Here is a 144,179-nt window from a genome sequence, read left to right on the forward strand (position 1 = left end):
GTAACTGCATTCACGGTCATCCCAAGATGTAGGCTGAAAAATTAGGTCAGTATCTGTATTGTCTGTTACAGTGTTTTCTTTACAAAGGAGACATTGATACGATGTAAATTTATAAAAGATTCACACAGAAATCACAAATTACTACCGAAAATGTTCAGGAAACGCGAAATTCAATTTGAAAAAATCGCTAAGATGTCCGTAAATCATTATCAAAATATTTCCAAGATGACCGTAACATAAAACAAGGATGACCGTGATTGGTAAACATATGACCGTAACTTGTAAAAGATTACCGTAATTTGCAAAGAATGATTTATAAAGGATGATCGTAATGGGACGACCTTTTGATATTCTGGGAGGGGGGGAGGGGGGGGGGTGCGTCCAGGAGGATTTGTTTTTTATTTTGATCGGTTATTTATGTTCGAAAACTAAGAGGACAGATTATTCATTTTCTGCACTATTGAAGCAAGATTTTTCATTTTCATTATAGCAAGGGACTGATTATTCATTTTCATTAAAGCAAGGGACTGATTATTCATTTTCACAACTGTATTTATGATATTCGAAAAACATACAATTTTTAAATGATTTGTTTATTATAAATAATACATGTATAGTCAAGTCATTATGTAGCATTTAATCAGAATAAATTATCATCCTCTGCAGAAATGAATCTTTTATATTCCCAACTGCATAAACATTTATTGCATACATACATAGTATTAAAGTTTGGTTGTAACTAGCCCCCTTTAAAAGTATTGGCAAACATATTTCGCCGAGCGTAGTGAGGCAAAATTTTTTATGAAGGGTTTTGGAGCTACTGAAGGCCCAAGAAGCTATAGAACAAATGATGCAAAATCATGCTTTCTGGGTGTTCCGAAGACCCTTTTATAATCTGAAAATGCAAGTTTTGGTTTAATAATTTTTTGACAATATTTTGGTCTCGAAAGCAAAATGCATAAATTCAGTGTAAGAGTTAAGTTTCTAGGGACAACATCACAAGACCAATGTGCATGATAAAGCAAAAATGGAATTCACATAGTTAAGTCTGTGGCTGCTGGTTTTTTTTTAAACTCATGATCAAGTTCATAACAAAACTACTAGACGACAAAAAGGAATGCAACACTAACAGAATACAGAAGGGCAATCAATGAACAAAATACAAATAAATAAGAACCATTGATCCCGAAAAATCAGGGCTACGTCTGAGGGAAAACATAACTTGCTTCTTGCAAGGGACTCGTTGTGAACACAATTTGATATTGAGACAAGCGTTTGGTTTTGAAATTTCCTACATGAGGCATTTGCCTCAACGTAGTTATGGCCCCGTTAAAATAAAAGTGAGGCAAAGTTTCCTGAGACAATATACATCAAGTTAAATGAAACCAATTTTCAGACATTTCAAGTATATTTGAATAATATTTATACTTTTATTATTTAAAAAAATTGGGAAGAGTTTCCCGATTTTTTTTGGGGAAAAGATGAATTTACGAAGAATCTGGCGCCATCTCATACTTTCGATTAGACCTGCTGAGTTATTTATTTTCAATACATTGCAAGTCAGGTAGTTTATTTTCAAACTACCACAGAACCAACCATTTATTTTTGTGATTATCAAGGCCAAGTTATCTATTTTCAAAATCCTCCTGCCCCCCCCCCCCCCCCTCCACACCCCCCTCCCTGAATATCAAATGGTCGTCCCCTAACTTTTAAATGATGACCCTCAATTCTAAGAATATCCGTATTTTTATTCATAGCTTTTTGTTGTGTTTGTCTCAATAGGGGCTTAGTTAGCGGATATAAAAATGTTTCATCAATTTATTTGTAACTATTTGCCGTATTTTGAGTTCATGACAATGATAGTTAATTGCAAATTATTCGTAAACAATGAAATATTTATTCATAACTTTAAAATTTTAATACAAATTGACAGAGATACGACGAAAAGTTGAAGAAACAAGAATGTGTCCCTCTGAGGTGTCTCTAGTACATGCCTCATCTAAAGTAATTTTCTATGTTCAGTGGACCGCTAAAATGGGAAAAAAATGTTATTTTGCATTATGATTAGAAAGATAATATCATAGAAAACATGTGTACTAAGTTTCAAGTTGATTGGACTTCAACGTCATCAAAAACCTCCTCGACCAAAAACTTTAACCTGAGATGGGACAGACGGACGAACGAGCAGACGAACGGACGAACAAACGAACGGACGCACAGACCAGAAAACATAATGCCCATGAATGGAGCATAAAAAACACTAATCAAACATATGAATATCCGGTAATCGAGCCTGTGTGTATGGTTCCAGAGGAAGCAGATTAAAATCTTAGTTTGTCTTTATATATGAATAACATTGCTGTATATACAAATTGACAAGGTTCCCCTCAGTGGTGGATCCAAAGGGGGGCGGGGTTGAAACCCCCTTTTTATTTACCGATCAGTGCATTTGAATGGGGACACATAGTTTGAGCCCCCTTTACCCTGGGTTGGGACCACTCTTCTTGAAAATGGCTGAATCCGCCCCTGCCCCTTGTGATACGCTATACGCACAAGACTATTTTTAGGATCTATTTTGCTGGAGCTTACCTTCACTAGTTTGGTCGTAGTATTTTAAAAACAGCTTCTGTTATTTTACTTGCAAGACAAAATAGAAGACAAATCAAAGACGATATAATATCAATGGGTGTGCATCCATTGGCATTTTTAAAAAAGTGCATTTATTATATGTCATTACAAGGAATTCCAGAAATTAAAAAAAATCTTTTGACTTTTAGTTGGAGGCTGTGCAGCACACTTTTTTTTTATTATACTTGTAAGGTGTCATTTAATCGCGCTTTTGTTGCATGTTTTCCCCACTTTTACATGTGCATGTCTTGTTGTATGTTCATTTTAAAAATTATACCCTCTACCGTAAAAAAAGATATATATGGTGAACTTTGTATTTAAGGCACGTCTTATTTTCTCCTATACCTATAGGATAATACTCTCATATGAATACGTTTTATATCAACACCATTAATCATCTGCCATTAACGGAGTGGCTTTTTGTCCGGCTAGCCGGACGAATAGTGCAAGGGCTATTTGTCCGGCCATTGTAATGCGCATGCGCGTTCGGAAGTGCGTGTAATATTATCTCCAGTAACACCAGGGGGCCGCGTGTAATCCGATCACTGATTTTCAATTTTAAGATCATGTCTGAAAACGGCAATATCAATATTTGTGATAAATTTTGCAGTTTTCCGGAACTTGACAATAGAATACGATAGTTTGAACTTCAAAGAATGAAATAATCTTATAAAAGGGACTCAAAAATAATTGAAATCTCAAGGAAAATGGGAAATAAAAGTTAATAGATTGGAGAACTATAGTTTTACAAATTTATTCGACTTACTACAGCTGTTTAAATGGTGCATGGAAACGACTTTAAAAGCAAGAGGACTTGAGAAAGGCCTTTACAATAGCATGTCTAACTTAATAAAATTTAATTATATTCCGAAAATGAATCTTGCATGTAGCCCTTGAAGCTCGAAGCGGGATTAGGAAGGAAAAGGGGGTGGGGTTGAGGTTAAAAAAAGTGGATATAAGATTATAAAAAGCCACGGTGGGGTAATGAAGTATAAAAAAAAATGCACGAGTCAGACACGACCCGAGTTTGTTTTACAAGTAATTTCTTCTCTCTTCTTACAATGTTAAGCCATAGATGAAGTAATAAATATGGAATATATAATAATGACTATTATATAATAGTAATATGAAGAAAACAACAATTTCAATTACCAGTAACAAGATTGGGCCCTAACAATAAAAGAGGGACGAAAGATACCAAAGGGACAGTTAAACTCATAAATCTAAAACAAACTGACAACGCCATGGCTAACAATGAAAAGACAAACAAACAACAGCACACACGACACAACATAGAAAACTAAAGAATAAACAACACGAACCACTATTATTTCGAATAAAGATAACAAACATTTGAAAATTTTGCTACCCCCTGGTGCTGCTGAAGACAATATTTCACGCACACACAAATAGTCACTATTATGTCTCAGCATGACTTTATAAACAAAATTGTATCACAGGCTACTTACTATCTGTTTACACAAACAATATATCCTGTTGTCAAATAGAAATTGATAGAATAAAAACTTAAAATCGTCTACTTTTAAATCAAATTTGGTGCAAGAAGACAATAACCAATTTAAAAATAAACTACACCACATTAAACTATAACTTTTCATCTTTCTCTTGGTCACAACAGCTAAGGAATGTCATCAGTAAAAGTATTTTATTTATTTTTTCAAAGCTGACCACTTTTCCTTAAAATTACATTTTCTGTAAGAATAACGGCAAATGTAAGCCATTTGACATCACTGTATGAAAAATCTAAATTTGTTGCATGAAGTTTAAACATTATTTTAAAATAATTTATATCATTAAAAAGAAGGCACATTAAGGATTATGGTGATCAGAACAGCTAAGAAAAGAACTGAGAAGAAAATCGAATATCGTCTGTTAAAGATTATTTTCCATATAAATCCTATATAACGATTGTGTCCATGTAGGGTATCTGAAATCACGCATGCGCAATGTCGACCGGACTGATTCTTGAAAATGTGACATACGCATTGTATTGGCGGGACAAATAGTCCTGGTACTATTCGTCCGGCTAGCCGGACAAATAGCAACTGCCAATCATTTGATACAAAAAAGTAGTTATACAAATACGTATATTTCTTAGAATTGACGATCATCCTTTAAATGTTACGGTCATCATTTAGAAATTACGATCATCCTTTACAAATTACGGTCATCTTTTAACAAATTACGGTCACCCTTGTTATGAATTGCTGATTCTGTTGCGGTCATCTCGATTGTGATTTACGGTCATCTTAGCGATTTTTTTAAATCGAATTTCCTGTTTCATGCACATTTCTCGGAAGTAATTTGTGATTTCCGTTTGAATCTTTTATAAATTTATATCGTATCAATGTCTCCTTTGTAAAGAAAATGATATAGCAACAATGTAACAGGCAATACAGATACTGACCTATTTTTTCATCCGACATCTTGGGATGACCGTGAATGCAGTTACGGTCATCAGCTTTACCCCAGTGGATACTGGTGTCACCTTACCACGGCCGACACTCGGCTAACCGAGAGATTGGTCGGTTAATCTATATTGAGTATGCGGCTATATGGGCGATTGGTCTGTTAACCCTTTCAGCGCCGAGACTTTTTTTTTTCACATGATTACGTTGCCATACATATTTCAATGACGTTACTAAAATGATACGTAACGTAACGTCAACACATTACCGTACAAGCACATGCACGCTATCCTCCGTAATCGATTAATTGGACATCTCATATATTCGGGGAAATTTTCCATATCTCCGGCCACCTTTGAATTAACTTGAGTTCACGTAGCGAATGCGTATTTCCAGTGATTTTTGTTTAATTTTCAGGCTAGAATTCGAAGTTGTTTTTTTTTTATTCTTTTCTAGAATACTATTTAAAACACCCGACAATATGGAAATAAATGAAGATTCTTATAGCATGATGAATATCATTATCAATGAAGATATATTGATGAAACTATAGCTCAATTTCTGTATTTTGATATAATTACATTAGATGTATGCTTCACTATAATACTTTATTCTGATTAGCTAACAGCACATCACGTGTTATTCCGGAAGAAATTGTATCACTCAATAATACTTTTCATTCATGATAACACGTGGTCCCACAATAAAGTGCACAGGTGAATTAAATAAAAACAATATAAAATTCGTTTTTTCTTGATCATAGCTAAAAAAATGTAATTATAAGTATTGAATGCTTCTTTTTGTAACTTCATAGGGTTGTAAAAGCGTTGACCGTGCGCACATTTTTAGAATGAAGCGCTTCCGCGCTTCATACAAAATGTACTTCGGTCAACGCTTTTACACCCCAATGAATTTACAAAAAGAAGCATTCAATTCTTAAATAAAGAGGGTGGTACATGTAAAGGGTTATTTTCGTGCAACATGTTTTGACATTTTTTTTCCACGTGCAGCCGTGAAAAAGGTTGTCGTTATTCATCGTAAATTGTGAAATCGGTAAAAAGATCAATGTGCAAGAAAGTTTTAATTGTTCGTTCATCGTTAAATGGCAATTTTATTTCGCCTTCTTTCGTGTAGTTAGGGGAACATGGTGCAACTCGCACCATAAGAACTATTCAAGCTGATGCATTTTCCCCTCACAACTTTCGTGAAACTTTTTCATGCGATACTTAAGTGTATACAGTGTTCTACAAATACCAAAATCAATTGTATGTTTATACTCTATGATAAGAGCCTACCCCTCTCTTTACGCCCTCTATAAAGCATCATCAAATGTAAGATTTGATATCATCGAATGATTAAAAAAAACGAGCAGTGTTCTCAGTTTCTTCATACTTGGCGCAGGTCTGTTTTTTTCTTAAGCACCATCGATGAAGAGTTCGACTGAACACTTTGCAGATCTTTGCATATCACCACAAAATTAGGGATACCAGTACATAGCATTGTTATAATTCAACCATCATATAAGTCTCAACTTATCGTTAAAATCGATATAGCCCTAAATGCTTAAACTATTGTCCTTCATTGATTCCTACATTAGGATGTATAGTGTCTAATTACTAGTACATGTACACAGTTAGTTTGAAGTTTGAAATAAAAGAGGTAAATATTGGTACCAATAGTTTACTCCAATCATAATGCGGACAACGTACTTTCCTTTTTACTGAGATTAATTCTTCAAGTAATGAATTTGATTTTAATAAATGCACAAATATATTAATCACAAACTGGTCGACTTACATTAAAAGCCCTTCTCTAAATTTTAAAAAGAGATCCATGCATGCCAGACTCAGTGAAAATGAGACTTCTAACTCCAGTTCACAAACAAATTTACAAAGATATATAGAGGTCAACTTACAGTCTTAAAAAAAGATAGTCGGAAATATGCATTATACGATATTTCAAACTCTAAAAGCAAAAGTATAAATTGACTGCGAATAAATTATTGGAGGCTACACATATTTGTTATACCATTCACTTCCTAAATTAAAATTTAGAAGTCTGATATTAACGAACACAACCGCTTAGACAATAAAAACAAAACCAACTCAAATACTATCGAAAACAACGACTGGACTGGGACAATAAAATAACTCTCAGACATGAGTGGAAAACATCGCTGTTGACTGACACAGATAAATGGTCCCGGGTTAAAATGTAGTCATTCATATCCTATCCATATTTAGATAGAAGATTGGACTTGTGTGAATAATACGCAAATTTAGACGACCCTTTATTTTCAAGTTGAAAATTTGATTTTTAAACCAAACGGAAACATTTAAAAACACTGGAATTACAAGAGATGCCTCATTATATGTTATTATATTTTCATCTTTTTTCCTCAGCTCTATTTGATTATATCTTAATCTTTTTCATATTTAAGCATACGAAGTACAGTTTGTAGCTAGATTGCAGTCTTGTTTAGTCTTTCTTAGTAACGAAAAAAAAACAAAAACGATTCAAAATTACGACAATAATGTAATAATTTTAACGGATCAGATGGACTGATCTGCATGCTAACTTCTGTATATAAACAAGTTCGTATATCAATTGCGTGTGTTGGGTTTGAATTGTCAGTGCTAGTATTAGCTTGTATGTAATTTATATATAGAGAATTATGCACTGCCGTCCGTGTTTATATATTGTTTTATTCTTTAGCTGTTGTTTTTTTTAACAATAATGGTTGTTAAAATAAACAATTCAGAATTTTCTTTTGGCACCACTATTATTTTTGAAAGAGTTCGTTATAATAATAAGTCATGATAGCTGTACGTATGGTAACAAATGAGTCACTTATAGCCACCAAAGTCATCGGGACAAGGCTATAAACTACGGGTCGTCGTACTGCCTTATACAATAGTTATGTATATATGATCTCCCCCAGTTTTTGGTTGGGTTGATGTTGCTCAGTCTTTAGTATTCTTTTCTGCCTGTGTAAATTTAACTTGTCTTTTGGTCAGTACTATTTTTTTGCCATGGCATTGACTTGTGAGTTTGAATATCTCTTTGGTATCTTTTACCTCTCTTTTTGTGTGCACGATTGGTCACTACATTGTATATAATTCAATGTGAAACATTTTTAAAAAATGAGATGATCATGACATGTCGGGTACCAGTTTAATATTAGAACAGATAGAAAAAAACTTTTAAAAAGAGCTTGACTTGTCAAAATTGGACCAAGCACCAAAAAAAAAAAAAACAACAACACAGTAACAAAGGACAAAAATAAATCCAAAAATACGCAGTAAGTGATGGGTAAATCAAAACACGATCTTAACTCAAAATTGAATATGTATTCTAATATTGAATTGACAACAAAGTGAGACACATGGACACATAAGGCGGAGTATGCAGATTGTATGCCATAATTAAGTATTAAAATGATAAATACAAAAATCCGGGTCAAGTTTTATTTGGTTTTCGCAGAAATTATTTTAGAAGACCGGCATTGTCAAAATTATTCATTATAAGTTATAAATATTTGTTGTTTTTGAAACTAGTGATGTCAACCCATGTTTAAGCCAACCCCAGATGGCTAAATTTCTCAAGAAATATGAGGGGTAAAATAGTGCATTTAAAAGAAGATATTCCCGGATTCTATATACCGACTTTATTTGCTGAGCTAACCTTCTAAATTAAAACTAACAGTTTTATTGAATAAATTAATAAACAACAAACAATTAAACAAATTATCGAATGATTTTCGATCTGTAACACTTCACATTGTAAAAATCGGTAAAAACTCAATGGTTTTACTGCAAAACGTTTCCAGTAATATCAAGTACCTGCCACTTTTATACGTATATAAACGTCACACACAGCATCAGTTTTGATGACGTCATTCAGATAAACGTTACAATTTAAAAATAAAATAACAACTTTTTTTTTTTACAGTCAACCATGTGAGCTAATTTCATTCAGTTAAATTAATAAATAAAGGCATACAAAGTTTATAATTGGAGTATAGATTGTGTAAAAAGTTGCACATTATCTCAGACAAAAACACTTTTCAACCCCAAAATTCAATATATAATTTGAGACTTTTATGTTTATTCTTGAATAACAGAACAAAGTCAATTATTTTTCTTTAAACCTAATATGGTTTCGGCAGTCAAATGAAGTTTTTTATATACGTTTTTAATGCTTCGTATGTTCTACTGAAAAACGACAAAAATGTCGTTTTGGCGTGCTAGCGGTAAACGACAAAAATGTCGTTTTGGCGCCGAAAGGGTTGGTTATACGTCTGTTAATAGTAAAACGCACAATTTAATGTTAAACTCTATTAAATATACAGATTTTTGGCATATTATAAGAACCAAATAAAAAAAAGAAAAGTGTCTGACAAAATGATATCTATCATAGAGCATTTTCCACCTGTAAAAACATTTCATAGTCTGTGCAGTTTTCAGTAAAACTAAAAGGCGTCGCGCGAGTATGTAGCATTTATGCTTATACGCATAGCAATTTTTTTCAATAAAAGGCGAAACAAACAATTTTAGATATATCATTTAAAGGACACAAAATAGTACTTTGGTTCTAAAAAATAAATTGACATTAATTAATATTTGAATAATACCACGTTTTAGTGAAAATTATGAGAATAAAGTCTGTTAATGTGTTGGACAATTGAAATTGTGTCAGTTAGGCAGCAACCATTTGATATTTTTTTTGGGAGGGGGGGGGGGGTATGGATTTTTTTGGAAAAACAAGTTTTTGGAGAACAAAAATAATTTGTTTTTGACCCTGAGAAAAAAAATGTTTGTTTCACCCTCAGCTGCCAATATATATGTAATGCTAAAATTGAAAGAAAAAAATTGTTTTTGACTTGTCGCTAAAAATGTAGATTGTCTTTCGCCGAAGGCGAAAAAACAAGTTTGTCCAGAGAAAAAAATCCATAGCCCCCCCCCCCCCCCCCCCAAGAAAATCAAATGGTTGCTGTCTTAAGAGTTATTTAGCCACGACAATAGTTTTGCCACCTTTATATTTTCCCATTGAAAAAGTTAAAAATGAGATCTTCTTGAGTAAAAAAAAATGACAATACGGTGCAACAGTATCCTTCTAGTAAAAGCATTTTTATTTTGACTGTCTTTGCATTTTATTGTAGGGTGTGTCACTTCAATATAACGTGATATGGATTGGCCGCTGGAATATGCATGAATTTATTATTAACATTTTCAATCAGCCTTAATTTTTGTGTCTGTTCAAAGTAGCACGTTTCCAAATCCGACTGAATGTGTCTTTCTAATACAACACAGGGTACATATTATAAGTTATATGGTTCGCTACTGACCCCTTACGGATCCATAGAGGGTTAGAAAAATCCAAAGGGGTTGAGGCCGGAGGTCGAGTCCCCTATGGATTTTATTCACCCTCTATGGATTTATAGGGGGTCAGTAGTTAACCGTATAACGAATTTATCGCACGCTAGACTTTTTCTGCTGCGTTTTGTTGAAAAATAAACAATGAAACACAACAACATTAATAGATGACGTCATCATTAACGCGTCATGAACCCCCTATGAAATTTACTAACCCCTACGGTCTCACCACTTGACGGCGTTAAACCAATCACAACGTGATAATTTATCCGCGGTGCGATAAAACGTGTTGTCGTTCTCATATGCACATGATATTGTCACTGGACGTTAAACCTTAAGTTAATAATTCGTCAGCATCATCCAATTGGTTCTTTTCTTCTATTACTTAGGCAGCAACCATTTGATTTTCTGGGGGGGGGGGGGGGGGGGCTATGGTTTTTTTTTGGAAAAAAAAGTTTGCTTCCAGTTTTTGGAGAAAAAAATAATTTGTTTTTGATTCTGAGAAAAAAAATTTGTTTGTTTCACCCTCAGCTGCCACTATATGTAATGCTAAAATTGAAAGAAAAAAATTGTTTTCGACTTGTCGCGAAAAAAAATTGATTGTACAGAAAAAAAAACATAGCCCCCCCCCCCCCCCCCCCCCCAGAAAATCAAATGGTTGCTGCCTTAATCATTTGTCGTTTACAAATCATTCTAAAGAGGTAAATTGAAAGGAGGGAATGTAGCTACATTTGGTTATCTTAAGGTTTAAACTTCTAGATTTAATATTGCTGTTCGAACAGGGCCAATACGAAAAAAAAACCCAGGGCCAATACAGAAAAAAGCATGAAACAAACTTTGTTGGCCCTGTAGTATTGATTACGTTTTTTTTTTAAACAGGGCCAATACAGAAAAAAGCGGAAAAAAGCCGTATTGGCCCTGTATTGATAACGTTTTTAATTTTCTGTTATTAACCAACTAAGTACATTATTGCCAAAAATGACTGTTTATTATAAACCCTAACTGGGCTTAATACAGAGAAACTGGGCATTAATACAGGGCCATTACAGAAAAACAGGGCCATTACAGAAAAACAGGGCAATTACAGAAAAAAAGGGCCATTACAGAAAAACAGGGCCATTACAGAAAAACAGTGTAAATTTAACATGGCCGCCGATTTTCAAATATAGGGATCACTGTTCATCCTGTTTTTCAACACATAACTTCTGTCAACTTTTAAGTTATAATATACCAAATATCCAAGATATTAAAATATCTTGGATATTTGGTATATTATAAGCTTTATGATGATAAAGAACAAACATTTTTTTTCCAAACTAAACTGTTAAACTTTAAAAGAGTAGAGTACATCAAGTTGGCAGCAACACATACACTTTTGTTCAGTTGGTTAATAATTATATATAAATGTATTAAGAAATGGGTGTTTTTATAATGGCCCTGTTATATGTCCTAGGTCAGTAATAATGGACTCGGCGTTGCCTCGGGCCATAACAGACTTCCTGGACCATTATTACAGACCTTGGACATATAGCAGGGCCATTATAAAAACACCCATTCATTAATACTATAATAATCATTTAATAAAAGTGTTATGAACTGGCTGTTTCTGTATTAGCACTGGTATATACCAGTGCTAATACAGAAACAGACAGTTAATAACACTATAGTATTCTTAAACAATTATATTTTTTTTCTCTCTTTTTTTAGCAATGCATCACTCTCTACTGTACTTATCTATTATTCTATATTCTGCGTCACCATCCAGATCCTCGTGTATACCATGAGGGTCCGGATTGGGGGTGTTGTTTATTTCTGTATTCTTTAAATTGTTATGTCACTTTTCTCTACATTTTATTTATCTTACTCATTTTTAACCGGATTTTTGTGACAAAAATGTCGGTTGTTGATTTGGGGATGAACGGCGGGCGGCCGGGCGGTCGGGCGGGCGGCCGGGCGGTCGGGCGGCCTGGCGGCAATCAAATGTTGTCCGTGCATTAACTCATGAACCGTTCAGCCAAAGCTTTTAAAATTTTAATATGTTGTTACTGACAACTAAATGAAGGTCAAGTTCAATAATGGCGATTTTGACTTTTACCGTTCAGGAGTTATGGTTCGTGAAAGATTGAAAAATGGAGTTTTCAGTCGTGTCCGTGCATTTACGCATGAACTGTTCTACCAAAGCTTCCCAAATTTTAATATATTGTAACTGATGACAAAATGGAGGTCAAGTTCAATAATGACGATTTTGACTTTTACCGTTCAGGAGTTATGGTTCTTGAAAGATTGAAAAATGGTGTTTCCAGTCGTGTCCGTGCATTTTCTCATAAACCATTCAACCAAAGCTTTTGAAATTTTTATATGTTGTTACTGATTGCAAAATAGAGGTCAAGTTCAATAATGACGATTTTGTCTTTTACCGTTCAGGAGGTATGGTTCTTGAAAGATCGTTAAATGGCGTTTCCATTCACGTTGTTGCATTTACTAATGAACCATTCAATCTAAGCTTTTCAAATTTTAATATGTTGATACTGACTACAAAATGGAGGTCAAATTTGATATTGACGATTTTCACTTTCAGCATTCATCAGTTATGGTTCTTGTGATATTGCTAGGACACAAATAAATGTTAATAAATCCGGTTTGCTGTCGTTGTGACAGCCTCTTGTTCTTTCTCTATTCTTTATATTTTAGCATCCCAATATATTTTACTTACTGATGTTTAGTTACATTACGACGTTTATCTCTGATTTATATACTGGTTACCAATGTAGATGACAAATTGGTGTCATTCATGACAATTAAACAGAATCCACATGATATATGCGACCATTCTTAGATGAAATTAATATTACTTTCATATTACACTTTTTAAAACCATTTTTATCAATTTTCAATTTCCATTGTCTAATTTGTTCATTGTTCATGTGTTGTTTCCGTATATTTTATGTTTCATTGCCCATGTTTGGTTTCCGTATATTTTAGCCGCTCGTCTTGAGCCTACCCATTTGTTCCGATAACACCCCATATTGCAATAAAATTACACTTTTATTACCATTCGTAACTCAACAGACCAATTAACAGACCGGTTTTATACATCCGACCCATTAACAGACCAGGTTTTAAAAAAATATTGATTTATGTCACCAAAATACAGATTTTCGTGTAGATTTTTAACACAATGATATCAATATGGTTAACAAACATAATGCCGGTCTTTTTTCGATATTCAAAATATTGTATGCAAGTAAATTCAACCAACGTGTTATTTTGTGTACATTTTGTGTTTGTAAAATGTGTATAAATTTATTGATGAGTAACCCGCCTTTTCATTTTAAAGATGGTGCATCGAAGCTAGAAAAATAATTATTACACCACTGGATTCAGTACATTGAATTGTTTTGTTGGACATGAACAATTTTTATGATAAACATATATTTGAAAAGTTATACAATGAAACATGCTGAACTTTCAATGATTTTCTCGATAACACCTGATTAACAGACTTTCGCCAACCCGATTAACAGACCAACCGCCGATATAGCCGCATACTCAATATAGATTAACCGATCAATCTCTCGGTTAGCCGAGTGTCGGCCGTGCTAACGTTACACACTCAAAGACGTTAGCCAAAATAAAAACGTTGGAATGCATGTTGTTCAGATCGCTTTCTACAATGAATTTTAAAGGATTTCCCCCCCTAAGAACTTTAGATTTATGTTTTCTTAGATGAAAGATGTTAATTAGCTTTAGTTTTATGAACAAATTAAAAAAGTAAATTTAAAGTAAATCGAATTAAACCATTTCTTTATATACATTTTAATTATAAAAGAAATCGAATTTTTTGTAAACTATGCAAGAATGTCAACGCGAAAGGACTACGGCATATCTGGCATGGGATTGCCATTGAGTTCTGCACCGAAATATATAAAAGGGAAGTAGCGGAACAAATTGTTAAAGCTGGTTTTTTTTATAAATTTGTATTATAGCGGATCAGACTTGTTGATCATAATAAAGTCCTGAAAACACTTCAGTTCCGCGAGGAAATCTAGTCCCCACCACACGAATTGGTAGAGCTTTAACATAAAACAGCAAGTTAAAAGTTTTCTTGTCAAGCACCAACACAAAATAGCCGTATTCCAAATCGTCTGTGAAAACAGCAATAATGACAATTATCTTAAATGCTCTTTAAAAATAACAAGATTGTTAATGGCAGGAAATGGCCACAGCATTTATTAACAGATATGATATATATATGTATACTATTATATGAAATGCAATTTGTGACACATGTAGATCTATGAACTAAAATTAACTGATAAAAATGCATACAGAATGTGTCTTTGAAAATGTTATATGATGATCGCCGAATATGTTTGAGGTGGCAGACCATATATGAAAAGGGGAAGTTCAAGTTTAAGCTATTAACCCTGGAAATCAGAGGCTAATGCTATCATACGATTACAATAAGTCTGTAAACTGCAAATATGTTATCTAAGCGCAGCGAAATCTGCCATAAATCAAGCGACTAACCCTGGATATCAGAAGTTATCGCTACTAACGCAAAGTTTACATGTTTGAATGTAATAAATTTCTTTCCAAGTTATTCATTCAATTTCTATATACATGTAAGTCTACTCCTCGTCCAGGATTCGTCTTTTTTCTAGAATGACCGTCTCGTCATTAAAACTTTTGTACATCTTTCCACATTGAGTGATGGTTTAATTGATGTAGACAATACAATTCTGAAATAAACAAACAAAACCAAACAGCAGTATCTTCCGTAGGAATTGCATTCTACTAATTTAAGGGAGGGTGGGCGGGTTTTAGAAGATAAATCTATGGCTAAAAATGCGTCTGCTTTTCCTAAATGTCGACGTCAAAAGGAGGATTATGAGTAAATCAATGACTTGCAAAGATCGATAATCCAACTAGAAACCAAATACTATTACTTGACGAAATAGTATAACGACGGACAGTGGTATGAGCACTACCGATAACTGATTTAAAATTTAGATTTTAAATCCTATTATCTTAGATGCTCATAAAAAAATAAGAAGATTGTTATTGGCAGGAAATGGCCACAGCATTTATTAACAGATATGATATATGTACTATTATATGAAATGCAATTTGTGATATGATATATATGTCCTAATATGAGGAAGGCGCTACCTTAAATGCCAGCTTTATACCAAGACAATGTCCTATATATTGATTGATTGTTGGTTGCGTCCAGTGGCAAATATTTCACGCATGTTCAGGACGAATGTCCTAGGCTACATTAATATATAGTTTTTGTCTAAAATAAAATAATAAGTTCAGATGGAAAATGTTTAAGGAACGATCATTGAACTTCAAAAGGCAGGAGGGGGTATGGTATTTTTCTTTTTTATAACAAAAAATTCAAGTCCAAAATTGAAGGAAAAAAAATTTGTTCAAGCAGAGGACAAAAACAAAATTTTGATGAATCCAGATCTTACTCTGACTCGAACAAAAAATCATTTGTGTTCCTGATCATCTTCAGTTTGTGGGTTCTACATCAATTTCATGTACTAATTCAAAGTCAGTTTTATGTCATTTCTTGCATATATTTTTTTTGTTAGCTTACTTTTTAAGTTTTTATTATATGATAGCAAAATAAAATTGAGAATGGAAATGGGAAATACAAGCATGTCAAAAGTTTGCTTTTGAGTAATGCTTAATCATGTAGTAGTTGTTTTCAAGAAGACACATTTGGTTTCCAGACAATAACTTTAGTATAAGTGAATGGATTTCGATGAAATTGTACTAGAAGGTTCAATACTCAAAAGGAAGATTAGAATTGATTTGGGGTTATGGTACAACATTTTGGGGGTGTTTTTTTTACATCAGAAATTTACCATATTTACATTGATTATTACTCATCTAGTATATATAGATGCAACAAATACTGATTTGCAGGAGATGCACACAAAATAGGGTGTTTTAGTTATTTTATCTGTAATTTGTGCATTTTTTCTACGATGTGTACTCCTTGATATTAATGTTGACGTCAGTATCATGATAAAGAAAATATATTTGGTAAGTATATTCACAATTGATATGCGACAGTTCGCCACAAAAGGATTTTCCTTCACTTTAATTCCCAAAATTTCATATGACTTTTTTTCTCACAGAAACACATGAGTTATTTGGAAAATTTAGTTTAGCTTTTTTGAATGTTTCACTGATTGTGTGAGAATTGTAATAGAAAATGTACAACATGTACAAAACACTTGATAAAATTGCATTATCTGCAGAATTATTGATAACTTTCCTTATTCACAAGGACATATAACTAACATATTGTCCATGCTATTCTGATCTGAGTTTTATTCATACATTGTACATATACTGGCATGGCTGGTGCTGCTCCAAGTTGTCTTCTTTTTCTGTTTCTTGAGAAATATTTGTTTAACCTGTTCAGTCACTATAAAGTGTTACAATTCTTATTTAGACGCAACACATTAATAGTGACCAAACAGGTACTGCTATCACATGAGAGAAGCTAGAAAGAAAAAAAAATGTACACATTTTCAATATTTTTGTAGGACTATCATATAAAATTAAGGAGATATGTAGTTAGAGACTGCTGCTGAATAGAAATGTTTGGGTTCACCTGATACCTGTTTTCAAATTAGTCCATATTGAAGTTTGAAGGGTCCAAAATTAAAATATACTTGATTTCAACTGACATAAAAAAGAGAGTGTTTTATAGGCTAAATATTATAATACATCTGTGGTAGTATCATTTATTGCCTTTAGGTTTGTACTTTCTTTTTGATTTTGGTCATGAAAAAAATTTGTAGTTGTGAAGTTACTAACATGAGAGTACCCAAATTGCACCTATATTGTCAGTTTTTTCACCAACTTTTTTTTATGAACAAGACAAAAGTCCATTCTGTGCTTATTTTGTAGACTATCCTTGTTTACAATATAGTTACACCAATTTAATTTTAAGTCCATGTATGTAGAGTCATAAAAAATGGGTTTGCACTGACCTCCAAACAATTCATGATTCTGTAATGAGGTCAGTACCCAAATTCATACATCATTACATGTTTAATTTCAAACCCTTAAACTGGAATATAAACAGATGTTTTGTTTTATTTCTTCAAATATTTCGAGCAATTTGACATTTCCATGCTTCAACTATTATATTTTGAAGAAAAGGATGCTGGTAACAAATTTAATTTGCTCATTTTAAAAATATGATTATTAGATAACTTCACATGGTGAAAGAAAACTTGTAAGATTTCCGCAGCTTTTTTTGTTGAATAGGTGCAATTTGGTTACTGAGTGCAATTTTGGTACTGTGATGTTGTATAACCATAAGTGTGTATTGCTAAATAGGTTGAAATGTGAACCTGATATAGTGATAAAGTACTCGGTTTTGATCAGGTTTAAACTGGCGCATAAAATATACAGGTGACTGCTGCAGCTTGAATTTTAAAGGATGTAGCCCACATACTTCCAAGTAACATGCCCTCAAGCCTGTATATACCTATCAAAGTCATGGTATTATCATATTAACTCCATCTTCCCATAAAATCCAATTTTGGACAATATGGGATACAATCAGTCTTCACGATGAACTGTTAAATCTACAGGCCCGGAGCTCAACTTTTTATTTTTTTTGTTAGATTTTGTTGGCCTGTTAGATGTGATATTTACAGGCCCGAGAGCAATTTTACAAGCCTGGGCTGCTGTTCAGCGTGAAGACTGTACAATATATACAGTCTGTACTTAAATGTACTACTCAGTCTCAAGTCTCATCATGATTAAACATACGGAGAGAGAACACAAAACAGTTTCCATCTCCTGGGACTGTATAACCACCGTCATTATCACTGTTCCTTGATATGGGGAATTATGTACGTGGCTGATGAACATAAGCGGTCAACCAGTGCCCCGGAGTTTACCCCGCATGCCGCATGGCCATTATAAAAAAAATCCCGAAATGTATTGCTTGTAAAGTTTTTTTCTGTGTTCCCATGGCTGGACGGAACTTTACGCTAAATATATTATCATTAATTTTGATTTTGTGACTTTTAAATGAAGTACGTGTGATGATTTAGGAAATTTGTTTTGACCTCACTGGTAATGAAAAAATGAAGCAGACGAAACAGGCGTCAGATGTTGTTGTCCAAACTTCGGTAATTTCCGTGGTACAATAACATTTAAATAAACTACACAAGTTACCAAAATTTCTGAATTCTTGTTTTTGTAAATAAATAAAAATACACGTTGTATTTAACATCGAAATTATTCCGATCTGTCCCGTTTTTTCAAGTTCACGTTGAAACGTTAAATTCGGCCGCCATTAAAAAAACAATCGTACGAGATTTAACGAGAGTGACGAAACTTTTCAGATGGGTCGTGTAGAGAGAGTTATCGTTCTTTATTCCAAAACGATGCTTCTACCATAAGTGCCAGCTAAAGCTGGCATATTATATGAAATACAATTTGTGATACATGTAGATCTATGAGCTAAAATTAACTGATAAAAATGCATATGTGTCTTTGAAAAATGTTATATGATGATCGCCGAATATGTTTGAGGTGACAGACCATATATGAAAAGGGGAAGTTTAAGATAAGCTATTAACCCTGGAAATCAGGCTAATGCTATCATACGATTTATACGGATTACAATAAGTCTGTAAACTGCAAATATGTTATCTAAGCGCAGCGAAATCTGCCAAATTGGCGGTGTGCGACAATTTTAGCCTACAGTTAAAATTTTCACAGAACCGTCAACCGCCAATAAAATTGGGGGGAGCTGCGCATAGCTGTGCCATTTCAAGCAAAATTTGATTAATATAATTTTCTGATAAATGAATATGCCAATGGGAATTCGTATATATAACGCAAATATGCACCCGCTTTCAAACGACCTAAATATTTTTATCGGATAATCCATCAACGACACACGCTATCTCCATATATAGATATAGGAAGATGTGGTATGAGTGCCAATGAGACAAATCTCCATCCAGGTCACAATTTATAGAAGTAAACCATTATAGGTCCATACCTATATTGAATGAGTTCGACGAACAACGAGAATATTTAATACCTAAAGCAAGTATAGATATTTTGAGTATTGCAGAAAATTGGTATTTAGTCAAACTAGTTAACCATCAAAAGACAAAATAGCGGTCCACCTACTACAAGTCTGTCTGACAAATAGCAAAGCAATAAAGCCACTGGACAAATACATTTGTCTAATTGCGCAGGAATGTGTATAGTTAACCCTCTACCAAACTGATCGGTCTTAGATGAAATCAAATGAATTTCTACATATTTCTTGTAATTTTTGACATCATTCTTGTTTAAAGCATGATTTGTAGAACATGCATTGCTCATATTTTGAACTGTCAACTCCACAACCATGCATAAAAAGACCACGTCAAGCCAAGGAAAAAACCGCCTGGAATAGCCTAGCTTTGTACGCAGAACTTCATATACCTGATAATTTTGACAAAATACGATGCAATATCTCTCTTAAAAAGTCAGCCTAGTGTCCATCTGAAGCAACCATCAACGCTCAAAACCATCGCTTACTATTAATTTTTAGTAAAGTCTTCATAATCATTTAGCTTATTGTAAATGCTTAAGCCTGATCAAGCCTGATCGATGTGTACGTACTGTTGAATGAGCAAATCCTAATTTAACATACATATATATGCAGTAAGAGCAACAATGTCCAGCAAGGACGAAAGCAACACTTCGGCAAGACCGAAATCTTTCCTGAAACTGTTTAACAAATTTAAAGCCCGGGTAAACTTTTCTGTACTATCAACTCCCGAATTGTTTATTTGAAAGTCTATTCCAGTTTCGAAATGACCATATGAAAGTTCATATTAGGAATGTCTGGTATAATAAATGCTTCCGGTCCCAATGTACGGGAACGGATCACCCGAAAACGAGACAGAGAATCTGCACCTGCATTACTTGAGCCTGGAATATACAACGCTCGAATATGAAAATATTTACTCATTAATAACAATACTAGAGGACGAATCAACAAACTTACTAACTTTGATTTTGATATTTGCTTGTTAATTATCAAATATAGTGCTTGGTTTTAAAATATTCTTAATAAATAAATTAAAAAAAAATGTTGCTAAATTGAGAGGTTCAAATTAACATTTAACAAACATTTAATAAGATTAAAAGTATCCGATCCCAGCTCTTGATTGATTTTCACATGATAATACGAATTTCCGTGCTTAAGACATTAAATTTATTTGCGGTAGTTTATTATTATTATTATTTTTTTTAACCTTTATATGACACACATGTATGATAACCTTAAGCCAAAAGTAAACCCCTCAGCCGGAGCTAGGAATCTACACTTTTGTATAACCCCCAAGTTACATTCTTTTAATTCTTTTAATTCAGTTGTGTTTAATGGAGTCAACCCTTTATCCAATAGATGATACATCAGTTTGGATTCGAAATCAATACAATCCAAATTCTATACAAAATTAAACATAAGATAAATATCACAAAAAATCTCAATTTGATATCTCTTTAAGATCAATTGTAATTGCATTTGCTAAAAATTCACTTCATATTTTCCCCAGTATACGAGTTCGTATTGATGGGATACTACAACGAGTTGCTTACACGTGCCCTGAATCTCGGTCTAAACTGAGGCCTAGTTTGCTTAAATCTTACATTTGCCTGCCTTCAGAAAAACAGTCTTGTCTGGGGCACTGAATCATAAGTGGGTGCTGACAAAGCATTTTAAACAAGAATGAGTACAAGAACATGATTGATTCACGCATGAACCTTGGTAATTGAATGCGTAACATTTTAAGCGCCCAATGCTTATTGCCATTACCAATACTAGACTAAGGATACATATTGATCAGCCATAAGTCAGGGTCAACGACAGCCTAAGAACCAGCTGGATCCTGTGACATTCTGAGACGAAATTGTTCATCGTACGACTTCAATCCTAGTGCGCACCGCTTAGCGTCTAGCCGTATACTATGCATGTACTTGAGTAAATCTTGAAAAACAGTCGAGTGAGCAGTAGTACAAAATATACTTATATAGACTAAAAAACGCATCTGTCCAGTTACACAATGTACCTATTGTGTAAATTTCTTTTTCTGTTCTAGACACGTTCGGAAAATGTATACCTTGTTCTGGACAGAGACCTATATTTTCTACACTAGTTCAGAAATATAAAACCTTTCACCAAACAGTTTATTAATGTAAGCAAAAGCATACTTGTGTCAATATCCAGTATCCAATCTGTCCTTTTTGAATCGATTGTTTAAAAATAAACCTGTTCCCGACAGCAGGGCATGAAAGAGCAACCCTGTTCTAATCAGCAAGACATGCAAATAAGGGACCCTGTTTTTGCGTCACATTCGTACATATAAAAATATAGGAAGAACACCCCCCTTCCGGGGTATCAAAAGTTCCTGTGAAATAACGACTTTTTAATTCTCCCCAGAAGAGGCCTGTGAATAAACTAATGGTAAGGCCAGATCAACATATTCTCCTGAAATGTTTTAACTTATCGACATTTCTTGCAAGCTCATCATTGTCCTTACTACACGGAGATGAGTTTTGAAAAAATTGGAAAATTACTTGATTTTCATCAGCAGAACTAGAAGTAGCTGTCGTGAATACCGGAGCCATAGTCATAGACATAACTTCTGAACTGTGTAAAGTTGTTGCTACTGTACCCTAGTCCAAATAATTATGACGTCTGGCAAGGCTATTTTAATTTTTTTCTGGGACGCGTAGGAAGGCGTCCCAGAAAAAAAATTAAAAATAGCCTTGCCAGACGTCATAATTATTTGGACTACTGTACCCTCTATAGATCTGTTAACACCCGAACCTCCATCAATGTTTGAACGCAAAAAAGGTTTCTTAGCCGATGTAGACCACATTGTCGCCTCTTCCTACCAGATACCCTAAGCATTTTAAACTGAAAAAGACATGCTATGATAAATCATGTAAATATGTATATGAACATAAAAGAATTAAAACAATGCAAAAGAAACAAACAAAGACAACAAAAAACGTTAACAAAAAAAACCAACACATCTGCTGATTCTGCTGTGGCCGATCGTGTCTCAAAGCACGAGAAAAAAAAAATGAATATAAGATTTGCCAATGGCCCATCCATCGTAAAATAAACAATATTTTTTATTTTGTATTCAATAATCCAGCCATCTTAACATTTTAACGTGCGTCTCTAATCAACCAAAATAATGCTAAATTTAGATTTAGAAATTTGCTCTAAATTTAAACTAAATTTAAATTGTCAAAATTGCATATCGGAAAAAAAATTTAGAAATAATTCGATGTAGAAGTAATCTATTTTCTTCTCGGAATGACGACACAACCTGACCATGCTGTCTGCTAAGAATCATAGTTTTGCCATGACCCTTCGACAATTGTATCCATCGAGTCAAGATAAACGACAATTAAATCCTTGATAAATATTATTTGAAACAGTTTTAAAAAAAAATAAGATTTTTAACAACTTATGTGTCAGATTGGTGTCGATTTTTAGAAGATGAATCTATGGCTAAAAATGCGTCTGCTTTTCCTAAATGTCGACGTCAAAAGGAGGATTATGGGTAAATCAATGACTTGCAAAGATCGATAATCCAACTAGAAACCAAATACTATTACTTGACGAAGTAATATAACGACGGACAGTGGTATGAGCACTACCGATAACTGATTTAAAATTTAGATTTTAAATCCACTAGACGGAACGTTTATAGTTGTTATTTTATTAAATAACGTCAAAATCGTATGTAGGGACATTGTATCGGACATTTTAGTTTTATCTGATAGTTCGTAAATTAGATTCGTATAGGATTTTAATATCAAAATAGAAATATTTTTTTGTACTTTTATCCCTGATATTTATTCTATGTAGCGAATGGCACTGTAACCCTACGTTTTAAAGGGGACAAAAGGTCGGACATTGCTATTCAACTCGAATAAAAAGAATTTGTTTTAAAAATTCCTGATTATTGCACGAGGCGGAAGTGGGAGCTTTGTACAAAATACTAGTGTAAGAAGTATTTACTTTCGACATAGGGATTGCTCTGGAATTCCCTTTTTTGGGGACAATTTAAAAAAATAACTGCAACATTTCGTGCATGGGACACACAATTTGTATTAAAAAAAATTGACATTACGTCATCGCCCAGGCCAATAATGACATGCTTGTTTTTGACAAACTTTTATATCGTGTGGTAGATTCTTTTACATATTTTTTTTTACAGTATTCAGAATTTCACAAAACTAAAAGTGTAACACGGGACAAGGAAATCATATTCAAAAGTAAAGGATTTATTGAGTTTTACTTAGTGAAAATGGTATGTTACATATACAAAATGGCAGTATTCCCTAAGTAGAGTTTAAAAGCTTTAAAATATATATAACACTTTAGAATATCAATTTTAATGTTTATAAATTAATAAGATGAATGTGTCTTGTCCGTGATTTCACCAAAATAAAACCAGTACAAATTAAAAAAATATTATTTGCTTTCTTCACTGAGTTCACAAAATCAGGAAATAACCGATAATTTTCGTGTATCTTTCACGTTTCATTCCCGATCATATGACAGTTTATTATAAAATCGGTTGCGGGTATGCGTAGCATATAGCTACGAAGGTCAACTTTGCCACGAGTACCCGCATGCGGGTACGCGCAGACACTGCCATTTATTTAATCTTATGTTTCTCGCGATTTATTTGAATTTTTATCATGATATCATCATTATTTTACATTTTCACTTTTCTGGAGTTACGCCCCGTTCCTGACTATATACGTTGACAATACAAACATTGACGACAAGTTTTGTTTTTATTTTTGTTTTTATATAATATTTTTGTTTCTCCATTAACATGACTAAGATAAAGTGCAGTTTTGTTGATGATGATATTAACTTTTCCATTATTCAATTTTCAAAGTTAATATTAGGGACCGTTCAATATTTACCAGATGGATGGGCCGGTGCATTCTTAATATATTGTTTTTATTAAAAAAGGGAATGCCCATCCTTTTAAATTCTGCAAAAAAGTCCTTGTCCATCCAAAAAAATCTATAAAAAAGTACTTGCCCCCATTAAAACTTAAAGACAATCAAAAATGTTTTAGGTTCTTTTTATATTTTAAGGTTTGTAGGTTTAATATGTCTGGAAACCAAAGAATAGACTTTGGTGTATAAATACAAAATTCAAAATGTGCTAGCTATATAGATAATTTCATAAATATATATGTTGTGTGTGTATCAGCAAAATCCATTTGATTAATATATATGTATTATGTATAGATTAGATTTTACATGTGCAGCCTCAGATACAATATCACAATTAAATATAAAAACATAAGTTATAGCATACTTTATCAGCCAGCCTTTCCTAGAGTCTTAAGAAGTTCTAAAAATGTTCATGCAAGTCATAAAACATATGAAGAAATATTAACCATACTATTAAATATACGTAGTTTATATTTTTCTGGAATCTGAGGTCAATTTAAATCTGAAACATTTAATGTATCTCTTTTACGTCTTTTTTTCTATTAAATAATTTAGGGTCACCACTTTTTTCCACTTTTGTGACCATAATACATGAAGACATATTCAAACTGTTGTTAACAATAAAAAATCTATAAACTAAATATCCAATTTGTATACAACTTTCAAAATACCCTATAAATGTTAAATAAAGGGAATAATTTAAATTAAGGGACAATAACTCTTAGATTAATAAACATATTATCGTATGCTGAATAACCAATTATTGTCTTAAGAACAGAGCATGTTTATATTTCAAATAAACAATGTCCCTTTATCTATTCTACTTTCTAAGAAAGAAATTATGGTCTTTTTAAAGCAATTTAGGAAGACATGTTTTTGACTTTGATGCAGCTTTTTGTTTTACATATTAATTAAATCCCAAAATTTGGCAGCAGTACATCAAAAAACCAAACAACCTGGCATTATGTAAGATCAATATATAAATGAAATGGCTGCAGAGTTTTATGAAAATCCAAGTTTATTTGGAAATGTTACACCAATTTTTAAAGATGACTATCTGCTTTTTAAATTAAACTGAAAATTTTAGTATTCAACTATTAGTTAAATCCATGAACTTGAGAGCAGTACACCAAACTGCAAAGCAACCTGGCATTATGTAAGATCAACATATAAATGAGATAACTGTAGAGCTATATGATAATCTAATTTGATTTGAAAAAGTTATAAAATATTTTAAAGAGGGACGAAAGATACCAGAGGGACAGTCAAACTCATAAATCGAAAATAAACTGACAACGCCATGGCTAAAAATGAAAAAGACAAACAGACACATAATAGTACACATGACACAACATATAAAACTAAAGAATAAAAAACACAATCCCCACCAAAAACTAGGGGTGATTTCAGGTGGTCCGAAAGGGTAGGCAGATCCAGCTCCACATGTGGCACCCGTCGTGTTGTTTATTTGATAACAAATCCGGTAAATAGTCTAATTCGGTAGGTCACATTCATGAAAGGGAAGGGGATTGTAGTTACGACTTAAGGAACAAATCCGATATCATTTGTAAAACGGCTATTCCATAACGGTCAACCAACTCGTGATGGCGTCCGTAAAATTTACGAAGTGATGATTTCAACTTCACCATTTGGAACTCTTGGTTTAATAGCTTCCTTGTGAGCAGCAACCCTCTATCAACAAAATCATGATAGCACGGGAATATTGATCAATTGGGAGAGATATATATACTGTATGCAGGTGCTGCTGGAATGTTGCTACTTAGAAATGGAAAGTTGACAATTGGAAAGCTGCAATCATCTCTTTTGTCGTAAAGTTTTGTTTTAAAGTGAGTACATGAATTTAAGCCTAAACTGGAAATTGTAGCTTTTTTTTAACCTATTAATGAAATCCATGAAAATGACAGCAATAAACCAAAGTACCGAACAACCTGGTATTTTGTAAGATCAATATAAAAATGAGATATCTGTAGAGTTATATGAAAATCCAAGTTTATTTGAAAAAGTTATAAAACAAGAATGTGTCCATAGTACACGGATGCCCCATCCGCACTATCATTTTGTATGTTCAGTGGACCGTGAAATTGGGATAAAAACTCTAACTTGGCATTAAAATTAGAAAGATCATATCATAGGGAACATGTGTACATATTTAAATCAATATTTTCATCTATGTACGCACGAATGACACTCCAAACCATGTGTAAGTGAAAGTAACAACCCTTATCAAAAAGATGCGAACTCATGCATAATGTTTCCAGGGCGGATGCATTTAGCATTTAATTTATAGAAACATTTTACTTTTACTTTTCGACAATTTATGCTCCTGAAGGTCCTTTCATTTTATAAATCTACTTATCTAAACATGTTTTTAGTTATTTTAGTCACTTTTAAAGTCATATGAAACGAGTGAGTGGTGAAAAATAATGTTTATCCAATTCTTGAACCAATGCATGTATATATGATTAACTTAGTCCTCTGTGCACGATTTTATCATTATTTTCGCAAATATATCATATAATCTTCATTTTTTTCTCTCTGTTTGTTATGATTTAACAAATATGGCTGCTCATTAAATGCCGTGTTTTGAAGCCGAGTTTTACCGATTGTCACCTTATAGTAAACAAATCACAAAAAGCATGGGTATTGAGCACGTGTTTAACATGTATAATCAGATATTTGTTTATTTCAGTGACAGATCCATGCGTATTGCGATCACCGGAATTTTACGAGGAGGGTTACGCTCGGGTCACTATGCATACGGAAAATATGTCGGCGAATTGCTTCCTGGAAGCAAGCAATTAAAAATAAGTAAACTTCTTCTAAATGTGGACAAATTAAAAAAATTTCCACAGAAAAAAGTATATGTACATAAGTTGTATAATGAAAACTATCCATTTAGTTATAAAAAAACATGCATATTTTTTTTTTAATTTGAGGTTTCTTATGACTTTAAGGAAAAAAGTTTTAAAAAATAACTGAAGTCAAGATATGAGTGGCCGATTTAACTGTATCTGGTGTATCCTTTCTAGTTCGATGGGATAGATGCGTTCAACATAGTCACCAAAGGAGTAGGTTTAGTCCGGCGGCTACATGCCTGAAATTTGGCATATACCTTCCTCAACTATTACTCTCATTTCAGATACATATAGGGAGGCATTTGAAAAAAATAACTCACTTCCGGTAAAATCCAAAATGGCGGACATCATACTTCAATCAGCCCAATATCGAAGGCTAGTTTGTGGAAAGGTGTTAATATCATGCTACTAACATACTACTTGGTACCAACCTTTGATATATACTACTTTTGGATATATGATATAGATAAGATGTCTTCAAAAACCCTACTTCTGGTAAAATCCAACATGGCGGACATAGTACTAGAATAAACTTATTTTTAGGGAGGGTAGTTGAAATGTGTTTTAATGTAATGCTACTATCATTACATTGTGCAGGAACCTTTCTTTTGTGCTTCTCATGGATACAATGTATAAGACATATCTCTTTAAAAACCTTACTTCCGGTAATATCCAAAATGGCGGACATAGAAATATCAATTTTCTATTTTAATATTCAACTTTTTTCAAAATGTACAGAAAATGTTTTTTGTTGTTGTTTTTTTTGCTTGTCATTAAACTTTTGGCTTCTAGTTATCCTCAAAACCACTTATTTTATTCTGTAATAAACACGTCCGGTAAAAAAACCCAATATGGCGTAAATTTAAAAAAATGAGTCCTCAATCCATATCTTTGATTACTTAAGAGTTTTATATAGATTGATTAAAAAAAAAAAAATTACTAAAGTACTTAAACGTTTTTCAAATTACTACTATTTGGCTTAAAATACATGTTTGTTCACAGTCACCACCACGTGCATACAAAGCAGTGTACGAGAGACCCGAGTTTCCACTTTTACAACGACCGCGACATCCTCTGTATCTGTATCTGTATGAATACTTTGTCGAAACCAACTCTGGCTTTAATATGACGGTTTGAGAGAGCGCCGTCGATTTATTGACGAGGCGTAAGAGCAGATTTGACCCTCTCTATTCTTCGACCCTCTTGGCAGTTATGTTTATCTTAGGACGTGCTTTTTTTTTAGAAGTTCGTCTAGTTCAATAGCGGGAATCAGTCCCTAAACCACTTTGTACATAAATATCAACTTCTAGCTTGTTCGTCTTGCAATTATCTTGAGGTCTTGCAGTTCCAGTTTGGCAAGCATATTGGAGACACACCCGTCCTCTTTTGACTTGTAATCTATGGTGATAAATCTTGCCCCTTGACAGTGTATCCTTTGTAGCTTATTCATTTTTGTTACCCTGTAGGGGTCCCGTACTATTGCTCCATATTCCATCGTTGATCTGACGGGCTAGATGTAAGCTGTTTTTTGCAATCTTGTGGGCAGTATTTCAAGTTTCTTCTTTGAAAGCAAAGTGTTGAATTTGGCCTAGGTACGGGTTATGCTTGACTTGTTGTAGTATGTGTCCATTAAAACTGTAGATTTTAAGGCTTTTGTTTCTGATGCTTAGGATGTAGCATTTTTGGCATTGAACCGCATTCCCCAGTACATCCATAATGTGCAAGCTCCTGACAAAATGTTGAGGCCTTAGAAAGAGTTTTTTAAAAGTGATCCTCTTTGTCCCTTTGCCATCAAGTAACGCCTGAACTGGGTAGCATAAGAGCCAATTCCAAGCTCATCCCCCTAAACACCTGTCTTAGTATATTGCACGTTTTACATGCTGTAAAAGACTAGACCAAGGTGAGGGAATACCCTCAATTAGTCTTCCCTTTTGCGCAAATAGTTATTTTCCTGATTCGTTAACCATGTTAACCCCATCTGATAAGTTTGTGTGATCTTACAGTTAAATCTCGGTAATTTGGGCTAATCAATCATCATTCTTTATGTTAAAATCACATCTTCAATTGCCATCAATGTTTCCCAAGCAGTCTTTTTTTCCTTTTCAAGCAATCAGAGAACCATATCACAACCGGTAAAGACATGGATCACAATAAGTGTGTGTAATCCCTCATTGCCAGGTGCATTTGATATATATTTATCCCTTCCAAACACAATCCATAGTTCGTCTACCCCTGTCACGGAATAGCGAAACAGTTATGACAGCATCATCAGTAACGACTATGCGAATCATGACTCGTGCAAGTTCGTGTTTCATTGCATCAGACGCATGCACCATGATTCTATTGTCAGCCTCTTAATGTGAACATGGTGATATACATCACGAGGTTGATAAGATAGAATATCCTGAGCATTTGTTATAAGACAAGACAAGACAAGACAATGTATTACAACTTAGGCACACGTATGGTGCTACAAGAGGATAACAATTATACATTAAAAATTACATACATACTTATACATTTACAAGAAAGTCACACAATAGATTAATAATTGATATCATACAATAAAACTGAAATATATTTGGTTGATTTGTTTGCAAAATTCTTAATTGCAACGTGGTTAGAAATTATTGTAACATGCTATGATTTATGAAAATATTTCTTCAATATAAGATGCAAGAGCTATATATATTTAGGAAAAAGGGAATACACAGACGAATCCAGAGTCAAAACAAAATCCTCAAAATTGACGACAATAAGAAAAAACTTTTAAGTTTTCATTCGCAACAGCTTGCTCAATAGATTTTGAGGAAAAGGTAGTTGTAGTAACAGTTGCTCAAGATGTTCTGTGTTATTCACCACATGATGATGTTTCAAGCTTAGCACCATGTTCACATGAAGAGGCTGACACTTGAATCAAGATGCACGTGTCTGATGCAGTGAGACACAGACTTATCTGAGTCATGACTCAAACAGTCGATAATGATGTTGCTGTCATTGCTGTTTCGCTATTCAGTGACATAGGGGCAGACAATCTTTGGCTTGAATTTGGAAGTGGAAAAAGCTTCAGATATATATCTATCCATGACCTTTCAAATACACTAGGCATTGAGAGATTACACGTTTGCTGGAAAAGGAACTGCGTTGGTGACATGGATGGTGTTTGGAGATGTGACTCTATCATTCAGAATGATGATTGATCAGCCAACATCACCAGATATGGATTTGACAATGTCATTGATAAAACGATACGTGGTTTTGTTGTATGATCAAACAAACTTATCAGATGGGGTTAACGAAGCCAGAAAACATGTGTTTATTAGAAGAGGAAATACTTATTGAGGCTATTCCCACGACTCGGTCTAGTCTTTTGCAGCAAGTAAAACGTGCAATATACCATGGCGGGTGCGAATGAGTAACAAGCTTGGTATTGGTTCTATGCTAACTAGTCCAGACGCTTATGAATGGCGAAGGGAAAAATATGATCCATGGGAACCCTTTTGGACAACTCTTTGTGAGGCCTCTTCATCTTATCAGGAACTTGTACATTATAGATGTTAGAAACACTAGTTACCACGATGTTTGTAAATTTGGAAAATAAGCTCTCCGATTGTGAATAAACATGTATTTGGGGCCATAAATTAGTCATTCTTAAGATGTTTAAGAACTTTAGTGATTTTATTTTTGTTTTAATCAATCTATCCAAAAACTCCACTTCGAAGATATGGATTGAGGACTTATCTTTTTGATTTACGCCATATTGGTTTCTTTTTTACTGGAAGTGTTAACTTTATATTTTAACATACAAAGCTGAATAGAATTAGTAGTTTTGAGGATGACTTAAAGGCAAAAGTTTAATGACCTGCTAAAAACAAACATTTTCTTTACATTTAGAAAAAAGTTGAACATTAAAATGACAAACTATCTATACTGATTTCTATGTCAGCCATATTGAATATCACCGGAAGTAAAGGTTTTAAAGACATATTTTTTATACATTGTATCCACGAAAAGCACGAAAGAAAGGTTCCAGCACAATATGATGATAGTAGCAATATTTTAAAACTAATTTCAATTACCCTTCCTAAAAATAAGCTTATTTCAGTACAATGTCCGCCATGTTGGATTTTACCGGAAGTAGGGTTTTCTAAGACATCTAATCTATATCAATTATCCAAAACTAGTACAAAACAAAGGTTTGTACCAAATATTATTATAGAACCATGTTAATAACACCTTTTCACATACTAGCCTTCGATATTGGGCTGATTTAAGTATGATGTCCGCCATTTTGGATTTTACAGGAAGTGAGTTATTTTTTCAAATGCCTCCCTATCTGAAATAAAAGAGAAATAGTTGAGGAAGGTCTATGCTAAATTTTATGCTTGTAACAGGATGTGCACAATCTTTCAAAAAGCCGCCGTACTAGTTCAATAAGACCCCTTTTTGGCCCCAAAATATAGCAGTTTTAGAAAATTGTGAAAATGTAATCGTTAAGATATTTATTGAAAAGTAGAATGCTTCTGCTACATAAATATGGGCTGTTTTTGACAATACAATGCACATATATCGGGTACTAGAATCCTTAAGTCATGCTTAATTACTGAAATCTTCACAGTTTTAGCATTTTAGTTAAATTTTGGACGGTTTCCGTCTTAAATGAAAGTGGCCGCATTCGTGTTTATTCATAAAATTGAAATATTAGTTGTATTTGATGATAATACATACTATATATAAAGGTTGAGGATGAACACGGATGTGGCCATATTCATTTTTGACAAAAACCATCTGAAAAGTGACGATTTTTGGCATATTTGATAGATTTTTCATATTTAAGCTTGAATAGGAGCGTTTTTATTGACTTAATCAGTTAAAATCTTTCACATAAACTAATTGAATCAATTGCATAGACACTTAAGTGTCTAAAAAGTGTATAAAATCTTTCGTTAGATGAACTTGAAAATTGAGGCCCAAATCGGCCCTTACCGGACCTACTCCTTTTGAATTATTAAGTGAGAGAACTTCATCTATATAGCGGAATATATAAAATTAAAGGATATTGCTAACTTCTTATCTTTCTTCCTAAGAAGTTCCTGTATGAAGTCAGCCTCATAATAGTAAAGAAAAAAGTCGGCAAGAAGGGGGCACAATTGGTTTCCATTGGAATTCCGACAGTCTGTTGAAAAACACGTCCACTAAACGTCACAAATATGATGTCAATCAAGAAAACAAGCATCTTAATAATGTCAGTTTCAGAGATTTTTTAGTTTGAATCAGAGTGATTCTCTACAAAGTAGGATTTATCCCTCTCTAATTAGACAAGATACTTGTATATACGTTGCCCATTTTTTTTTCGAAAACATAGCAATACCAACTTTTAATTCAAAAGTACAAATTAGACTTTGTCAGATATAAAATAACTTTTCATCTCTTGAACTTTAAATTTTGAACATGGCTGCTCTCGTAACTCTTGTAAATAAACCCCTATTTTAAATCATCAGATGCATGAACAAAACCTGGTGTTTGGTACGATAAGTGTTTGTTTCTCCTAACGAAGAAGTCAAAGATGATTATAAATACAGCAGTACAAATGTACAATTTACTGGATTTAACTGAATTTACAAGGTCAACATTTTATTAGACATTTAATTTTTCTTTTTTCATGCATTATCAAGGACTTGGATTAATGTTAATGTAAGCAAACCTTGGGGTCAATTTTATCATGCTAAACAATGCTTCATCTGTGATTTTAAAGTATCTACGATTTTAATAATATTAATGCTAAATAAAAATTCAAAAGCCTTGGAAACATGTGGTAAAGAGCTAAGTGAATTACACACGCCCAAAAATAAAATATTAAGTTCAATATTTAAATCAAATTCAAAAGATAATAGGAATACATTTTTAACGTACAAGCATACTAAAATACGCCCTTTTGACATGGTGAGACCTAAATTCATTAGATCAACAGTGACTTTGCACCCTAAATTGACACACATATTTGTTTACATTAAGATAAACTAAAAGCTAAGTTATTGATAAACTATTAAAATACATGTTAACCTTATTACCTGAGTATCAATTTTATCAGTCATGGACTCAAAGTACAATTTGACACTTAATAGTAAACACATCCATATAACGTTATCCAGTATGAAGATCACTTTGAGAGTAGTCATTCTTTTTGCCGGCCTTTTTCCTTTGGGTTATTTCACCTGTAGATTGTATAAAAAAATTATGAACTGTTGCAAGGTATGTGGTTTTCTTTGAATATTTTGTTTGGCATATAATGCATGACAGTGTTGGTATTATTAAAGGTTATTGACATTGTGTTCATTCCAAGTTGTCTGTCTCGTTCGTCCATATTGTTATAATTGTGTTTGAATCCTTTAAATAATTTTCTGTATTAATTTTGGCAGTTAAAGAGTATAATGAAGAAAAAAAACCAATTTATATTAGATGGCAGATATGTTTATACAGCTCATTATGGTGCTTTCTATGAAAAACGTATCAACAAAAAGTTGAAAATGTGTACAACTAAAGTTTATTTATTGAAATTTTAAGTTAATTACATGCATCGATTTCTCTATTGCTTCCATAATCTTCGTCACTACACGTTATAAAACTGTCCAATGTGTAAAATCGATAATCTAGGGGAATATACTGTAAAACTGCCACTCAGTTGATTAACGTTATTGAAATCGAAACATAGTCTGCAGCCGTGTTATTTATCAAATGTTTTCGATCATCAGAACAGTAAAGATATGATGGCAGTAGAATATTTTTTATCCATTTTCTTTTTAATTTAAAACCAAAATTGATTTTTGTCGGGCCACCGTTTGTTGTAAAAAGCGAGACATAGCGATCCTACATTCCGTTGTCGGCGTCGTCGTTGTCGTCATTGGCAGCTTCCACAAATATTCACACTGTTATTTTGAAATTGAATAACTTTCTTAAACTATCCTGGATTTCTATCAAACTTGGACAGAAGCTTGTTTATGTACATAAGATAGTATCCAGAAGTAAATTTTGCAAAATAAAAAAATCCTGTTTTTCTGTATTTTACTTATAAATGGTCTTAGTTTTTCTGCAAGGTAAAATAACATTCACTCTGTGGTTAAAGTTTTTAAATTTAAATATCTTTCATAAACCATCCTGGATTTTTAACAAACTAGGTGAGAAACTTATTACAACCAAAAGGTAGAATCGAAAGGAATATTTTTATAATTATTTTTCCTCATTTTTGTTGTGCTTTGGAATTAACAGCAAAAGTGGGCGAGCCACTTGGTTCCGCGGAACCCTTTCAAATTCTCAATGTCAAAAAGAATAACTAGTATTTAAACTGAACCGATATTATGATGCATTGGTTCATTTTCAACGGAATCGTTTTATCGTATGTAACCATATGACAAATCAAAGGTTTATCTTTTTTTAGCTTGTCAGAATACGTATATTATGACATACCAGTAATGCCGTTTAACTCGTTTTTTTAATTATGTTTCAATAACTCGATTAACCGAACTGAACAAAGAAATAACACGACAGGTGCAGTATACGATGCAACTGTTTTTTTTTTTTATAATTTGTGCTGTTAAACTACGTTCCCAGTTTAGGAGAGGTTTGGGCGCCTACAAACATGTTTAACCCCGACACCTTATGTATGTTTATGTACAATCAGGAGCCTGTTCTTCAGTTGGTGTTGTTTGTTGTTCTGTATCACATTTCTGGTTTGAACTGTTTTACATTAGTTATTTCAGGGCCGTTATACTATTGGGTTTGCTAATTTTTCAAGGTCGTACGGTGACATATAGTTGTTAACACTTGTATCATTTGGTTTGTCAGTCTATTTTCGATTTATGAGTTTGGCTGTCCCTTTGGTATATTTCGTTCCTCTTTTTTTTTTTTAATCTCTGGTGGAGAGTAGTCTCGTTGGCAATCATATCACATCTTCTTATTTCTATACCAAAAGACTTGGTAAAAAACATATATTTAAAAGGTTTATAAACAGTGTTCCGCACCGCTGTTTAATTGTTTTAAACGCGGGAGTTTCATTAAAACTTGTGAGAAAATCTAGTTCAAAATTCATGTAAGTCAGCTATGTGACAACATATTTGGATAAGGCAATTTTATTGCATCTATACCTGTGAAAGAAAGAGCTAGCATAAATTTAAGACTATGCTGCAGTGTTTTCTCAACTTATACAAGGTCTTATTTCAGCAAACTATTTTACTACAATTATGGAAATTAAATCGAATAAAAGTCGATAATTACACCATATTATTTCCTGTGATTGTTAAAATTACGATAAAATGTACTAATCGAAAATTTTGCAGGTTACATACTACTGTCTATTGCTTTGGTAACACCTATCAATTACAAATCAATTACAATGAAAGGTTAGGACACCTCTCAAGTCTCACATGCCTGCACTAAAACACGATGTCTAAAATTAGATACAATAGTTAAAATGACAAAGAAAGCCGAAAGGTATTACCAAATGTATATAAATTAACTGTAAAATTCAAAAAGGCATGACTTTGCTTATAATTAGTTACTTAACCCTTATAGTGCGGTGACTGAAGGCAGATTTTTTTGAATTTAATCTCCCCAGCGAACACACACCTATATGATATATCATTGGAAAGAGGAAATCTTGTACTATAATAATATGCCTGTCGTCAGGACTTGATATGGTCACATTTTTATTAAATTGATGTCAAAGGTCATATGTAAAAATCTGTGAAAATTTGGAAGGGTTTCAATTTTGACATTTGTTTCTATTTCTAAACTCTACCTGAATATAAATGATACTGTTTTGGCTTGAGTAATGATTGTTATTATTCATAAAACTTAATCATTGAGATTTTTTTATCAAAAAAAATCATAAAACGACGTTTTATAAACAAAACTTCAAAAATCAAGTTTTCAACCTATAAAATGTTTAGAGCACCTTAACCTTATGAAAAATTTCAATTTCAGGTAAAAATCAAGTGTCATGCAGGACCATACTTTAAAATTATTTTTTAAACTATTATAGTGGGTGAGGTATCAAACCGAAGCAATAGAACACTACAGTCAAATATGACCTCAAATTGAATTTGCGGATACTTCAGGTTTTTTTATAGACTTCGTCTTGCTTTTTGGTTTTTTTTCTCACAAATATTACTGCTTCCATAGTATTATCTGTTGTTGTGTATTTCACTCTGGTTAATATCTATTACATTATAGGTTGTGTACCTATATCTCCCCTTTTTTCCTTGCAACGTACCACAAACTTCAAAACTATTCCATATAAAAAAAGAAGATGTGATATGATTGCAAATGAGACAACTCTTCAAATGAGACCAAATGGAACCTAAATTAACAGTTATAGGTCCCGTACGGGCTTCAACAATGAGTAAAATTCATACTGCATAGTCTGCAATTTCCGCAATGAATAATGTAAAACAAACGAAAAATCTAACGGCCTGATTGATGTACAAAATAAATAAGAAACAAACAAATATAGTATATAGAAACAAACGACAAACACTGCATTACCGTCTCGTGACTTGAAACAGACACATACAGAATGTGGCGGGGTTCAACCTTTTTAAAAGTCCGCCAACAGTCCCCTAACTGGGGGGGGGGGGGGGCTGGGACCGTGTGTACCAGTGCAACAAGCTTTATACCAAATCAACCGTTATCTCCATCATCTTCATTTTCATCAATCATCGCAAGACATGTTTTAATATTTCTACATATTTCACTCATGGCCACAGGTCTGCACATGAAAGGTTCTGCTCAAAGCAAACACGTTATTTTGAGTTTTCTTTATAAGTACAGACAATGTATTGTAGGAAGTCCGAAGACATTTGCTCCTTAACATACAAGCTTCAAACCAAGCCTATCAATTCATCCAAGATTTAACAGAGATCTAAAAGGGGGTTTATGAAGGTGTGATGACATCCATATGCTTGTCTGCAAAGATGCTGGGGAAACATTATACGAGACGTTCACACTATCTTGAATTCGCTCAATTTCATGGTTGGCAACACATTAGATAGCGTTACACTTTACTTTAAGAAGCATAAAATCCATTGGCATTCAATGTTTCAACAAGGTGTTTTTGAACCAAACTCATGGTACATTTGTAAAGCCAATCCTAAATGAAAAGGAGTAAAACGAAATTGGCCACACAAACGATTGACTCAACAAGTGCTTACCATTTACGCAATTTTTCTGGTGCCGTTTCCTGAGAATAGTCTTGGCTGTATGCAGTTTCGTCGAGTAACTATAAAATGAATTGCAGGAAATACGAAGGTATTGACTGAATTGAAGAAGGAAAAGACAATTCATCCGAAGTTAGGTATTCTTTTGTAGAGTTTCAATGTCTTTTCTAAGTATACTTGCAACGGAATGAAATATCTGTCCGTTATTTTTGTCTATTACAGTTGACATTGAGATTTTGAGGTCAGTTTTCAATTGACTAGCAGCTGATATGGCATTTCAAATAGTTATTATGCTACTAAATATTATGTTATACTTGCCTTGAACTTCTTGAAGTTGTGAATTTCTATAGAAACCAATGAGTTTAGACTGCACAATCATTTTACACGTAGAATATTTTAAATTAGAATCAGCCGGAAGGAAAGATCTGTATTTATCAAGTAACGATGTCATGCGGAATGACCATTAGATCGTTGTCAATAGCCAAAATAAAATTTGTTAAAGCGGTATCGTGATCTGAGATGTCTGCTTCCACGGGTTTGGATTTTTTTTTTTCGTTTTTAGCAAATAATTTGTAATGCAAATAAAATGACCGAGTGCTTGAAGTTTAAATGATTGACGGGAAACTATTTAAACTTTAACTTTATCTGACACGGATAAAACATTCTTAATACGCTCATCTGAGTCAAACTTGAGTAGTTTTTGATCTTTCTAAAATGTTCTGTTACAGCAAAATATACAAACGCTCCAGTTGAACCACTGCATTCTAGAACGCGTACAAATACCCGAAACTGAGGGACAACAGTCCGATAATTGTATGTCGTCATTAAATATCAGATTAGAAGCTTCCTCTTTGTAAAAGGGGGAACAAATATGTTTACTTGTGTAACTTTTGTAGCATGAACGATGATAGACTGCTTGCACGGAGTTCTTCAAATTAGCAGCTATCGCATGAAACATCTTGATGCTCACCTCATCCAATCTTATATTTGATGCAGATACAAAAATCGACTTCCCTATACTGGTAAATTGACTCAAAATTTTAGTCGAGGGTTTGTTTTTTTTTTTTTTTTTTTTTGCATATTAAGCATTGCATAAAATTTAACGACTGTTGTCTTGTCTTTGGACTTAATGTGCAGCAAGTTGCAACGGACTTGACATATCACGGAATATTTACTGAAACTATCCGTTTATTATTTTGATTTTACAATAAGACTTTTCTGACAAAGTATATTTGATGTTTTATAAAAAAAAAACAGAGAATATAAACATAAACAAACAAAGTATGTGGCATATATCAGTGCACTTTAATTGAAAATATGTGTATATAATAGCGAAAAAGGTAGTAATTTCATATATCAGTTGAGAGAAAATTATTGACTAAAACACAAAATGTGACGGAAGGCAAGTGATTAAGTTCCATGTTGAAATTGAAGTTTTTTACTCCATTCTTTTTCCATTGATTTCTTAAGGTTTTTTTTCATATTTTGGTTCCAAAATTTCTATCACTTATTAGTTTTATGAAATACTAATTGCCTAACATATTATGGGATAATTTTTATTACTACTATGAAGAAGAAACTAAAGTTTGTGTCTGAATTTGCAATAAAAATTACCTCAATTTTAAACAGTCCAAACTTCGCAAATTTTATAGATTAAAATAAAATAAAATACTGAATTGAATATTTTGACATATAAAAATATCTTCAGGAAAAAGTATTTCAATTAAATGTAAGTAAACATACACAATTTTTCATTTTGAAAAAGGGGGGTTGAAACTCTCCAATATACTACTAGTCATTAAAACGACTTTTTTGAAAAATGTGACCGTACGAAATTCTGACGACAGGGCAAAAACTAAAGAAGACATATTTGTCTTTAAGTTAAGACCATATTTAGCCGTGTGTTATTTGGGGAGATTAAACTCGCGATCTAGACGACTTTTTACACTTCTGTCACCGCACTATTACCCTATATAAAATTTAAATAAAAAAAGAGGAACACTACTTCAACTGGTAGTAAACGATTTATGAATTAAAAGATTTGTAATCTAATAATGTTTGAATATAAAATGTTAATTTACAAAACGTTTGTTACTATTACAAAGTATTTAGTGCAATGATTTGTTTACACAATGATAAACTAAGCAATGATAATATTCAAATATATACCTTTCTAACTATATAAACTGTATCCTAATTTTTATCTGTCATAAACATGATATATTCAAAGTACAATTGTCAAATGCAGGTCGGAAGACCAATGTGTAACGTTCTCTAGGTGAACTTTTCTATTAAATTAAAAGAATGGGATGCGATACCTTTAATGTACTGCTTGCAATAGTGTTTATTGGCGTCTGTTCGTTAACATTATTGGTCTGTGGATATCCGAAAATGAAAAGTATGAAAAATGGCCGATGTAGGGTACGTGATTATTTCTATTATCCTGTTTCTTATATATTCACTGGAAATTAGGAAAACAAATATCTCGGAAAATACAGGAATAATTAAATTTCACCATCGCTAACTAAACTAGAGAAAATGTAGCTATCAGAAGTCCTCTACGTAAAAGAAAAATAATTGATCTGCCAAATATTCCAACAAAATGTAACTGACTAATAATCGATTACTTGAAGGATGTTCATGTCATCGATTATTAATTGATTACTCTGATTTTTGTATGCAGTCGATTACATCGATTACTTTGCCAAAAGTAATTGCATTGCTCTTCGATAATGTAACATGTTACAAAATTCAAATAATATCTTATGTAATGTCTTTAGTATAAAATTAAAAAAACTGATGAAGAAAGTTCTTTCATGAGGTTTTGTTGGAACACAATTATGCATTTAATTGTACTGTATCCCTGTCATGTAATGGTGTCATTTTAATGTTATATTTAACATTGCCATACAAGTGCGATGTTTGGCTAGCCACAAAACCAGGTTCAACCTACCATTTTTTCTTAAAATGTCATGTACTAAGTCAGGAAAATGGCCATCGTTATATTATAGTTTGTTTCTGTGTGTGTTACATTTTAGTGTTGTGCTTCTGTTGTGTCGTAGTTCTACCCTTATATTTGATGTATTTCCATCAGTTTTAGTTTGTAACCCGGATTTAATTTTTTCTCAATGGATTTATGAATTTCGAACAGCGGTATACTACTGTTGCCTTTATTTATGCTGTTGAAGTCATGTACTGTTGAAAGTTAAAAAGCATCACACAAGCATTGTTTCCAAATGTTTTGCTGACAGCTCTTTTCTAGATATATGCTCTTACCGAGGATTGAAAATAACACTTACAAATTTTTTGAAACAAGCGATGGTGACGGAGGATGATGGTTAAGTTCTTTCAAGGACAAGGACAAATTCATTGGTCACTTCTTTTTGTTTGTCTTGACAGTTGCACTTTATGTTGTCATATTTTACAATCTCTTAAGTTTGGTTGGATTTTTGTTTTACTTTTATTTGCAGATATAATCGGATAAAGCTCATTAAAACGTTTTCTTTAACAAACATATTCAAAAAGGTTCAATAGATTGTCCAGCTAATTTTTGGATGGAAATTTCAAGTTAATTACTTTATGCATTTGCATGATATGTCTTCTGTTTGGATGATGTTTTTAATTACAATACTATACTGTCAAACGTATTACCTAATGCGATGTACTGTATAGCTGACATCTGATTCGATCAATATATACTAATATATATGTCAGTAATGACACACAAGCAGCGTAAAAATCTTTATTCATTGATAATTTAAATAACTCTTAATAAATGAATTTTCTAAAAGTATACTTTTTATGTAAAACTGGAATACCTATATCTGTTACTGTGAGGGGATTGAAATTCATTGGTCCATTGTCACAAGTTTTTATTTCTAATATCATAATTTTTATATCATAAAATTATAATAAATCAAAGGTTTATCATTTTCTAGGCTCACACTTCTATTTTAGTTATGCTTTTAAAATTTAAATACAATTAAACTGGGGTTTTTTAATTGTAGTACATAAATAAATTAATGCTGTTTCCTAATTTTTAAAGTCATATGAAACCTCAAATTAAAAAAAATATGATGCATATGTTTTTTTATAACAAAATGAAGTTTTTCATTATTAAACTTATGTACATATACTTTTTTCTGAAGAACATTCTTTAATTTTTCCACATTTAGAATAAGGTTACTTTTTTAATTGCTTGCTTCAATGACGAATATTTTCCGTATGCAAAGTGACCTTAGCGTGACCCTCCTCGTAAAAATCCGGTGATCGCAATACGCATGGATCTGTCACTGAAATAAACTATACTCTGATTGTATCTGTTAAACACGTGCTCAATGTCTATGCTTTTTTGTTGATTGTTCAATATAAGATGACAATCAGTAAACTTCGGAGTCAAATCAAGGCATTTAATGGGTTGCCATATTTGTTAAATCATAACAGACAGAGAGAGAAAAAAAATGACGATTTTACGATATATTTGCGTAAAAAATTATACAATCGTTCACAGATGACAACGTTCATGATATATACATGCATTGGTTCAAGAATTGGATAAACATTATTTGTCACCAGTCACTCGTTTCATATGACTTTAATATTAAAGGTCTATCACATATGTTAAAGTGTTATCAATCGATTATTGAAAGTCGTTTCTATTTGTGAATATAGTTACAAAAATTCAGGACATCTGGACGATTATAAGTTAGCTTTGAGAAAATTAACACACATGATAAGCTTTTAGTTAGATCACTCAAGTTATATCTCAATGACATTGACAATGGAGTATTCATACATTCTATTGTATGTTTAAGAAAAGCACGAACGATACCAAAGGGACATTCAAACTCATAAGTCTTAAATAAACTGACAACGACATTGCAAAAACAGAACAACACCAACAGACAAACAGCAGTGCAAAATCACAACATAGAAAACAAATGATTGAGCAACAGGCAAGCCCCACCGACCATCGGGGTTGATAACATGTTGTGAGAAGGCAACACTCTGGAGAAAAAAATGATAAAATGCAATCTAACATAGTCCTGCCAATAATTCCAAACGTATTTTCTTTAGAGTAGCTTGACCTGTACGAAGGGTGAAACATATGGATAGAGGATTATAACATTAACGATACTAATTTTCCTGCACTGGATGCGCATTTCGACAAATAATTTATCTTCAGTGATGCTTGAGGCCGAAATATGTTAAAATAAAAGTCTTACTAACACAATCAACATACAGTCTACTCTTACATAATTTTCCTAGGGTTTTTATTATAGAGTAAAGAGAAATGCATTATCCATATATGAGACATCATATGTAATGTCCTTATACCGACTGCATCTATAAATTAAAGCGAAAAATACCACTCAAGTCGAAAATAAGTATTTTTTAGACCTATTTTGAATTGTTTGTAAAGTAAAATATAGATTAATTTGCTCTCTAGGTTTGTTTTGATGTTTGCTCAGGTATTGTTACTAACATTTGCACCTAAAGACAATGTACAGGCGCAGCTTCGATTCGTCAACAAAATACAATGATTTGATTGTACAAAATATTGTTATATGGTATCAAATCAAGAACAAGGGATTGAAAAAAGTATTGAAATGACACGGGACACTTTACATCATGTTAAGCTATTTGGTCAATATAAAGCATGATACAAGAGAAAAAGAAGAAAAACGGATATCATAGGGGACAGGGGGAGGGGTGTAAAAGGATTGTTTCGTAAAATTGTAAAAAAATATATATAAAAATGAAATTAATAACCATAATCATGATGGTACTTTAAAAGTTACATAGCTGCAGAATGCACCTTTGAAATAACTTCATTTTGATAGGTGAGTATCTGCTATTAAATGATTAGCATTACTCAGCTGTCAATTTATCGGATGAATAATAATTTACTTACGTTAAACTATTGTTGAAAGACTTTTATTTAAAAGGGTTAAGTTTTAAACAAACACGATTCACTTTAAAAGGTGACATCAGACTTTAGTTTTACCCAATTTATTATACATGTTAACATGTTTTACAAAAAGATTCCAAAAGGGGGACCGATTGGTGTGGCCTTTTTAAATGCCGTAAGTGAACAGGAGACAGTCAATTATTGATTTTGATTTTATATCAATTTACCGACAGACGCCTGTGAATCTCGAGTTATGAGTTTATAGTTCATGTATATAGAGTTTAACCCCCGAAACTCACAATTATCGATCTAATGTCATTTGTTAAGTTAAAGATATGCACATGTTATTTTTTTTGTCGTATGTTAATACATATTTGTGCTGTGTATGGCCATTATGAATAAGCTAGCGTTTTCTGAATCTAAAAGTATGCGTTACGCATCGATTTATAGAAAATCAGCGAATAAACCTGATTCGATCGTTATGGTCTTTTTTTAGGTATAAACATGGTATACCAACGTCACACTTTAAAATAAATGTGTTGAAGAAGATTGGTAATTTTAAATTATATAGCATCGTCAGGAGACCAAAGGAGGTACACAAAAGAGTTCTTCAAGAACGATAACTATATAACAAATTTGGCCTTGAACCATTTACGATACCACGTGTTTTACTTTCCACAGGGAATATTTTGACCGATCACTAAACTGAGGTAGGCAAGCGATACTTTTTCAAAATTACACTTTTGTAACAATCTTTAAGCATAATATGAACGATTTAAATATGTTTTGTAACAAACAAAAGTGTCAAAGTGTTGTTATTAAGGTTTACTTTTTGTTGAAATGAATCAACGGTGACGTTGTTGAATTATATAGGCAAATTAATTTGTTTATCGTCTCTCCCTTCAAAAACCTTTTAAAGACATGTACTAAATGATGATCTGAGACATTTCATATCAATTAATTTTAAGTAAAATGTGTAATTATCTCTAAATGAATCTTTTTCAAAAAGATGTCGATAGTTGTCTCCCTTGACATTATAGTCCATTATTTTTTTTTGGTTATGTCAGAGACATATGTCTCTGGTTATGTGTAAATGGCTGAAATATATTTGATATAATAACAACTCACCTTATTAATGTAATCAGTTAATATATTAGTATGAAAGCATAAATGAAGATATTTGAATAGACTAGTGTGTGTAACTAGCTTTGTTTAAAAAGGGGGGTGGATATATTAGGTGACTCCATCGGTTGTAATGTGTAGCATGGGGTCAAATACTGATTCAACCACACATGTATTCAGTGAACTTCAATACACATCATGTCAATATAAATCTTTTTTTAAATAACGACAGTGTTTATTTAATCAAAAGTAACAGCTGTCGATTGATCCTCGTTAAAAGAGGGGGGGTGTACATGTTTGTGTAAAAAATAAATTGTTACAATAACAATAATAATAGTACATGATGTAAATATTAATGAATAGATTTATTGTGATTTATTGTGAGCGAAATCTACACAAGAATGGACCAGAACTGCAATTGTTATCTCCCTTGAATAAGCTTGTTATTTCAATTATACTAATAATTATTTAACCTAATATTTAATTATGATAAATTACACAACAATTAATAAATAGTAGTATTTACAATTAGGTTTAAGAAAATATTTATCAACATTTGGTTATTTTTTGTCTTTTTTGAAATATATAAATTTTTAACTCACCAATTTTTGGAACATTTGATGTTTTTATATATAGTTAAGATTTTTTTAACACTACACTACTGCGATAACTAAAGGCTCTATGGTAACCTACAGTTGAATAAAGATAAAAAAAAATGGTAACCTACAGTTGTGAATGAATATAGCTGTGACATTGTGGGCTCTGGTGGATATATCACCGTGGCAATAATACCACATCTTGTAGCTTATATATTCCGATTGAAGTCAAGCATGTCTAATCTGTCACTATTGTTGATATTTATAGTATTATCGTATTTGCAACACTCTCATGTGTAGTCAATGTTGTTAAAAAAAAATACAACATTATTTTTACTTATTCATTAATCCATAAATTTCACACAGCTCTCATTCGTTTATAAGTATATAATTGGAGATCTGGCTTATATTAAATAACAAAACCGTTTCAACTAAACAGTATTAAGGAACAGACCTCTATAATGAAAGAAAAAATGTATGTGATTGCATTTTTTAATTCATGGTTTCAATATGTATTGAGCAATTTATCATAGCACCTTCAACAATGGGGAAAATCCATACTCCATAGTAATTGAAATGCCTTTAATTGATACTTATAAAATGATTTATAAGAATGAAGAAAAGAATAAACCTGATTTATGTACAAAATAATAAATAAAAAGCAGAAGCGATATACAACAAGAAACGGCGCTTCCTTATTTACATTCTTTTTTATAATACAAGGTGCATTATAACATAATAGATCAAAGAAGATGTGGTATAAGTGCAAATGAGACAACTCTCTGTCAAAGTCACAATTTATAAAAGTAAACCATTATAGGTCAAGGTACGTTCTTCATCACAGTCTTGGCTCACACCGAACAATTAGTTATAAACATGATAAAGGGTATTGAAATAGATATATTCTACCAGTATTTAAAAAAAGAGAAACGCCAACACATCAACAAGCGACAACTTCAGAACATAAGAGTCATGACTTCGGACATGTGTATCATGAAAAAAGACAGTTGGGTTTCAATCATGTGATAAAATGTAGATACATATTTTTCAAATATAAAAAAAACGCAATTAATATTGTAAAAATCATATTTTTAATATTTGTTCAATATATATTTAAAACAATCAATATATATATTGTTATCAATAAAATGTTACTTTAACTTTGCAGAACTAATTTGAAGAAACAGACTATAAAAGCAAAGTGTCAATCATTCAATGATTTGAACAAAAACAAATTAGAGTTACCTCTCTTGGCTAAAACACTTTGAATGGAAAGTCCCTTTGATATCAAATTTTTGGAAAGGGGAATTTAATAGTTTCAAGAGACAACCAATCAAATTGCTTGGTGTTTTGAGACAGGTGAAGGTCATACATTATTGAATATTTAGAAAAAATACATGGAAAGTAAACTTTATTTTTTTTCCTGACATAGCTAAATTATATTATTAAAATTTGAATATGGGTGACCGCAAAGTCTGTTTTGCAAGAAACACGAAATCACATTCATTTACCATTCGTATAAACAATAAATCATGAAACTGGATATCATAGATATAGGAAGATGTGGTATGAGTGCCAATGAGACAACTCTCCATCCATGTCACAATTTATAAAAGTAAACCATTAAAGGACAAGGCACGGCCTTCAACACGGAGCCTTGTCTCACACCGATCAGGTTACTTGTTTTGTTCCTGCAACTTCAACCTCATTCCAAAAAAGGTATTTTTTTTTTTTTTATAAGATTGTAGCAACCTACCTTTCAACCCTCTGTGAAATTTATTTTGCTTTTTATCGGAAATTATGCGTTTCCGGAATAAAATAGACAGCATTGCAGGCGATTGAATCAGAAAGCAGTCGGTTTGAATTTACACCTTGATAACACACCGAGGGGTGTCATGATTGATCAATTGAAAGACCGCTAGTAGATAGGTTTTTCTTTGGAACATCATGACACCCTAAGGTGTGCTATACAACTATAGCTAATAATTGATAACATCCTCTTCATTTGAACTTTTGTGGATAGTTATCTCAATAGCAATCATACCAAATCTCCGTATTGGTATATTGGTAATACGTGGTGAGTAAATTCGTATGGCAAGAGTGTGTATGTTACCTTTTAAAAGTAGTCACTTCTCAAAAAAAAACTGTGCTGTCGCCTAAGTATTTATTTGACCTTTTTATTGACAACATTTTCAATCATTTTGTAAATCCAACCCATATATAATCACAATATTCTGGTGATATTACAAATGTACTCTCATTCTTAAAATGTATATACTTTGTAAATCTAGAAACTGGCCCATAACATGCATAAGAATGATAATGCACTATACAGAAAATTATCCAATATATATAAATTAGGAAATAGAATAAAGACTAGTCAAATGTTCATTTACGATGAGTGTTTGCCTTCAAATGATTATTACATTTCAGATATATTTTAAATGCCATATAGTGTAATGTTTATATATTAAATGTGCACTGTATAACATAGTAGTGCAAATCCATTTTAGATTGATAATTATGGCGATGAAAATTGAAACTATCGTTTTTATGCGCAGTGTATGATGATAAATATATCGACAAGATACAACATAATTCTAAAGGTTTACATGATTACGGTTGACTATGATGAAAGTGAAACCCGAAGTAAGATATAGTCCTTTTTTATGATTTTTTTTTTATAATTGATTCCCTAATTTCAACAATATTGCAGATTATAGAGAGTTTGATTCAAGTGAAAAAAAACATTAAGCAAAGAAAACAAAAATCTTTCGTAAACATACCATTAATGCAGGAAATTAATTACCCATCACTATAATTTCAGTATTAATGGTAGAAGTATTATTTTTCTTATAGAGGAACCATGAAAAGAAGAGAAACATTAAACATGCTGAAGAAGACGAGTTGAAAACAAAGGTGCGTCATCTTTAGATTTTTAAACACATTGTTTTAACTATCACGGCTCCCCAAAAAGGTTAGACGAGTCATTTTCTTTCATTGAAGCTTTTTGGCAAAGATTTGCCAGTGTGAAACATGTTATATTTTTATTATCACAATTAATGTTTTAAAATTGGTTTTGTGTCTCATTGACGTCCGCCCGATTAATGATCTGAGCGTATTTCCAGTTATTGAGAAGTTTCTTGTTTAGGTGCTCAAGTTTTTATTAACCGTCACTTCATTATGTATGACTAGGAACTATGACTGAGCTTTAATGAAGGAAACAAAACTATCCGTATTTTACATTGTACTTTAAATTACAAACGTTAGATCTCACATATCACACATTCACACCTATTTACAGACCAATAAGCCCATTCTTATTTGTGAAACTTAATTTTGATGTTCGAACTTTTAAACCTAAAACATACAAATTCATAATTAAACGATAGAATTGCAATAGTTCATTAAAAAAAGAAGTTGAAAATTACAAATGGTCAAATAATTTTTGACAATAGACAAAAATAATTTCAAAAAATAAAAGAAACACGAATGATTCTAAACACTGTCTTCTCTGTGAACAGCTTTATGTATTTGAATATCAAACACTCGGAAACATATGTTGGTGAAGATTCTTCCATTGAATTTCACGAAGAAATTAAGTTAATAGTATATACCCGTCATCTATTAAACCGTTGTTATAAATTCTACCTAATCCTATCATTAAAAATACATATTATGTTTTGTCCTTGCAGAAAACAAATTAAAAATCGATCTGTAAAAAACTTCTCTTGACAATTTCATTCCAAATGCAAGCTTTGACATCGTTTGCATTTCCTTTGTATTATTCCATCATTTTTACTACAGCAGTAACGACCAAGGCCATCCAACCTTTGATAAAGATATTTACATTTACCGTGTTGCTAATAGACGCAGTAATAAAAAAATTCTGAAGTTTAAAAAAGTTGAATATTAAGTGAAATATAAAAGGAAATTATGCGTAGTCTATACTCGTGTAAAACCATCGAATATTTTAAGTTATGACAATTTATCCACATTAATTATCAACTAGATGTTTGCCTATTTATTCTTTTATACTATATGAACTGATTGAATCCGAACTGTTTACATCTGTTGGATACAAGCCCCCGACAAGTTAGGGAATTCTAAAGTCTGCAATTTTTCAAAGAGTATGTCCAATGAAGCTCTTAGATATAATGTAGCAATACGATTAACTTGCTACAACAAGTAAGGTAATAGTTTTGTCGAACCTTCGACTTTAGTCGAAAAAGCGAGACATAGCGATCCTACATTCCGTCGGCATCGGTGTCGTCAGCGGCGTCCACAAATATTCACTCTGTGGTTAAAGTTTTTGAAATTTTAATAACTTTCTTGAAATATCCTGGATTTCTACCAAACTTGGACAGAAGCTTGTTTATGTTCATAATAGTGGAAGATATAAGCAAGCAAAATCGAGGGAATTGTGCAAATGATGATACAAGCATGAAAATTACCACAAAGCATCGTTAGTATATACTTTTTAAGAAATAACTGCTGGCCATTAAAAAAAAAAATTTCAAGATGGCCAAGGTCATTTTCTAAAATGGCTGTTTTCTTTAGTTTGAAAATACTAGTTTTTCTGGAAAACTTTTCTTTGAACTTCTTTTAGTAGAAACCAATTATCAGTTTTGGTGGCTACCTTGCTTACATCACATATCTATAAAACATGAATATTTGACATATCCAGTATTTGCGCATGCGCGAAAATGTATCAAAATTCTTTCAAAAACATTTGAACTATTTACTATATATTTAGTGTTTTTTTAATTCCTAATGATATTATGAATTGGCTTAATAACATTTTTTAAGGTTATAATACACATGTGTTTGACACTTTTGCGCATGTTCAAACTATTTATAGACATCAACAGCGATTATTCGATGGTTAAAGAGAAAATGTGGTTAATCCCGGATAAACATCAATGGTAACTGCAGATCAGCCACTTTTTGAAATGCCTAAGCAGTTTCAGTGTGAATGGCCTGATTTTTACGGAAAAGATAAGTTTATCGTCATGTTCGGTGGATTGTACATTGAAATGACTTGTTATAAAAATTTGGGTGATATATTGCGTGATAGGGAATGGACATGTTGTCTTTCTGAAGCCAATTTTGCAACACTAAGAACGGCAGATTCTTTGTATGTATGTTCAAATGTACCTAGGACTAGACAGGAGCGTCAGACAACTGCATGTATTTTGCTTGAATTGTTAATTTCGGATTATGAAAGCTTAACTTAGAATATATAATTATGTCTTGACTCTGTGACGTTCAATGATTTAAAAGACTAATGTCAGGAAATAGAGTCATCTCGACCACACTTTAATTCCTGGCGTTCAATTATAAATTAAGAACTTCTTCTGATTTGGGTATTATGCTCATTTCATACGTGAGATTTCGTACTTTACAAACAGTCCATGTAAAGCATGATAGCGTATTGTTTTAGGTCTTGATCGTGTGAATTATGCTCGATCGTTACCGACCCATCTCTGAGATATGACTTCCCCTCCCGAACACCACCCACAGGAGGCAATGGAAATCGAAAATGATAATTTCACTGTACGTAAGACCAGCAAATGTCTTTCTTATAACACAATTGATCAAGCACAAAAACAGAATAATGCAATTGTGAAGGGCGATGTTGATGCCATAGGATAAACCGAAGATCCCTTGTTGACAAATGGATGGTAGCTGGACCAGGAGTCAGTATACTAGAAGATAAATTTGAAAGATCTTGTGGTTTTGGTCATTCTACAACAGACGAACGACATAATGAAGAATCTACGAAAACACAAAAAGATTTCTTTAAACAGCTTTAAAGGCTTTGTAAAGTGATGAACGAGTTTGGAAATTCATTTCAAGAAGAGTCGTCAGATTTATAAAAAAAACTCCATCTAGGGAATTGTTGATTCGGAAACAGGTAAGATATGTAAATAAACTCCAAGATATTGGTCCAAACAATACGAAGATCTTTTGAAGCAAATGCAAAAACGAAGGAGAACCTGCTTTTTATATCCGAATACAAACTTCCTATTTTGGCCGCAAAATGAAACTGGAAACGTCTTTGTCAAAAACAAAGCTAGAGAACCTTAAAAGTGATAGCGATATCTTTTCTAGACTTCTCATTTTTTGTCACAGTAGACAGTTTTACTTGGAATATTTCCTTATCCATAAAAACCAAACTGCTTATCCGTCTTTATGTCAGGATGTCACTTGAAATAGTAGTATTAAATCGCTGCAAATGGGTTTACTTGAAACATTCTGCGATTTGCTGATCCAAATTCGGACGCATTTATCGTTAGTGGAGCAGCAATGGTTAATTCCAGGTCACAAAGTTACGCAAAAATATTTGATGATTATGCAAATGATGTAATAATGCTTGCACAAAATCTTGCATCGATAAATATTCAAGAGTAGACATTGTATTTCATGTTTACTAAATGAATAATTTAAAGGCTGTGACAAGACAAAGGCAAGGTTCTTGTGACAGATGGAAAGGTGGTGGTTCTGGTAGAACACCAAGGGTTTGGAGTAGTTTTCTCTGTGAAGATGACAACGAAACAAAATTGTTCAAGTTTCTTGCTGACAAAATTACTTCTTTTAGAGACTAATAAAAATGTGTATGATACTCATATTTAAAATATTCTTTGCAATTTCAATAAGGATACTTCCTATCTATCCCCTTGGAATCATAAAGAAGCAGATACACGAATTTTTGTACATGTTCGGCATGATTATTAAAAGTGTAGTAAAATGTAATTTTTGGAAGTACTGACACAGATGTAATAGTATCCTTTCGTCCATGCATTCAGTGGGTGTGGCACTTGTCGAATTGTCGTGGGAAAGGGAAGAGGTCAGCTGGGCTAACAATGGAACGGTTTCCAGATGTAATGGACGTTTTTTGGGCTTAAGTATGAAGCGAGGCACGATGTGAATTGTTTGACAGGAAGCAGTGGCATTGTGATGCAATTCCGCCTACAAGAGGTTCTTTTCCAGAGCACATCAAAAGAGAAGTATATCAAGAAGGAGTTATTTGGGCTCAGCCAGTTTTACATATTCGACAGGTACATGTACCAAGTCATGAACACTGGGGTTGGATGAAAGAAAGAAGCAATGACAGTTGGAAACCAAAATGGACTTCTTTGACTGCCGTTGTATCCTCGTGTCGGGAACGTTTGAAATGCGGAGGCGAAAATCCAGCTGTGTTGGTAACTGTTAATGCTACCGTTCTGGCCTTCCTTGTACGGGTTGTTGTATAGACAAACAACTGTCATATAATTATAAGATAAGCAACCTGTCTTTCTAACGAAACTAGGCATTTAAACTTAACAAAGAGTGTTATCACTTGTTAAGTTGATGGAAATTATAAGAATATTTCTACGTCATTGTTGCCATTTTGGAACCAGAAGCCAGTCACTATTTTTCATCATTTATGTGTTGTTTTGTCGTACTTAGGAACTGTTTTTAACGTTTTATCATAACTTACATTCGATTATACATATAACACATCTTTCAAGGATTTACATCATTGTGAAGTTTCTTTAAAGTATAAAACTTGAAATTTGTTACTTTTTGCCGGCATTTTGAAACCGGAATTCACCTTTAGTTTCATTAATGTATTATCTAGTCGTAATTTATGAACTGTCATTTACTTTTTATCAAATCTAACATTGGATTTTACATATAGCACACCTTTCAAAGGATGAACGAATTATTGCCAATTTGTAATGACGCCATTTTAAAAATGTGTGGTGGCCATCTTGAAATTATTTTTTTTTTGTGGCCAGCAGTGGATTTTTTTTAAGTATCATTTAGTCAACCTTTATACCAAATTTCATGCTTGTATCACGATTTGCTCAATTATGTCCATAATATCTCCCACTATAAGATAGTATCCAGGAGTTAATTTTGTAAAAATTAAATTCTATTTTTTCCGTATTTTACTTATAAATGGACTTAGTTTTTTCTGCCAGGAACCATAACATTCACTCTGTGGTTAAAGTTTTTAAAATCTTAATAACTTTCTTAAACTATCCTGGATTTGTACCAAACTTGGATAGAAGCTTGTTTATGATCAGAAGATAGTATCCAGAAGTAAATTTTGTAAAAATAAAATTCCATTTTTTCCATATTTTACTTATAAATAGACGTAGTTTTTTTCTGCCAGGAAACATTACATACAGTCTGCAGTTAAAGTTTTTAAAACATTTTTAAGATTTTTAAACTAGCCTGGATTTTTACCAAACTTGGAAAGAAGCTTCTGACAATCAAAAGATAGTATTGAGAGGAATAATTTTATAGATTTTTTTCATAATTTTTTTTGAGTGTGTGATTAACAGCAAAAGTAGGCGAGACACTGGGTTCCGCGGAACCCTTACAAATTTTTTACATTTAAAAATGTACATGTGTGCAGTTCATGCATGTTCCTTTGAATTTGCATTTTTTCGTAAAGTTGCTAAACATTCTAAAACAACTGTCCTCCCATATTATGTTTACTTCAGATATCTTCAATTTCAGTGATCATATTTAAATTAATGTATAACTGATCGACATGCTAAATACAAGAGATTAACAGAGTTGATTAACGTGAATTTTTTAAATAGTTAAAATATCAAGTTTTTATTTCAATTACAAATGAACTTTTTTATATTAATTTGAGAGTTAAGTTATGTTGATTTGTAATATGCATTTGTATCTATTAAACTTGACTAACTTCTTAATATTTCTCAGACCGTACGCGAACGGTACGACCGTATGAGTATTTTGAAAAAGTACGCATACGGTCTAGACCGTACGCTTACGGTCCAAATACTCATACGGTCTGGAACATATATAAAGGTTCGATCGACACATCATACAATGAGGATAAATTCTTCCCTGACATAAAATTTATGTTTTAAAAAGAGTTTTGTATCCGTGTTTTTTTCTGGTTTTCTATACTCTAATATTACTTTATAATCTATAATTATACTTCATTATTTCTACTAGAATACACCCGTGATATTGCGGGTCCGTGACTGAATTAAAGTATATTACTATGATTAAGCCTTATTTTAGTATTAGTATTGTCATCTGATAAAGTCATGCCGATTATAAGATACACAGTTTTCTCTGTTTTCAAATCTTTCTGTTTGAACCCGTCGAACAGGAACTTATCAATTATTGGTAATATTAATTATTTGGAAAACAAAAGGTCCTTGAATGGAGTATTTTTTAATCAACAGCATTGTCCTATATTAGTTATAAATAAAGTTGAATTCTTTGATTCGCTGTTTTACGTCATGCGCGCTAACAAATTAAAAACTGTACCTATACGCCTTATTTTTAGTCCAGATGTTTAGTATTCGTATTGTTATCTTAGAATGTCTTACTGATTAAAATACTACAATTTAGTAGTGTGATTATGACCCGTGTATATAGCATATTAATCCTGAATACACCGTTTGGTGGTGCGCCTGTCAGATGCGGAACGTACAGATAAGGTAATAGGTAACAGATGAATATACTATTGGTATCGGTATCGGACTCGATCCGGAACTTATCAATTATTGGCAATATTAATTACGTGGAAAACAAAAGGGACTGGAGTGGTGTAATTTTTAATCTACACCTTTGTACTATATTAGTTATATATAAAGTTGAATTCTTTGATTCGTCGTTTTTACGTGATGACGGCTGACAAATTGGACATCGTAATTTTAGTATTATCGATATTTTAAATGGAACAATCATCCTGCGTGTTAATGAAGAAAAGTCAAATGTCGAACGATCATCATATTCCTAAGTTTAGCAACGAACACCAAAATAAAACAAACGTTACCCACATAAATAACTAAATGAATACCAATGTTTACTATAGTTTGAATAAATCAAAGAAGACAAATCCATTCATTTTAATGGCATGTATTCACAAAGGATTCCAATGAGTGCTTCGTGTGTATTAGTTTCCAAACAGGTCGTGTGATATCACGTACAGATTGAAAAGTATGATGATTTTTGTAGAAAATGCGAACCTTAATATGCCATTCGTATTATTGAGAAGTAACAAAAACTTGAAAAAGGTAATAGTTATATGGTAAAGTATTTTCATAAAATATTTTACAGTTAGAACTATTGACTGACATTAAGGAAATTGAATACTTTCCCCATTAGGCTCTTTATATAACATAAATAATATGCATATATTTAACAAATTATTGTATATGATATATTTATCAAAATTGACTTATCTGTTTATTTTATATAGAGCATGCGGAAGGTAGTAAAAAATCGACATATATCACCATCATTGGAAGAGAGAACTCCGGTATGTTTTATGTCATTTTTGCAATCATCATCGCTGCAAAATACATACCCTATGTTCGCGTCAATAAGTGAAATAAGGCATTAAGCTTAAATCCTAGACAATAACGTAACGCCTATGCAGTAAGTCTATTGCATAATTGTTGTTAAGCATTAGTCTTAAATCCTTCGATATAAGCTTAAATTATGAAAAATGTGTGTAGGTTTTAGCTTAATGCCTAAAACATAAATGCGAGTTAATAAAAGACATTTATTCATTTATATCACAATATATGTGTTACATAATAACATTCATGACATTATGAGATCTGGGGCCTGTTTATCGAAACTATCCTAAGACCGGTCCTTTAATACATTCTTAGGACAGATAAAGGCAACAGTAGTATACCGCTCTTCAAACTCAAAAATCCATGGACAAAAAACAAAATCGGGGTAACAAACTAAAACTGAGGGAAACGCACTAAATATAAGAGGAGAACAACGACACAACACTACAATGTAACACACATAAAAACGGACCAAGCATCAGACAAAATCCCACGAGAATAACAAATATAACATCAAAACCAAATACATGAATTTGGGATAGACAAGTACCGTGACACGTCTTATTGCAATGTGAATTTACACTTAAAAATAAGAGAAAACAAACGACGCAACGTCAAAATGTAAAAAAAAAACACACAGAAACGAACTATAATATAACAATGGCCCTATTCCCGACTTGGTACAGGACATTTTTAAAGGAAAAAATGGTGGGTTGAACCTGGTTTTGTGGCATGCCAAACCTCCCTCTTTTATAGTCATGTGAAATATAACATTAAAATGACAACTCAACACCACAGGACTACAATATAAATAAATTGGAGAACACAATTGACAAAGAAACACACGAACAACAGCCAACAAAAGGCAACAAGTTCAAACTTTTGATACGCCAGAAGTGCATTTTGTCCACACAAGATCTACTAGTGACGCTCAGATACAAAAGTTTGAAAGCCGAAACAAGCAAAAGTCGAACAGCATCGAGGACCAAAAGATTAAAAAGTTGTGCCAAAAACGGCCAGGGTTTTCTGTTAGTTACCAGAACATCCCTATTATTTAGAATAATTTATACTTTTGCAAACAGTAAATTTACAAAATTACTATACGATGATGTACATGATGAAACTGAAGTATTAACTAATTACACGAAACAACTGAAATACATTACATAACCAGACATTTGTGAAATTATGATAAAGTAAGGACCGACTTACGACATGTATCAGCATGCACATCGAAGCTATCTTAGGATTATATTAGCTATGGAGTCCTAACCGCTGTCCTAAGTATTGGCGTAAAAGAAAATAGCAAATGAAAAAATTGAAAAAGTGTATCAAATTAAACCAACAACTTTAATTTTTAAACCGATTAATTATTAGAAAATAATTATCAGTTTTAAATAAAAAGTAATAAATAATTTTGATATCATAATTGTACATTTAAACTCTTTGAAACAAAACATAATATTTTGTTTTACTACGTTTTATATTCGAATTGAACAAACTAATTGTAGTTAGTTAAAATTAAATATATAATCGGTAATATCATTACATGCTTTGAGGCAGCTGATTTCGAAGTGTCACGGTTTCATACTTCAAAGTTCAAAGGTAAATCTCTTGCATCCTTTATATAAATACTGAGTATTTCAACTATTTTATTCAATTTTTGTAAAACACATACGTGTGGATATGATATGATTGCCAATGAGACAACTCTCCACAAAAGACCAGAAACGAGTGAGAGCTTGATATTGCGTATATCAACATGATCAACTAGAGTTGTCATAATAAGAAGTAGATGATTTTTAAACGGTTTTTTTTCTATTGAAAAAATGTGGAAAAAAGAATTTTCGCAGAAATTTGTTTTTTGTTTATTACACTTTTACAGATTGTCGTCCTAAACATAAATCGGACCGTTTAAAGCTTTTTGTACGCGTCCAAATGGAATTAAATCTGAACAAAAAAGTATTGAAAATTTGGTGTAATGTATTGAATGTATTTTACTGAAGAAATCACAAAATTACGTTGTGATTATGGTTTGACTTTGAACTCAAGAATAAACAATGCCATTCATAAATTTGGTAAAAGATCACAAAAAAGGCGAACATTTTTATTTTTGTTCCATCTATTTATTTATTGACAAAGCACTCAGTTATGTGTAAAACGAGAAATATTTCTACATACAGAAACTAGATAAAGGAGGGAATATCGTAAACTATCTGTACTAATTGATTGTGTATGCTTTTTTTGAAACAATAATTTTATTGCGTACTCTGCGTTGTATCTAGGATTCATTTGCAAGCTTCAAAACATTAAAGACATACATTTATATAGATAATACTCACCAAACAATTGCCGTAACGTCAGCCTATTCATTCACTGTGGTTTATTAATTTTCAAATCAATGTATCATAAATTTTTCGCTGAAATAAACTCAGCAAATTATATTCAATTGTTTGCTTCGTGTGTTTAGTTTAATTAAATTTTATTTTGCTTATTTTAATGATTTTCGTTCGTTAATGAAACTATTTTTAAAAACTCACCCTGAAGTTTTATTTGCCGTCACTGATAATCGAACCCCCTCTTTAATTAATGTTTTGGATACCTGATATTAAAAACACAGACGAAACCTTTCGGCTACCAATCGGTTGGAAAAGTCTATGCTATGCATATCAATGATCATACATTAATTGTCAGATGTGGTACATGGAAGGATTGCACCTCATATATATATGTACATCATTGCAGTTGTATCATCGGTAACAGGCCATCATTCGTAAATATAAACGGACATCCCCATGATGCAGACATCATATATCCGGTATTTCATATCAAATCTTTTATGGTAATATTCTAAACAAAGCACACAAATGTCGTCATTCACCTCAAAAGATAACCAAGCCTTCAAACAGAATTGCACAGTAGGAATATAGTTACGATACTGTTGTCAGGTCATTAAAGATGGTATATTTTGGAACTAATATTGATTCACTCGTGGGATCTTTGCATCGGAAATAGATACATTTATTCTCAAACCAGTTGTTGGCACGGGTAATGTTCTTCTTATATATTTTATGATGGTATAATATCAACACCTAACGGGAGGGATTGTACTTGATTTTCATATGATGAAGACATGATCTTTCAATCAGAATATTTGAGGTCTGGATCAGCCATGTCAGTAACTGCCAGTAGTTCTCTGTTAATTTATGTTTATTATTGGGTTTTTTACTTAGTTTCTTCTGTAAACGATTCTGATAGTTTTTAACCTAAAACAAGTTTAAATGTTACTAATGCTACTGTTACTGGTACAATTATACTGTTCTTTGACAAGAAAATTAATATGTTTCATAAGGGGCAATCAAAAACAAATATAGGCAGATTTAACATATTCATACAGCTTTGTTTAGTTTCTTTGACAGTTGATATGGTCAATGCATAGCAGTTAACCCTAAGAAACGTGTTCTAAATCTGCATTTCTTGATCCAACAATTATCAAACTTTTCTATATATACTAGAACACACCCGTGATATCGCGGGTCCGTGACTGATATATAACTATGCATATGCCTTATTTTAGTATTGGTATTGTCATCTGATAAAGTCATGCCGATTATAACATGTATAAGGTGCACAGTTTTCTTAGTCAGCCTTTCAAGACGTCATAATTATTTGGACTACAGTTTTCTCTGCTTTCAAAATCTTTCTGTTTGAACCCGTTGACCTGGAACCTATCAATTATTGGTAATATTAATAATTTGGAAAACAAAAGGGCCTAGAATGGAGTATTTTTTACTCAACAGTATACAGCAAAATTCTAAATACACTGTTTGGTGGTGCGCCTGTCAGATGCGGAACGTACAGATAAGGTAACAGGTAACAGGTGAATATACTATTGGTATCGGTGTCGGACTCAATCCGGAACTTCTTAATTATTGGCAATATTAATTACGTGGAAAACAAACGGGCCTAGAGTGGTGTAATTTTTAATCAACACCATTGTACTATATTAGTTATATATAAAGATGAATTCTTTGATTCATCGTTTTTACGTGATGACGGCTGATAAATTGGACCTCGTAATTTTAGTATTATAGATATGAATGTTTTGCAGATATCTAAATTAATAATAACTTGCATTAATATTCGTTTTGTTTCTGGAAAGATAGTCATATGTGATGATATGTTTTCTTTGTTATTCAAGTCAGCAAAGAGGAAAAATAATGCTTCCAACTGGTCAAATGAAGTTATGGTAAGTAATTACTTTTACAAAAATATAAGTAAGTGTAAAACATACTTATTGCTATATGACAGATAATGACAAAATTCAATTGTTATGAAAGTTATCTCTATAAAGGTATGTTTTCTTAAAACACAAATTATAATTTCCTAAATGAAACGATCATGATGTTATCGTCTTAATATTACAGTGCTCATAGAACTGACGAAATTCTCATACCTGAATAATTATTTCATAATTGTAATTCATAAGAGGCTCCAACGACCTTATATCGTTCACTTGTTCTTGTCATTTTTACCAAAATATTATCAACACTATCTTAACTTGTAATGCTATGAATAGCTGACATACATTAAAACATGAGACATGAATAGGATAAAAATCTTAAGTGTCAATATTGCAATAATGGTATTGTCGTGTATAAATCAAATATATAAAAGGTTTTATACGTTCTTTCAAATGCCGTTCCATTTAAATGATATTTCTTTAGTGCATTTGATTTTATTTTGATTCAATGTATTACATTAGAGGATGTCGCAGGCAAAACAGGATATGCTAATGATATTTATGTCGTATTGCCCTGAGTTGTGTTGTGTTTATTATGTGCATTTGTTTAATTGTAAGTAGACATATCCAAATGATATATAGACTCCCATTTTTAGTATATAGTAATGTAGTTTTTACTCGTTTACTACTGGGATGATATCACATACGAAATAATTTTGCTCAGACATCAGATACACAAGGTATTGTTTCTGATTTTTTACAAACGATATAATTCAGATGGAACACATAGTCCACCATTGTGACATGATCATCAATTATTCAAAACTATTTTTTTTAAATGTTGAAGTGCCAAAATAATCAATTCACAATTAAGCGTGTCATCAATGCATGATTATAACAACAATAACGGCGTCATCTTCAATAAATATCAGGAACAAGACCGACACGAACTTCACCCATGCACATGATGCATATATTACTCATGATCGAGCTAATAATTTGAGATTCATCCACGTTATTACATTCTATCAATAATAGATTATTGAAATAATTTGAATTCTAGTTTGTACTTAACTTTTAAGTTATCAAATATGTAAATTAAATATCAAAACGTAATGTTTTAAACCCATTTTTTTAATAGTTGTGATTAAGTATAACTTTACGAAATAATTTAGATATGAATGTTCACCGTGTTGCCAATACTGGTACAATTTATACTCTTAGGTTTGTTCTCTTAAACTAGAAGGTCTAGACGGGTCATAAGGGACAATAAAAAAATTAAAAGTCAATTTGAACAAAATTATACCGGTCTTTACATTTTTTTTCTGACAGTAGATTGGTTGATTTGTTTGCTGCATTCAATTACACAACAGTATACATTTCCAGACCTGACAACCTGCTCATAAAGTAGAGCACCAACTTTTGTTAAACGGTATTAGTCAGGTAATTTTTTCTAAAGAATTCCTACATGAGTTTTTTAACTCTTTTTATATATGAAACGATTGTCATATGTGATTTTTGTTCTTTCAGTCAGCAAAACGGAAAAACACCAGTTCCCATTGGACAAATAACATAATGGTAAGTTGTTATATTTGCATAAACATAAACAAGTATCTACGATGAAGACCAAATATTTCAATCAGTTCGATTAAGGTCTGGAGCTGGCATGTCAGTAACTAATTGTAGTCCTTTGTTCATTTATGTCTCATTGCCATTTTGCTAATTTTTTTCTGTTGCCTATTCTAACTCAGTATTCGTTTACCGAGTTTTAGTGTGTGTATTGCTTTTGTGTTACATTGCCTAAAACTATAGGGGGAGGGTTGAGATCTCATAAAACATTTAAAATCTTCCACATTTTTACGCCTGACAAAATTCAGGAGCCTCTGGTCTTTGTTAGTCTCATATGTTTTTCAATTTTGGTTCAATTATATGTTTCGGCTTATAGTGTGACGTCCATTTTTACTATGCTAGTGCACATTTTTTCCTCAAGACCATACTCGCAAAAAATGTCAAGGGAGAGCCGAAAATGATTTCTGTACTTTGGACGGGTTGCTGTATCGTTAACGCATTCCCCGTTTCCACCTCAACTTTATCTAATATTAGTTGAGATACTTTAATAAATTAGGATGAATTTCAATTGTTATTTAATTTATTTGTATATGCCAATTTGCAGAGTTTTCTCTAAAGATGAGAAATATTTTCTCACACCGATCGAGAAATGTGAAAATCGCATGAAAATTAGAGAAGTGAGCTTCCGACATAGTCGTTATCAAGTTCACTCTGGTCAGATTCTCATAGAAATATGAATGAATTGATTTCAAGGGACTTTCATTCTCATAATATTAAACAATTTATAGTGTGAAGCAGGAATTGAATCCCTCTAAAATCTGAAAACACCCTGATGTTTTCAGAGGGTCGTGGTACTTAATCGTTAGTTTTCAGTGTGTGTTTTGTATAGTGTTGTTTGAATTATAAAATAATTTATCTTCATATATAAAGTAATTACATTTTACATACCAAGGATATTATTCAATGACTGAAATCCCTATCCCATCCTCTTTTCCCTGATTGTGAAATCACCGAATAAAATTTATTACCGGATGTGAACTTGCATCAACAACAAAAAGAAGAACAGATGACATCAGGTAGAAATAAAGTTATTTTCGGATATAGAACATATATTTACCTCTACAAATTTTTTCGTTTGCCAAAGAGATTTAACGAATTTAAATTTGTGTGCTTTATTTCGTCTCGGTTTTTGTTAAGGAATTTTACTTCTGGCACCAAACAGTTTTCATGAAGAGACCCTTTTAAACTATTTTCAACATACAGTGTTTTGTTTCTTATTTGCACCACGTGCTGATTTCTAAAAACCTGCAAAGATTACGAGGCGCATTAACACCATACTGTATAATATAAAAAGGATAATTGTTGTTCAAAAAACTTATTAATTTTGTATCAATTTTTTCAATTATCTTTTCATTATGATAATATTGATGATGTTAACTTTTTAGGACGTCTGCATTATTTAATCATTGAGGACAGTATCGTTTTCAATCCAAATCTGACACCTTTGTAAAATTGAATGTCGTCTATTATCAAGACGTTCTATATACATCTGTATATGAGTGGGGCTGTGTGATTTTTTTTAACCATTTATGTACGCATTTTGAAAGAATTAAAAATTATAAAGATGCACATATATTTATAGGCTTCGATGATAGAAGAATCAAAACCTAAGGTATGTTAAATAAAACAAACACATTCATACTGTTTTGAAATTAGCGTTGGTTCTGTGATATATATGAAATACAACTAATGCAAACCGCTAGGATCAGTCTAAAACAGCTCTAATTTAGAACGGTAGAACTGCCAGAATCAGTTCTTTGTAGAACGATCCAAAACTGTTTTGTCAGAATCTGTCTAGGGTCAAACAATCCAAATTAGCTATAGGGAGAACTGTAAAAAAATATTCTAGGATGGAACAATTCTAAATGACGTAAATAAGAGGGACTCTCTGATTGTAATCTAGAATAGGCACAGGTAAAGTGATTTCCCATCCTTGTCATATATCAGATAATAAGGATTCCAAAGTAAAAAAAGGTACAATGAAGGGTGTATGTTTAAATCTTTTTTTTATTGTTCCTTTATTGTTATCGAATTGTTATGAGGAAAGTGTGAATACTATACTTGTTTATAATAATGCTTAAGCAGTGATAGATATATTTGATGTGACTGTCATACATGTGAGAGTTTTAGCGCTACAAAACAAGGTTCAATCCACAATTTTCTACATTTGAAAATGCCTTTACCAAGTCCGGACTTGACAGTATGACAGTCGTTGTCCATTCGTTTGATGTGTTTGCCATTTGATGAGGGACTTTCCGATTGAATTTTTCTCGGAGTTCGGTATTTTTTTTAATTTACTTTTTCTTAATTATTAACAGAAGTAATAGAAATATTTGTTCGCAGAAAGGCTATTATATAGGTTGAAACACTTTTTTTTTATTTATTTCAGGTCAAATGTTTGGTTATAACAATGAATATATCATGTTCCAAGTTAACGTTTTGATACCGGGGTTTATTTGACTTTATTATTATGATGGAATCTTAATATGCTATTTATATCATTATGAAAGTTTTTGCACTTAATAGTATAAATTTAAACAGGGAGATGTGATGTGATTGCATATTACACTATCCAACAAATTAAAGTCCAAAACGAAACCCGGATTTCACGAAACGACTTTCAACTTTCAGACAAACCAAATCCGTATAGTCTGGTATAAAAGGTCCCTACATGACAAAATTTAATATAATTTAAACAAACAAAAAATCCGACGACTTGATTGAAAATAAAACAATAAACTAAAAGCAAAAATGACAAACAGACAGACAACCACTGAAAAAACCGCTCATATAACAATTTATCAAATTAACAAGATGAAAATAAAAATAATAATTTTCAATGAACATAAAATGAAACAACCACATCTTAAAATATAAAAAAAAAATGAAAAAATGAAAAAAGAAATAGATAAAAACTTTTTAAAAAGCCGCGCATTAATAAATAAATGAATGATAAATAAATAAATAGCTGAATAAACTACTGTAGATATATAGAATAAATCAATGAAATGAAATAGATTAAATGAATTCATATGTTTGTAATATAAATGAGTATTTAAGAAGATAGATCAGTCCAAAACTTTCTAGAGATTGAACTGTAAGGTTTTTTTTTTATAATAAACAACCGTCGGATTATGTTCTTGATACAAACTGAACAAAACTATTTGAACTTTCAAGGTGGTATGGGAGTCTTAAATAAAAATGATAGAATTTGTCCATACTTTGCGAAAACGTAGTATCTATTGAAATATGTTTGAAAATATAATAAAAATGATAGGTCACCGCGCATTTTCTCAAATTACAGGTTGTGACAAAATGACACATTTTGTATGGATTATGCAGGAATAAACACTATTTTGTAATCAGAAACTAAACAAAACGATAGAATTGTATGATAAATTACAAAAAGGTAGCTTTTAGACAATGCTTTGAGAATATCAAAAGAAAAGATAGGGTCACCGTACGTTTTTTTCCGGCTAAAATACAAAAAAAGAAAATTCCATGTACAACAATGTAGATTCCTTCAGAAAATGCACTGTTTGAGAGTTACCTCCCCTTCAAAAATTTTAAACTATAAAAAAAATTAAAATAACTTAGGAACCAAATAAGGCATGATTAGAATTATTTCATTTAACAGCACAGTAATTATTCAAATCAATTATATGAAACGACAAAGTTATCGAAAGGACCTTTTTCCTATGTTATAGATAATGCATATTTTAATGTTTTTCTTGACGTATAACACACCAAGGGGTTTCCGGATTGTTCAAACCAAGAAATTAAACCCACTTATCTATATATTAATGTAAGTAATTACTGTCGGGTTGCATTTAATTGTATCTGCGACTTTATGAAGAAACGAATCAATTATTACGATGAAAAAAAAACACAACTCTCTTGGTCAGCAATTTATTACATTAACTTGATAAAAGGGGGTGCAATGATTTTTCTCTTGTTTCATGACGCTTTTATCGCGAGAAGCAGATTTGGTTTTTTAAACCAATGTTGAACTGAAATCTTTTTATCTGGCAATATATTTTTTCGTCAAAAAATTAAGAAACAGAAAGAATAAATTACAGCACCCCAAACTTCAACTGCATAAAATCACGTGACTGTTTACCTATGGAGAATGACAAGAATCGTTTCCGCCCAAAGCCGTTAGAAAAAAATTGTACTATAAAACTCAAATTGACAACCCCACTAAATTACAAAATGAAAATTGTTTAAACAAACTGCAATTTTCAATTTGATCAGTGTAAATCATGAGAGCCAACCGAAACGCAAATTTTATTGAAACTTCGTTCATGTTATTGAAGGACATAACGTCATAAAGGTATTATAATTAAAGGTGTAGTAATTGGCCGTTTTCAATTTAGACTTAATCATGTTAATATCACTATATTTATGTTTTAGGGGTTAATAAACCTTGGTAATACTTGTTTTATGGACGCCATGCTTCAGGTAAAGTCACTTACAAAGTATACATACATAGTAATGATACAACTACATGTACCACTGGTAAATCAAGAATTACATTTTTTGTTACATGAAATTATCAAAATAGTATTGACTTCAAAGATTAAAGACAAAAGAATTGAAAAAAAACATTGATATATACATATCGCATATCAACAATTCGGCTTCATTACGTTTGGTGTCTTATTGCACTTTGCACACCATGTAAATGAGTTTTAGACTCGGAGTTATATAATGCAACAGTCACATTGATCAAAATTGTAATCTCTATTCTTCAACTGTTTTGTAGAACTTAGCTTGGTGTCCAAAACTACAAACTGAACTTGAAAAGGCACACCTAAATGTAAGTTCATGTCGACCGAACAATATAACAATAGTGTGTATGCTAAAAAGAAACAAAACAAACACATTATCTCCGATGCCAGATGACCTTTTAATATTTGAAGAACAAGGAAACGATATTTGACTAATTCTTCATGTTTATTCCAGAAAAAATTATCAAATATAACTATCACATACTTTGACAAATCTCCCTGTAACAATAATAAGTTTAAAATAACAAAATGTTCAGATGTTTTAAAGAATTCGACAAACGCGTTATTTAAACGACAATAAATTTCAAAGTTCTAATAAACTGTATAAAATAAAAATTAAATATATGAAGATAAGTATATGCTGGTAAATAATTATAATTCGACAAGCAGTACACACACTATTACATATTAACCTGAAAAGTACACAATGTTATTTATTAATCAGTAAGAATACTTTACTTTTCAAATTTTCGTGCTTGGTTTATAATTTATCAAGTTTAAACCTTAAAATGCAGTAATTTTGAACAATACTCATGAAACTGTTTTTTTCTAATAATGCCTGTCTCGACGTTAATTATCTTAATATTTAGCTACTTGCAATACGTACTGACGTTCCTAAGTGCGTGTATATGATTTCGTAAAAAGGACAAAAATTACATTCAATAGTAATTTATTTAAATAAAAGAAGTCATTTAAACTATCAAAAACAATTAATTTATAAATAACAGTTTTATTCAAAACCGGTTCCCCTTCCTAAATCAGACTTTGGAAATGTTAAGACACTGTTGGTCAATATCAATAAATATAAAAAGCCAAACGATTCAACTTATATTGCAAACTCGTCTTTTTCATATCATTTGTTGCATATCTTTTTTATATTCTGATTCAAAACTCCGGCATATATGTTGTTTATGTATTTAACGATCCCGATTGTGTGTTTATGTGGTTTTGAAATTGAAATTGAAAATTCAATACATTACTTCGTTGAACATTATTCATATACAATGGCACACAACCAGCTGAAAGTTAATCGAAACTTAGAAAACAGTTTAACATTTACTTCTGAACGATGATGCTTTGTTTGAAGGTTTAAAAACGGTTATATTCTACAGGCACCAAACAACCGATTCTGACAAGAATTAATCATATAATATAGATAATTATCTTTATGTTGTAATACTTATTTTAGTTTATTTTCTACAATCCTCTCTGTTTGATCTTTTAAGTTTTCTTTCTATTTCTAAAATATACACCTTTTACAGACAATTCATTGTGTTTGCCTTTACCATGTTTACATGCAAGATCTGTCGTTATAATTTTTTGATGATGTATTTTGTACATTACTTTTATTTATTGAAGAAAATCTTTCTGTAAGTTGGAATAACTACAGTTTGATTTATTTATGTATTTTGCCGAACAATACATTTGTATATAGAAACTGCTGTGAATTATGTAAAAGATATCAATGTGAGATACCACACATATATCAACTTTTATCGTAATTGTCATTCCAAAGAATTACGTATACCACTTTATATTTTAGAAATTGGCTTGCAAAATGTCAAATAGTGTATTAAAACTTTTGAAATACACACATTCTGAAGGGAACAATCAGAACTTCCAAGGATATGAACCTGCGGATATTTTATCTGCTGCTAGGGAAAGGTAGGTTATGGTCTAAATTATTTAAAATTGAATGCATGGTGTATATGCTTGTGGAACGACAAAACAATACACGTTAATGTTATGTCCAACAGTAAGTAGTGAAGAGTTATTGTTAATTTCGATAGCGGTACTAACTATTCCTGCGTCGTGAAAGAAAACTTTGGAAGGATTATATAATTTAATGTTTCGAAGGCCAGTTACGTTTTTTGGCTGCGTAATAGAATACTACAGCACAGTGTACCAAATCAGTTGTCTTTTTTAATTGAATAACATTAGTATAAACTAAGGTTTGTATACTGTTATCATTTCATTGTTTTGCAATTGAAGAAAAATCAACTGCTTGGTTCAATATGAGGGCTTTTCCGGCTGTTTATTTTTACTCACTTGACATTAAATGACTCTCTGTTGATATTTTACAATACTGTAAATATGAAAATTTTAGCGATTTTTTTTATTATTGCGTATAATGCGACAGAGTGAATGTCACAATATTTAGATCTCGTATCCTGATATCTGATAACATATGCTAAAATCGCAATTATTAATCGCGCATTTCTGTCCATTCTTAAACAATCGCATTTATAAATGCAAGCAAAAATTTCTGCATTGATATTGATCAATTAGCAGAAAATCTTTGTACATTGTACAATTAATCACTCGTACATAGCGTTTGCAAATGGTTGGTACTCGAACGGTGTAACAAAATTAATCACATCAACATTTGCCGTATTATATTGATGGATAATGTAAATTACTATTCTAGAAACAGTATATTTAACGGATATCAACAGCAGGACAGCTTTGAGATGTTCAACACAATTATAGATGCAATTAAAGAAGAATTGTTAGAATTAATTCAGGTAAAACAAAATAGGTACAATTGCTGATTACAGCAACACTAATTAAAATAAATCAATGAATATATTTTCTACGAACAAGTTTAGATAAACGTTTTCATGTGCGTTTGATTTAATCATTTACCATAAGTTGTTTAGCGAATTATAAGCATTCAAATAAATTAATTTGTTGTGAATAATTATCTCCATAATTGCGTATTTGATACGAGCATTTTGAATACAGAGTATAGAATAAACATGAGGAAACCAAGCAAATTAAGGATAAACGAGGCGTTCCTCGAAACCTTAATCAGTTAGAGTTAAAAGCCTCATTGGTCTCAATTTTAGGTTTAAAAATGATACACACGAGATCACCCCCGGGTTTGGCAGAGTTCGTGTTGCTCAGTCTTAAGTTTTCTAGTTTTTTTGTACTATTGTTTGTCTGTTTGTCTGTTAGTCTTTTTCTTTTTTAGACGTGGCACTGTTAGTTTATCATGTTTATTTTCGACCTAAGTTTGAATATCCATTTTGGTATCTTTCACCTCTCTTGCACACTTTTACTCCTTTGAAATTTGAATTTATATCTAAATTGAATACAAGTTTACTTCTATATAGAGGGCTGTGGTGTTCATGAACTATTTATTACGCTAAATAAATGCCACATGACGAACACGTTTCACATGATTTACAAACAGTTTCTGTATTTTGTATGGGAATATCACAGGCATTTGAAGATGAGAGCAGGGTTTATAGACTTTCTATAATGTATGTTTGACAAGTAAATGATCATAACCTTTTGCTAGACAAATTTCAATATATATTATCAATATAAATTGCATGCATCAGTTTATAAGACCAAAAACAATCTGTACTTACACAGGTAGTAAAGTTGTCATATAGAGATGCGTTTAGAACAGTAATACCCGAACTATTACCTTAATTCTTTTACAAAAAAGTAAATAAGAAGTTCGATTGAATGATTTAAGTGAAACTTTCTACATTGAAGCTGTAGTCGTTGAAAACGCATGTAAAGTATAAAGTCGAAAATTGTCATGGTGTTGTTCAGCAGGTCACACTGTTCATTTAAGTGTTCTAAATGTTAATGGAAAATCATACATAATACTTTTTACGAAGATATTGTTTGTTAGTTATAATGCGTCGTTAGATTCTGCACATTTTTTAACAGTGCAAATTTAACAAAATCTAACAGGTAAAAATCAATGGTGCTATTACACTAACATGGAAGCTGCACATGTACCTTTAATATTGTTAGTACTCTCATTTGTTAAAACTTCATGCTATTCAACAAAAGGAAAAATTCGGAGTGGATTGAGTCTCAAAAAACATGTTATGAGAAAATTGCTATAAATTAGAACTTAACTTCTGACTTGATCTCCTTATTTCTTATATTCTGCTATAATAGACAACTTTTTCCTAAGTAATACTATAATAAATATATAGTTATAAGTACATATCAAATTATTTCTAGTAACAACAAATTCTTCACCAAAAAGAAGCTTTTTATGTTCATGTCTAGAACGCGACGTAAGGCCTTACTGAAACCTCCTTGGAGCCATTAAACTTTTATAATGATAGTTCATTCAGCTTGAATATTTCAATAACTCCTTTATTATATCATTTCTATAATAAATCAGTAAAAATGACCCCAAAATTTAGAATTATTGATAAAAAAAGGTTAAAATTTTGAAGAAATGAGAGGTATAAATGGACCAAAGGAGACATTATAATGACATAAAGAGGTCCATTAATGATAAAAAAAGTTTCATTAAATTGAATGATATTTATCATCCTTAAGTGTTTTTTATCATGTTAAAATGTTTGTAATGTTATGTGAAACTTTGTCAACAGTTCTGGAGAAGACAAAACTTTACTAAAGCCAAGTATTTTTTATTTGAAACAACGATAATTTCTGCTCATTTTTTTTTTGGAAAAGTGCAAGTTTAACAAAGACTAATATGAAAACATCAATGGTGGTAATATACCTATAGACATTAAGCGTTTGAGATGTCACTCAACAGAGGTCTTTTTCGCCTAAAATTTACTTCGTTTGTTGATCAAGGCTATGTCACTGGTGTATAGATTAGCAACATTAGGAGACAAAGCTGTAACCAACAAATGTGCGACTTGACAAAGTTTTTTGGTAAAATTCATGGTAGGCAGCACGTAGCTGTCGTTAAATACGTTTCTTGTGGCAGTTATTCATTATTTGATAAAATTAATCATATAAGGTCTCGTAAGAACAAACGGTTGTAAAAATTATAGCATCTCCTTGTCATATACATTTTTTTCCAATAGTTATTAATATCAGGAATGATTTGATAATGGTGTGATATGTTACCAGTCTTGTTAGAATTATTTCATATTGTATCATGGTAGGACCTTGTATAGTCATTATATTGTATTTGATATGATCATTACTAGGAACAGATATTGGTCAATCCAAAAATTGTTTACATCCAATTTTGTATCATTGTCAATCATACAACATTTTTTTTTTCTGTATTGTCACCTTCGATGGTTTTATGTTTTGTTTAGTCGACAAAAATCGATCTATATGGTTAATAGTTGTATTTGTATACGGAATTTCAATTCTGCTGTGGCATTTTGAAAGTTAAAATCATATTATTTAGACCAAGTTATTTTTTGTCGTTTTTATATACATGTATTTTCAATAGCACTATTTACTTAAAATTATTGGAATACTTTTTTCCTGTGTGTTTATTTATCTCATTTATTGTATGGCATATATTATACATGTTATATACATGTACGAGATATACAACTGAAAGATAGTCAACACGAAACAAACCATGATATTATTTAACCTAAGTATTACACTGATGTTTTGGCAAAATTTGCGTTTTATTTTATAATAACTAAAAGCAATTTTAAGATATATTGTACTTTTTTATGTCTGAAAATACAATAGCCACCCTTTAAAAGTGTAAAACGCAAGCGTTATATGTTTCATTTGCACCAGACGAAAAAATCTTTATTTCTTTGTTTAGGAAAAAAGAAATGTTTACATTTAGTCATTGTTTGTCATTTAGAAACACTGTACAAAATTATACCCTACTACACCAAATCATAACAAACTAGCTATTTTTAAACACTTTTGGTATGAAAACTTTGCAACCTGTGACACATTTCATAATAATACACAATTGTTAATTGAGAACAAACCCTATGAAAAAGGCTTCTCTATTTTCAGAAGAAGGACTCTGATGTATACGGTACGTATTCTTAAAAGTTTTAAAGAATGTTTTGCTGTCGCAATATTAATTTTTTTTTAGATCAGTAACTTAGTCTACCGCTAGAAAATCTAATATCTCACAAAGGATCAGAAATTGCATTTACACAAATAATGTTAAATTAACAGATTTCCCTTATTTTTTTGGATGGAAGTTAAAGTTAGAAATAATGCTAAAGTAATATTTATATATTTAAATTAACAAATTTAAAAATAAAGTTAAATTCACAAATTTAGAAATAATGTTAAACTAACTTATTTAGAAGTAACGTTAAACTAACAAATTTAGAAGTCATGTTAAATTAACAATAATTATGAATAAACAAATTTAGAAATAATGTTAAATTAACAAATTTCACTTTTTCCATTGGATAAAAGAATAAACATCCTTGCAAATTTATGATCAATGTAAACTGTGATCTAAACCATTTTGGGCAACTATGCTTTATAAGATATATCCCTCTAAATTCCATAACTGTCAATCAACTCATGATGGCAACAGTGAAAAGTTCGCAGGGTTGGCTTCAAGTTCACCACTTGAAACTCTTTGATTTCTTGTAAACAGTTACTCTCTGTCAAGAAAATCATAATAGAATGTCGTACCAATTGCTGGTATGCGTGCTACATCGAATTTGTAAGTTGACAATTGACTTTTGTATTCTTTATCTCACGCTCGATGGTATTAATGTGTTCAAGAAAGTAACTCTTGCACAAAATTTCTGAAGTATATATATAGTTTAATAAATAAAGTTTGTAATGCAAAAAAATGTTAAATAATATGCCGAATTTTTTATACACTCGAGCCTCCTTAACAAAATAAACAGACATAATAGCTAAAAATGTCACAAATAGGGGTACAGCAGTCAACATTGTGTATTATCTTAACCACTATAAAAACAAAAAAATATGAAGTAAAAAAGCTCAAAAAGACATATAGACAAAGCACATTAGCAGAAATGAAAGACAAGAATATTTTTTTTTACAATAGCACAATAAAAAAATGATGGGATGTAAAAGTACACAGGAGCCAAGTCACATGTATCAGAGAAATACAAAAAGGCATATAGACAAAACACATAAGCAAAAATTAAAAACAAGAATACACAAAATATTCTAGAACAATAATACAATGACGGGAGCCAATTAATATGTTTAAAAGAAACACAAAAAAGGCATAAAGACAAAACACATAAGCAAACAAGAATGACAAGAATACAAACATTATCATTGGACAATAACACAATAAGTACAGAGCCACGACAAATTGATATCATCAAAAACAGACTAAACATTAATATTCATGAAGACAGATAAAAGAATCCTGTAACACGTTATTAAAATGATAAACAACACCAGTGCTCAGAATCTATACTTCCAGACTATCGTGTACTATTTGTGAAATTGATACAGAATATTTATCAACAAGGTATCGCTACCTTCTAATTATTTTTTTTTAGAAAAAATGACGAAACGTTCTTTGACATTCCCCTGGTTCATCAACTTTCTACTCGGACACTAGTGACGTTTTATAAAGTCTGAGTAGGTGCTACAAGCTCTTGAATACCGAATAAGTTGGGAAATGTATATTCCATATGCAGGTGAAGTTTGTATCTTTTTCTACTAACGTGGAAGAAATTGATAATTTCAAAATTAAAATCGTCTCATTGTCACAGATTATGGTACTTAGATGACAGTGTATGGCAAATTCGAGGTATAAGTCTAAAAATGAGGCAGAGGAAGCCGTGTTTGTTTTTTCATTAATTTTTAGTTCTGGGGAATATATTAATAGAACCCGATCAGAAACGTTCGGATTGTGGGTTGAAAGAACATCATCAATATATCTGAAAGTGAAATCAAATAACCTGGCTTCTTTGATATTTTTGTTTTTGAAAAGTGTCTGAAGGAATTCCGATTCATATGAAAATAAGAAGAGGTCAGCAAGGAGAGGCTCTAAGTTCGTTCTCATAGGAAAGCCAACGAAAATGTAAACATAAACGTATGAAAAAACTTGATTAATAAAATATTAAACCTTAGTGACAATTTTCATTTAAAGACCTAGTGTTGTTGAAGGAGATTTGATTCAATGTAAAGCATGGAAAACTGCATTGACACTCATGTGCAGCAATATAACATATGTTTTATCCATATTTCATTTGATAAACGTGTTTTCCTTCTCTCTTTTGCGGATGTTTTGACTCAACTGCTTCAAATAATTCATTTGGATGACGGAAGCCTAATCAATATTTTATGGAATTCTTGAGAACTTGCTGATAACGTTAAATCAAGTTTCTGTGCACATCAAACATGCTTTTATTGCTACATGCCATATTTTCTGATATTTTTGAAAGGTGTTCTTCTGGTTTTTAACCTGAATGTATACTTTGTGAGAACAATATGTTACCAAATTCATCTTATAAAACTCATGTTCTATAGGTTCAGATAAATCAGATGAAGAACAGATCATGCGAAGATGCACTGGCATAAGATTATTTTTCGGAACCTTCGTTACTGAATATGACTACGACTCCTGCGAACATGTAAGTCAATGCTTAGTGACAAAAATAAGAACCAGCAAGTTTCACTTACTACACATCTAAGTTATTCACATAAAGTACTAATTGTGATTTATGATTTGTGGTTTGATTATCAAAGAATAATTTGAAAAGTGCATATCCAAAAAACAAGGAAAAAACTTGTAAATGTAGTCCAAAATTTACATATACTATATTTTGATAACTAACTCTTTTGGTGTAGAGAGGGCGTTATGATTAAACTGTCATGTAGTCCTTTATATAATTCGTCTTCATAATGATTATACAAGTACTCTTTATTATCAAACATGTGTAGATATATTATGCTTATCAACAAGGAAATTTAGACGAGGGAAAAGGGGGGGGGGGTAGTAACAATGCTCCCGCTTACTACAATCATAGAGAATGTGCGATTAGAGACTCAGTTTTGGTTACCATTGTCTGTAGTTGATCAATCCGATCTCATTTAGTAATGGATTAAAAACTTGCTTTACCGATATTGTCTCAATCGATTAAATAGATGTTTTTGAAAATTGTGTCACAGATATAAGCCTTTTTAGTTCATTTAAAAAAAAATTAAAGGACAAGGGTCTTCTATCAAATAATCCCAAATAAAAAGGTTAAATCATAGCATACAAACTGCATCAATTTTATTGTTTATCGGTGTTATTATAAGTGTTAAACAAAACTTAAAGGTAACTAGCGCATACGCAGATATAATAATTACAAAATATTTGAAAACTGTTATCGTGTATGTTCTTTAATTTAACGTTGTTTTTTATTTGGTCAGTTTGCTTGGTCGTTTTGTTAAGCACACTACCGTCATGACATACATTCTGTCCAGAAACGTTATCCTAAATTTTACTTGATGTGCCTGGTTAGCTGTATATATATAACCATTGACGTCAACCCGTAATATGCAGTGACTATGTCTGTAACACTTTTGAAGTATTTATTAGATAATTCGTGAATTTATTGTTCTTTTTTTTTAAATATCTCGGATTACATATTCATAATTGCGGCTATCCAGGGGCGCAGTTCTTTTACGTGAATCCAAAACATGTTTCTGCATCATTTTTTCGATTCACCTTTTTATTCAAGTGAAACAGAAACATGTTACCGAAACATGCGAAACAAAAGTCATGAATGTTCAAGGACTGAAACATGAACGGAGAACGATGAAATGGAATAATAACGACGGTCGTGCATGTTGCTTACATTTATTTTTTTAACTGCTGCTACACCCACATCATGTAACACTGGCAAGTACAAGATCAGAACCAAAGACGGAGAGGTTAATCATGCATGCCTGAGTATCATGCTGAAGTTGTAAGCTCTAATGAAAAGAGAAGGAACATGGTTGTAACAAAACAGCTAAAACTGAAGAATGTGTGAAGACCACAACGATTGAACTAAGAACGAATGAGAAACATTAAAGAAATGCACACTGAAAAATGACAGCAACACATCATTTCATTGATTGTTTTGAAAAGTTTATGAATCAAACGAAAAATAAGGACCGTTTATAAGATTTAATAACTATGTTCTTTATAAAGAAAAAAATGGAAGATGTGGTATGATTGCCAATAAGACAACTCTCCACAAAAACCAAATGACACAGAAAAAAACAACTATAGGTCATTATACAGCTTTTAACAATGAGCAAAGACCATGCCGCATACATATATAGTCAGATATAAAAGTCCTCTAAATGACAAATGCAAAACAATTCAAATGAAAAAACTAATGGCCAAATTTATGTATAAAAAAGAAAAAAAATTCCAGATATATTACGAAGCTCCTGACTTTGGATAGGCATATGCAGAATGTGGCGGGGTTAAACATGTTTGTCAATGTCAACTGTTATGAACCGTTGTTTTTTGTTTTTTAATGTTTTTAGGGGAGTAGAATGTTGAACTTACTTTAAATAAAGCTAATACTGACAATGACCACTGCCCTTTTCTCGATCTTGATATATATATATATATATAATTAACGGGAACGTGAATACAAAAAACTATGATAAAAGAGATGATTTTTCATTTCTAATCGTTAATTATCTATGTTTAATGGTGACGGTCCCGTGTCACCATCTTATGGTGTTTACATATATCAACTTGTACGATTCGCTCGTGTATGTAACAACGTATTAGATTTTAGCGAGAGAAATTTACGTTTTATTGAAAAATTATTACTCAAGGGTTTTAGATATCACAAACTAGTCAAAACATTTACTAAATTTTATCATCGGTATATGGAAATAATTCGTAAATGTAACTCAACATGCAGACATCTTATACGCTCAGGTATTTCACATCCAATCTTTTATGGTAAAATTCTTAACAAAGCACAAATATGTAATTATTCACCTCAAAAGCTAACAAAACCTTTACACGGACTTATTAAGAAGGGATATAGTTACAATACTGTTGTCAGGTCATTAAAGATTGCATATGTTGGCTTTAATATTGATTCACTTATAGGGTCTTTGCATCGGAATTAAACACATTTATTCCAAAACCAGTTGTTGGCATGCCACGGGTTATGTTCTTCTCATATATTTCATGATGGTTTTATACTAAACCCCTAATAGGAGGGATTGTGCCTGATATAAATATGATGAAAACATAATATTTCAATCAATTTAATTGAGGTCTGGAGCTGGCATGTCAGTAACTGCAAGAAGTCTGTTGTTGTTTATGTATTATTGTCGTTTTGTTTATTTTCTTTTGTTTCATATTCTGACATCGGACTCGGACTTCTCTTAAACTGAGTTTTATTGTGCGTATTGTTGTGCGTTTGTTTTTCTATATTGGCTAGAGCTGGTAAAGGGGAGGGTTGAGATCTCAAAAAAACAATTTTGCGCCTGTCCCAAGTGATCAGGAGCCTCTGGCCTTTGTTAGTCTTGTATGCTTTTTACATTTAGTTTCGTGTGTATAATTCGGAGTTTAGTATGACGTCCATTATCACTGGCCTAGTATACATATTTGTTTGGGGGTCAGCTGAAGGACGCCTCCGGGTGCGGAAGTTTCTCGCTACATTGAAGACCCATTGGTGGCCTTCGGCTGTTGTCTGTTCTATGGTCGCGTTGTTGTCGCTTTGACAAATTCCTCATTTCCATTCTCAATTTTATTTATCTGTGTATGTCCGTATACATTCTATAACATAAGTTTTGTAACATTTTGTCAGCAACTACAAATAACAGCTTTGTGTTGGTACACTATAGTGCAACTACTGTCAACAGTTGGCAGCTTTTTAAATTAAGCTCGATGAAAGAAAGTGGTTCCAGTAAAGTGTTATTCCAAGGTATACTAAATACAACCAATACAAAAGGGGGTCAATAAGCTCTTCAGCATCCTTATTAGCTCGGCTATGCGTCCTATTAATGATGCTTTGTTTTTATTATATAAAGAGGTGTCTGTCCTTCTGTCAGTTACAATAAGGATATAGCCTTTTAGGATCTAACTACTTCCCCTAAACTACTAGTATAAAAGAAATTAAACGAAATAATTTTTCTTTTACACAAGACCATTGTGTACTCCTATATTTTATATTTTTCGAGTTTTTGACCCCAAGTAACAACATTTGGTCAGCACCTCATAATGAACATTTATGCTATGTTTCGTTCCATTCCATTCAGTGGTTCTCTAGAAGAATTTCAAAATGTAAAAAGTTAACGACGGTGACGGACAACGACGAAGGATGACTGACCCAAAGTGATGAGAATAGCTAACTTGGTCCTTCGGGGCAGGTGAGCTAAACATTGAGGTCATCTTCATGTTCTGAACAGATGTTGTGTAGTGTACATGAATCACATACCTCTGCAGGAATAAAGGCTATTATTTCAACATTCATGAACACTAGCTTCTGAAACATACCATTTAAAACGCGATTTTTTTCAATTAGTTGGTGTTTACTAGACAAACACTTGTTGAACCGGCTTGCTGGTCATAGAGCTTTCCAGTGGCCTGGTACTTTTTAACGAAACGCAATCGCAAAGGATAAGCTTGATCTACTATTAAGCATGTTCGTCATGAATGTATTTTTGTCTATTCCTGCAATCTTCAGCATACATGTATAAAGACAAACTGCAGATCGACAGAATACATATATAATTTTTCTCTGGTTGTTACATATACCCTGCAACATTATTGAAAGGTAACTCTTACGATTAACCTATGCATTTTCCTGCTCTCGTGTTGCTTTGGTTTTGTGTATGTTGAGTCTATGCATCATATGATGCTATGCATCCTGGAAGAGGTAAGCCAAATGAAATACAACTGCATACAAGCTTGAAATAATCATATCATAAAGTTGGCCTCTAAATAAACATGTATATATAATAGAATTCTGAACAACATATCTCCCTAATTACTTTGTAAACACTTGTTTTCGGAACATCAAATCTGCCTGTAAAACCACGGATGGTTTCTTGGTAATCCCTGTACCATAGGTTTATGAATAACCTTTTCTCTAGAGAAATTGTTTGGCATACCAGCCATGAATGTTAATTTGTGTGCATTAAAGCTTAGCCATCAATGTAGCAAAGTATAGCTTCAACCGTTCCTCTCAGGATGGTGAGTCGAAAATACTAGCGAAACTCATTGAAAAACAATTTAGAATAAATAATTCAACATAGCTACTCAACTGTATAATTGTTGACGGCAATTTGTTTTGACAGAAAAGAGAAAAAAAGCAACATGTTTTAAAAAACAGAAACATGTTTTGGTTATCTAAAAACCTATTGTTTTTATATTATATTAAATCATGTTGCTGATTTCAAAACATTATACTGAAACATGTTACAGATTTGAGTTAAAGAAATGCACCCCATGTATAGGGAATCATGTCAAATTTGTAAATATTAATAAATAGGTACTGTTCATGAAAACATTAATGTGGTAGTCTATTTTCGAACTGGCTATGGGAAAAAATCTAACAGACCCGTACAATGGACCGACAAGGGAACCAATACTTCTTTGTTATCAGCAAGTTAATAAAATCTAACATGAACTACAAAGAGATCTTGATAGCTGTAATGTTCATACTACACAACTGTCGTAGTGTATGAAAAATGAAAATCAGTAATAGTTTTCTAAACCTTTTCTCTGCATATTCTTGAAAGGCTTAAACAATTTTCCATTTAATGCAAAAATTACTTACAGCCGCTAATTGTCGTATTTAGATTTTGTTACTCAAAAATAGCTTTAAGTAACAGGCTCAATCCTTTTGATATTTGGTTACATTTTTATGCCCCACCTACGATAGTAGAGGGGCATTATGTTTTCTGGTCTGTGCGTCCGTTCGTCCGTCCGTCTGTTCGTTCGTTCGTTCGTCCGTCTGTCCCGCTTCAGGTTAAAGTTTTTGGTCAAGGTAGTTTTTAATGAAGCTGAAGTCCAATCAACTTGAAACTTAGTACATATGTTCCTTATGATATGATCTTTCTAATTTTAAAGACAAATTAAACTTTTGACCCCTATTTCACGGTCCACTGAACATAGAAAATGAAAGTGCGAGTTTCAGGTTAAAGTTTTTGGTCAAGGTAGTTTTTGATGAAGTTGAAGTCCAATCAACTTGAAACTTAGTACAAATGTTCCCTATGATATGATCTTTTTAATTTTAATGCCTAATTATATTTTTTACCCATTTTCACAGTCCATTGAACATGGAAAATGATAGTGCGAGTGGGGCATCCGTGTACTTTGGACACATTCTTGTTTTTTTTTATTAAAAAGGTTAACTGAACATGTCTTTTTTCTTTTCATTTTGTAATGGTTTTTGACACCACTAACAACATATTTACACTCTTATAGGCATTATAGTGGTTGTTTACCAAACTTTTACAAAACGAATCGAATAAAGAAAAGTTTCAAGACTTTGATAATATTTGTACTTTGAGGATAGTTGTAAATATGACTTTCAACCAGCCATTATGTTTACTTGATATGGCTTTACTTTTATGTCTGACTAAAAGAGATCTCCATTATATACATGTATAAGATTGGGGCTCATTGAAGAAATTACAAGAAAATTCGGTCTACAATTTGTCTCACATTATAACTGTTGACTTAAGTGTTGCATGATTTTGTTAAATCTTATAAAACCTCATTGAATTCCAGACTCCCCTCGAGTTTTATGAATTGTCTCATTACGGAAATATTTATTTAACTAGGTTGAATGTGTTTTCCAACGATTTTCTAGCATGACTGTGCCAATTGAAATATCGAAAAGAAAGAAAGGTAGTAAGGGCACTTGTCATCAGAATGGTAAGTAGATATGATTAAAGCTCACGATTTCACCTGATAATACCACTATTCCTCCATCTACTTATTCTAGTTTCATATGATTACATTTATAATGTATTTCTTTCATCTTTATCACGCAGTGATGTTAAGGTTGTTCGCCACATGAAAAGATACAAAATTGCAGTGTTTTCAAATTCAGTGTCCGGTAAATAAATAGTTGTCTCCAATCATGGTATAGTCGGTGTGTATAAAGACAATAGATGTAGATTTTGAAAAAAAATACAAATCTATTTTAAGACCAAGGGAAAAGGTCACGTGACCACCCGAAATAGAAAGTAAAATACTGACAAATAAATCGTAGTAGAACAAGGGCATGCGGATCTTTAAATTTAAAGTTTAAGACACCTTTTGGTAGCCTACGATCTAAAGTTCATTAAAAAATCACGGCAAAGTGTTGTTTTTAAAGATAATGCATATAAAACCAACTTCAAAGTCAAATCGTTTCACATTTCGTGCTTTTTCGGAGTGTCGGACACATTGTTATCACTTCTTATAATATCTGTATTCTTTGCCATATGTTAGGGAAGTGTAATTTCAAATTCTCTTTCTGGGAAATCAAAAAATATCGACCTTAGTGGCCAGTATGCCCTTGTTCTACTCGTTTTTATAACCGACTCTTCAGAATTTCAGTTAAATCGTCGATATTAAAACGCTCCATTGACTTTCAATGTTCCAAACGAGTTACTCCCCTTTGTTAACAGAGAACGCTGATTTTCCTTCTAATAATCAAAATTAAGCTTGTTTTTCTGTCCGTATGATATGTTTTTATTTTTTTTATAAATACTCTCACATTACAGTTACTTTGTATTTGTTTGTGTTTTCAGTACAGTTGGATAAATAATATAGTTGGAAAAAAGGGGGAGAGTCCGGAGAACAACATATTTCATCAGCGAATTTTGAAATCTTCGTTTTCATATCTTGCACTGTAATAAAGGCACTGCTAATTTATGAAATTAATTGTATGCAGTTGCAGTCATTCTTTCATTGATATGCAAATATAAAAATAAGACGATGTGGTCAGATTTTCATTGGCATTGACCATTCATGTTGACAACTACATGTATCCAGATAAGATATTCAAATATTGTGGATATAAGCAATAATAATGATAGGTCATTGTACAACACTCATTAATGCAGTGCATTCTATACAGAAAAATTAGAGTCTAGGAATACTTGAGAGGGCCTTCATTTCATACAAACTGGATTTTTTTTATGTCTAGGTAACCTGTTCTGTTATTTACTGTTTTGCCTGATAATCATTACAACAGACAGACACTAATCAGCACTATATTCCCTTTTTATTTTTGTGCAGTGAGTATATAATTGGTCATAGTTAGACTATCCCTTTCAGACTCTGATACATGAATCATGAATTCTTGCTCAGAGAAATGTTGAATTTATTTTGGTGTACTTGTTGCATTGTTATTCTAATAATGTCATGTTCTTCCTAGATCATAATCGAATGACCCATTGAGTTAGCAATTAGCTATATATTTAAATGGTCTGCTTTAGGTACATTAATGAGCAAACACATTAACAAGCAGGGCACTATTAGCCAAGGCTTGTTTAGGCTTTTGACTTGGCCACTAAATATTTTTAATTGCAAATATCCTTAATGCTTATACTTATCTTTCATATTTTTCACAAGTTGAGCCCTATATTGCTAATATTAGTTTTTCCCCTTGCTTTATACCCCTGTTATAATATTCAGCTGGAGAGGTTTTTGCATAGTCATATATATGTAATTTAATATCATGCTCAAATGAGAACCATGTTGATATATATAGGTATAAGTTCAAAATCAGCATTATAGGAGTGATAGTGGTTCTACTCAGAATTGGTCTATCTGTATAAAGAATTGGAAATATTGTCTAACATAAGAACACTTTCATTTTTATTGCTAAAGGTAAAGAAAACTACATTCAAGTTTTGAATAAAATACATTTGTAGTTTTACTAATGTCATAGACAAAGAATGTCACCTGTCAAGCTGTTGATAAACATTTCCAATAAAACAGTGTAATATCCTAGAAGGAATAATGTATACTTCCTACCTCCTTAATAATGAATGATTTCCTACACATTTATTTTAATCACTGAATCCTTGTAGTACATGCATATCACATTTAATTTTCCTATTCTATCACATTGATTTATCACCTTTTATTCTCATATCAATTTTGAAGTAAAAATAACACATATTTTGGAATCAATCCTTCCTTTTTAGGGTTTATCCAGTTGACATCATAAAAGCTATGTTTTACTTCTAGTGTAAATATATAGGTCACTTTATCACAGTTTGGATATATTCATTTGATCTGAAATATAATAATAATGAAAATTAACAAATCATTGATCATTATGAATTTAACTCACTGTAAACAAGTCAACCACCATTATTCATAATAATTAAACACAAAATTTCACACAGTTTATGTACATTGTAGATGTTTCAAATGCATTGGAATATTTTAACTAATATATAAATATACTATGATCATTATAACTTCTCCAAAGATTGTGATCACCTTCATCATAAATCATACATGCTTGTTCAAAACACACTATCAGGAATTCATCCTGTCAACAAGACTTGTGAAATCAGGACCCAAGAAAATACATGTCATATACCATTTATACATATGTAATGAAACTGTTTGTAAAATCTAATAATGTGCAGCTCTAAATTATTAAAAGTCTTGATTGTTTTGAAGTTTCATCAAAAAATTAGCTGATCATATTTTAAAAAGTGTTATTGTAATCTGACATGTAAATATAATGACAGCAATGAGCATGAGCTTGCAGTTATATAATTAAAGAGATGCATTTTGTTCAATGGAATTTCTATAAATTCAAATCTAGTACCATATTTAAATTATAATCATTAATGCAAACAGTTCATTAAATGAAATTATTGATTTCAAATTTAGTTTGAAATGACAAGAAAACTAGAGTTTAGGTTAAACTACTGATAAATTAATAAAACAGAATACATTTTGTAGTACAAATGGAAAACTATCATTATTTAATCATGATTGGCAATCACACCTCAATTCTTTTTTATACTGAAATTTACCGGTTTAGTCAATTCCAATTACAGCACAGTTTGGTCACATCCTGTATTATAGAAAACAGAGAACACATGAATAATTGAAAAACTTGATATGCCAAAATTAAATCAGATAATTTATCCAAACAATCTTGATCAATCAAATAAACGATTAAAGATCTATCTATACCTTTTATATTACAAGGCTATCTTTTTTGACACCTTTTTTTATATATTTATTTACTTATTCATGCTGTGATATGATAGACATGATAGAGGATATAAACAAGGCATTTTTCTTTAAACTATGAATACTTTGTACTTGCTAGCTAGCTACACAGACATTTATATAATGTGCACACACTTACAACTTTTTAGCCTGATACTGGATAATTATAGAGAAATAAATGAAACATTTATGAAAAGTGCAATTATGTATCCTCCACTTTCTCCTGAATGAAAGTTATAGTTATTTTGACAAAGATTTATAAACAATGAAGTTTGTCATACAATATATTTGAACTCTCAATATATTCAGAGTTATGGTTTTTTTTATACATCAATATTTAAAATTGATTATTCATAACTTTTCATTTGAAAAATATCCCCACATTTTTATTTCTATACTATTTTCCATGACATAAAGTACCATGAAATAAATACAAATTCAGGTTTGTCTAATGATACATGTCAGTCTGATTAGACAATCAATCAGTAAATTTTTGCAAATATTTAATTGAATTTTTCTGAAATCAAATGGCAATTTATTTTAAGTAAATAACGAACACTACAAATAACAAATACTGTTTTATGCCCGAATCCAGATTTATTTTCGCCTTAAAAAACGAACACTTCATAGTGATCACGCGGTCAGATTATAAAATTAACATAGTCAAGTTGGAATTCGATAACACCTCCCCCTTTTTTGTAAAGAACCTAACGTTTCGCGAATTTAACACATCGTATGAAAAAAAAAAAACATAAGTCATATTGTACTTACAGTTGGATACTCGAGTCATGTTTTCCGTCAGGAACATCATCAATTCGTATGAAAAACTCATAAACAGCTGACACGCACTTGCTTGTTTTGATGCTTTTTCAAGCTTTGAAATGACGTTGAGTGTAAGAATAAATGTGCTGACAACCAATAGAAACGACTACATGACGTCACAATTAGATTGCGATAGAATCGTTGAAAACTTATGGAGAACTGCCTTAACATTACTGCGCATGCTTACAATTTAAAGATATTTTCCTGTGAAGACTGAGATGTAATACTTGTTTACACTTTAAACATTGAGAGAAGTATTGTAAAATAATGAAATAAAGGAAAGATAATAAGCGACGACGTATTTTAATACGTTCGTCAAGTAATTATACCAATACAGACAATTGTATTCATTTTAAAGAATAAGAATACACATATAACATCGTTTACGACGACATTGTTCATTTAAAAATTTAACTTTGCAACTATTGAAAGCAAACAAGAAATTCTAATTCTTTAGATAAATTTATATCAAAAATGAAAATTTACTTATCAAACACCGTTATTTCATGTATGGTATTTTTGTACATATGTTTAGATTCATATCAAAATTCATAAATTTTACTGTTTACAAAACACTTTCGCGATTTTTCGAGAAAAAAAACCCAATTACTTACTCAAATGATAGATCATGATTTCTATATTAAACAAATGCATTCGGTACGTTGAGTCCTTACTTCTTTTCAACTGTGTACTTGATACAGTCTTTAATTCAAGTTGAATCTGTGAAATAGTTTTTTGTTCATATTCTGTAGTAAATACATATAAATATGTTTCTTGTTGCAATTTAATGTGTTAAATGTACATCATCCTATGACGTGATGTCTAATCACTTGATATAACTTATCACCGTATTTCATAGGAGTAATGTGTTGCTCAGTGTTTACTTTTCTGTATTGTGTTTTGTGAACTGTTGTTTGTCTGTCTGTTGTTTTCTTTTTTTTTCATGTTTTAGCCATGACGTTGAAAGTTTTATTTGTCGCTTATGAGTTTGAATGTCCCTTTGGTATCTCTTGGATTTCAAATCAGTGCTATTATGTGGTCTGATTTTCATTTGTGATTGGCATTATTGAATATTCGATTGCAAGTCGATTAAAGGTCCTTTCATAAAAGATATAATCGTACCCTACGCATGTTTGAAAGAACCTCATAGAATAAAATATATGTTTCAATTTCAACAACATATTTCCTCAGTTTAAAAAATCTATATGAATATCTGATGACCGTTTATAGCATGAACAAGATTAATTGCTTTTGAAATGTGTTTTTGCCTGCAAAAGGGATATGAACTATCCGAAAGGAATCACCAGGACCATTCGACTTAAAGATTAAGGTCTTGAGATCATATTATGCAAAATTTGTAATATCGATTGAAAAAAAGAGGAATAACTCATTAATAAAGTTACATTACAACCTCAGTAAAAACTGTTTTAAAAAATCTTGAGGATTTTACGAATACTTAGTAGAAATTAAAGCATTTATGAATCTTTGTCGCTCATTTTACACTGTGGTGTTTTTATTTTTATAAAATTAAGAACATGAATTTTTAAATATGTATAAATCATACATGCAACTACATTGAAGGCAGTACGTTGTACAGAAATTCATATAGTAAATATGTCTCAAGTAGAATTCAGCCGGACTCTCCTGAATATTTGAAGGCTTCCGCTATATTTTGGTTACCTAAACTACACAAAAACACCTCCATAAAATATCGTTTCATCTGATTTTAGTAAGTTTTGTACTACTAGACTTTCAGTGCTTTTCACGAGTTCCTTAACTACTATCAGAGAACTGGTCTATGTTTGTGATAAAGCATATTAAGCAATAAACGGAATTCAACTTTTTTTGATTGCACAAAATTCTTAGGTTGTTTTCGATAAATTACGTGCTTTCGATGGTCCTTTTAATTCGGATCACAGTTTTAACTTGTCCGCTCTTTATACTACACTATCACACATTCGTATGAAACAAACGTTTTTCTATTCAATCAAATGTTCGTTCGATAAATCTGACTGCAAATTTATTTGCAGTTACTCATGGATGTACCTGTAAAAACCTTATTTTAGACGAAATAGCATATCCTTAATTTCACGGTGCTGTGGTTTCAATTCTGTATTTTCAGTACATTTTACACGTATCTTATTTGTCAGTATTGTCAGGTTACTCGTGGCTCGTCTACATGGTTTTTGTTTTATGTTGTTTGGTCTTACACGATCTTGCCTTATATTACAGTTGTTTTATCTTTATTTTTATTTTCTATATGTATGTAAAAGTTAGGTTGAAAAATCAGATACTTCCTTTATATGATTTTAAGTTTAACAACATTATGCACAGAATTATTTTGTTTATACACAGATTTGATTTAGAAGAAAACCCAACAACGACAAATAATAACACCATTGCAAACACCATTCTATTTCAATATTCTTCGCATGGTTAAAAAAAAATACATTAGATTACACCATTAACAATTCAATCCCAATCTATATTATTGAACGTGTCTTTAAATTAAACAATAAAATTGGGAAAGGAAATGGGGAATGTGTCAAAGCGACAACAACCCGACCATAGAGCAGACAACAGCCGAAGGTCACCAATGGGTCTTCAATGTAGCGAGAATTCCCGCATTCGTAGGTGTCCTTCAGCTGGCCCATAAAAATGTGTATACCAGTACAGTGATATTGGACGTCATACTAAACTCCGAATTATACACAAGAAACTAAAATTAAAATCATACAAGAATATATTTGTTTTTAGAAATTTACTGGTGATAATAAAACGTCACTTTCTGTGACGTTGATTCATTCATGTGACGCTCAGTTTATATTTCGGTTGTGGTGTCCTTGTGTGCTGTCGCATGTTTATGGGAGGTGTCCGTTGTGATTTTGCGGTTAAATGTTGTAATGTATTATCATATTATTTATTTATGTATTTCTCCGTGCTGAGTGTTCTTTTGTTTGTTTGTACTGTTTATTTTGATATAGTTATATACGCGGGAGGTTTGGCTAGCTATAAAACCAGGTTCAACCTACTATTTTTTTCCTAAAATATGAAAGTTGTTTACACACAGTCCGTTTCTATGCATTTTGGCGTTTGCTTTTGTTTTAGTTCAGTGTTTTGTTGTTCTGTTATTATCCTCTCATAATTGATGTGTTTCCCTCTTTTTAAATTTCTTTCTCGGATTTGTTTTACTTAATTGATATATATGACTATTGAACAGCTGTAAACTACTGTTGCCTTTATTTACCGAGCCCGGAAATTCATATACGATCGGGGTAAACTTTTCAATACCTTAAACAAACTTACTCGAGAAGGTTTCTGATTCAACATTGAATTCAATCTTTGAGGATTATTTTTGGGTATAAATATTGATTTTGTTGTCAGATAATTGAAATTATACTAAATAGTTTTGTTATCAAAAATGTACTTTTACGATGCTACAATCTGTCGATACCTTCATTTTGACATTGCGCAAGGCCATGTTTTTCTCTGTTTGTAAATTACCTCTTTACACAAAATTAATTCAATGTTGGTTGTATACTAATTTATATGTTAGTCTATTATTAAATATTTCAAATTACTTGAAGTTTTCTCATTGGAAATCATACCTCATATCGCTATTTATTATACAACTTTAAAAATTTGTAAATATGGTATTAACATGGCAATTTCCCAAATAAGGATTGAATAAATAGTTTATCATTAGACAATTTTTTAGACACGCATTCTATTTTGCTAGTTCGTGTCTTTATAGTGGAATTCTCTTTATAAAAGTCAAAAAATAAGTCATACGAAATATAATTTAAGGGTAATAATAACTGATATTAATGGATCTTGTCTTGCTGCTAAGTTTTACTTTATATGTTTCTATCACGACGTTATTAGTTCAATAAATAGCTAATTTATTGAACAAATCAAGTTGTTGGTAGAAAAGTCGAAACTTTTATTCAAATCGTTTATTTTTATTTACAGGAAATGTGCAACAATCAGTTTTGGAAAACATTACTGATATCGAAAGAGGTATGAAATATGGGCTGATGAAAACAGAGAAGTTTGGAGAAGATATTTTTTCATGCAGAAAATGTGATCCACCAAGTAAATATATTTTAAGAAGTTTAGGCAATCTCTTCATATTGTATAAGTATTTCTGATTTGTAACTTAAACTTTTGCTCTCAATATAAACAAAACCTTTGTTCAAGTTCAAATTACACTTTTTATATTTTTACCAATAAATACTAAACAATTGCAAAATATCTTCTTATATCGTAGTTCTGAGTAAAACTTTTTTAACAAGTTTGAAGGAAGTAGTTTTCTATATTGTATCAAGACCGTCTTCATCGTTAATGTAAAGCGCTGAACAATGTTTGTATCTTACAGGTTGAATTCTGTAAATACAGCTGTTTCTCAAATTACGTCTCTTTCGGGGAGAAATAGAATATTCATAGATTATTTATTTTGTTTACATACTGGTTCCCAATTCTGATCTGTAGGTTACATCTCATAGAGACATATAATTTTTACCAGTAAATATACATTTGAATATTGTTGATATTGAAATATGTGGTAACCCTACAGTCGATGTAGGGGTTTGTAAGAAATTTAGTGTTTGTTTAAACTCTTAGAAGTTCGGGGCATACAAACGTTGAAAATATGCCACACAGCCCTATATTTTGACCTTTGAAAAAAGTAGTGTATGTGAACTTTCAATTCTAGGATATGATTTTTTTCAGAACTTCATAGTAAAAGTGGTACAGTTAAAGCCGTAAAGTGAGTTCCTATGGGAAATTGCATTGTCAATATTTACAGAAATGCAACCTACAGATGTAAATAACATTTAATGAAATGTTTAACTCTTCGATATCAAAATTCTGGTGGGATTAATTTCGGAGTGTATCCGTACGTGTGAAAGAATTTCAGGGGAAAGTTGTAAATAAAAACACCTAAGCTCATTCCTAAACCTACCTACATATTATGCATTGGTATCATTTTGACATTCACATAAATTCAACGGAAAAGCCATTGTACTCATCTGTTCGAAAAAATATTGACTACTATGTTTGATCAATTTTATAGGAAGCGTTGAGACATCGAAACACAAAAACTGTTAATTAGTAAACACACTACCACTCAATTTATGAGAAATGAGCAAGACTAGGTTAATTTGCTATAAGAATCCATACTAAGTCAATATATCACAATAGAGAATAGGTCACAATCTATCTATAAAAAGTAAAAACAATCGTGATTTTGACTTTAAAGCATATGCAAAATGGATTTCGGTCGTGCCTCCTCTTTACCCCGTTGAAGCAGTTGTCATATCAGTAAAATAAAATATTTATTTAGTTTGCTTATAAATTTCGCCAAAATATGGAAACACAACTTCAAAAACAAATGGATTCAGTCGTGGATTATGCCAAGCAATGGGTTTAACACGAGAAATAAGACATAGATACGCTTTCCGAATGGATTCAGCCAGTGAGGTCGTTGATACAAATCAGACTTCATTAAATAAATGGGTCTTTTAATACCCATGCTACATCAATATAAGAAACCCAAAATGTTTCAAAACAAAACTCCTACCTGCATGATAGATATGTTGTAGTCACTGCAGGTAACGCACTGAACAACATCGTTTTAGTGTGTAAATTGCAGATAACAAACTGCTTGATAAACATGATAAATGAATTAGGTATTATTCACTTTGAAACTCAACAACTTATAACCCCTCGACAATTACTACATGTACTAAACAGGAAGTCCTGGATAATCATAGGTCTGTTCTAAGGTCCTTTGTAAATTCAACCAAAGCTGAAGAGCTGGATCTTCCATCACTGTATTGGATACTAAAATTGCATAATTTCCTTACAAACAACGTAAGCCGGTTTTCCAAGTGCTCCACAAAACTCCTTTCAAAATTACTTAAATCAATTGTTGCAGCAATCAAAGACGGGCTTCAAATTTATTGTGCAACTACATAGTACTAAGTATTGTAGAGGTGGTGTGAATCAGATGTTGATACTAAAAAAAATCTATAGACCTTTTTTAGGACATACAATTAAAGACTCGTCTATCTTGCAATTTTATCATAATATTAAAACATTATACTTTTCTACACTTTACACAAGTATTTCCCATTTGAAACCCCAAAAAATAATGGAATATTTGGTCCAGCTTTATTTCTCAAAAATGAATGGCCAACGTACGTAGATACGTAGATATGAGTATCTTGATTTAGGGAGGGATAAATCCTACGTTGTAAAGAAAAACCAACTTTGATTCAAACTGAATTTATAAATATTTCTTGATTGACAATATATTCGTTTGGATGACGTTTATCAACAAACATTTCCATGGGACCAAACTGTGCCTCTTTTCTTGCTGACTTATTCTTTTACTTATATGAGGCTGACTTCTTAAGGAACTTCTTAGTTAAAAAGATAAAAGTTAACAGTACTCTTGACTTATACATTCCTTTATATAAATGATGCTCTCTCACTAAATAATTCAAAATTTGGTGTCTATGTTGAACGCATCTATCCCATCGAACTTGAGTTAAAGGATAGAACAGATACAGTCGAGTCTGCCTCACATTTTGTCATTCATCTAGACATTGACAATGAGGGTCGGATAAACACATAACTTAACGACAACACATATGATTTCAGATTCCACATTGTGAACTGTACATTTCTATGTTGCAATATTTCAGCAGCGCCTGCATACTGAGTATATATCTCCCTGTGCATACGATATTCCCGGGTTTGTACATCCTATCATAGTTTCGTTAATAGAGGATTGTGAATCATAAGAAAGCTATTAAACCAAGAATTTCAAATGGACGTCATCACGAGTTGGTTGACCGGTTATGAATTCTAGTATCCGTTTCACAGACGACAACAAATATGTTCTAAATATCCCTCCCCTTTTCACCGAATGTGGCCTACTAAATTAGACTTATTATCAGGTTTGAACTAACATGAACAATAAAACGGTTGCCACATGTGGAGCAGAATATGCTTGCCTCTCCGGAGAACATGAGTTAATAGCCAGTTTGGCGTGGTCCGTGTTGCTGAGTCTTTAGTTTTCTATGTTTGTGTACTACTGTTTGTCTGTGTTTCCCTTTTGTTTTTAACCATGGCTTTGTCAGTTTATTTACTACTTATACGTTTGAATGTCCCTTTGGTATCTTTCGCCTCATTTATACTGTGAATAAGTTAGAGTGCAACGTAGAAATTGGTATTTTTTTTATTGAATCTGTGTTGTTGCTCATTTCAAAGTAAGTATGGCCAAAAAATGGAGTTAGCAATCTCTGATTTACTTTTTTGTAGAAATACGGAGACGTATTCGAATTGCGTGTATAAAAGTGTAGAACGTAAGACAATCAAATTAACAAGTATTCGCATATATGCAAAACATTTATATTCGTGCAAACAACTAGAACTTGATATATTGTATTGGCTATTGTTTTGAAATGTAAGTTGACAACTAATTTCAATTATTTTTGTTTTGTCATTGGTTACTGTCAACATAATATAGGCAGTTAATCTGTGTGATAACATAATATGCGTTATTTGATAAGTTTATTGTATGATAGTGGTGATGTTTGAAAGAGACTTACAAAATAAATTTGTTAAAGCCAGAAAATAAAACGATAAAGCGGAGTGCATATTATCCTCGTTGAATAAAATGATCAATTAAAAAGTAAAAAAACACAAAATACCGAACTGCAAGGAAAATTTAAAACAGAAAGTCCTTTATCAAAGGGCAAAATCAAAAGGTAAAACCAATCAAACGAATGAAAAACTGTTGAGAGTAACATGCATTTCCTTGTGTAAAAAATAGCTTACTAATTCTCTCACTGAAAGTTGGTTTGTCTTAATGCTCATTTTTTTGCAGGAAAAGATGGTGAATGTAAAAAAACAATGCTGATTTTTGAAGCCCCATTCATAATGGTGATCCATATTGACAGATTTAGAGAAGTATGTCTACTTTAGGTTCTGTTATACTTCTTTTACTTAATGATGATCCAGTGTTATGTTCAAACACTTTAAATATAAGAGTTCTTTAAATCATGCAGTAAGACGAGGCGTTACCATTGAAAACTATGTTCTATATTGTCAAAGAAAAATACCAGTTGATTGATTTTCTAACTATAAAAATAATGTCTCTACGGTTTTTCAAACTTAAATGATCTGACATTTTCCAGTTGTTAAGGTTTTTATATTCTAGGGTTGACAATAAACACAATTATAATGAAAAAAAATGATTTTGAAATCAACACAATATATTGAAAAAAATATTTTGGAAACAACACAATATTGAAAAAAGATTTTAAAATGAGAAAACTTTCTACATCCATCATTTTCAAACAACTTGAGAATAAAACAGGGAATGTGTCAATGACAAAACAACCCGGCCAAAGAGCAATGTTTGCATTTTGAGTTAATCTACTTTCTAGTTTCATTATTCTTATTAAGTAATAAAGACCTGTACTATGAGCAAGTCATGAGCAAGTCATGAACAAGTCATTTTCACAGGAAAACAATAAAGAAAATATGAAAATAAGGAAATGTGTTATGATTGCCAATGAGACAACTATCAACCAAAGTTCAAATAAAGTGGATGTAGGCAAGTAACTTTTCAAATATTATTTCAAATACTGACAAAACTTAAAATTCGGCTATTCTATTTTGAAAATAACTACTGTCTAAATCTAATTTAAATGAGAGTCGATGCAGTGAAATACTTACTAGATAAAACAGTTTGAAATCGTTTTACTTCAGCATGCTGATTTTATCATATAAAACATAAACCATGTGCAATACATAGCCATACACGAAATGAACTTTGAAATATTCTCACTAAAAATTCATTATGCTCTTAAATAAGTTCACTGAAAATTTGTGCAGTAATTAAGAAAATAAACGTTACAGCTGTATTTGGTTTTTTTACAATCAATTGTTTCATCAGTTGACAACTTCATTTAATAGTTTACTTCCTTACGTCTTTAAAGTAAACGTGTGTTTGTGTGTAACCGATACAAGTATCAAACAGTTTTTATAATGGTTAATAGAATTGGCATGGATGATCCGAACAGTAAATGATAGCCCTACATTTCTAATGATGTATACCTTTGAAAAGACTAAAACTGTTTGATCCTATGCACATAAAATTTCATAAATTTAAGATGTTGTGATATAAATCGATCATCAGTGAATATAATGTGACACCAAAGACAATTTTGAAATACATGTAATGCATTGATGTCAATTTAAATGTCATAATAAAGTTACGTTACAAATAGAATAATCAGAGCAATTGAAACAAAAAAAGGAGGCCATATTTGACGTCTTTGTACAATACATACTGCGTGAAAAGTATGATTTAATCATATCCAATCATATCTAACACGATTAGGACTTGCGTATACATAAATATTCAACTACTAATTAGAAGAAAACACAAAAAACAAAGTCTTTACACATTGATTCTTAGTAAATACATAACCATCTATTGAGTTAAGATTTTTCAACTGGTTTGATAGTTTGTTCTTATTTTGTACTGTTACACCACTGTCCGTAGTCAGGGGTGGGGTGAATGCCGTCAAAATGTTTACCCCGCCACATATTGTCCCAAGTCAGTAGCCTGTAATTCAGTGGTTGTGGTTTGTTTATGTGTTTCATATTTGTTTTTGTTCATTTTTTTACATACATCAAGCCGTTAGTTTTCTCGTTTGAATTGTTTTACATTTGTCATTTAGGGGCCTTTTATAGCTGACTTTGCGGTATGGGCTTCGCTCATTGTTGAAGGCCGTACGTTGACCTACAGTTGTTGATATCTGTGTTATGTGGTCTCTTGTGGAAAGTTGTCTCATTTAATATTGTATTTGAATGCAACATATACGTGAGGTTAAAAGGAAGAAACATTTTTGGAGTGCCTTTCTGCGGTAACTGTCGAGTTGCTAAATATAGATACTCGTCTAAACATCAACCCAACAATATTAGATCTGTAAATTTGCTTTCGCAAATTTTTTTTTCTTTCCTCGCCGGGATCCGAAACCTTACTACTGAGATATCGTGACACCAGGCCTCACGGTCATAAAACTTTCAAGCAAGATTTTTATACTCAGACTCGAGAATCAACCAATCAAAATACAGGATTTGGTGTTTCGAGCATGATTTTGTGATCCAAGCACTGAGCAAAGTTTTATGACTTCAACCCCAAATCGCCTGCACTGTAGCCTTCCCGCTAGACCACACGACCTATTGGGCTTCATAAAAATGAAGCTTTCGGTGGCCGGGTGTTACCTATCTACGTCAGTTTTGAATCTAGTGTCGTACTACAGTACATAATATATAAGGCATGAAGATGTTATTTTTACAGATCAGCTAAATTATCTATAGTAAAGGATCCTACAAATTAATGTAAGATACAGTCACAGAAAATAATTATTTATTATAAGTACGTTCTTTTATATGTGCAGGCGATTTGGTGTCACGATACCTCAGAAGCATGGGTTCGAATTCCGGCGAGGGAAGAACAAAAAATTTGCGATAGCAAATTTACAGATCTGACATTGTTGGATTGATGTTTAGACGAGTTGTATATACATTATGTACACAGCCATGTATCACCATCACTGCTGGTATTCCGATGGATAAATCCGTTGTAGAGTTGTCACTGGCTCAGACGTACTTATAAATATAATTATTTTCTGTGACTGTATCTTACATTAATTCGTATGATCCCTTACTATAAATAATTTAGCTGATCTGTAACAATAACAACTGTATGCCTTATATATCATTTACTGTAGTACGACGCTAGATTAAAACTGACGTGGAAAGGTAACACCCGGCCACCGAAAGCTTCATTTTATGAAGCCCAGTAGGTCGTGTGGTCTAGCGGGGCGGCTACAGTGCAGGTGATTTATGGTTTTGTTTTATTTTAGAACATGCACGGTGGAATGGACAAAATAAACGATAGAGTAACATATCCAGAGACATTGAATATTGCTCAGTTTTGTGTAAGTTTTAAATTTTAAGTGTGTTTTTAAAAGTATCAGTATGATAGATTAAATAAAAAACCCGCTCATAATAGATTTCAACATTGAGGCAATCTTAGTTACTGAAAAGGAACTGCTGTTTGATGAGGTTGATACAAAGATTTATCAACCCCAAGCCAAGGCTCAATATCATTTCCTTAGGGATGAGAAATATTTTTATCATCTGAAATCAAAAGTCAACAATTGTTTTATTATATGACTTGTTATCCTTCTTAAGTTTTAGCATAAGACACTTTAAGAAAAACGAGAATTTGCATAAACTTACGTCATTGAAGTTGCCTTGGATTACCTATAATTAGGTACATATTATCAGTTTCAAGTCGTTTATTAGCCTCTCTTGGTTTTATTTTCCTCTGGTGAATAGAATGGTTTATAAATGAGGACTTCGTCGGCTTTTAGCCAACGAGAAAAGAGAATGGTTGTAGACATAGAGTAAACATAATTTTTACCTGTATATCCATTATCTGTCACATTATGTTACATTTATCATCAGATTTTGAAAAGGAGAGTGAATCTATTTTAATAGAGTATGTACTAGGTGGGAGGTTGTTAAGTAGCTAACAAAATTATGTAGTAACGGAAAAACCATTTTACGACAACAGGTGCACATTTTTCTAAAAAGATAAAATGCCTAAACTATTGAAATATACACATATAAAAGCGCTAAATGTGAATTATAAACTGTGACAAAGTATAAGGTATATGCATGAGGGGATACATTTTTTAATTTGAAGCTATTCCAGGAGTTATAATAAATTAAAACAAAAACATCCACATTTTCATACCAACACGTAACACTGAGCAGTTTAAGCTCGTGACACTTATGTACATTGTTGGCATTTACTAACATCAACAAGCAACATCATCGACCCAACCATCCAGATTCTCAAAATACAAAAATGTATATATTATTTCCATATTTTAAGGAAGCTAAAGAAGATGAACAATTCAAATACAACCTTTTTGGAGTCGTTGCACATTCGGGAGGTCTTAACAATGGACATTATGTGGCTTATATTAAAACATCACAGAGGTCTTCAGCCTTGTGGTATGAGCAAATGAACAAGTCATGGCAAGACCCAGAAAAAAGTAAAGTAGAAGTAGAGCGTAACCTTGAACTTGAAAAACTTAAAAAGAAAACCTCTGAGTTGCAATACAAGAATGATGACGGATACAAAGCATCCTTTATAAAACAAGATGAGCAAATAACCGATGAAGCAAAATGGTACTACATTAGTGATGATGTTGTAAACGCTTGCGAAGCCAAAGAAGCAACAAATAACCAAAATGCATATATATTAATGTATGAAAAAATATGACAATAATACTTCTGTTAATGTAAAGCATCTCATTACGCGTTCTCATCATGACTTAGCAATTGTATTTTGTGCATTATAACTATTTGATCAACTTACAATTTAAAATTGATTTAAAAAAAAGAAAATAGTTGTTCTGTGTATAACTTTTGACCACCCTTGACAACAGATAAATGGTCGGTGTTGGTAAGTTAATAAACTATATTTGCCAACATAAAACTTAAAGATAAGCATCAGTCAAAAAGTCAAGACGTTCGTTTCTCGTCACAGTTCTCACAATCATGGAAGTATACATATATGTGCAATTATAGATAAACAAACTGGATACAACCAGGTTAAAATGACTGAAATGATTCTTCGATTCTCTTAAAACATATAGACGATAATCCGTAGATATTCATTCACTAGCCTCAAAACTTTCATGGTTCAATAAAGTTTTTTTTTGTAATTATTCAAAGAGCATAGCTGCGATCTTGACATCTGTAAAATAGTTACGTAGTTACGATTTATTGCTACAGCGTACTTGCAATTCAATCTTGGAGTTTGACGCGTATTGGGTCTGACTCAAAAATATCTTAAATGATATGTTAATGTATTCACGTTGATTTATTTAACTGCACATCGGGGTCTATTTAATAATTATGCTTTTCTTAATACATGTGACACAAAGAATTTTCTTTTTAGTACGACAGTTGGATGCATGTCTATTTCAATTGCTATATTATATAAAAATCCGGACAAATTTGTATATTGATTGTTTTTAAAATTTGTTCTGCGAACTAAGATAATAATGGAATAAGGAAAAGACTTCTCTGAAATGACCCACTCTTTTCAAGGTCGTGAACTTTTACAAATATTCAGGATTTCTCATAAATGTGCAAAATTGACAAATGAAAATTGGCATTATGCATTTCCGTAAAATAGAAGACGATTGGATACACACTCTTGTATCTTAACAATTTCATGGTTAACGTTCAAACATAATTAGAATTAAAAAACAAACATGTACTTGTATCAATTTTAATATTAAACATGTTAAACATTTTTTTAGTTTTCAAATACGATAAATACACTACTAGTTTTCAAATTTGCCAACACAGTTGTCTCTTACATTCGTTGTTCTTCGTTACATTTGTTGTTTTTATAGTGATATTAAGATGATAACACAATATTGACTGCTTTACCCCTATTTTTGACATTTTTACTCTTTGAGTATGTTTGTTTTGTTCATGCATCGTTGACAATGTAATGGAATTTGATGCGACTGTCATACAAGTGAGAGGTTAAGCTAGTTATAAAACCAGGTTCAATCCACCATTTTCTACATTAGAAAATGCCTGTACCAAGTCAGGAATATGACAGTTGTTATCCATTCGTTTGATGTGTTTGGACTTTTGATTTTGGACTTTCCTTTTTGAATTTTCCTCGGAGTTCAGTATTTTTGTGTTTTTACTTTTTACACAGTATACGAATAAACGTAACTGTCTTATTTTTTGCAAATTTGTTTTAGTTTTCTGTTTCAATATCTGATATTTTTGTGGAAAAGTCATTAGCTGGCAGTACTTCATCCATAATTATGCGATATCGTAGTTGTTTTGGCTTTATGGTCCTGTTTGTTGTGAGTTGCGATGATTCCGACAATTACTCATGAAACGTTGTACATCTACAAAAGCAGTTATGCTTAACAATATTTTATACGATTCATATCGGTTTATATCCATGACGACGTGAACTCCTGGTTGATTTGTAATTTCATCAGGTTAAATGTCTTTTATTGTTTGACTGTTTTCTTAGTAATTAATAAAAACCGATTATGATGAGTCGCTTATAATAGTCGTTTTTGAAAATAAAGAAGTGTTTGTTAAACAACTTCGTCCATTTTTATTCATGTATTTCCTTATACTTCATGTACTTCTCGCTTGTTTTACCATGGTTCAACACTTCAGCTGGATAACAATTAAACAGTATTTTAGTTTTTATGAAAATGTCACATTATTTATCTCATTCACCCGATTTGTAATAAAACGTTTTGACGTTTTCGTTGATTTTAACCAATGTAGGAATATCTACTTCTTTATTGCCGAAATAACAGACAACAAATTAAAAGAAATTACAAGCTATCAAAAACAAGGTAATAATATCGAATTCAAACATCTTAGCAGCTAAAATACAATACCAAAGCTTTTAAGTGTCGTTATGCAAACTACAAACTGTTTGCAATTAATATAATACAAAAGACGTTTTTGTGGTAATTATCAATTGATCTAAATTTGAAATAATGTCTAATTGTCGTGTACACGTAGTGTATAGTGATATAGTATATTGATTTGTGCATTTTTGTGATTTAAACCATAATCATTATATGTTAATTTGTCTCATGCAGTTTGCACTGGGGCAACAGGACATTTCAAGTCGTATTTGGTACAGCCTAACTTTCCATTTTTGCACATTGTAAGACACACAAAGCAAAAACTTTTCTCACAGCGATAACACTTCATCTCTTTGCACATATCAATATGCTCTATTAAGGCTCCACAACTTGGACACAAGCGAATTGTAGGCACATTAGGAATATCTGAAAACTGGATTTCTTTTGTTTTGCAATTCTGCAGCATATTTTGAATGTCTTCTTTAGATTTGCACTTATGATTTGTGGTCCACTGGCATTTACATTTCCAACAGAATTCAAAATCTGTACCTAATTTTATGCATCTCATGCATTCTACCCTATCGTTTTCTTCTGTTATTCTCTCACAATAGTATCCACACTTAGGACATTCATCGCAAATAGAATTTAAAGATATCTTATTACCCCAGAAAAACTTCTCGTCCATTGACATTTGCGCTTTTCCAGCAGTATCCTGAAAGTCCCATTCTTTGTTACATTTGAAGCATCGCAATTCTTTCTTACCATTCTTTAACTGAACCGTTATATTTTGATATAATGTATCTGCTGCTATAAAAAGAAATAACGCATCTTTATATGATACATGTAACTATGCATGTTTACTATGTCAATATATATTAACTTTAAATAAGTATAACAAAACGAATTGGCATTGCAAGACATACACCAGATCATACTTATCAGTCAGTAAAAGAAGAAAAATACATCTGTTTTATTATTGTAAAAACTAACCCACCATGGAATTAATTTAAATGTTACAAGAATTCACATTTGTAAACCGAAATTATTGGCAAATCATCTCTTTATTATAGAAACCAACTATTATTTTAATTAGAAAATATGATTTTATCAATTGACCTCGATAGATATTTTGTTGACAACTGGAAGTTGATCGTTGTCGCCACTATTTCATTAAAAAGACCCAATGCGCAGACTGAATATGCTTTTATTGTGGAAAAAGTGTCTGGTAATATATGTTTTAATATAGAAAGGTATTTTTGTTAACTACACATTTAGGTTTTCAACCTCATTTCTTTATAACAAGATTTTTAAGGAGGAAAGACCTTCATTTTTCTTTTACTCTTTTGTTAAATATCCATCTTATAATAAACTCACAAAGGTACGTAATAATATGAAAAAAAGTATAGCATAAAAAGGATCTAGAAAAAAAATGAAAATTACTAATGAATACATTTTGACTTGAGACGGATGTTTCTAGTTCACAAATAACAAAACTGAAAATAAATATAAGCAACAATAGTTAACCCACAAATCGGTAGTTTGACTGTCCCTTTGGTATCTTTCGTCCCTCTTTTAAGAAGACAAATCAAAGAAGCAAACAAATACTGAGCAGATCGTTTAATTTCAAAAAACAAGAGGGAAACGTACGTCGACAGGGCGAGTGTCTACTGCCATGAATGCATCAACCGCCAGGCAAATCCACACACGATCAAAATGTCACAATCTGGAATAGGTTACAGTCGGTAAGCTTTCTTTGAGATTAAAATGCATTATTGGTAATTTTGGATGGTGTAGATAAAATGTGTAAGGTGTATGGTGCAAAGGTTTAACGTGTATGGTGTAATGGCATGGAGTGTATTGTGTAATGATGTATGGTGAATGGTTTAATAGTGTATGGTGTTAGTGGAAAGTTTACACCACTCCAGAACTGTAGCAGTTCCTGCCCCACTTATGACTGTCGTCATGTTACATCATGCCATATAAAAATCGATGATCATGTTTAGTCATTATCCAGGAATCCTATTTTATGCTTTTCATATGATTACTTTTTCCATCATATAAGCAGATCAACTTTGTGACAATGTTGCAACTTATCAAAATACGATGTTTGCTTCTCCTTCTTATTTTTCCAATTCGATGTACATATTCCGTATTCAAGCTGTGACTGCATATCGAGTACATATCTTCCAGTCAGGACGATGTTCAACAGCTTGTATTTCTCATGATGTGTACTTTGAAAAATCGGTGTATATGGTCGTTGGTGATGAGGAGGTTATTGAAGGAATATTTATAATGCCTAAGTTATATTTTTGCGAAATTGTTTTACCGATGAATGGTGTAAACTTCCAAACAAACGTGTATGGTGTAATGGTGTTTGGCATATGGAGCAATAGTAGAATGTTTATGGTGCTACTTTGTTATTTTGGTGTAAGGGGAATTGTGTAATGGTGTAACGTGCGATCAGGAATGGTGTGAATGAATTATGTACGACATTTAAATCTGTGACCTCTTCTAGTTATCGTTCGATAACCATTTATCGTTAGATGATACTCAGTCTCTAATTTTCGGTGTCTTTTATGGGGACTTATGTCTGTCTCCTCCTTGATATTATTTATTCCAATGGTGTTGTCTGATTTTACGGTTAACGGTTGTCTTCTTAGTATTAACTGCTCTTTTTTCCACAGAATTGGTTAATCAAGAGTCAAATATATTGCATAAAATTGATGCTCTAAGAACGCATGATTGGTGCAGTATTTTGATAGGAATAGCCGATTGATATTGTTCTTATTAGTGTCTGAAAATCAAATACATCTCTTAACCATATTTAATTTAATTTTCGATATGTGCATTAGACCATTTATGTACATTTACTAATTCAATGTACTTTGAATTCATTTATTTGCATGGCTATCAATTTTCGTGGATAGAGAAGAAAAAGACGTTTCGTGGTAAACGTAAATTCTTGGATCGCTGATAACAAAAAGAATCAGAAACGTAATTCATGGAATTCTTTTTGATTTAGAAAATCATTTAACCTCCTTGGTTTGTTTAATTTAAATACAAAAGAATATGAAATCGAATTGTCAAAATACTCACTAGGTTAAAGTGTTCATTGAAAACTTCTATTACAATAATGGGCAAAGAGACAACTAATTATTTGTTTGTTTTACAATTTATAAATTTTTGTCGACATTTTATAAGGCATTCAAAAACTCTTAGATTAAAAGCTCATTTTCCTAATTACGATATAATTAACAGTCATATAAGTTAAAGGTTAATACTTAATCCTAATGTTTTTAAATCACCAGTCAACCAAACTATCACACGGTAATCAACAACTTGCAGGGTTTTTTCATGAATAGTTTTAAAAAGTAAATTATCACTATTCGATACATTTATTATTCATTTTATGGAGCAGAAAGTTTACTTGTCTGATACTTGTATCTTATTTCAATAAAAACACGTGTTATGTTACAATGTTTATCGCTAGTCAACACTTTACCAAAACGACATAACATAACCGGAAATAAACATCAGACTTCACACACATTTCTCGGGATAATTCCTCGTTGAACTCTTAAATTCGCGATTTTGCTGTGACCCAGAAAACCCATGAAAATTGGTATACCACGAATAAAAATGAAACCTAAGTACGTCGAAGACAAATCAGAAACGGTATGGGGTAAGTTTAAGACCAGACTAACAGAACTTACTCATTGCATGCCCGCAAGACAATAACACTCTGGGGTCTGTGTCATCTGGATATGTAATGTCAGGTGACATTGTTCTCATCAATAACGGAATTGTACGTGTGTCCGGATGTTGGACTATTTTGAATTCTCTGGTTATATCAAGGCTTTCATCGTCTCCATGTATAAATCCATAGACCTCAGATACTATGTCTATTGACCCAAGGGAAAGTCGAAACTGTTTTTCAATCAATCTTTTTATTTCTCGAACTGTTTTTTTCTGTACAAAATAGTTAAGACATTGTTTTATAAATCAAACTGATTTGAATAAAGCTTTTGTACTGTCCTGTTTATTCAGCTATAAATCCATTGAACTTATAGGAGCTTGTGGATACTTTTTTGGTCGTTTTGTTTACTGTAAATTATTAACACCTCACAAAGCCATATGTTGATTTAAAAGATAAAGTAAATGCATGGTATCAATCTTTCGTAACTGCTTTCTTATAGTTTACTGATAATAACATTTCTTTTCTTATTTTACATGTAGATTGGTGTCGAAACTTTTCATTTTGAAATTTAGTCACGCGATCAAGCTCTTATTTCAGATTTATGTTACGAAGAACAGAAATACAAAATCTATGTTAATTGTAAAAGGTAACCATGTTCAGATTAAAAAAAAATATCAAGCGATGAAATTAGCAAAGCGAAAATGTTATTATTGTGTCAGTTGCATAGAAGTTATAACGTATATCTAAATAAAAGGCAAAGGAGAAGGTTCACGAAGGGTTAAAATTGGCCCTAATTTTTTTTTATGCTTTTTAAATCGGGCCCTGAAATTACAAATTTCAAATAGAAATACTTGTGATAGTACTATTTAAACAAAAGTGTATTTTCTGGCACCTTCCTTTAACATTAATGAAGCTATGATCCCTTAAATAAACATTTTTTTGTAATTTAAGGTTGATTTTGGTCAAATTTCAATAATTTTAATTGTTTTTTCCATAATTAACATTGGCTGCCATCCACGATCAAAAAGGTTTTGATATTGATAAATTCTATATCAAAATTAAAAATCTTTTAGTTACCCCACATTTTGGATCGTAGGAGGTGGCCAATGTGTTTCTAAAGCTTTTAGGTCTGAAAATTGCACAAAATCATCCTATTTCGACAAAATGTCCAAAATGGGCCTATTTTAATTTGGAGAACATTATGAACTTTTATGAAACTAACTGATTTATTTAGCATTGAGACTTTTGAAATAGACCCATTTACGAACCAAATTGTAACCGTTTTGTTGTTTTATGACAAAGATTATATTTTAGGCCATGTTGTGCCATTAGTGAACCTTACAATCAATTCCCCAAAATTGCAAAGAAGAATACACAAAATAAACAAATTAATAAACGAAATTAAAGAATGAATACATTTGGCTATCTAAAAATCCGTGAAAGAAGCTTCTTCTGTATTCATCATTGATTACAATGGCAGAAACCGTGAAATTAAAAATAAATATACAGAATTTCTTTGTGATCCACTTCCTTTCAGTGGTATACAAACTTCATGATTTAAGGACAAAACTAACATACCTTGCATATTAAGTTTAACAAGAATACACTGTTTCAATTATATTCGAAACAAAATATGTACATGTATATGTACACGTTTTCCTAAAATGCAATCTAAATACAAGATGGACTATACAATTATGGTTACAACAAACCATTACGATATCTAAATCATATTTCACAAAAAAAAAAAACATATGCATAATGCTTGTAAGCGTCAATCTTTATGAAGATATTTCTTTTTTATGTATTATTTTGAAGTGCTGTTTATAACCTGTTGTTTTTTAGTCACATGCATCAAAACTAATATAATAGAAAAAGGAACTACTAACAATATCGCGACTCCTAGATTTATTCCGAATATTTGTCATAATATATGTAAGACTCAAATCTATGGTGGGTTCCAAATCTATGGCAGATTCTTATCTATGGTAAATATGACGTCATGCCATCCCAAATCTATGGCAGATTTTTTAAAACCCTCATCTATGGCAAATTTTGTAATTTCCTAATCTATGGCGGATTTTTCTTGTTTCCAAACCTATGGTAAATTTTGTGCAAATGGGAAACAATGCAGTATAAAAACGACCAATGGTCAATTCATTAAACCAACTAGTTAAAGTCCCTTAATAAACAAGAAGGCAGTTTTTTATATAAAAAAGACCAAAAAAAATGAACAGTTTGAATTTTCACACAATGTTATTTTGTAGTTCAATTAATTTTTTTTTATTTGATGACAATTTTTGATCAAATTGGTATCAGGTAATTTGATCTTTCAGTTTATAAACTTTGCCAGACGTCAAATATGTTTTATAAATCCTTTTATAAAATTTCCGGTACTGAAAACCCTCGATATCCTTATTCATCGCGGGCTTCGGTCGGTACATCACAGTTTGTCCCTCTTTCGGATAAATGGCCACATCATCCTTTAAACCATCTGCAAAATGTTGTCAAGTGAAATACCCTCATCTAAATTGGTTTTTAAAAATATCGGTTCCGTCGTATTCGACAACGACGATGAAATAATGCGTTATTCAATTGTGAACTTAATGAAAAAGATCTGCCATAGATTTGGGGAAAACAAAAATCAACCATAGATTTGAGTTGTTTGGCGTTTATAACGTCGCATTTGCCATAGATTAGGAATCTGCCATAGATCTGGAACCCGCCATGGATTTGAGTACGACATATCTATATATGCCCAATATATTTGTTTGGTCGGTTTTGTTTATGTCGTTTGGTCACAGTGGTTTATAATGTTTATGTTGCCTATTACAAAATATGTTTTGTGTTCAGTTTGTTTTTCAATAATAGGCTAGTACAAATAATAAAAACATTACTTACATCCCCAACTTCCACTTTCAAAACCTCAGTTGATGACAAAAAGGAAAAGCAAAAACGCGACATTTTTAATCTAAAAATTAAAATAAAAAACTATAAACAAGTCATAATACTCGCTCAACAATACTGATTTAATACATTAATGTTCGAACAGATGTACTAAAATCGTATTTATATTGTTTTCTTCAGTGTAAATATTTTTGGGGAAATGCCAGTGCTTTTTGTGGAAAATGCGTTCAATTTAACGGTTAATTTAAACTGTTAGATTGTATACCATGTACTTCATAAGAAATACTATGAAGGGTACATTGTTTAACTTCATACAAATATGTCGAAAGGTATCAGAAAATATATGTTAATATTACTGATGAACGCTTTTACAAACGAAACCTTTTTTCCCTGTATATATTATTTTAATGAGGTGTATTTGTTGTCCAAGTTGTATTGGATACGCATGTGTGAACAAAGATGGTTGGTTTTTTTTTCTAGAGCGATAAACCTAGTAAAATAAGACATTTTGTGTTGCTATTGGAAATTATCAATGCATTTTATTTGAACATTTTTGGATCAACTAATATATGAATTATGAAAGGGTTAGAATCTATCAGTTGCGATATTGAAAATGAGTTAACGATCTATCTTAAAATTCTATTGTTTTTATATGCAGACGATACAATTTTGTTATCAAAATCAAGCAAAGATTTACAGTTTATGTTGGATACGTTTTCAAATTATTGTGAAAATTGGAAACTGAAAGTTAATATTGAAAAAACAAAAATTCTTATATTTTCTAAAGGAAGAATTTCAGAAATAGAAAAAATTTATTTTTTGTAATAAAGAAATACAGATTGTCAAAGACTACAAGTATCTTGGTGTATTTTTTGCAAGAAGTGGATTTTTTTAAACACAAGAAAATATTTAAGAGACCAGGGAACAAAGGCAATGTATAGTTTATTGAAAAAATGTCGATTTCCGATCTCGTTTATAGTTAAAATGCGAATGATAAAATTTTGGTGTAGATTAGTAAATGGTGAAGAGGAAAAAATCTCCTCAATTCTTTACAAATTGCTGTTTGTATATTTTGAGAATTATGGCTTTGAGAGCAAATGGTTGAAATTTGTTAAAAGCGTTTTTGATAATTGTGGTTTATCAAATGTATGGAGATCCCAGTCTCATTTTTCTACAGATTGGATAGATAACTGTGTAGAACTTAGACTAAAAGACCAATTTAAGCAAGAATGGTCGTCTAACATTTTTAATTCAAGTAAAACAATTTGTTATAGAATATTTAAGAATGAATTCTGTTTTGAACGTTAATTGTCGTTATTACCCTCATATCTTATGTATTATTTATGTAAATTCAGATGTGGTTGTCATCGTTTGCCAATTGAATCGGGCAGATGGCATAAAATTCAAAGAGACGAAAGAACCTGCATTATATGTAACTGAAATGAAATAAGTGATGAGTACCATTATATTTTAGTTTGTAACTTTTTTAGTTCAGAAAGAAAGAAATTGCTATCGAAATATTGTCAAAAAAATGCAAATACTGCAAAATTTAATCAGTTATTCTCATCAACTAATATTATTGTATTAGAAAAACTAGCAAGAATCATTAAACATGTATTATCAATTGTCGTCCCTCCTGGTTAGTTAAATTGTGTTTAATATACACAATTAAATGAACTGTCTTTTCCATATTTGTTTACGCATGCACTATTATTGAATTATAATTGTATACTAATTTCTCTGTAACTATGTATGTTTATGAGAATAAAATATTCGTATTCGTATATGTAGTTAATCAACAACAATATCTGGCCTGTGAACAATATCATGGCAGGTGCAAATCTGATCTTAATCAGAAAATTGCCAGTTTTCATAATCTTTCACGATCCTCTCAACGGGCATCATTCAAGAAAATGTGTTGTTCAATCACCCGAAATCTCAAAGATTGTTAACGGCAGCGCGATGTTACATAAATTAAATAAGGTTTAAAAACAAAGAACGCAATGAATGAGTTTGAAAACAAGGAACGCAATTAATGAGTTTGAAAACAAAGAACGCAATTAATTAGTTTGAAAACAAAGAACGCAATTAATGAGTTTGAAAACAAAGAAGGCAATAAATAAGTTTGAAAACAAGGAACGCAATTAATGAGTTTGAAAACAAGGAACGCAATTAATGAGTTTGATAACAAAGAACGCAATTAATGAGTTTGAAAACAAAGAACGAAATTAATTAGTTTGAAAACAAAGAACGCAATTAATGAGTTTGAAAACAGAGAACGCAATAAATAAGTTTGAAAACAAGGAACGCAATTAATGAGTTTGACAACAAGTAACCCAATTAATGAGTATGAAAACAAGGAACGCAATTAATGAGTTTAAAAACAAAGAACGCAATAAATAAATTTGAAAACAAGGAACGCATTAATGAGTTTGAAAACAAGGAACACAATTAATGAGTTTGAATAAAAGGAACGCAATTAATGAGTTTGAAAACAAGGAACGCAATTAATGAAATTGAATCAATCTAAATAAAAACGTAAATTGTTTCAAACATTACAAATATCTAAGAAAACTAGAGTTTAATATATATGTTCTTTTCGCAAACTTTGATAATCCACTGCAGTTCTGTCGTACAATCCGAACATCGATAAATTGGAAGCATTGTGTTATTCAGACGTTGCATCCTAGCAAAAAACATTGCGGATTTATCGTCTATGTAAAGCTATTGATTTCATTAATACCCTCTGTTCTATTATTTAGTTGATAGTCAAGCTTAATATAGTCAAGGTTTTTAAGTTGTGTATAGTGTATTCTAATTTCGTTATATAAGTTAATTTGTAAATAAATTTTAGTTGTGGGAATTATCACCTACGTAAGATAAATAAGAAAAGGCTGACAAAAAGCAATAAAAAAAATATGAGTCTCCTGCTGTTAATTATATCATCGTGTAAGTTTATTTAATGTTGTAAGTCCAAAGTATCAAGTGTTAGGAAATTAAACATGAACTGCATGAACGCGATATCAAATATACTTGACAGAGGTATAAAAAGATAAGTAGCAATTGAATTTCCAGAGACAAGGGGTAAGTCTTTGTTGAATTGTCTTTTGAATAAACAAGCACCTGACATAAAAAAAAAACTCCTATTCCGGAAATTGATCACTTCAATTCAAACAATGTTGTTTTAAAAATCAATCATCACATGTACAGTTCTATTGCAGTTTGCATTTCTGTAAATATCTAGACAACCCAATGTCCCATAGGAACTCCTTTTACGGCTAAAACTGAGCCACATTTACAATAAAGTTTCGTACAAATTATATATCTTGGAATGGAAAGCACGACTTTTGTTCAAAGGTCAAAACATAGGACTGACTGTGCAGCATTTTTAAACATTAATATGTCCTGCATGAACCTTTAAGATTAAAAACTTATACTAAAATTCGATACTACCCCTCACTTCACTTTAGGTTTTCATCAGAATTGAATTTGGCCTTTCCATGTGCATTTATACTGTCAACATTCCCAAGTGTTGTCGCTATGAGATGAAGTGTAAAAATCATATTTTGGAACCCGTACATTATAAAAAATATCTATGAATGTTAAAATATCTCCACAAGAGATGCGTGGTTTGCGAAACATCTGTCTTTACAAAAGTGCAACCTATACTAATATTTATTCAACTAGAGAATATTGGATACCAATTTTCCTCACAACAATACTTATTTCTCAGAATATCTGTTTAAGAACCAAGGAGTTATTGATTTTTTCTGTTTTTTTGCCACTGAGGTCTCACATTTGCTAAACAATTCTGCTGGTTCTGTGAATATGGAATATTTTGTATATATTTTAGGATATAACACACTATTGTTAGTTTTATTGGGATATTTTTGTATTTCTATCCTGTCTTTTTTATGAGGCAGCCACACGAAATGTTCAAAATTATGTAGGTATTACGGTTTATTTATGGGTTTTCGACAGGGCGGAAACACTCCAACAACAATATTCAGCAAGGATCGATATGTTGCAATGAGTAAACAAAACACTTCTTAATAGCTTCAATTGCAAATGTGCATATATATCAATTAACCTTGCATACAGGGTTTTGTGTAAACTATGCATGCTGTAAACTTTGAATTTATGCTTAGTCATGGTAGCTTAGGCTCAGGGATTTTCTCAATCTTCATAAATTTTTATATTTTAGTTAACTTCATTGAAATCTCTGAAGATAAACCAGACTTGGTGAAATTCTACATGTTCTCTTTTTTTCAACCAATATGTAGATATATCATGGATATATTCATTGTGTGGCATCCCAGTTTCAGGAAGGTTTATTTTGCTTAGATTCAGTTCAAACTATATAAACATACATGTAGTTGAAGGAGTTACAATGACATATCATTGCTTACATGTATATAAAGGCAACAGTAGTAAACCGCTGTTCGAAATTCGTAAATCGATAGAGAAAAACAAATCCGGGTTACAAACTAAAACTAAGGCGAAACGCATCAAGTATAAGAGAACTACGGCACAACAGAAACATGACATTAAAATGTAACATACATAGAAACGAAATATAATATAACAATGGCCATTTTCCAAATAGATATAAACAATTCACCAAAGTTTCATGGACATTGGTGAAAGCCTTTTTGAGTTATTGTCCGAAGTGTTGAAAATCCCCCTTTTTTTATGAATAAAGCCCCATAAATCCAAAACTTAAAATCTGAAATTTATAAAAATTGAAAGGGAGCTTCCATCAATAGATATAAACAATTCACCAAAGTTTCATGTACATTGGTGAAAGCCTTTTTGAGTTATTATCCGAAGTGTTGAAAATCCCCCTTTTTTATGAATGAAGAAGGCCCCATAAATCCAAAACTTAAAATCTGAAATAAAAAAAAACGAAAGGGAGCTTACGTCAATAGATATAAACAATTCACTTAAGTTTCATGGAAATTGGTGAAAGTGTTTTTGAGTTATTGTCCAAAGTGTTGACGACGGACGGACGGACAACGGTATACCATAATACCTCCCGTCTAAAAGACGACGGGCGTATAACAAGGTAACACCTTTACCTACGCAATATATGAAAAGGTATACATTTATGAATAAATAAAGGCAACAGAAGAATACCGCTGTTTCAAATTCATAAATCGATTGAGAAAAATAAAAAAATCCGGGTTACAAACTAAAACTGAGGGAAGGACATCAAATATAAGAGGAGAACTACGACACAACAGAAACACAACATTAAAATGTATCACACACAGAAACGAATTATAATGGCAATGGCAATTTTCCTGACTTGGTACAGGACATTTTAAGAAAACACATGGTGGGTTAAACCTGGTTTTGTAGCATGCCAAACCTCCCGATTTAATGGCAATGTTAATTATAACATTAAAATGACAACATTACATGATAGGACTACTTACAATAAAAATAAATGGGGGAAAATATAGGACAGAGAAATAACCACGTCATTTGCACTATGTTGGATTGTTTTCTCATTGACCATCATACTCAATTATATGTATATATCTTTAGTTCTTTAAATGAACATTTGAAATTGTCTTCAGTAAATTACAATAATGATATCAAAACATAATAAGTTAAAAGGTCATGTATGCCTTTTTATGATAAAATTATCTTTATAAAACCAGGACAAGTCTTTTTTAGTGTAGCTTATATAACACGGCAAGTTTTATTAATTCAAATATCTAATGGTTTTGACTAACTTTTTAAAATACAGTTCAAAATTTATTACAAATAGTCAATCAAATGAAAACTCAAATACATACCTAACCTGTTGACCAACGATTCATGCAACAAGGACTAAGGGTACATAATGAATATCCCATATGTTCACATCACGTATCACTCAGTAAACACAGCAGGTAAAAATTTCCGCGTGTTATCAATTAACTTTGGACTTTTTGTATTTCATTTTACAATAAACACTCATGTGATGGATACATAAAGTTATTTGATGTTTAATCTATAATTTATTGTGAGATATAAAATCGATTTTTGAGAAATTTACAAAAACATTGTAACTTATCATCGAATGATTATTGGTTTAAAAACACACACACACACACACACTGATAAACATAGAGATAAATATAAACGAAGAAGACTAAACGCAAATGTAACAAAAAAGAAAACTCAAATTTTATACATTGTAGTCGTTCGATTAAGATAAAGCTTAATCGGGAACGCCCAAAATCAAATATTTGAAAGCCAGGAATATCTAAGTGTCGAAACACGAGCTGTGATCTATGTGACAAAAAGGAACATTAACTTGAATAAGCTTTGAATCTTAAAAATGTTGATTTCAGCTTATGCATTTGAAACCGAAAATTTGAAATATTTCAAATAGTCTTTGGTACTACTCTTAATGCTTTTTGGATTGATTCTGATTTAGACCCACACCAGTGACAAATAAGGCAACAGTAGTATACCGCTGTTCAAAACTCATAAATCCATGGACAAAAAACAAAATCGGGATAACAAACTAAAACCGAGGGAAACGCATTAAATATGAGAGGAAAACAACGACATAACACTAAAATGTAACACACATAGACAAAATCCCACGAGAATAATATATATAACATCAAAACCAAATACATGAATTTGGGATAGACAAGTACCGTGACACGTCTTATCGCAATGTGAATTTACACTCAAAAATAAGAGAAAACAAACGACACAACGTTATAATGTAATACACACAGAAACGAACTATAATATAACAATGACCATATTCCTGACTTGGTACAGGGCATTTTTAAAGGAAAAAATGGTGGGTTGAACCTGGTTTTGTGGCATGCCAAACCTCGCACTTTTATGGCCATGTGAAATATAACATCAAAATGACAACACAGGACTACAATATAAATTAATTGGAGAACACAATTGACAAAGAATCACACGAACAACAGCCAACAAAAAGCAACAAGTTCAAAATTTTAATACGCCAGAAGTGTATTTTGTCCACACAAGACCTATGTGTGACGCACAGATACAAAAGTTTGAAAGCCGAAACGAGTACAAAGTTGAACAGCATCGAGGACCAAAAGATCAAAAAGGTTGTGCCAAAAACGGCAAGGGTTTTCTGTGCCAAAAACGGCAAGGGTTTTCTGTTAAGTTACCAGAAAATCCCTATAATTTAGAGTAATTTATACTTTTGCAAACAGTATTTAATAAAATGAATATTCAAAAGATGTACATGATAAAGCTGAAGTATTAACTAATTACAGGAAACAACTGAAATACATTTACATAACCAGACATTTGAAACACAAAAGTAGACACATCCGAATACGTTTAAACCTCTACGCCAAGTGACGTCCTATTTGAAACTGAAAAATGACGAAAAAATGACGTCATTTGAATTAGTAAAACAGAGCATCAAAAAATGAAAAATGACGTCACATAAGAATGAATAAGATAGAATTAGGATTAATTTAAGGTTATATATTTGAACTAAATACTGATATTGCATTTAATAACAAAGCACATTTTAATTCTTATTTATATAAAACTGAGGTAGCAATTAACTATATTATAAAACTATGTCCGGTTTGCTATGAATCTAACTTCAAACGTAAAATATCGTACTGATTACTTTGAACGAAATCAAATCTGATAAATGAAGGCGGTGATTAATTTTCTTTACCATAACACATAAATATAATAGAAAAGACGTCAACACATTTGACAAAATTCGATGAGAATTACAAATATAACATTAAACATTTAAACTAAATACATGAATTTGGGATGGATAAGTACCGTACCACGTCTTAAAGTAATGCGAGTTCACACTCGGCAAAACAGTCACAATCGGGAATAAGTCACGTTTGGTAATAAAAAGATTAGACGACATTATGACAAAACACAATCTACCATGTGGTAATAATTAACTGATGTATTACAAAAATTAGCGGGATACTTAATTATATGCTGGTGTATTTACTGATATTCATTCTTTTCATTCGTTCATATCTTTATTTCCCCTTTATAGAGATTACATGAATTATATAATCATGAACAATAAATTAATACATTAATAACAGTTCAAGAGAAAAAAAGTTTATATCGCGTGCTGTCGATATTACATGTGCTAGCATTATATAATATTGTTCAATTGACGATTCTATTCGGATGCAGATCATTGCCAAGAATTATAGTCCGGTTTGAGGACGGTAATCCAATCTTGTCAATAAATTTATTTCAAGGACTGATAATTCTAGCATAAATTGTTATCAATCAATCCCAGAGTGGGGTTAAATGTCGAGGCCTGGAAATTAGCACCTTGTACTTTTTGTCTCTTATCTTAAATTCATGTTATGAAAATACATAACAAATTTTCTGATTATATTATGGAAGTTGATAATATATCAAGAACCGACTCTGGTAACATTTTGGATATAGTTTTCTAAAATTGTTCGTAAAACCAATTCTTCTGAACGCATCTATAACAAGATGCTGACCCTGTTTCAATTCTCTAATTTATTTCAGTTTTGATACGTTAACTGGTTATTACAAATTTATTTTTTTCAGTTTTATATTGAAAAAAAATTTAAACTAGATTTTTTATTATCATTTTTTTTCCAGGAATGATGGGGATTTGTTTTATATATATGGTGTTTGTTAATACCGTTTAACATTTCGCTTGTAAAATTTGTAGATCGGTTTTTGTCCTTTTTTTCTTTTCGTAATTTAAATCTTTGAAATAAAAGTTTGCCAGTTAAATATTTATGTAGCTCTCCATTCTTTTGCTCATTCGATAAATCGGCAATCGTTTACGCGAGCAACAATCATCAATTTGAAAGAAGTCACGTCACAAGCATAACATAAATGTGTTTTGCGTTATGATAAAAGACGACGTTAACGGCAATGAGACAGCAACCAAATGACAGAAATAACCAAATAACGTCTAGATGTCAATACTCAGTCTACATGGTCCTGGATTGGTACCGGGATACATATAATCATACAATTCGGTCATATAATTTGCACATAAACATAAGTTGCATTTAAAGAGACAGCAACCAAATGACAGAAATAACCAAATAACGTCTAGATGGCAATACTCAGTCTACATGGTCTTAGATTGGTACGGATATATATAATCATACAAGTCGGTCATATTATTCGCACATAAACATTAGTTGCATTTAAAGAAATCGGTGTGTTTTTCACTACAACACGTTGTTTTTGCCCAATCAAATGTTATATGTTAACGATGTTATATGGAACCATAGGACGGTCATCTATATTACAATTCAATCCCATTTTAATGTAATAAATAGTTATCAATAAAATGTCTATACACGTAAAGAAAGAAATTCTTACGACTAGAAATGATTGACTTTAATAACTTGTTAGCCTTTGAACTCAAGTTGTGAATTCTAGTGCGCAAAATCGACTTAAAATGGTATACAAGAGAAGTATTATTTATGTATGTGCCTGTCCCAAGTCAGGAGTCTGTAATTCAGTGGTTGTCGTTTGTTTATGTGTTACATATTTGTTTTTCGTTCATTTTTATACATAAATAAGGCCGTTAGTTTTCTCGTTTGAATTAGTTTACATTGTCTTATCGGGGCCTTTTATAGCTGACTATGCGGTATGGGCTTTGCTCATTATTGAAGGCCGTACGGTGACCTATAGTTGGTAATGTCTGTGTCATTTTTGGTCTTTTGTGGATAGGTGTCTCATTGGCAATCATACCACATCTTCTTTTTTAAATAATTAATAATTGCATTTTAAAATTACAAAATAAATATTCTTTGACCTTAAACATATACATTTATCTATTTTTAATCATACACATATCAATTCCCCCGAGATATATTTCGCTTTTGGAACAATTTTTCATTTTTTTTTTTTAGGATTTGTGATGAATTTCAATTTTCGGGAAATATTGCGAATGTAAGCTCTTATTTTTGGTTTTATTTGGAAATAATGTATAATGTTATATAAAGTTCATACGATCTTTTTGAAAATTTGATGGTATTAGAATTAGAAAATGTCTTTTTTGTTTATTAATCGCAAAAATTGGAAATTTTTTTCATGACCTTTGACCTTGATTTTACAGAAAATGCATCGTACGATTGTTTTACGACCGGGCAAAACAGAAAGTACAGATTATAAGCTTTCGAATGATATATAATACAGCCTTGTGTTAGATGGGTGCATTAAAGACGTTAACTAAGCGTCTTTTTTAGATAAGTCACTCGCCTATTATACCAGAGACGACCACCTACATTGTACTCTTGTTTAGTATGTACTCATGTACCTCTCTTTTACATCTTTTTAATTACTATTCCTAACTTTATTGCTTTTATGTGTGACCTTATCATAGAGATTATACTATTACCTAATTTTGTATAAGACAAATCAAGGATTTGTATAGTGAGCTGCTAATACTTATAAAATGTTCAATATGTAAATAAATTTGTACACACAAAATAAATATACAGAAAACCAGATAATCTATGAATCGGGAATTTGCGTATTTTTTTTTAATTTGAATATTATAGTGCACGATTAATTTTAAACCAATGTTTTTTTTACATTTTTTAATCATTTTATTAATGTTTAATACGACAAATAGATTTAAACATGTGTATATAATTCAAGTTGTAACGCAGATAACGTGTACAGTAACAATTAAAAAAATATACCAATTACAGCATTAAGAAAATACGACAAATCAATTTTGTGATATACAATGATATATACAGCGCCGCATGACATCTTAGTTTTAGTATATATCATTTTACACTAATCGCGACGCTCTTCATATACTCGTCCCTCTAATCTTTTCATGTCATACCAGTGTTCCTGAATAACCAAATGATAATCATGCGTTTGCTAAATTATAAGAAGCATGTACAACCAGTTGTCAATTCGATGGGTCATCAACTTATCTTGTCACTTTAAATTGGTTAAAAACTTTCATAATTCCTTTCTGGTTGTTTTAATGTTGTTTATCTTGAAATGATTTAGTTTTTTTTTACTGTCGGCAAAGACACTATTGTGCATTGTATATAAGATTATTTTTTTTATTTAGAGCGGCAAACGCCTTACTCTTTCATTTGTTTTCTTTCTCTTGCATTCTTATCACTGTTTTATTATCTGAACATTAAAGGATTGGGATATTAACCCTATATCGTATGATACCTTGACTATCATGCCAAGATAAACTGAATAATCTTATAGGAAGAGCCCCAAATATCAATGTAAAAGTCTAATTTTCTGCTTCATCAAATACAAATAAGTCATCTGAGTCATCAATAGAAAATATAAATTTGTTACTTCATATGAATCTAGCTTGAATGTTCATAATCAGGGAAGATAATCCCAGTGTAATATTTCCAAAGTGACAATGAAATATTTGTCATAGTCAAGTTATACAGGTAAACGTAAATAAAATACAAATGCATTCAATTTACACCGTTAAGTAAACTCACCAATTTGTGGTACTGAGTTTGCACTGTATATAACATTAACAGCTACACTAGTTAACTTATATCCTAGTGTCCTTATACAGATCAATACATAATATCATTATCTGAAATCTATAATATAATTATAAGTACAAGATTCTATTAAACAAATAAATCTTTACAGAAAGGTACTTTCATTTATAAACAAACATACTATCATCTGACTTGTTTACATTTAAATGTCTACGTTATTCTTGACGAAACCATGCCATAACATAGGTCAAGGTCACTGTTAAAATAAATCAAACTCACCCGTACAGCAAATACACAAAAGCTCTCAAAACAATCAAATCATATAATCATCTCTCAAATTAAAATCTCATACTCACTTGGACATTGGGGAAACTTACTTTTACCTTGCATGTTATTGAAATATCATAATCAGGATTCATACCTTATTCATCTGTCAGAACAAAGGCTCTCAATGTAAATGAATGTGACTTACCAAAATATGCTATATTTGTGGTTCCTGACTGAATATAAACGTATCCAATATCACTGAATGATTCAATCCTTATACGAAAATTAACTACAAAGACTGGATACTAAATAATTAAACTATTTAAACTTTTGTAAACAAAGACCAAAATTGACCATCCACTTAATTTGAATTCCCTCTATAATATCACAAGACCACCAATGACCAATAAAATAAAACCTAATCACAAGTAGATTGCAAAAGAATCAACTACTTCAATAAATCATCTGCAAGAGATATTTAGAATTATAACATATAATAGAATCAGTGTATCCAGTGTTAATGGCAGAAATCCACTCTACCACATCATCCCCCTGGTTGCAAATGACGTCCTCGTCAACCTAAAACATAAACTATATAGCTCTTTCCCCCTGGTCTTGAGAGAAAGAGACGTCCTCGTCGACTAAATAGAAAATTAGATAAATAAATAAATATAAAAACATGAAAATACAATAGGGAATACTAACCTGTATCAGTGACAATCTTCAGTAAGACATCTTTAACTTTGTCTTCAGATCCTCTGAATACTCCACTGGATACAGCATCTTTCAAAAACTGTGCCCTCATCAACCAATATATTTTAGGCTTTATCTGTTTACACGCAAAGTCTTTATATCTAGTTGTCGCTGTTGATGTTTTTGTGCGGATAGATCTTCGTGGAATGCCTGGTATTTCATCTTGTTCATCTTCTTGCCCAGGTTCATCTGAAGAAACAGCTTCCTCAAGTACTACCTCTGCAGTGGTAGCTGCTACCTCTATTTGTTCTGAAACTGAATCTTCTTTTTCATTAGAAAAAGGAGCGTCTTCCGTATCTTCAGTTTCCTATTGTCCTATGACACCCTGCTGATCTCCATCAGCCGGCGGTTCATTGAACTCAGCTACTGGTTCTTCAGACTTATCATCATCATCACTGTTTGTGCTGATATATGTGTCATCAGTAGGCTGTGTTATCAAAATCATGAAAGATTCATCCTCGCTTTCACTGTCAGTATCTGATGAAATACTGATTGGAGGCTGTGGATCCTTTGTCAAAAGTTCTCTTCTTGTCGTGGTTGTTCCAATATGATGTAAGGATCGTTTTCCCATCTATCAGAAAGCTTATGTGTTCCTTCAAATGCTGAAATCTTAACTAGCACTCTATCTCCTGTGTTTAACACGGCTCCTCTGATCTTTTCATTGTATTCCTTCTTTTTTTCTAGATTGTACTCTCTCTGCAGATCGTAATGCAAACTCGTAAGATTTTCGTAGTCTATCTTTTAGTTGTTCAACATACTTCGTCATGTTCTTCTGAGTAGTGATGTTCTCAATTCCAAATACAGTATCCATTGGAAGTCGAGGTTCTCGTCCAAACATTAATGAAAACGGTGAATATCCAGTAGTCTCCTGTTTAGTGCAGTTATATGCATGGACAGTTGGACCAAGGTCACTACGTGGGCACTATTGTAAAAGTCTAATTTTCTGCTTCATCAAATACAAATAAGTCATCTGAGTCATAGGGTTCTTTATTCATCAATTGTACATCGCATGCATTCATTTTACAATTATATACACTAACCCTGGAATAACAAATAAACAGTGGTAAAGATATTAAAATGAACGACACAATTCAATAACATAAAGTACTAGTTTGTCACACTCTTAATATCAATTAAGTTCACATGTTCTTATATAATTAAAACATTCTATATTTTAACATTTATATAGCATAACAGATCCTATAACAACAAATGGAAGTTTTTAACGACCTTGATTGGCTATACAGCCCTTGCACGGTCTGACAGATCATATACAACAAATGGAAGTTTTTAACGACCTTGACTGGCTATACAGCCCTTGCACGGTCGGCACAGATCATATCAAACGATCCGACTGAATACGTACAAACATCTTAAATTCTATACACACGGTATACGGTTTGAAAATATCAAAATGTAAATTTACAAACAATAAACAACAACCACATACAAATTATCATTACAGATAATTTGAACTTCGTATATAATGTCTTTTTTAATATAATATAAATGAATTATCATGTATCATCAATATAAGTATAAATTTGTAACTTCATGTGAATCTAGCTTGAATGTTCATAATCAGGGAAGATAATCTCAGTGTAATATTTCCAAAGTGACAATGAAATATTTGTCATAGTCAAGTTATACAGGTAAACGTAAATAAAATACAAATGCAATCAATTTACACCGGTAATACTCACCAATTTGTGGAACTGAGTTTGTACAATATATAACATCAACAGCTACACTATTTAACTTCTATCCAAGTGTCCTTATACAGATCAATATATACTAGCCGCAAAAAGAAACGATATCCAGATTTTATCAAAAATATCTTTTTTATTTTTCAACAATGTTTTTTGGGTTTTGTATCTTATGAAACAATAACATAAAAGCATAAAAACTGAACAAAGATAACAGTTAACAATTCATTTTCCTTATTGCACGGACTGTTTGAAGATGTCTTTGTCAAAACCAAAAGTTGAAAAGTTAATATCGCGTATGGCCACCTCTTTGTTGATAACAGCAGTCAATCTCGGACCCATTGATGCAATCAAACGCTGAACAAATGCTTGTGGAATGTTATTCCACTCTTCCACCAAGGCTGCTCGAGCTAGTTGACTGATTTGGGTGGCTGATGACGTCTGCGTATGCGTTTGTCAAGTTCATCCCATAAATGTTTAATGGGTGATTGATCTGGCGATAAAGCTGACCATGAATGAATGTCAATGTTATTCTGCCCAAGATATTGTGTGCATACGTGGCACCTAGCATTGTCCTGTTGAAAAGTATGCCGATTCCCATGCCTTGCAATAAATGGTTGTACGATTGGAGAAAGAATTTCGTCACGATAACGGACTCCAGTAAGACTTCCGTTTATGAACTTCAAGTCAGTGCGTCCACAATGCATGATTCCTGCCCAAACCATCACACCACCCCGACCACTAAAGCGATCACATTCATGCACACATGCGTCTACATAACGTTCATTTTGCCGTCTGTACACTCTCATTCTTCCTTCACTTCTATGTAAGCGAAATCTGGACTCATCAATAAAAAGACTTATGACTCTTTTCAAATATACAACTAGTCGCAATACACAACTTTTTGTTAATAAAAATTATTATGTAAAAAAATTTAGTATCGTTTCTTTTTTTGTCTGTATATCATGGATCTATGGTCAATACATAATATTATTATCTAAAATGAATAATATAATTTTAAGTACAAGATTCTATTAAACAAATAAATCTTTACTGAAAGGTACTTTCATAAACAAACATACTATCATCTGACTTGTTTACATTTAAATGTCTACGTCATTTTTGACAATACCATGCCATAACATAGGTCAAGGTCACTGTTAAAATAAATCAAACTCACCCCATATCCAACTAAGTCAGACATCACGTGACTTTTGTGACGTATACTTGCCGCCATTTTGTATTATATTGCCCCATAAAATGCATAGGTGCTTCAATAAAGTTTAATTTTCTCATTAACCTGACCAGTTTTTTTTATCTTTTGCAAATCAATCCTTGATATTCAAACATATTTCAACCAAACAATGTTGGTCCTAACAGTTTAATTTTTGATTATATTCTGTCAATTTAGAATCGTAAAACATGTACTTTTTCTCGTTATTTCTCCGTTGACTCTATGCTAAACGACCGATACAGCTACTAAACCACTCAACGTTCCCTCTTACACGGAACGAAAACGGAACGAACACGCGAATGGAATGGAATGAGAACGAACGAGTTAAATCAGTCAGAATCGTGTTTCTCCACTCATTTCATTCATAGAAGTCAAATCGTGTTTTTCCGCTCACAGTCGTGTGTGAACGAAACGAACGAAACGAACGAAACGATCAGTATATTCCGTGTAAACAAACATGTTCAGTTCAGACACGATACTATCTCACCTGATTGGTTGTTTGGCGATTATGCTAGTTTTCAAATTTCCAAATGAAACGAATAGATATACTAAAGTTAATCGGTATATTATACTATTCATTATATTTATTTATGAATAGTTTTATTCATTACATTATTTCGTTATTGCATTTAAAATAAAAGTAATAAGTCTGAAATTAATGTATAAAAAGAAAAGTAACATAAAATAAATATTTAAATTATGAAAGGCTAACAAGATCAATCTAAATATTAAAATACCTTCTCTTCTTTTGCAGGCTTGTTATATGAGTTTTAAAAAAAAAATGCATATTACTTGTAAAAAATAATGTACGCGAACATTCTTTATTTCATTATTCACATCAATTATTAAAGTTGTAATTTTTTCTATTTATTTTTGCTTAGGGATCTTCGTATTAGTTAGTGAAATATACATCGTAAAAAAAGTGAACAAATTTAAAGAGTATCTCAGAAACATAATTTAGTGACAGTCGCTCTCCCTGGTTAAAATAAATAGAAATTATTATATTATAAGCTTTCAAAACATTTGTGTGTCAATCTTTTCCGTTTTCGACGTCAAACGATTTGCATAGTTTTCTTTATCAAAGAAATGAATGGCCGTATTCGTGTTTGTAATTAAACTAACGCCTATTACGGTTTTTCGAAAAATAAAATAAAAAATCTTCTTATTTCGTTTCTATGTTTTACGATGACTGTAGTGAAAACATCTCCCATTTTTATATTAGCGTATGCACGGTATACATGTATTTAACCGTTTTCAAACCTAGTACAATATACTGCAAACGACATTCTTCAATTAAACCATTTAACCAAATTCTGTTAATATATTTGCATGAGCAGGCCAAGTCCAGTATAATCTTCATGTACAAGGTATTTGTTTTTATTCAAGTGCAAACACCGGTAATGTTTGGTTGTTGGTTTCTTAATGTCCAGTGGCACATGTATCATGCATGCTCAGGACGAATTACGCTCACTGATATACTTATAAAGAATATTCAGTGAAGAAAATAATCATTCAATATATAGTACTTTCTGTTTACCTATATGGCTCAAAACAATTAAACGGTTGATATTATTAGAAAATCTATCTAACGGAAATTAAAACAGACTTTTATAAAAAAAAAAAAACCACTAAAAATTAACCATAAACAAGAAAAGGGAGTCATTCTAAAAGTGTTTGAAAAAGAAATAAAACTGCTTTGAATATCTAAACATTCTATGAAAATATTGGAATTGTCTTGGACAGTAAAATCAATACCAAATATGAAAAAAAATATACTCTTATAAAATATTTTTTTTTATGTAATATGCAAGTGAGTGACGATTGGCTTGGAAATAGAAATAATCATGTTTAAAATAAACTTTTTGAACTTTTAAATTAATAACATCACTCTTTATTTGTGTCTTTTTTGCGTTCTTCGCCGACCGTAAATTGATCGGAATCTCGCTAATTGATAACAGTTTCCAGAATAACTTCATACACGTAACACCTTTTTTATTTCTCGTCCATATATAATGTACATGTTGATTTTTAGCATCCGTCTATCACATTGTCACTCTTTGAAGTTTCCCACCTTGGGAGCGAAATAACAAGTCGCTATCTATTTCACAATTGGATACTCTTAGGTGTTCGAACTAAAATCGGATTAATGTTACAGTTTAATCTCGTTTATCATCGATAATTTACCAATATAATTATGATTTAGTTTAAACTGTAATAAATCAGAAAATTGATAATTTATTTACACTTGTTTCATTTGGATTCAATCGTTGCAAAATTGTTATAGGAAACTTAAAAATTGCCAAAACATCAATACATGTACATGTATATATAAAGGGGCCTTTATAGCTAGTTATTCGGTGTGAGCTAAGACTCCGTGTTGAAGCTAGGCCGTACATTGACCTATACTGGTTTAATTTAAAAAAAAAAAGTTATTAGAATAGATAGTTGTTTCATTGCCACTCATATAACATCTACCTATACATTTGTATGTATATATATATATATATATATATATATAAAATTGAGAAAGGAAATGGTGAATATGTCAAAGCGACAACCACCCGACCATAGAGCAAACAACAGACGAAGGCAACCAATGGGTCTTCAATGTAGCGAGAATTCCCGCACCCGTAGGTGTCCTTCAGCTGGCCCCTAAAATATGCATAATAGTACAGTGATAATGGACGTCATACTAAACTCCGAATTATACACAAGAAACTAAAATTTAAAATCATACAAGACTAACAAAGGCCAGAGGCTCCTGACTTGGGACAGGCGCAAAATTGCGGCGGGGTTAAACATGTTTATGAGATCTCAACCCTCCCCCTATACCTCTAGCCAATGTAGAAAAGTAAAAGAATAACAATACGCACATTATATATATATATATATACAACTCGTCTAAACATCAACCCAACAATGTTAGATCTGTCAATTTGCTTTCGCAAATTTTTGGTTCTTCCCTCGCCGGGATTCGAACCCATGCTACTGTGATATCGTGACACCAAATCGCCTGCACTGCAGCCGTCCCGCTAGACCACACGACCACCTGGGCTCTCAAAAAAAGAGCTTTCGCTGGCCGTGTGTTACTTTCCACGTCAGTTTTCATCTAGCGGCGTACTGCAGTACATGATATATAAGGCATGAAGATGTTATTGCTACAGATCAGCTAAATTATCTATAGTAAAGGATCCTACAAATGAATGTAAGATACAGTCACAGAAAATAATTATATTTATAAGTGCATCTGAGTCAGTGACAACCCTACAACAGATGTATCCATCGGATATATATATACTAGTAGTCTTTTTGGTCGTTAGATAGAATGCATACTAGTATGTTATTTTTCATGTCGTAAGCTTTGACATTTTAATATATACCTTTAATATAAAACATGTTTAGCCGCCGTATTTTGTGCTTGTCTCAAGTCAGGAGCCTCTGGTCTTTCTTAGTCTTGTATGCTTTTGAATTTTAGCTCATTTATATATTTCGGAGTTGAGTATGACGTCCATTATCACTGAACTAGTACACATTATTTTGGAGGCCAACTGAAGCCTGACTCCGGGTGCGAAATTTTCTCGATGTCTTGAAGACCCATTGATGGGTTCGGCTGTTTTCGACTCGTTAGTCGGGTTGTTGTCTCTTTGCCACAAACCCCATTTCCATTCTCAAGTTTACGTCATGTTAAGTTGGAAATATCCAGGATATTCAAACCATGGTCATATACATACATGTATTTATGATGAAAATAGAAAATATTCATGGTCGGATCAAGCCATTTTAAAAAAAAAAAGGGGGTTCCAACACAGGATAAAGAAGAGTTCCAATCATATGACCCCATCCAAAAGCATTGATCGTCAAAAATAGTTGGTTCCAACCCCCGTAACCCCTCTGAAAAGGATTTGAAAGACACAGTTATATTTACGAAAGATAGGTACTTATTCAAAATAAATACTAAAACATATTATTTCGAAAAAAAAAAATTATAATAAAAATAAATTATCAATTCTTTTTATTTTGTCAAGTAACATAATTTGTCGGTCGTCCCACTGTCTATATCACTCTGTTCAGCTCATAATATTATTCTGTATCACGGCTTTGTGACGTCAAATACGTTGACCCGGCCTTAATAACTTTGACCCGGACATATCAGTAACTTCATAATGTTTGAACCGACGTTAATAACTTTGACCCGAACTTATCAAGTCATCTTCCGGTTGCTGGTGAAACAAAGAAAACACTTACAAAACACGGAAATATAGCCCGATAAATCAATTATCAGATTATCTGCATATTGATATCGTAAAATATCAGCTGCTCGACATAATATTTATGAAGGCCTTGTTGGTCTCGTTCGCTGCACTCACTCGACAAAAACCTTCATATTATTATGTTTCGGAACTGATATTTTACGATATCAATATGCAGACAACCTGATAATCGTTACGTATGATAGCTTTGTGAATCGATTCTTAGCTTATTTTTTTACGTTTTCCTAACGTTCAGTGGTAAATATTTCTCTTAAATTCCGGATGAAATAGTGGTAATAACAAAATCTTACAATACTGAAATGTGTTCATCAAAATAGGGTAAGAATTTTGACAGCTACTGGACATTGGAGAAATATTATAAAGGGGCATACATTTTGAGAGTACAACAGGCCACATATATACGATCATTCAAAGTGTTGTTGTAATGGTTCGTTAACTCGCATAGTGCACAGTAATGTATACGTACCTACTCGATGGTACACGAGTCGTCGGTTTTAGCGTCCGTTTTCATCAAAACTTGGATGTATATATTGTCTGCTCATCCGTACTTAAATCTGTGTTCGCGGCATTTGGTTTTACTGCTAGATGGAAGGTTCGATGATGTTTTTCATTTTAAACACATACATACATGTATGTACTATGAAGACGACGAAATCTTAGATGTAAGCCATAATAAATTATCAATAGTATAGCGGAAAAGGTGCTCTCAGAATTGTCAAATGGCGGTTTTCTTTTATCAAGGACCAATTAACAGATTTTTTTTTAAATATTCGGGACAAATTGCATGACAAATATCATCAACGATCTATCCTCTTTTTCTAATGGTGAAACAGACTCGAAATAAAAGATATAGTCATATTTATAATCACTTCGGGTTTAAATCAAGTTTGTTTAGCACAAAACACTTTAAATGCATTTGGTTATCAAAATTATTGAAAAAGAACTTGTCAAAACTATTATTAAATGTTTAGAATAGTTTAGTGGAAAATAGAATGGACCATAGACCAAATAGCTTGCGAGACACGAATTAATTTATTGCGAGCTACGTATACAACTCCAATGAAGATAATTAACATTTGGAATTCGTTTCATATTTCATAAAATATTTCTCTCGCATTTTATAACACCATCAGTTTTATAGACAACAAAAACAGAAATATTCAAAACAGGGAGTTTATTGAATAACACCTTGCATATTATATAAAAAAAAGAGAAAAACATTAAAGAAAAACTGCAAAAAGATACTGGAACAGAACTGAAACTAAATGTATCTCTGATGTTTAGATTGTTCTCTTTTTAACAAAATATTTCTCTTTTCGCGAAAAATTAAGTTGGACACACAGCAATGCAGTGCAGTAAGCAAAAGAAAGCAATCGACAGATTGATGCTTTCTTTAACCATTTAATTCATAAACACAATTGTTTTGAAGTCTTTACAGCAACAGGATGACTTATTTTCTGGTTTAAATCGTTTTGTGTCGGAACCTTTTTAGAGCTTACTATTCGGTTTGGATTTTCTGTATGGTGACTTATGGTTGCTTTCATCTGTCATTAACTCTTGTGGATAGTTGTCAGTGGCGGATTCAGAGGGGGGCGTAGAGGGCGTACGCCCCCCCTTTTTTGCTCGGATTTTTTTTTTGTTTTTTTTTTTGTAAAATTATTAATCAGCACTAGACTTCGTGAACTTTGCAATTTCCCGAGAATTCAATTTTCATACGACAATTCTTTACTTATAAAGATATTTTGTCGCTGGTATTTACTGATTGTCAAAGTCATGTGATTTGCTATGGTGGAGTTGACCGGTGCGTTGAAAAAACGGCACACGGTCATTTTGAAATTCAAATTAACAGTAATACACATTGCTTAGGCTGAGGATGTCATGACAATCAGGAAACCTGCAAAGCGAAACAGGATTGAGCAAGAACGTATTTACTTCAATTTCATCATTTCAACCAAACAAAAAGTAATAGTTAATACTCTATATACTATTAACCTCTCATGAAAAAAAGTTCCAAAATATTATTTACCTACGAAAACATGTTTAACCCCAAATGCCCCAGCTTATTTTATAAATAGCAAAGTTGAATAATGATCCCCAGTTACCCCGCCACAGTTTTGCGCCTGTTCCAAGTCAGGAGCCTCTGGACTTTGATAGTCTTGTGTTATTTTATTTTTAGTTTCTTGTGTACAATTTGGAAATTAGTATGGCGTTCATTATCACTGAACTAGTATATATGTATTTAGGGGACAGCTGAAGGACGCCTCCGAGTGCGGTAACATTCCCGCTACATTGAAGACCTTTTCGTGACCTTCTGCTGTTGTTTTTTTCTATGGTTGGGTTGTTGTCTCTTTGACACATTCCCCATTTCCATTCTCAATTTTAGTATAAGGTCTAGAAAAAAGTCTCATGTACGGACCATTTGATTTGAGGAGGCAGTCTGAGATATTTAAGAGAGAACAAAATGACTCTGATCCTTGCCTTAAACAAAAATTCTGGCCGTATCTGGATTGAAAACAACAGTCTTGCTATTAAAAACGAAGCTATTAAAAACGAAAATTTCAAACAAAATTATTTAGCATGAAATGAACATGATGAATAAAAACGGGCGTAGTTTTTTTGTGGCCGGGGTTTTTATGTCTGACTGGAATGACTGTTTCGCCGGACTTATATACATTGAATACTTTTTTCAAGACCAGACTGTAACAAGCCTGCTGGGTGTGACCTTTATGTCTCCATTTTTCGACCGTCATTCTAACTTCGTTGTCATTTCAGACACTTTCGTAATCTTTGGTGGATTCGGAACCCCTCACTTCGGTTCTCTAAGTTATGTCGGGTTAAACATATAAATCAAACATTTTGATGAAAACTGCTTGTTTGTCTTTTTTAACTCGTGTCGGTCGTATTGTAAATTTTATCGAATTTCCAAGTATTTTTTTTTCTGACAAGTCCTACATCAAATATATCAGTACATAGCTTTTGGATCAATACTATCATTTTATGATAGACTATTTATAGGGAGAATACAGCATAAAAAAATGTCCAACCCTTACACTGTACAGCAACTATAAAATATACAATGCCCCAAGCCAGGAACCGTTTAAATAGTGCATATCACACTTATTTTATGTTTTCTAGCCCAAAAAAAGCCCTGGTTGTCTCTTTTGCAATCATACCAAATCTTTTTATTTTAGATTAATGTCATTCTCTGTATAATAAAACTATTAAACTATTCCTTCGGAATATATACAATTAATGAATAATACTTGTATATCATTTTGATGTACCCCTGTCACGTACTATAATATAGTTAATTACCGCGAGATTTCAACTCAAACGTGCGAAGAATTTCGAGATGGTGACCTATATAACAACTAACATCTATAAAAACTGGATCCCTGTTGTGTTCACTTATGGCAGGGTCGGATCAACCCATTTTAAAAGGGGGTCCCAACCCAGAGTAAAACGGGGGTGGGGGGGGGGGTGGTTCCAACTATATGCTACCATTCAAATGCATAGATCGTCAAAAAAGGGGGTTCCAACCCCTTTAACCCCCCTCCCCCCTGGATCCACCACTGGTTGGGTGGTTGTTTCGTGCGAAATATAGATTTTTTATTCGTTTTCTCGTCCTCAATACACTTTAAGTATTGACCAGTCGATAAAATGCAACTGTAGTATATCTATAAGGTTTTACACGAATTTGCGACGACGCATTTTGTTTAATATTCATTGAATATTCTTTTCTGCGCTATCATTGCGATTTTTGTTATCCTGGTTTAATCTTAATATTACTTATATAATATATGATATATGAATAAACGAAAATTCAAAACTCTAAATACACTGTGCACTTTACACTAAATATGACTTTTTGTCCTTACTGACACAAAAGTGCAATATTTGAGATGATTTGTTGTAAAATTTTACATTGCTGTAAGTCAGGAGTACAATTGATTAGAAAAGAAGAAAAAGACCTCTTTTTTTATACCAGTTCCTTGTTTAAACAGTTGTGATTCATTAATTGAAGGTACTTTTTTATTGAAAATTTAAAGACAAAGCTGAAATATCTACACTACATTATTCATGGTTTTCTAAAATCTTTCATCGGCAACGTTTAGGGCTGAATACCAATTTCTGGTTTATGGGAATTTGTAAAAGATCAAATTTATTTTTGAAACATCATCATAAGCTATAATTTTAATCCCCCCCAAAAAAAACCATTGATGATGATTGAAGTTTTTTATGAACTTGACTGGGTATACAGCCCTTACATACATGTATCTACAGATATGCTATGCGTATTCAAATTGAATTTAAGCGTCAAATTACGGTAAAAGTAAAGGTTTCAGTAACTGAAAAAGCAACTGTCAGTGAATAAATCGACAACTTGTTCTGGTTTATGCTTTTGTTTACACAACACATATCATGCATACATAAAAAAAGAAGATGTGGTATGATTGCCAGTGAGATGATTCAGAGCTCCACAAGACACCAAATGACACAGAAATTGACAATTATATATAACATCACTGAAGAAACTTTTATTGTCGAAATCCGGATCTGGTGTACTAAAGAAATATTGACACCGTATGTTTGTGGCACAACATCGAGGCCACAAGTTAACAATTTTTTTTCTGTTTAGTATTAAATTTATATTAAGATTCATTTTGTGTTATCTTGTGATCAATTTTATTTGGCAATCGCCAATGGCAGTCAGCAGGGTTAAAGCACATCAGTTGTTCGACCTGTTAGTCAAATGCGTTTTGTTTAAATATACTTTTTCACTTTTTTGGTCTTTTGGACAATGTTGTTTGTGCTGTTTATAGACCCTTCTACAACGAAATTTGTTTGACATGCACACGTATAAAAATTGCGATTTTTATCCAACGTAATTTTCAATTAAGACTCGTATATATAACGGCTTTCAACAGTGAGCAAATCCATTACACATTGTAAGCTCCCTGTGATTATTTTTCTTGTGACTTCTATTCTTGTGGCTTTTTTTCCTGTGACTTCATTTCCTAGGGACTTTGTGTGACTTTTTTCCGTGACTTTTTATTCGTTTACCGTTCTCTTAACAGGTATCACGTTATTACTACACTGTTATTGTCAGATTTGCTGTAAGCTGAAACATTTTGAATAAAAGAAATAAAAATAATGAATCAGATTACTGAAAAACATTTTGAACACCAAAAAAAAACCCCCGTATATATTCATATATCTTAATCGGTCTCATTTGCTAAATATAACAAAAATAAAAGATCCATTTGATAAAAGAAATTTAAGATGATTGGCGGTAGAATAATTATCTGTTGAACAACTAAGTGTGAAATGTCTGGCAATTTCTCTAATAATATCCTGCAGAGTTCGCCCGCTGGTTATTTAGATTAATTAAAAAATGCATTCTAACCTCGAAAGCGTTGTCACCACTTTAATTATTACACAACTGTTGCAATAAAATGTTAAGTAATTTTAGCCTTACAGAAATATTTTATTTTTAATAGTCCACTAAACCCAAACACAATGCTGCATATACTTGTTTCATATGCATGATATTTATGATATGTAAATAAAAAAAACACTTTCCTACATGTATAACAGTAAGATAACAGTAACTGAATTAAAAAAATGATCTACCTTGTTTAATTTAACGAAACACAGACTTACTGAAATATTGTCCCTATTTTTTAAGCAATCGTAGATACATTTTATTTAGCATTTAGTTCATTTAAAATAGAAAGAAAAATAAACAAACTACATGTACCACACTGCAAATTTGTACATTCGTTTTTTTGTAAATTAGTTAGACAACCATAGCTGAAACTCGGCGTATCCAATAAGCCATGTTTATAATACACTAAGATAGATATATTTTAAACCAAAAAAAATAAGGAACCAGTGACTACATTTAATCTCAATATGGAAGTAAAATATATAATATTTCCCGCGAGATATTTCCCTGTCTCAACAAGTTTTAATGGCTATACTGTGAACCAAAGAGTTTTACCAAATTTCACATCATTTTATTATAATAAACGGTCTATTCAGACCTGAGCCAGTGACCATCATTATCACTGTTGAAATTTCGTTGTTCAATCTTTAATTATAATCCCATCCTTATTTTAGATACGTTCTTAGATTTTTATCTTTCACGTTCTTTATACTTTTGTGTTTTAGTTACATATGCATTTGAGGATAGTGATAAACATTTTCAATAATAAATCGTATAGTAAGATCTAGATAAGTTCATAAGAGAGAGACAAAAAACACAGTAATAGAAATCGATTTTTTGTTTGTTCAAACCACTGAAAAGTATACTGTAGTCTAAAGTATGTATTGAACAATGGACATACATTTGAGATTAGTTTTTTTATAATTAGAAAAATAACACACATAATTTTGCAATTAACATATAAAATACAAGGTTTTTTTTAGTGGACTGTTATCCTGTGAACCTTTAGAAGTAGAAGTCATATTTATAACCCATCGACTTTTTTTCGCGTTGATTTACATATATATTTGCCACTGGACATCAAATATAAATTAATCATCATCCTTAACGGTGTTATCTGATAGTGACAAATATTACATTGCTAACTGTTGAAATGAATATGTGCAACAATCCCATAAAGATATACTATGTAACGTTCCATGCAGAGACAGCAAACCAACAATTAACGTTAAAATAGAAATCTATACGACGAATTTGACCTATAGATATAAACAAGTGTCCACAGTTTATTATACATCCTTGACAATTTATTTTAAATTTCAGCAGAAGCTACAACATACATTGTTCATGATATCGGAATGAACACCAATTCTTTGGCATGCAAACTTTTATTTTGTTTAGTATTTAACTATAAAAGTTATAAGTATTATATTTTATAAAAGCTAATGCTCCAAAGAGATTGTGTGCAGTCGTTTTTTAGTTTTCAACTGATTCTTATCAATATTTTTTTTTTATACAAATAGTATATATCTATCGCTTTTATTGTTTAACTAAATAATCATATTGTTACAGAAATGGCTTCATTTAAAATGAATAAACTATCATGGTCGTTGACGTTGTGGTGGTCGTCGGTGTTGTTGATGAAGAAAATACATGCGATGATGTGATTATAAAATACGAAATTTTACTGTGAAACGAACCAAATTATATTTCACTTTAGAATGATATAATCGTTCACACACGCTGTAAACGTTCTAAAACGAAATGATTAGCTTCAAGTGTTTACCGAACAACACGCTTGATATCATTCTATGTCGTGTATAAACGGAATGGAACACGGAATGTAACACGGAATGAACTCAAACGAAATGAACGAAATGAATGAAATGAATGAAATGAATGAAATGAATGAAATGAATGACACGGTAACGGAATGAACAAAACACGCAAACGGAACGAATGAAAAACGGAGCGAAAACGGAAAAACGGGAAACTTGAGTGGTTCAGTAGCTGTACCCCTGTCTACTTTTACAAACAATAAAGAAATTCCGTTAGTAAAAATAAAACTTTGCAAATCGATTTAGTATAATCAAACATATATCTGGCGAGAAATACAATTTAAAACAGTTTAATTTCTAGGCAATTTCTGTCAAAAATCGATTTAAAAAAGTGAAAATTTCGGGATTTTTCAAAATGGCGGATGATGTATATGGAAATGTTGCATCAAATAAAGGATTTATAAAGTTAAGATTAAATTTATTTTTTCATGTAGAATCTCTGATGTTTCTGTTATTTTCTTTGGTGATATTTCGATATGATTGATTTTAAAATTTCTTGATAAAAACAAATGTTATTTTAAATGTGACACGGGTACATTTTATTTTGACATAGACCCCAGAACATACTGTTACCAGAAAATATTTAACAATAAAATTTATAATAAATTCTTTCTCTTCTTTTTTTAAAGGTGTTTTCCTGTTTTCTGGATGATTTATTTTTCTTTAGAAATATATTTATACATTCCGTTTAGAACAAAAAAATATTTACGTCCTAAGTGAGAAAAAGAAATCCCAACAATTAATATAAATAAATATTGTATACCTTCAAAATCCCATCACTTGACGAACAGGTGAACTCTGACTTGGGATGTAATGTTACATAACAATTTATTGTCAGGTAGACGTGCAAACCAAAAGCAACCAGGTGACATTAAACATCCTGTGTATACATGTATTCTGGTATAACCAGAGTTTAATATTTCTGATATACCAAAGTTTTCACAACTGTACAAATAAATATCTTCTCTTCCTCGTGTCAAACCAGAAGAAGTATATGTATCATAATTAACTTTTTAAGAAAATATGATTATAATAAAAAAAATTCTTAAATTATTTTTATGCTTTCAAATAGAATCAAATTAATTTTTATGTTTCTATAATTATTTAAAAGATATATTTTGATTCAAATTTTAATATAAATGGATTTTGTTTTGTTTCGTAGAAAATTAAACGAGAATTCATCGAATATGATTTTATTATTATTTTTTTTTAATTCAATATTTTAAGCAAAATCCATGCATTCAATAAATCGATATCAAGTTAAACTTGTGTAAAATAAAAATGTTATTGTATACATTTCAACCGGTATGTCTAAACACTGCTAAGGACTCATACGTGCACTTAGGACTATAATATGCCACTGAGGACTAGAAGGAGTGTTGTATTATTTTTACATATTATGTTAGAGATTGATATTTAATGCATAAATTTCAAATTTATGCATTAAATATCCATTTCTACCATAATATGAAAAGAAATTACATGAAACAGCACTCCATCTAATCCTTAGTGGCATGTTATAAGTCATTAGTTCACTAATGACTCCTAAGCAGTGTTTAGACGCACCCCATTTCAACACAGATAAATAATATTTTTCTCTATTTTCAACAACATTGTATACCCGACAATATTTATCGACAGAGTTATCGGTCCTGAATAGGACTGATATAGTTGGGTATGGTACAGCAAATACACAAAAGCTCTCAAAACAGTCAATGATATAATCATCTCTCAAACTAAAATCTTACACTCATTTGGACATTGGGGAAACTTACGTTTACCTTGCATGTTATTGAAATATCATAATCAGGATTCATACTTCATCCATCATTTAATACAGTCAATGCTTCCAGTATAAATGGCAGAAATCCACTCTACCATATTAATGGGTTCTTTGTGATACTTTAATTTGTAATAGCTGTTAACAGTGTATGTAAAGTGCGGATCCTAAAATGTCATTTTCACTGTATATGCCATAAATTTCTGATGTAGAATGATAAATAAACAGACGATTTATTTTTTTTATATTTGAAGAAAATGAATAAAATTAGTTAAAATGTATATGTTTAGAAAAAAAAAATAATACTAGTAAGACAATGTAAGAGATGCAAACGGGGTTTAATGCGCCTAAAGCCATCCAGCTTTAAAATATATACCGAAATAGGTGAATATTTAGGACATTTCACGAACAGATCGTGCAGGTGATTTAAAACTAGCAGGTAAGATGTTGTTGCAGAAAAATATGCATTTCAATACAATTATATACGTTGTATAACGTAGAACAGGTTTTGTCATTCAGTTTCTTCATATTGAACTTAATTCCACTATGATGCTTTCATTTTCACTGTTGAGCGATTCATTAGTATTGTATATGCGGTGCATTTTCACTATATGATTATTATTTTTTTTTTTTCAACGTCGTAATTTAGTCGACTTGCTCAGTATATGCGATGCATTTTCACTATATGATTTTATTTTATGTTTATTTATCAACGTCTTAATTTAGCCGACTTGCTCAAGCAATAGATAAAGTAAGAGAAGGATTTGCTAAAATTTAACCTGCGGAGTAAAGTTTGATTTAAAACTCTAATAAATTCAATAGAAATAACATTTATTTCAAATGTACTCCATTTAATTTCTTACAAATCGCAGGGATCTTTATCCTTGTTTTTATTTATCCATTTCCATTACTCTTTATCACTAATTACGTACATCTTGATATAGATTAAACCGTTGGATTTCCCGTTTGAAAGGTTTTACACTGGGGCCCTTAATAACTTGCTGTTTGCTGTGAGCCACGACTCCATGTTGAAGACCGTATGTTGACCTTTAACGGTATACTTTTATAAATTGTGACTCGGATGGAGAGTTGTCTCATTGTCACAAATGGTATCTTCTTATATCTATCTATTGCTCAAACCGAAACGGGATGGGATAAAAAGGGATAAAAAACCACACTACTTTTCTAATATATTTATAATGGGCTTAATATGAGTGTTGTCATATCGTACATTTTTACCAAACCGATTACCGGTAGTTTTAGTTCATATTTGAGAGCCTTACCTATAGTACACTTCAAATGTTCGTTTTCATAAAACGATGAATTTTTAACAAAAACAGAGAATGGAAATGGGGAATATGTCAAAGAGACAACAACCCAACCAAAATAGCAGATAACAGCCGAAGGCCACCCATGAGTCTTCAATGCCGTTTGTCCTTTTGCATTATACATATTATAAGGATTGTCTGTAAGGAAGACTGTACGGCGCCCCGAATGGGACTCTTGTGGTTTTGTACTCGAAATTCAATTTTGTACGGACAAAAGTGACTTTTGTTCAACAAAAATGAGTTCAGTTTAACAAAATTTGTAGCATACTACAAATTAAAAAAATTTCATACAAAATTATCTTTCAGTGGACATAATTAGTCACTTCTGTCATGACAAAATTCATTTGTGTTACACAGACTTGACTTTTGTTCCCTAATTTGAAAATTGAGAAACAAAAGTCCATTTTGTATTCAAATTAGTTTAGTTTGGATTCTGTGAACTAGTTTGCATACAAAATTGACTTTTGTAACACAATTGACTTTTGTGAGACAGAATTGACTTTTTTGAGACAGAATTTACTTTTGTGAGACAAAATTTACTTTTGTGAGACAAAATTGACTTTTGTGAGACAAAATTGACTTGTGTGAGACAAAATTGACAAAATTGAATTTTGTCTCTTGTCTCACAAAATTGAATCTTGTCTCACACAATTGACTGTTGTGTTTTAATTTCCATAACAGGTAACAAAAGTCAATTTTGTATGCAAATAAGTTTATATTTGCATATCTTTTTGACAAAATTGACTTTTGTCATGACAAAAATGAATTTTGTCTTCAAAAATGAATTTTGTCATGACAAAAATGAATTTTGTCTACAAAAATGCATTTTGTCATCACAAAATTGAAGTTCTCATAAAACAAGTCTGTATCACATAGTTTTGTAAGACAAAATTGATTTTGTTATGACAGAATTGAATTTTGTACAAAACCACAAGAGTCCCATTCGGTGCCCCGTAGACTGGCGAAGTTTGACTTTTAATATCCAATACCACCGTATATACTACATGTACTATGACGTTTGTAATATCTTCATTTTGAAAAAAATAAAAAAACCTTCTTGATCTCGTCGAATTAAAATTATACTTTTTCTTTCTCTTGATGTCTCAGAAAATAATGTGGGGTGTTTCAATTTGAAATTATTAAGCCAGTTGCATCAAGTATACATTAATTACATTCACAATGATATTAGTACAATTTTTTGAGTTGACATTTCGTTTAAAGTATGACAAAGCCTTGCACATTCAGATGTAGGTCTACGCAATATTAGATAAAAATAAAATAATGAAATAAATCCTAAAATTTAATCGGATTACTGATTTTAAGTAACTATAAAAAAAAAAAAACATGTATACTACTCATGTTTACTTGAGATCTTGCCCCGAGCTGATAGTTTGAGCCAAAATTTGTTCCTGTGAAAAAAGTTCCAGTGGAACTTATATCACAGAAAATATGTTCTGGGAGAACTTCTTTCACAGTACAAATTAAGTACTGTAAAATACAGGTACCTAAATACTACAATAATTTTAAAGTAACAAAATAGTACTGAATATTAAAAGTAAATTTCCAGTACTGCAGATTTTTAGTACAGAAATAGTACATATGCAAAAGTAGCTGTGTAAACAAAATGTATACTAACTCAGAGATAATGTATGTATATAAACAATGGTTTGACTTTAACAATGAGAAAAAAACGTACCGTTTAATCGGATTTAAAAAGCCGCGACATGAAACATGTGAAACAATTCAAATGAAAAAAGCAACGGCCTTGTTCATGATAAAACAATTTACGAAAATAATATGAACCATGAACCAACCACAACTACAGAACTGCAGACGCAAGGCTTGGGATAGGCACATTAATAATGTGACTGAATTAAACATGTTTGTGAGTGCTACATCTCGGACAGTGGTAAAACAGCAGAAAATAAGAACAAACTGGAAAAAGTCTGTAGCAAATTCAAAGTCAAAAGAACGGCACGAGGCACAACACAAATAACAGGAAAGAATAGAAACAAATAATTGAAATAAGAGTACTCACAGAAACTAAAGCTAGTCTAAAGCCAAATACAAATAATGAATCAATCATGTTCTCTCAGACAACTGTAAATTTCATATCGGGCAATCGATTTCCAATGCCAAGAAGAAATATTAGAAAACTAACCTACTCCAAACCGACACAGTGCTACATGTAGTCTTGAAATACTCGTAATCAATGATAAGGTAAATGGGTGTCATATCCAATTGACTACATTTCGTAAATTCTTGAATGCTGTGGCTTATAGATATAATCCAATGTAAGTTCCTATAGTACGACAAAACAACACATAAACAAAAAAAAGTGTGACTTTCAGTTCCAAAATGGAGGCAAAAACGTTGAAAATGTTCATCAACTTAACAAGTGATATCCTTTCTTAGTTAAATTTGAATGCCTACATGTAGTTTGGTTAGAAAGACAGGTTGCTTATCTTATAAGTATCTGACCGTTGCCAATACAAAAACCCATACAAGGAAGGCCAGAACGGTACAGTTACCAACACAGCTGGTTTTTACGCCTCCGCATTTCAAAAGTTCTTGACACGATGATGCAACGGCAGCCAAAGAAGTCCGTTCTGGTTTCCATTATTTTTTTTATTTTATCCAACCCCAGTGTTCATGACTTGGTACATGTACCTGTCGAATACATGAATCAGGCTGATCCCAAACATGTCTTCCTTGATATGCTTCTCTTTTACTGTGCTCCGGAAAAGAACCTCATGTAGGCGGAATTGCATCACAATGCCGCTGCTTCCTGGCAAACAATTGAAATTGTGTCTTTTAAACAGCAAATGTTGATGTTGTTTTGTCTAAATTGATGCAAACAATCAAATGCTTCTACGATGTCACTGTCTGTATCTTCATACTTAAGCAAAAACAAAACGCCTGTTACATCTGGAAATACTTCCCATGTCAGCCAAGCTGACCTCTTCCCTTTCCCACGAAAATCCGACAAAGTGTCTAATCCACTAAATGCACAGAAGAAAGGAAGAGAAGCTACACGAGGACCAAACGCATTTGATATGTCACGTACAGGAAGCCATCAAAAGTCGTTAGTCGTTCGTCGCACAAGAACCTTGCCTTTAACTTGTCACATACTTTTAATTATTCAAATACAATGTCTACTCTTGCAAACAATCGATGCAAGATTTTATGTAAGGCAGTATGACATCATTTGCATAATCGTCAAATGTTTTTGACCAATTTGATGGCCTGAAATTAATCATTGCTGCCCCACCAACGATAAATTTATAAAAATTTGGATTAACCGATCGCACAATGTTACAAGTATACCCATTTGCACCGATTTAATACCACTGTTAAGAGTGACATCCTCAGACAAAGACGGAGGAGCAGTTCTGTTTTTATGGATAGAGAAATATTCCAAGTCAGACGGTCTACTGTGACAAGAACTAAAAAAATCTAGAAAAGATATCGCTATCACATTTAAAGTTATCTAGTTTTGGTTTTTTTTAACAAATCTGACGACTCTCCTAGAAATGGATTTCCAAACTCGTTCATCACTTTACAAAGCCTTTGAAGCTTTTTAAAGAAATCTTTTTTACGTTTTCGTAGAGTCCTCATTATGTCGTTTGTCTGTTGTAGAATGACTCAAACCACTAGATCTTTCAAATTCATATTCTTGTCTTCTGACTTGTAGTTCAGCAACCATCCATTTGACCAAACGGGATCTTTGGTTAATCATATGGCACCAACATCGCCCTTCAGAATTGCATTATTCTGTTTTTGTGCATGATCAATTGTGCTATAAGAAAAAAATTTAGCCTGTCTTATAACGTACAGTGAAATTATCATTTTCAAATTACATTGCTACCTGTTGGTGATGTTCGGGAAGTGAAGCTATATCTCGGAGATATTTCGGTAACGATCGAGCATAATTTACACGATCAAGACCTAAAAAAAATACGGTATCATGCTTTTTATGGACTGTTTGTAAAGTACGAAATCTGACTCATGCGATGTGCATACTACTAAAAGCACTAGCAATTCTTAATTTATAATTGAATGCCAGAAATTAAAATGTGGTCGAGATGACTCTATTTCCTAACACCAGTTAATCAAATCATTGAATGTCACAGATTCACGACAAAATTATATTTTCTGCATTTAGCTTTCATTTTATGCCGACATTAACAATTCCAGCAAAACACATGCAATTATCTGATGCGCGTGTCTAGTCCTAAGTGCATTTGAACATACATAGTATTTCAATATTCAGCCCCATTCTACTATTTAGTCAGCCATCAGTCCTACCCTGATTTACCCTATCTTTTTCGGGTAATAAATACTGATAGCGTTTGACATTTTTAGCCGAACAGATTTATCAATTTTACATAACTTATATTTGTTTAGGGGCAAGCTGAAGGACGACTCCGGGTGCGGGAATTTCTCGTTACATTGAAGACCTGTTGGTGACCTTCTGCTTTTGTTTTTTTTTCTATGGTCGGGTTGTTGTCTCTTTAGCACATTCCCCATTTCCATTCTCAATTTTATAAAAAGAATGTGCCGTTCTAGGTGTTGGAATAGAATATCGGCTTCAGTGATGGCACATGTCCATCCACTATCACGCAATATATCAACCATAATTGTATAACAAGTCATTTCAATGTGCAATCCACCAAACATGACGATAAACCTATCCGTACAAATCAGGCAATTCCCACTGAATTTGCTTAGCCATTATTAAAAGTGGCTGATCTGCAGTTACAATTGATGTTTCTCCTTGATTAACCTCATTGTTTGCTTATCCATCGAATACCTGATCATTGCAACTAAATGGGCGTGTTTTCAAACAGTGGCATAATAGAAGTTACACTTACTTGAACAGCTCTAGAAGAACCTTGATTTTTAGAGTAATGAGATGAACTACGATTTATACCACTGTGTCCTGGTAGTGCAAACTCAAATAACAAAACGCATCACAAACGAATGGACAAGAACTGTCATATTTCTGACTTGGTACAGGCATTTTCAAATGTAGAAAATGGTGGATTAAACCTGGTTTTTATAGCGTTAGCCCTCTCACTTTGATGACAGTCTCATCAATTTCGTTATATTTACATTGATGCGTTAACTAAACAGACACATTAAATAAAATAGTCAGAATATGGGTACATCAGTCATCATCGTATAACAATTTTAAAAGGAACAATTTAACAGAACACAAAAACATCTATCTACAAACACATTCATTGATTTGTGTGTCTGACGTCAGCAAATTGTATACGTCACATAGATTTGTCGTTCAATGTGCATACAAACAATTTTAAAATTTACCTAGACAATGTTAGCATACAGGGTTAAAAAATCATAAAGAATAAATTTCAGATGTAAATCGCTCTTTATATCTATAAATAGTTTGCGCATGCGCAAAAATGTTAAACGCATGTGAATTGTATCCTTGAAAAATATTATCAAACCAATTCATATATCATAAAAATCCAAAAACACTGAATGGTAAATAGTTCAAATATTTTTGAATGAATTTTGTTACATTTTCGCGCATGCTGAAACCGTGGATATGTTAAATATTAATTTCTAGTAGAATTGTCACATGTAAGGAAGGCAGCAACCAAACCTGATAATTTTTTTACTTAAAGAAGGTCGAAGAAAAGTTTTTCGGAAAAAAATCAGAATTTTCAAACTGAAATAACCGATTTTTTAGAAAAAGGCCGTGGCCATCTAGAAAAAGTGATTTTTTTTTAAATGGCTAGCAGTTTTTTTCTGAAAAAGTATATTATAATGATGCTCATGAAAATACGGATTTTTTATGTTATTAAATTTTACTGCTACAAAATGACAGAAATTATTATAAATTAAGGAATGATCTCCCTCATGCAAAGCTCTGATTCCTTTCACGGATTTGGCTATACTTTTTGGACCTTTTGGATTATAGCTCTTCATCTTTTATATAAGCTTTGGATTTCAAATATTTTAGCCACGAGCATCACTGAAGAGACATGTATTGTCGAAATGCGCATCTGGTGCAAGAAAATTGGTACCGTTAATTTTATTATGCTTATTTTCATGCTTGTATAATCATTTGCACAATTCCCTCGATTTTGCTTGCTAACATCTTCCACTATATTGGATTAGACTTGTTAAACAATAGTTTTAAACCAACAGAATTTGTGCAATATGCCCAGAGAGGATGCTCAGAAAAAGACTCCCGATCTACCTGGAGTAATCTACTCTGATGTGTCATAATTATAAGCTATTCCTGGATGAAAACACCACTGGAATATGTCATCTTTTCAAGCTTTCAAACATGTGAATAGGTCAGGAAAACTATCATAAATATATGATAAGGTCAATAAAGTTCCCATGACTTTGTCTGTCTATCAACCAATGTTCTCTCATTTTGCACCTTGGCATTCCACTGTTACATTACATACCAAACAAAACCCAAACAGTATGGAATAAAGGGCTGCGCTTTAGCGCATGATACGCCCGTTGCTCTTTTAACTTGTTTTTTATGCTTTAAATGAATTTATATGATCAACTAGAAATATATATACAAATCGAAAGGGATGTTACATTAATATATTCACCAAAGTTTCATAAAATCCCCGTTTTCTAAGTATAAAAATTCATTACTTAAGAAAACGTAAAATCTAAAATTTATAAAAATGGAAAGGGAGCCTATGTCAATAGATATAAACAATTTATCAAAGTTGCATAAAATTTTGTGAAAGTGTTAGTTATTGTCCCAAAATAGGAAAATACCCCCCTTTTTTAAGCATAAAAATTCATAACACGGAAATGTAAAATCTGAAATTTATAAAAATTGAAAGGGAGCTTACATCAATAGATATAAACAATTCACCAAAGTTTCATGGACATTGGTGAAAGCCTTTTTGAGTTATTGTTCGAAGTGTTGAAAATCCCCCTTTTTTTATGAATAAAGCCCCATAAATCCAAAACTTAAAATCTGAAATTTATAAAAATTGAAAGGGAGCTTACATCAATAGATATAAACAATTCACCAAAGTTTCATGTACATTGGTGAAAGCCTTTTTGAGTTATTGTCCGAAGTGTTGAAAATCCCCCTTTTTTATGAATAAAGAAGGCCCCATAAATCCAAAACTTAAAATCTGAAATAAAAAAAAAAAAACGAAAGGGAGCTTACGTCAATAGATATAAACAATTCACTTAAGTTTCATGGAAATTGGTGAAAGTGTTTTTGAGTTATTGTCCAAAGTGTTGACGACGGACGGACGGACAACGGTATACCATAATACCTCCCGTCTAAAAGACGACGGGCGTATAAAAAGGTAACACTTTTACCTACGCAATATATGAAAAGGTATACATTTATGAATAAATAAAGGCAACAGAAGAATACCGCTGTTTCAAATTCATAAATCGATTGAGAAAAATAAAAAAATCCGGGTTACAAACTAAAACTGAGGGAAGGACATCAAATATAAGAGGAGAACTACGACACAACAGAAACACAACATTAAAATGTATCACACACAGAAACGAATTATAATGGCAATGACAATTTTCCTGACTTGGTACAGGACATTTTAAGAAAACACATGGTGGGTTGAACCTGGTTTTGTGGCATGCCAAACTTCCCGCTTTAATGGGAATGTTGAATATAACATTAAAATGACAACATTACATGACATGACTACAATACAAATAAATGGGAGAAAATGTAGAACAGAGAAACACACAAATAATAACTAACAAAATGCACCAGGGTTTAAAATCTAAACATGCCAGACGTGCGTTTCGTTCACACAAGACTAACCAGTGACGCTCAGATGCAAAAAGTTCGAAAGCCAAAACAAGAACAAACTTGAAGAGCACTGAAGACCAAAAGTTCCAATAAGTTGTGACCAATACGGCTAAGGTTTTCTGCCTGGGATAAAAACATCCTTATTATTTAGAATAATTCATACTTTTGCAAACAGTAAATTGTATAAAATGACTATATA

The 144,179-nt window shown here is 31.9% G+C and overlaps 2 protein-coding genes across 2 annotated transcripts; one reads left to right on the forward strand and one right to left on the reverse strand.

The window, feature by feature from the left end:
- Nucleotides 1-33,507: 33,507 nt before the first annotated feature.
- Nucleotides 33,508-97,421, forward strand: LOC143078198 (uncharacterized). The gene is made up of 17 exons (XM_076253132.1): nt 33,508-33,612; nt 48,060-48,119; nt 55,444-55,503; nt 59,748-59,795; nt 61,320-61,367; nt 63,001-63,030; nt 65,832-65,879; nt 66,184-66,237; nt 67,752-67,873; nt 68,637-68,733; nt 71,942-71,963; nt 74,414-74,517; nt 80,684-80,777; nt 88,890-89,012; nt 92,815-92,897; nt 95,870-95,944; nt 96,910-97,421. The coding sequence occupies exons 1-17, from the start codon at nt 33,514-33,516 to the stop codon at nt 97,300-97,302; spliced, it is 1,560 nt and encodes a 519-aa protein (XP_076109247.1). The 5' UTR covers nt 33,508-33,513; the 3' UTR covers nt 97,303-97,421.
- A 2,129-nt stretch (nt 97,422-99,550) lies between these two features.
- Nucleotides 99,551-103,411, reverse strand: LOC143078199 (E3 ubiquitin-protein ligase RNF19B-like). Its single transcript, XM_076253133.1, has 2 exons — nt 103,162-103,411; nt 99,551-100,255 (listed from the first exon to the last, which is right to left on the reverse strand). Exons 1-2 carry the CDS (start codon nt 103,238-103,240, stop codon nt 99,675-99,677), a joined length of 660 nt encoding a protein of 219 aa, XP_076109248.1. The 5' UTR covers nt 103,241-103,411; the 3' UTR covers nt 99,551-99,674.
- Between the last annotated feature and the right edge of the window lie 40,768 nt (nt 103,412-144,179).

The sequence above is a fragment of the Mytilus galloprovincialis genome, chromosome 6 (assembly GCF_965363235.1).
Source record: "Mytilus galloprovincialis chromosome 6, xbMytGall1.hap1.1, whole genome shotgun sequence".
NCBI lineage: Eukaryota > Metazoa > Mollusca > Bivalvia > Mytilida > Mytilidae > Mytilus > Mytilus galloprovincialis.

Excerpts from the sequence above, each read along its gene's own strand:
- LOC143078199 (XM_076253133.1), bottom strand. The coding sequence starts at position 103,240 with ATGAGAACAATGTCACCTGACATTACATATCCAGATGACACAGACCCC. Across the intron at positions 100,256-103,161 it reads GTCTTGCGGGCATGCAATGA|CAGCAGATACATTATATCAA; the intron begins GTAAGTTCTGTT and ends TTCTTTTTATAG.
- LOC143078198 (XM_076253132.1), top strand. The coding sequence starts at position 33,514 with ATGAAGATCACTTTGAGAGTAGTCATTCTTTTTGCCGGCCTTTTTCCT. Across the intron at positions 68,734-71,941 it reads AATTGTTAGAATTAATTCAG|AAGAAGGACTCTGATGTATA; the intron begins GTAAAACAAAAT and ends CTCTATTTTCAG. Across the intron at positions 92,898-95,869 it reads ATATTGACAGATTTAGAGAA|AACATGCACGGTGGAATGGA; the intron begins GTATGTCTACTT and ends GTTTTATTTTAG.